Source organism: Lonchura striata, chromosome Z (assembly GCF_046129695.1).
Source record: "Lonchura striata isolate bLonStr1 chromosome Z, bLonStr1.mat, whole genome shotgun sequence".
In the NCBI taxonomy this organism is placed as follows: domain Eukaryota; kingdom Metazoa; phylum Chordata; class Aves; order Passeriformes; family Estrildidae; genus Lonchura; species Lonchura striata.
In genome coordinates, this window is record NC_134642.1 from 20346996 (window position 1) to 20491174 (window position 144179).

The 144179-nt window shown below is 37.2% G+C and overlaps 1 protein-coding gene across 16 annotated transcripts; it reads right to left on the bottom strand.

The window, feature by feature from the left end:
- Nucleotides 1–21137: 21137 nt before the first annotated feature.
- Nucleotides 21138–115068, bottom strand: MPDZ (multiple PDZ domain crumbs cell polarity complex component). Of its 16 annotated transcripts, none has more exons than XM_021525556.3 (50): nt 114916–115068; nt 107281–107351; nt 106547–106713; nt 98187–98408; nt 97018–97157; nt 94931–95144; nt 92873–93001; nt 91483–91686; nt 88741–88855; nt 86203–86291; nt 84349–84544; nt 82960–83058; nt 81016–81095; nt 80152–80298; nt 78830–78997; nt 77649–77834; nt 75116–75325; nt 72108–72224; nt 69442–69600; nt 66376–66663; nt 65331–65454; nt 62153–62351; nt 59373–59414; nt 55088–55192; nt 54206–54298; nt 53549–53726; nt 51391–51501; nt 50780–50863; nt 48166–48267; nt 46902–46973; nt 44055–44217; nt 43249–43445; nt 38173–38264; nt 37820–37910; nt 37404–37484; nt 36789–36881; nt 36623–36697; nt 35108–35285; nt 34197–34342; nt 33797–33880; nt 33500–33693; nt 33099–33246; nt 29678–29764; nt 28269–28365; nt 27579–27622; nt 26404–26526; nt 25521–25625; nt 25290–25402; nt 24147–24270; nt 21138–23396 (listed from the first exon to the last, which is right to left on the bottom strand). In XM_021525556.3, the coding sequence occupies exons 2-50, from the start codon at nt 107294–107296 to the stop codon at nt 23250–23252; spliced, it is 6438 nt and encodes a 2145-aa protein (XP_021381231.2). In that variant the 5' UTR covers nt 107297–107351; nt 114916–115068; the 3' UTR covers nt 21138–23249. The 16 variants fall into 16 exon arrangements, with proteins under 16 accessions (XP_021381231.2, XP_021381230.2, XP_021381233.2 ...); XM_021525555.3 differs by having other exon boundaries at nt 114909–115068; XM_021525558.2 differs by lacking the exon at nt 114916–115068 and adding an exon at nt 114644–114745 and having other exon boundaries at nt 82969–83058.
- Between the last annotated feature and the right edge of the window lie 29111 nt (nt 115069–144179).

Consider the following 144179-nt stretch of genomic DNA (forward strand, 5'->3'; position numbering starts at 1 on the left):
ACAAAAGGCTCCTACCACTACCTCACAGTTTATATTAAGTGGCAAATCTGGCATCCCAATGAGTTTTTACTTACATTTCCAGTTTCACCTGCGTAAGTCTAGATCTGATTTTTAAAGATTTGTTCCTGTAACATCAGTGTTTCCAGCAGGATCATTAACACAGATGAGTATTACTCACACATACAAAATGTCCTGGATTAGGTTCTTACACGACAATATCACAGAAACTCCAGTCTGGATTTGCCCAGATAAACACACTACGGAAAGAATAGCTAGACAGCTGGCACACAGATAGAAACAAAACAGAAAAACCAAAATCATCACTCCATATTAGGTAGTGCAATTAGGTAAGATATTCCACACCGACTATTTCATAACCTACCTTCACCATCTCGCAAGTATTCAGTATCTTTCTTAAACCAACTACCTGCTGAATTCATACTGAATTTGTTAAAACACAAAAGCAAACCAGTCATTACAAATGCATTATGGTGCAGTTTTCACAATTTCCAAAAAAAGCAATGTTCAATTAAAAAAAAAAAAAGTGCACTATGTTCACCTCTGGTTAACTTTACACCACATCTTGTCTCTCCCCTCGCATCAAGGAAAGCTTTATTTTGTACTCCATCTGTGGGAACAGTGAGAACTCTGGACATTTTACCCCACAGAATGAAGTTGTTAAAAATTATTTTCTTTTTATTTCTAAATGCATTTTATAGAACCTAAGTTTTTAAGCACAGAAATATAGCTTTAAGCATAGGAAATATATGAACACAGTTATGTAGCATTCTATGAGGAATCTACAAATTTTTGGAGAGCATCATTATCAGATACAGGGCGTACACAAGGTTATTGTTATTTCCTACCTTACCATATTTCTCTTTGCCAATATTCCTTCTTACCAAAAACAGCATCTACCAACATCTCCTTCACCCTTGCATGGAGATGCTTGCACGGATTCTCCAGAAGGCAATAATTTGCTGTCACTAGGGGCTAGTGAAAATCACAGGGCATAACCACTGACAAAAATGTCATCACTACATCCAATACAAGAGAAGAATATCTGTTTGGAATAGCACATGAAATGATCAGCTGTGTATCTGTATCACACAGCAGTCTGGTAATTCTTATGCAATTCTATTAATTAATTGCGAGTTGATGAATGACAAATAATGAGCTCTGATTTAGAAACTGAGGAGAAAAATGGCTTAAAGTACTTCTGGTGAAATACAATTCCAGTTCAAGGCAAGAAGGTTCAATATTTTCACAGTTTCCATGGAGTTTTCCTGGTTCCCAGAAGGATTCCCGCAATTGGAAAGGGAAACATTTGTAGCATTTGACTGATATCACTAAAATTCAATGCGCAGAAGCATGTGCACTGTTTTCTGCAACCTGTTTTTCAGGCCTGCTGCAAGATCAGGAAGATAACACTGCAATGTGTCATAGTTGGGCATTTTCCCAGGGAAAAAGAAAGGTCACAAAAGCTACCCCTCAGTTCATGCCTAGCAAAGGGAAAATAAATACATCCTTCAATCACATGATTAGCAGCAATCCTAACAGCAAGGAAGGGCAAAGAAGCAGTATACTCCATATCAGCATTGGGGGGAAAAAAACAAATGCTCTTTCTTTCCTTAGAAGATAACTTCTCATCTGAATCCTGAATTCCAGTATCACATTTACTCAAATCATCTGTGTGAAATTAGTTAGAGAATTACAAATAAGCTAATAAATACTAACAATTAACTCTCATCAGCTCATTTTCACATCACTCAATGGCCAAGCACTAATAATATACATCAAACAGATGCAGTCAAGGCCAGGAGAGAAAGCAGTTTGAACTAAATTCCTCTTTTGGCTTGTGCTTTGAGTCTGGCTCCCAAATGCTGTGGGTAGCACATGCAGAGTGCAAACTGTGCTTCAAAATGCAGTGTGTTAAGAGATGTTCCAAGCACCCATGGCATATTTTTCTTCTACAGTGCAAAGCCTCACAGAAATATTGCATATTCTGGAAGGAGTTACTGCTGTATTTGACCTAATAGAAGAAATATCACCCTGAATCCAGAGTCTTGAGTCATCTTCTCATCAGCAAAACCCAGACCATGGTTTAGGATAATTTAGTAAATCACAGGCTCTAGGTTTCCACCCAAATATTTTCACTGCAATATCTTTTTGTTTTTTGAAGTGGGGTGGATGGTGAGTGGAGGGGAGGGGCTGCAGGGTTAGGGGAAGATGTACTTCAATATGCAGGTATCTTACAACACCTCTTGATAAATAGGATATACAAGAGATATGTCCAGCAAAGAGGAAGAGATGAAAGAAGCACAGCTCAAATACATCATCTATAATTTGCAGTAGCATTTTTGTACTATGGATTTACAATAAATCTTTGTTGCTTCAAATTTGCTAGAATATATACAACTCCAGATTTTAACATTCCTCGTAAGAGTGTAGATACATTAAAACAAATAGTAATGTTCCTGGGACATGCTGAAGCAGATGGACTAGTCAATGCAGCTACAACAATTTATAGCAAGGAAGATTTATTTGTTTTGCCTATATTGCAATACAACCTACCAGTTTTTTTAACACTAATTTTGCATTTTGATTCAAACTTGGTCACAGCCATTTCCATATTTTAGGAAACTTTTTAAAAATAGGCAGTTGAATGCATAGAATTCAGCTGAAAATCTTCAAAGGAAATGAAAAAATCAAGTGGACAGGAATGCATTATGCATTACAACTTAATTTTAAATAAACCAGTCAATGGAGTTCTGTCTGTAACCTGGAAGTTTAACTGATGCTCTCAATGGGGATCATTGATATTGGTTTATTGGAAGGGATAACTTAATATGTTTACCTCAGCCAATTGTAAGCAAAGATAGGGCAGAATTAATAGTCGGCCTAGACTCAAGGAATACCCCAAAATAACTTTCAGAAGGCAATAATATGTTCAATAAAACAGAAGCTACACTGAAATTAATATTTTGTAGGACTGATACAAACAGGTGTGCACAACCTTCACACATAATTTGTGGTGGCCTTAAGCTGAAGTACAGCAGTCACCACTAACATGCTTGATTCTTTACAAAGTTATTGTTTTATGTGAAAAATTTATTTTCTTCTTTGTTGTCTTTGGCATCAGTACCTGCAGGAAATAAATTCCATTCCTAGAACAATACTGTCCTGTATTAGATGTGCGCGTTCACATGCAAGTATGACTATGCCACACAGCATGGTCAAATCATTTGGGAGTAAATTGCAGATTGGGGAGAATTTATTATTTATTCTAAAAATTATTTCTATTGGTGGCAGGAGACGAAGAAGAACTTCATGCAATAAAATTTTGAAACAGCTTATATAGAGACCTCAATAATGCAAATATAGAATGCAAACCATGTTGATTGCCTGAAAAATGTGTGCAACCTACACTAGAATGAATGAACACCATGGCAATTAACCTATGACAGCCACATGAACAAGCATTGAATAAAGCAGGCTATTGGACAGTGCCATAAGCCTTGAAGAAAAGCAGTGTCACTGAAATGGTCACCCAGTAGAAATACACCCTTGAGAATTAAAGCTTTAACACTCAGTACCTGCCTGTTCCCTGAAAAAGAAAAGCTGTGTCTGTGTGAGAAAATGTGGGAGGGAAATTTCTGAGCAGTACCTGTTACACATTAGTGACAGGGGTCATGCTTGGTGACTGCAGCATGCCACTGAAGGCACCCAGTGACTGAACTGTGCTTGGTGACACACCGCGTCAAGCAGCAGCGCGCTTGCCCAGAGCACTGGGATGCAGCTGCTCAGAATGGCCAGGCCATTCCAGTTAAAACTGAAATATCTGGAGCTGAGTATTTAAATGAAAAAAAAAAAATTATGGGCCCAAATTAAAAGCTGTCTCACTGAGCTGCTCTTTAACTTCCAGAATGTAAACCCAAGACATTGTTTTCTTCTTCCTTGACCTATAAGAATGAAGAGATTAGACACAGCATTATGAATAGGCCACACTGGATTCCAAGAAGCCATATCAGAATTAACCTATGACTTCCTATTCATTAAAACCAAGCATGAAACCTTTCTTGGTACAGCAGCTCAAACTCCCAAGGTTGTGAATGCAATATTTTTGTCACAGATAACATAAACGCACCATTAGACAACTGTTACAAATTAAGTGACTGTGAAAAAAATAAGCACCATGGAAAGAAACTAAAAGTTATTATTTTTAGCTGTAAATCACCAAGTTTCAAAATTATAATGAAGGACTGCTAAAGTCACACCAGCTGTTTTAAATATATGAAGCAGGGGAGGGATTAGTTAATAACTGATGAAGTACTAACAAGAATAAAACAAATCTGAAGAACTAAATAACCAAAGAGCAAAAACATTACAAGAAGGGGGGGGGGGGGGGGGCAGAAAGGGAGGACACCTATTTTCATAGAGCAGTTTTCAAGTAAAAAGGGCAGGTATGTTAAATTGACTGATTACAGAAATCGGCCTATTAACATAGTCAGAGATAATGATTCCTAATATATTTTTGCTGACCTAGTATGCCTGCTGTCATTTCCACCCTAGAGGCATGTACTACCAGCTTGCTTTAAAAAGTGCTTTCAGCAATCACTCAGTTCAGACATTCAGTGCTTTCACATCCTGAAAAGTTTGCAAATAAATAATGATCACTAAAAAAAGATAACAAACTCATAAACCCCCACTTTACTAAATTTTAAATTCACCTCTTAAATAACCATCTTCTGGATGAGTCCAGTTGGGCTCCCTTAGTCACATGAAAAGACCCTGCCCAGTGTGACAAAACTGCACAAATAAAAAATATGAAACAGAAGTTTGTAAGATCACATACACACAAGAGAATTCAGATATTCTTGTCACTCTGTCACACACATATTCTTTGCTTATGAGGACAGCACCAGTGAACTGGGAAAGAGCCACTGCCTGGAGCTCTGCAGGCCAACTCCGTGCTGCTGCTCTGCCCTCTGCCACCAGCTCGAGCTACATCCTTACACAGGTGACTTGGTGACACCAAAAAGTCCTTAGATTAAGCTCTCTGCTTTCTTTCTTTAGAGTTTGCACTTGTCATGTAGGTGTTTTTCCTCTTAGAAAATCCTCTTAGATCTTTGAACACCTGATGATGCTGTTCCAACTATCCTCAATTTGTAATATTCTCGTTCTTATTTCTCCACAGAGTTTATTTCTGCTCACTTTTGCACCCTGTTGGTGCTTACACTTCTCTGAGATAGGGTTGCACAGCTGGGTGGGCTCCAAACTGAATCCTTACCTGCCAGGGCAACCCACCTAAAAAGCATGGGTTACTCTGAGACAAGGCTTCCTGTTTGGAGCAGGCACTTCCCCACAGAATGCAGATCACTTTTCTTATGAATGTCAGTGGAATCATATCTGGATGGTGCTTACAGAAACCCTATCCACAATTTTCTTCACTATTTCAGGGGAAGTCACAGAATTGGGAGAAACAGAAGCATCCCTTTTTAAGAGTAAGATTGCTAGAAACCAGGCTGAACTGCAAAATATTCATACTGAGACAGGAGGATCTTCCAGTGCTTGAACTCAGGTTTTAGGAAGAGCAAAATGAACAACCCAGATAAAAGTGCAAGTTCTTGCATAATACATGCAATGGTATTATTTATCCTATGTGGCAATTAAGACTGTATTAAAAATTCAAATGAACTGTTTTAGAGAATTCAAATCTGTAGGAATAATACACAGTCAAAATTATGAGAGGTAGGAGTGGCTATAATTTCTTCCTACAGACTCATTTGACCCTCTCAGCTTCCTGATTCCTGACTTTTTAAATGCCTATACTATTGCTTTTCATACATTTTGGGTTATTTTCTATAACAAAACACAAAAGAAACTTAAATAAGCCAAGAGAAGAAAATCAAACACCTGCTACAATATCAATCACTTGTTACAGTTAAGATTTAAGATGAATTAACATCAAAAGGCATACCCGTTTAAATGTAAATATGTAAAGAGAGTTCAGTGAGGCTAAAAGTGATTCCATGAATTGCAGACAAATTTCCAGAATCATAGGATTTTATTTAGACATCTTATTACCCTTGAAATTACTGGGAAATCAGACTGTAAAATTTCTTAAATAAATGTTCTCTTCTTAAATGATTGTATACTGGGAAGGCAATCTGCGCATAAACAACAACCTAAAATCAGTGTCACATAGACAATGTGCCCACCACTCCCAGGCAGGAGATGCTATTTTTTGGCTAGGGTATGTATGCTGCTTTACTATGAATTAAGAAGATTTGCATAAACACAGGTGCAATTCCTGCACACCAAAATGATCAGAGGCATAATGCCTTTTTCTGCCAGAACTTCTGCTGTAAAATGTAGGTAGAAGCAGATAAATTAATTCACATCATTTCTGCCTTTAGAAATGAGTAGGAACAATCAATAGTTTCCTTCTCACAGGATTTTTGGTTTTTAAGTGGAAGGCACAACAAAACATTCTTGGACAAAGTAAACCCAGAAAATTAACTGTATTTGGTTGAATTTACTCTTCCACCACAGTGGAGATGTCTCAGATAAAGCATCTGAGACTGAACAATTGTGTTTAATTAGCTTAGTTTTATCTGTATATTTTTATCACTGATTTGCCACAGGCAAGTGTATTTTTCCATGATTCAGAGGAGAGCAACTTCTTTAGCTCAAAGGACTAAAACTTCAGTTGAGGAAATGAGAACAGACTCGGGACAAAAAGTTGTACACCATTTTATGACAGTAAGAGACAGAAAATCTTTTGTGACCTCCTTTTCAAAAGCATAATGCAGTAGCTAAGCATTAAATAACAGCTCAATAGGTTTTCATCAATGCAGAAAAATAATTATCTGGGAAAACTTATATAACCTCCACAAGGTCAAAGATCAAGATATTTTTACCCTTGGTCTGTAAGCTTCCCTCTTGCATGAAGCATCTTCTTGGATAGAAAAAACTCACCAACTTCACAGGGCTGGACACAAATGACCTATTATTTTAGCACCAATTAATTTTCCTTCATGTTGAGCCTACTAGAGAAATTCATTATGGAGTCCCACTTGTTATTCTACTTCTCTGCTCCAGGCCTATCCATGAATCCATACTGACCAACAAAACTGCATCTTTCTTTATTTCAGAAGAAAATTTAAAAGTGTTACTTTTCATTCTTTACTAGAAACAAAATTGTATGGGCATCTCCCAGCTTGTGTCACTGACTTGTCTTTTTTCTTTTTCCTGGAATGTGTAAGTATTGTCCTTGTAACATAAAAGATCCCAGTGCACAGTTAATCCACACCACTGGTTAGGACCCAGTTAGCAGCCAAAATTCTTATATGAATAAAGGGCTGAACTGCATGTCCTTGCAGTAGGAGCCAAGAGTTTCAATTATTAACCCATCACATTTACTGCACTAAATAGATCATTAATTGTGGAAACCCAGGACACTGGGAATATTTCTCTGTCTGCTCTGGGGTGTCCTGACCCCCAGAAGAACATGACTTTGACCCTCATTTATGGAGAAAACTTCCAAAGCCTCAAGGTAAACTAGAAACCACAAAAGTGTGAAATAGATTGTAGAGATTGTAGAGAGTAGTGTAATATGTCACATGGGTGAGAAATTTAGGTTTTAGGATTTTTAGTATGTTATATATGGGTTCAAGATGAAGGATATAGGGTGTTGTCTCGAGTTCATTTTACTTCCTTCTTCTTCCTTCATCTTCTTCAGTTTAGGTGATAATTGTAATCAGGTAAATCTTGTAATTGGGTAGAAAAATCCGCATTGTGGGTCTAAAGGGTTCAGTTAAAAAGGAAAATAATTTAGGTGACACTTCTTAATTGGGTAGTTCAGTTCTTGATTAGACTTTCAAGGCTTTGCAACATGAGGCTGTTGGCCATTTTTGTGCTGTTTTTCCTGCACAGAGAGTCTGGTGCAGACAGTGTGCTGAACCTTTGATAAGATAACAATGAACAGAAGCTGTGTTCCTGACAGAGAACTGCTCCAGGACAGTCTCCCCTGCCAGGGCAGTCTCCAGGGAGTTGCCCAGCTTGGGGCCCGCAAACTCATAATTAATGTTCTCAGCAACCATAATTGAGTCAACATCACACAGCAATTGTAAATGCACATTATGTGAGGGCTGCTGCTTACCTGGCTCTGCCCATGACGTCTTCAGGGCTGGTATTGGAACAATTCTGGCACAACCTGCTACTTCTCTGTGGTGACTCAGTTAAAGAAGTTTGATTTTCCTCTTGCTGAGATTCTGCCATTTCTGACACTAAGCAATAGAAATAGTACCTTCCTTAAACCAGAGTGTTGAGATCAGTTTCGGTGTGGTCAGTGTTTATTCTGCTGAGCTTGGAACTTCGCATTCAAATGTGTGCAGACTGACAGGTGGTGCTGCAAATTGTGGAGCTGAAGGACTGAGAACAAAAAGTATTTTTCAGTGTTTCATAAGGCTCTTGCCAGGTTGGGGGCAACTCTTCAGGCTATATAGGTAAAGCCAGTTTAACCCAATTGGCTGTGAGCCAACAGGAAGAAAAGTTTCACTGACATATTTGGGGTGATGATATCCTGGCAGTTGTTTCCTACCACTTCCCTCCAAACCACTGAGTCTGACAAACTGGACGTGGGTTTTGGGCTGATAGTTTGACCATACCAAAGGAGTGACATATGATACATTTCCAGATAAATGGAGTTCTCCTCACCACTCTAATTTGTGTGTTAATATGAAGCATAATGCCACAGGATTCAAGCTTGAGAACAGCTACAATGGAATTTTTAGCCTAAAAATGTGATCAATTTTCTACGCCATCTCCATCATAACCAAATCCCATCTCAGTTTGTCATCAGCTGACCCAAAGTCATTGAGAATCTAAGAAACAACCATCAATTTTAAAATGATGCTTCAGGCTTCCCTTGAACATTTAACATTTCTATTGTGATAGTAGTTTCAAGACCAAATACAAGTTCCCTGCTCAACTCTGTATCAGATTCAGTATCTTTCTACAAAATTCTACATTTTCCTACTTGAGCACCTTTATTGAATAACATTGGTGCTGGCATTACTGCCTCTCCAGTCCTAGTTTTTATTAATTCTCTATTAAATTACTATTAAGGAGGGAAATCTGTTTCCACTGAGTATCTTACAATAGCTTAAATAATTTAAATCCATTAAAAATTTTATAGCTTTATAATTATCACTTATAAATTAAGTGATGCAATTAGTGAGCAATATAAACTGTCTCACCCTCTACAGGTGCCAGCCCAAAGAAATTTCCAGTCCTTTGCACAGAGCAGAACACCATACGGTTTGTCACTAAGACAGTTGTGGGCTCGTAACTCCCCTGCTAAGTGCTCCAGTGGTGCTGCTGGTAAACAGCTGGGTGTCAGCCCTTTTCCCAGCTGTGCTGGCAAGTAATATCTTCCTGGATGACAAGTATTACATGCCTACCCTGAGGAAAAACTTCACGATTTTGGACACTGGAAAGTCTGATGTGCATAGCCATAAATGAATGAAGGCTGGGTGATGTGTAAAACCTAAGAAAGCAATTCAGTTAATTAGTGTGGGTGGCAAATTAATCTGAGAACTGTTTGTAGAGTCTACTTGTGGATATTTGACTTTTCCTTTATTCTGTAAAGAGGCATTTGGTAATCTCAGTGGATGTTCAGACAACAAAATATTTTGAATGCTGCGTGCCAGTGCTCTTCTAAGTTAAGGAAGTGCTACTTTGATAAACATCCTTGCCTTATAAGATTTAAAATATATGTATATATCTCCCAGATATCTCTCAGGGGATAGTGATAGTCTGATAGTTTCTACAGCTAAGGATTTTGCACCTTCTGTTCTTTTTGACTGAGCTGATTTCATCATATGTATTCTCCAGTAGTCACTGCCATGTGGAAAGGATCTGCCTCTACCGACATCCTTCTGCACATCAACCACAAGAAGTGGCAAGTGCTCCCTTATCCATGACAAGTGTTTTGTTTTTGCTCCAGTACTTGAGAGGACAAGAGGAGTAGGGTCTGAGGACTAAGGCCATCCACGTTACTTGAATGACCATTTTGGTTACTTGGACATAACCAAGTTCAGCTTTCTTTTTGATTTACAATGAACTGGTGACTTTGAGAATTCCAAGCAGTCTGTGCAGAGTTCTTCCAAGTACAAAGACCCTGCACTCAAGTCCTTTCTGAATGAGCTGTCCTGAGCTGTAATGTGACAATCCAAAGACAAGTGCACGTTCATTCTCATTTCTCCAGGTGTGCCAATTCCAGCTCCACAGACTCCAGCAATGTGCTGGAATTTGACCAGCCTTTGCTCTGCTGCACCATGCAGTAGGAAGCAATACAGAGAAGGGATCCCTGCTGATGACAAAAGTGCACTAGGTTTTGGGCCAGGCCTGTCCTGATTCTCCAGTCCAGCTGTAATTCCCTCTGAACAGAAACAAGTGTCTCACACATTTTCCCTGGCACACAGAGGCTATTATCTTGTCCATTTCATTCCCTAAAGCAAAAATCATGTTTAATGCAGATTCTAGGGTTTTAAATTATAATTTTTGACATTTCATAGTGCATTAAAATGCCACATTTCTAAGCAGTAACCAATAATTACATATTAAGGCAAGACACAGAATAGCTTTAATAATGTGAAAACATGTACCCATGGCAATTGGGAAAAGGAATTTTTACTTTTAATTGGTCAATTCATGCAGCTGGAGTCTCATCACAACTACATTTTGGCTGAAAAATATACATTTGGATGAAAAATCAGCATTTGCTCTGGCCCCTTGAGGGCCAGGGAGCTCTGATGACAGCACTGGACTGATCATGCCTTAAAGCATTTGGACTGCTCAACAATTATTTTTCCATAGCACTAGTTTCAGGGTATATTTACAGTACAACTGCTGAAACTTTCATTGAGCAGATGATAAGGGGTGAGTTACTTTCAGCTGATTTGGCTACAAGGGAAATTTATGCTTTGCAAATTTAATTCAGATCTGCCCTGCTTGACTAGATCACTATCACAAAGACAGCTGCTTACTATAGTTGTCTTAATTCCAGTTGCATGTTTTGTTTGCTCAAGCAGTAGGTCTTTGGAAAAGCAAAGAAGGAAACAATGATTAAATGGATAGAGAGGGAAAATGTTCCAGCTGAAATTCAGATTTATTTTCCCACATCACCTAACTATCAATAAAGCATACAAGACATATAGCTACTACTCTCCAGAGCTGTGCTTAGCTTCAAACATTACCCATCTTTTGGACTGTCTGCTGCTTACTTCCAGGTCACTGCATCTCTCCTCTGAACACAACATAATCCAAAAGCTACACTTTGAAAAAAACAAGTAGTTTTATTTTAGTGGTGTACCTGTTTAATTTTAACTGTTTTCAGGGATTAAATACATCAGTCTGAATCTTTGGTGTATCTGTAAGACATGAAGAAGACAGTATGCTGTTTAATGAAAACCGAATGGAGATGGTTTAGCAGATGTCCCCACTGATTCTTAAGTCATAGAGAACAGTTTTCCCAAGCTACTTGTTATCAGCAGAAACACCTAGGCAGGAATGTTCTCACCCTTTCTTGAACTGGGCCTTTTACTCAGATGCCCTGTAAGCACTAGAACAGGGTCTACAGAGCACGTGAAAGGCAAAGCCTGCATCTCTCCTGAGACAGGATAGTGTAGTGGTAAAGTTTTCAGTCACATACCTTTGCTAATGCTTGCTTTTGTGATTGTCAGCAACCACACACAGCACTACTTTTGTCTTGCACACACCATCTCTCTTGCACACACTTCAGTCTGCTTTCTTTGGGAATGACATGTGTTGTTGACACAAATTCTGTCTTTTCCAGCTTCCAAATCCCCCTGCCAAGCACATTTTTTTAAAATTAAATAATGCTTGGCAGTGTATACAAGCAAACAATTACCCACACAAATTTGGTGCAAGCAAGTGTAAGACCACAGCAACAGAGGAGAGGAAGTCCGGTTTAATCATTAAAATGTGTCAACTGTGGGTTCAGTAATTGTTTTTGTTCAACAAACCATGCTATTTTATTGCGTGGTTAGTTTTCCTGGGCTATGGATTGAGCCTAACTCAAGCTGTAATAAAACACACAGCTTTTGCTACAAAATGGAGGATCATCTCTCTAACTCTTCCCCCCACTCTGATCTTTTCTCACAGATGAGGGCTGAATGACCCACCATTTTGAGATTTCAGTGCATTGCAGACAGAGACACCACCATTGAGGACCAAATACAGTTAACAAGGAGGTTTTGTGTCTTCCCAAAGACAGCAGCAAATAGGTTAAGGAAATTAAGTTTGGCCCTCCAGCTCTTGAGGTTGTTTTGCATTCTGTCACTTGAGATGCTTGTGCATCTACCATTCTCACCTGGTCCTGCTACTTCTCCCAGCAGCTGGCCATTGCAATCTGCTTGATTAACTTTTAGCTACAGCAGTGTTCCTGGGATTTTGATTATGACTTAATTCCCATGCAAAAAGTAAAACAAGGAAAAATTTACCCATGGTAATTTGAGAAGCAGTCCTGCATCCAAATGAAGTCATACCCAAAGCTGATGAAAGAGCATTTGAAACCAAAGAGTAACCAAATGCCTCAGGCCATTTCATCATCTGAGGTACACAGGAGTAAATATGAAAAGCCTCTGATGTAGATTAATAGGCATCACAGGTATGTAAATGATATCTCAATTTGGCACGCTATAACTTAGTTGCCCTTAGATCTTAAAATACCCTAAAGTGTAACTTTATAACATAATAAAACTGTTCTTAATTCCCTAAAAAAACTCCATGTAATTTTAAAATTAAGTTAATTGGGAAAGAAATCTTTTATAAATAAAATAAATACTTTAAACTATATATTAAAGCTCAGAGGTTACTTGGGGAAAAAATCTTTTTCTAGTTTCACTACAGATTAGAAATACTATCAGAAAAACCCCCAAAACACTAAAACGTCAGTTTATGTTCTCATTTTTCCTACTCTGCACTGATGCCATACTACATCCCCCAGGAGTCATAATCTGGTTTACCAAGGCATGTGTGCCTTCACTTACTACTTCCTTGTGGTAACTCCAGTTCCTTCAAAAAGCAAACAAGGCTCCAAATTTTCAAAAATACCTAGCTAGAATTTATTGTTGGCAACTCAGTGAAATTTTATCACCTCTAATATGCTGAATGCAGGTTGTCTTATGCCCAAGTATTTCATCCCTTTGTCTTAGGGAATCTTCCCCGCTTAGGCCACACACAGACTTCTGGGCACAGCCTTGCCACCCCTCTAAACTCACATGAAGAAGATTCTCAGTGTTTTGACAGCACATCTCCAAAACAAGGACTCTCCCCACTAAAAGAGTTATTGAATTACATAACTCATAATCTGCAAGGCACTGTCCCCACACCCCACATGGGAAAAAACCCAAACTGCAACAAGCGGGATGCTGCAGATAGGTTTCTGAGATTGTACTTTACCCTACCTAGAAGTTGCTTATACACACATGCACAGATTGATTCACACTGAGGTTTTACATGTCTCTTGGCCTTCTTACTGTCTGGCTGTAAGTTAATGGGTGTGAGAACAATGCCAGTATGTACCACTTTAAGAACAGCCTTTTATGTAAACCAGATTAAAATTTAACTGGCATGTTTCACTATTCAGTATGTGCAGCTTTTCAATAGGATCCGATAAAGATCAGTTTTGCTGGAACTTGTTTTCATAGCACTTTAAAAAACAGCTTCCCTGCCACTAGCACTTGGAACAAAACAAGCTGCATTTGAGAATGAAGTAGCATGCTTCGTTTGGTTTTACATGTGCAATAAATATAAGGCCAAAACGGGGCTGGAAGGATTTCTAGTACAGTGTCAGTTGCCAATCTTGCTTTAGTTGCATTGTGACACTAGTTCACTTCCTAGTCCTGTAGAACACCAGTTTACTGACCTGGCAACAACAAATAGCTGTCGACTACTAAAGCATGCCTGAAGCAACCTGAAACTGTGACTGAAAACCTTACTCAGCTCCATCCTTGCATTATGGACTCTTATCACTAAGGAAGTTCAGCCCTCCCTCCCTGAAACTGAGGGACTGGCGTGGGAGGAAACAGGAGAGCTGCAAAATCTTCATTTAAATTGTGGAGAAACAGATGATCAACCTTCATTTCTGTTAAATCTCTTATCTTGTCTAAACATGTGCTTCTCACATACTGTCAGGAAAAGGTGAATTTATAGAAACTGGTAGGTAATGATATTCTGAGTGTACTGTAAGTGCAAGCAAGCCTCAAAGACAGCCCATGCATCTCCTGATAACAAGCTGTCATTTCTGCAAGAAACAGTTCACTGGCTGAATGGGTTCACACATGCATCAGCCCAGTCCACTGGGATGTCCTGTGAGCCCCTGTCAATGACAGCAAACACTGAGGTCTTTGAAGTCCCCACACCTCAGGTGAAGCATACCTATAGCAAATAAGCCCCAGTATGGTTGCATAGCTTGATATTAGTCTGTTTAACGTGCTTCAGAAGCAAGCCACAAGTGCCAGATGCCCTGAGCTGATTATGAATCTTTCCTTCAAGATAAGCATTTAGGACACTTTAGGAGTTCAAGACCATCAAACTTCAGATTTTAGATCCTTGTGAAAAATTCTTTAAGACATTATTAAAGGAGGATGTGGCATTGGGTATAAAACCCCTGTGAATAAATAACAGAAGAATTTGTGATTACTTTGAAATTACTTTGAAATTGAATTGAGGAATGCAGTTTTCAGAGCAGACACCAAGTTCTCACTTTGCACAGCACCCACAGCACCATGCTGTGTATATTCCTCAAGACTGCCACAAAAAAAAATTTATGAATGTGCAAAAAAAAAAAATTACTTACATGCAGTAAGTATATGGTTTGTAAGAGGACTGCAAAACCTATGAAAATGCACTGTACATGCAGGCAGAAACCCATACACTTCTCATAAAACCTTTATGCCTTTCCTGACCCTTTAGAAAAAAATTCATATGGGACTTCTTGAAAGGCTATCAGTAAGCAATTAAAAGCAGTACCCTTACAGCCTTCACAGCAGAGATTAGAAAGATCAGTACCTGTGTTCTCACAGAGGTCATCAGTAAATATTTCTTCAAAATCCTAAACTATACTTGAAAAACTAAAAATTATTAATAATTTTGCAAGGGATAAACTTAGAGACAGTGACAGACTTTTTATTCTCTCTGCAAATAAATTGAAGATTTTTTTGAGGCATATTTTTGGAAAGCATAATATCCCTATGGATATTTTTAGAGATGTGTTTTTATTTTAAAACATTCACTTTGTGATGACCAGTGTTAAACATTTTGGATTTAATGCATATTTTGTTGAAGCTTGTGGCTTTCAATAAAGTTCAAAAGCATTAAAACCAGGGTCAGAATAGGGTAACTGTTCAAGCTACTACTATGTGGTTTTCTGCTTGGAAATACATCAGTGTAGACATTTTAAATACACCAGAAGTTAAAATAGCATTCTCCTGACTGAAAAATTTCCATTAGGCTGCTGATATGAGCTGAACACCAACAACAGGCTCCAGTGGTTGTTTGTTTTGGAGTGATTGTGTTCGTTTAAATCTCTGCAACCCGTGCTGTTTGAGATTTACCTTGATTCTCTAGTGCTATCTAGTGGCTATTACTGAAAATTATTAATGTGTATAAGAGTAGCTAAATACAAATCAGCTTCTACCAACTGGTCTAGGTCCTTCTTCCAGGGCTAGTCTGACTTCAAAGTGTGCATGCGGGGCTGTGCAGTACAGCCAAATAGCCTCTCCTACAAAGTTTCAGCACCCAAAGCTCCCAGGCTAAATCCACATGCTGAAAGTAGCAGCTGACTGCACAAACACCCTGTTTATTGGTTTTGCAATACAAGAGAAACACTCACGGAGCCATCTCCACACCCATTTGTGCTTAAATGCATAAGCACTTCCCCTCTCCTATGCCCCTTAATTTAACTTACGCCCCTCCTGTTAAGTCACTTTTGAATTGGATGTAATTGACATATTATGGCAGTTGCAGCCATCTTTCAAAACAGAGAAAAGCACACAGCCTGCCAGATGTCAGTAAATATCTTTGTCTCCTTGCTGCTTGCTGCCCACCATTTCTGTTTGGTTCACCTCCTCCTTGATGTTTAGAAGGAAACCAACCCAATTCAGGTTGCACTTTTGGCTCGATCAGAGATTTGTTAGCTTGGCCAACAGATTCAAGGTTTTTACTCAAGTGACAGTCCATAGTACATGTATATGAGTTCAAACTATCAGTAAAGTAAAATTAAGTAAAATTCCTGTATACCAAAGAAACAATCCTATGAATGTGAGGTCTTTCACATGGGCCTAAACCAAGGGCTTCTATCAGTGAGGAACTCTGACGTATATTCATACTTCATGAGGTGATTTTAGCCCCAGAAACACAGCATCAATATCCCAGATTCAATCCTTTCTCAGCTTCAAAAAGGACTCATTGTCCTGCAAGCAGAACCTGTAATGTGTTCCATTGTTAAACCTAGCAGAATAATAGAAAATATGTACATTCACATTCACTGGGAATCACAAAATCACAAAGAAGAAACAGATAATGCCTCTGCTGCAGTTTTTTCTTAACATTAAAATAGATCAAATATTTATTCTCTTTCTAAAAATCATTTGAGAATCTATATATATTAAATAGGACTAGAGTACCTATTTCAATTTCTTCCATAGGAAAAAAAAAAAACAAAACATACCTTGCAGGAAATATCTGCAGGCCAATAGTTAGCACTTACACAGTACTATTTCCAGATCTACAGATGTACACATGTGTATTAGCTCACACAGAGCCTCTGACATCTTCCCCTCACACATAATTTCCCCCTCCCCAGCCCAATGCACACACTCCAATCAAAAGAAATGGGAGCAGGAGAACTGCAGACAAAATTGTTTGGCTGCTGGCAAAATAGCATGCTTTGAAGAGACTCAGAGTGGAAAGAAGAGACCATCTCACAGCAAACAAACTGTTAATGAGCTATTTCTACTACATGTTAACATTCCATAAATCTGCACTTAAAGCAAAGGTCCAGTTGTATTCTTTTTCTTCCTGCTCTAGCAACAAGAATATAAAAAAAAGCTTTTTTCAGAAAGGAGACTGTATACACAGAATTCTGATGGTCAGCTTCAATTTGAAACAAACAAAAGCTCGTTTGTTCCTAGTAAGATAAGGCATAGATTGAAGAGAGCATGCTCAGCCACAATAGGAAAATCGGCTCAGACCAGGAGGTTCCTACTTTGTCTCAAGCAATTTCCTTCCTGCCCAGATTTATCCTTATTGCAAAGGTTTTGTTAATTTAACAAAAAGGCAATCACTGCTGTCATTCAGTGTTCTGAAAGAGGCTGTAAAAATCTTATCAAGAGAGTGTGTCCATAAACATTTTTGCAAAATAATCAACATACATATTTAGTTAGAACAACCTCTAGGTCTACATTAACAATAAATTCAAGTGCAGTACTTTTCCTTATGTATATGCTTAAAAAGGGTATGAAGTAAATATATTATAAGGTAAATATGAATATAGCACTTTTACCCTTCTTCTAGTCTTGGTGACAGTAACAAAGTTTAATACCTTTCCCATATAACAATCTTTTGTTATCACCCATCCTCAATGGTGTCTGTCCCAAACAGGAATTCCAGTAAACATCTGCTGCCTTAACAATTAGGACTGTATTGAGATCTATCTATGTCTGTCTGTCTCTCTCATTTGCAATACTGGTCTTTCTACTTCCAACAGACATATTCACATTTAACAACAAGTAATGAATATATTTTTTTCAGTCAAAACAAACTGTATATGTTTTTGACAGTTTTTGAGAACTATTCTCCCAGAAAGAGAGTACAACTTATTACCATTTAACGACCCAAGGTGCTGCTCCCAATGCTTTTGTAAAATTCCCAATAATGTGAAACCTTGAAGTGTTGGACACAGTGGCTTTGGCATCCCTGTCATGAGGAGGTACTTCAAAGATACAGCCTGAAAAGACCTTTCATGGGCCTCAGCCTAAGTGCTTGTGTGACATGCCCAAACAAGAAACTTGTTCACCTCTAACTGGTCTGCAGTAGTGGAAATCCGATAATGCATAACTTAAATGAACCCCATGCCCTCAGTTCTCTGAGTCCTGGTACCATGACCTCTTCTGTGGCTGTGGACAGTGAGGAGCACGAACAAAACGGTATGAAACAGACCAAACTGACACTCTGTTGTTGAACAGTGCTGCACAGAACTCAAAAAAGGTAACTGACATCCCACAGAAATACTCAAGAAGAACATTCACTCCCTTTTAGGTATAATGTCTACCTTGGTCAGTCAAAGCATAGTTTTAATTAAACTGAATTCACTTAACAAAGTACAATCTTAACTAATAAAATTCTAAAGGCTGAAATACCAGAAAATACTAACAAGTGTTAACAAATACAAAACCTCCCCTCCTAGATGAAAAACCTTCTTTTGTCTGCCTGCCTGTAGAGAAAGTGGACATCTAATTGCAAGCACTTAAAAAACCCAACATACTACTAGCATTTGTAAAAACAGGTAAATTGTTTTTGTATGTGATTCAAACACTCCTTTGATGTAATTTAAAAAAAGTAATTATTATGTAATTTATGTATTTAAGCTACCTATATGAAGATCAAAAACAATGGACTGAATAGAAAATAGTCTGAAGTGAAATAGTAAGTGAAAACCTGCTTGGCTCACTTTCACAAACCAACTTGCTGCTATAACTAAACAAAAATATCTTCAGTTGAAAATTAGTAATTTAGTTTGGAAAATTCTGTTGTTTTCAACTCAGGCAGCTTTTAGAATTAATATCTTACCAGAGTTTAATCTCCTTTCTACTGAAATACAAGAAGCAATATCTACATTTTTTCTACCCATTTCAAACAATCATTTTCACAGGAAGTAGAAGGCTTAGGAAGATTTTATGACAGCAGAATAAGAACACAGGAACTTCAATCTACTTGGGCATCATTTTCCACTATGTGTATTCTTCTCAAGTGCTTGAATTGGATCTTCTTACCTGTCATGGTTACCACTTCCATCAATACAGGTGGCCAAACTTCACAAGTAAATGCATTACCCTGCAACAACAGCTATGGAATAAACCATATTATATTAAAGATCTTTATGTCTATTGAGGACATGCATGATGACATGTTACAAAAGAAAAATCCACACTGCAGGTATTGAATAGACTAAGGACAATATTGTTTACTATTAATAATATTTACAGTTTTAATAAAATTTTAAAGAATGTGAAAGCTTTACTCTTAGTAGCTTCAGCTGGAGCTGAAAACAGAAGTGCCCTCTACAGAGGAATATTTTAGATGCTTCAAACTGTTTTTAAAAAGCAAGAAAAAGTGTGTGTAGAAATCTAACAAATGTCCCTTGCCAATGTCACTCCCATTTTGAGGTAATGCTTTATTTGCAAAACACTATTAAACAACCAAAGTACTTCCACATTACTTGCAAGTCACTGTCAGCAAAACAAAACATCTTGATACTTAACAATAGGGATTACACTTTTTCCTTCATCTAGGTCTATGGAACATACAGTTTCTTTTTTTTTTTTTCCTTATAAAAACAGACCGAATAGAGTGAAGGAAAGTGGATCAGCAATAGCTATTAAATTCCAACCCTTCTCTCAGCTGAGAATTAACAATACTACTGCTACCATAAAGCTAACTCAGAAATAAAATCTAACAGAAGAATGAACAGAAAAACAGCCATGCCAATGATACCTGCTCATTGTCAAGAAATGAAATATGTGCATTCCTATGAATCATCTGTCCTTTATTCAGACCCATGCTTTCAAAAGGTGACAGTCCTTTTCATTAACACCGCTCTAAAATTAAAGAGCTTTTCATTAATGCCACTCAGATTACTGCTTAGCAATAAATAGCTGAGAGATAAAAAAAAGGACTGGGTATCTGACCAGACAATGGGATGGAGCCTTTAAGAGGCCAGACACTTCCAAACTTGTAACACAATAAGATGGAAAAAATGTAACTAATACCATAAAACTTGGTAGAACTGGGCCACAGTACCTAGCACCTTACAGGACTAAGTCCTGTGTTGGGAAGGATGGATAAATATAATTATTCATAAACAGTACAGCCAGGATGAGAACAATCCTCCCAGCTAGCCGGACAATGCCCTTGCCTACGGATGGGTCCAGGGGTCAAGTGGACTGTTCCATCTCACCCCCAAAATGTATGGTTTACTCCACATCTGTAACCCTCCCCTAAAACATCAAGTGCTGTAACCCCGTTGGCACGAGCCTTGTTCCAGCCCACCTTGAAGCCCTCTGAAAAGGGGGCTCCGAGGGGCGAGACTTGCCCTCTCTTAGATCTTCCCCCCTCTCAGGACCTCCACCCTCTCCTAGAGCATCCTCTTGTCTCTTCCCTCCCCCATCCCCTCAGGTCTTGCCATGTGCTGCATCTGGCAGCTCCAAGCAAGACCTTTCTCCATCCCTAATAAACCTGATATCCCAAGAGCAGCCTTCAGAGATCTCTTGTCTCCATTCATCTAAGCCGTCCTGGAGCACAGCGCTCCCTACACTCCTCTGACTGGAAAGTTGTGCATACAAAATGATAAAGGAAACCAAACATTCTAAGCCTGAAAAGTCTATTACTACATGGTCCAGTGTGTGGCAGCCACTAAACAGTGGTCAGGCAACAGTTTCCTGGCATGGGCTTGGGAGAAAGCCTGTTCTCTGAGCCCCAAGCCCCATGGCCCACTATTTTTGTCCCTCATGGCACATCCCATGCCTCAAGGAATGTTTTTTAAACAACGATTAATGCTTTGTTACAAAAAAGCAAGATTGTGGCAGGCCCATTTCTCTCCGTGCACCTCAATGAAAAATCCTGAGAGAGAGAGAAATGTGCCTGCCACACAAGGCAGCTTCACAGTTTCATGAATTTGAGAGTTTGCAAGTTAAGATAACATTTTTAAAAAAAATCAGTTTTTAGCACATGCTTTAAGGTTTACATTATTAAATTGTTTTGAATTAATCTTTTGCAACAGAATAAATAATGTAAGCATGCAAAGCAACTAGTAACACACCCAGAACTTCATCATGGCAGTTTGAAGTTTATTAATTTAAATCCCCCATTGTGACACAAGAGCAGTAACAAAATAGCTGTACACTACTTCTGTTACAAATATAGATGCTATTTAAAGTGACTTTACATACTCTAATGTAAGCATTTTTCACTTTATGCAAAGAATAAGTACAAAAGCAGTTCAATAACAGCAGCATCCTGCAATGGTTCCATTTAGTTTACTGCATCTTAGCCTACCACAATGTAACTTCTAGAATACTTAAAAAGACAAAGAGTGGGTTTTTTTCTGTTAATTCACTTACACATAGCTATCAATTTGTTAATACTATTTGACAAAACTCCTAATACCGCTTCTGTGAAGCACTAAAATGAATGCTAGTCTTTTGTATTATCCCCTAATAATGGCCTGACCTGCATTTTCAGTTCATATTTCTCGTAAGTGATAGTTGAGATAGTGGCCTTCTTGCTAAAATTCCATTTTTGCTAATTAACACAAAGCATCCTCCTGCTAAATAGCATACTAGTTTGACTGGTATCTTCCTCACTCAAAAGACTCAGCTAAATTTTTCTGTAGGAAAATAAATCATGGGAAAAGCATGCTTTATTTGCCAGATTCCTAAGAGCGTGGCAGGCAAAGGCAGGCAGGATAAAATCAGCTAAGTATTTAATTGACTGCAGTTTTTAGACAAAGTTTAAGTAATGAGAAAGTGATGCATTTATTGACCATGCTGCTGATCAAAGAAATGCAAGCAGTTGCATTGTACTACTAGATACTTTTATCTGTGCCTCTAAAATTAATATCCCCAAAATAACAGTTGTAGCTGTCAAAGCTCCTCTTCTGCTTGTTACTGATGCAAACCCTCACTATTGTCTTACTATTCACCTCAGCTGAGGCATTTTCAGGTCTTTACCCATCCTCAACCCATGACTCCTGGTTGTATGCCTCTTCAGTTCAAAGAGGATTCTATCTTAGCTGCTAGTGATAATGGCAGCAACACCATTAATGTCAACTCCTTCCACACTGGCAATATCCAAACATCTGCTGGCAGCTAAGGAGAGCTACTCTGAGAGGTTTGTTCACAGCTCTGATGCAAGCAGCTCGCAGAAATATCTGTACTGACCCTGTATGTGGTGGTGCATGTTCAAAGAGAATACCTTTCCTTACAGATACTTCATATTAGAAAAGTTGTTTTTACCCATAAAAACTATAAAATATTCCTATTTTAAAAGTCTAGTTCTTCTAATACCGCAGTTTCTGGGCATTCTCAATCACCAGGAATAGTTTCCACTAGTAATGGATTTTTCAGCCCTGAGCACAAGTCCCACAAAACCCACATACAAAACAAACAAACAAAAACCAAAACCACTGTCATGACCACCAACACACCCCCCTGCTGCCAACATAATGAAACCCTCAAATCTAAGCCAAGTTAAACTGTTCTTTTTTTTTTTTTTTTTTTCCAGATACACCATCTCTTAGAAAACTTTAAACACACAAAAAGACAAGCAAAAAAATCCCCCCAAGTTGCCAGACTAGTTCTATTTAGCATTGTGAAATAATACAGCCATTGAACAGTTTGGGTTGAAAGGAACCTTAAAAATCATCTAGTTCCAAAGAACCATCTAGTCTATTACCCATCTGCCTCCAGATTACATACATTTCCACTTATCTTCCAAATCCCTGTTTTAGTAATATTTTCTTTCTTCAATAACCTTATTCCTGTTTTCTGACTATTGCTACCCCTGCAACCTCCATGCTGACTTGGTGAATTTATCATTTTCCCAACATTATTCAAATAGGCAAAGTCTCTTCCCAAAACATTTTCAGTTTTCTTGTGTGGTTATTAATGACATTTTTTTTCATGGTGACTTACTAATAGGAAAAATATCCATGTGTTTCCACTGTCAACATAACTTCATCGCAGTGTTTTGACAGGAAGAGAAGAACTTCTAATGTAAATGAAAATATGGTTAACTGCTACTTTTCTTCAGTAACACAGTTGTAACATAGTCCTGTAAGGCTGAAAGAGCAAGAAGACTACATAAACATTTCCATTCTCTTTACTATGTGGAAAGTAAACAATATTGTCTTATTGACCCTAGCTTGTCAGGAAGCCAGTTCATGACAACACAGTCAAAGTGACTGTTCCTTTTGTCCTTTTCAGAATAGCAACTGCTTCCTCATGGGTCACCCCTTCTAAACTCTGCCCATTCACAGCAATGATTTGATCCCCCCTCTTGAGGCGTCCATCTTCTGCTGCTGCACCCTGGAACGATAAAACAAGTAACTGCAGACTCATGCATTTCTTTTTCTTCCTGACATACAGTACTGAAAAGAAAACCTCATGCAACATTTTTGGTTTTCAGGGATACAGATAAAGACAATTGTTGAGAAGACTGCCAATTTTGCAGTACGTCCTGCCCAGTCTAAGTTCCACATCTAGAAATTGGAACTACATGATTGTTTGGTTCCCTTAACCCTGTTTATCCAGCTAGTGTAAGGTTTAAACCCTAGTACTATAAAAATAACATTTTCAAGACCTGCAGAACTTTTCACCAAGTGGTGTAAAAGGCAGCTTTATACTTTCATGTATCTTAAAAATTTAGCATTCATTATTCCAGTTTTCTCTGACTCTCTGTTGTTTCCTAGAGCCATCCAAGTTATCAAATCTAGGTCAGCGTCTGAACTTCTCTGAGTTCAATAAAACATTTCCCTCTATTACCCATAGTAAACACACTCTAAATACAAGGCAAGGGAGCTTTTTTCCCAATTACACAATTTCAGTCTTGAGAGGTGGACAAGACTGTCGATAGGCTGAGTCATGTATATGGAAATTCTCAATCTTTTGAAGATCACAGCCTTCAAATGCTGCAAGCATATTTTGATCAGCCTTTGCACTAAAAAGGAAAAGCTGTGAGTAACTGTAACATTCTTTTGACTGCAAACCCAGGCCAAGATTTAGAACAATAACTGCAGTGAACTAATAAATGGATTGATTGAACAAATTTCCACCTACCTTTGCAAATACTGTCTTCACATAAATGGGTAAGTCTCCATGGGGACTGCCATAGCCACCTACAATACTAAAGCCAAGGCCGTCTGGTCCTCTGTCCAGAGTAATGGTCTTGTACTGAGGAGGTCTAAGTAAAGGGAAAAGAGTATTTTGCCTGAACTTCAGATTTAACATAGAGAATATTTAACAAAAAACATTACTTCTCTTAAGCTAACTGATACATTTCTCTTTCCACTATAACTACAAATACTTTTGTTATAAGTAACTGGCTATTTCAGTTAATGTAAAACTCTGTAAACTACCCAATTATTATTATATTATTATACAAAAGTAGCTATTTCAAATACATAGCTCAAGGCATATTTATGACTGCCATGTGCCACCAACAGTGCTTAGTAGTGAACTAGAGAGGCATTGCCAGTATTTCCAGATTACCTAACATCTACTTGAAAAATCCTGTAATGTCTAAAATTAGCTCAAATAGTTCATACTATTAAGGTTTAATTGCTTCTCTCCTAATAAATGACTGTGTATTTGTATGTGTGTGTTTATTATACAGATCATTTATAGGTGTATATCCCCACATATACTTTGATAGTAAGAAATTTTGGAATTCTACTTTTCAAAGTAGGTATGTGGCTAAATATTTCTTCTCTTTCCCCTTTCCTAAAAGCAAAAATGTCTCAGATTTATGACAGAGTTTGACACAAAACTTGTTTACATAATGCACCTTGCAGAATACCAGAATCGGTATACCTTGCATACCAGAAACATCTGATACTCCTGATAGCCCAGCACTAGACAGCAAACAACAGAAACATAGACACAACAGTGGAAAGAGAATTTCTGGGTGTGTCAATTAATCCTAGCTACCCAATCTTAGTGAAACAATTGAGGCTGTAGAAGAAATCAGTTTACATAACAAGTCTACAGAAAGTAAAAAAAAAAAAATGCACCACAGCAAATTGCATAATGAAAAACAGAAAAGGACCTATGGCCCACAGGCCTCATGTATAGCAAATATGTTTATCATGATTATTAAGCCAAAACTGTCACCCATTATTTGCTAGAATTTGTAAAGGTTTATAGGCTGATTATCATCTAAAGTAACAGGCTACAGAGGCTGTACATTCTATAGTTACTGACCCTAAATCATCCTGAAAAATGCCAGTTGAAGTTAGTCCAGCAAATGAAAGACTGGGGATAGGTGGATCCTGCTGCTGACCAGTTATAACACTCACTTCTCCTCCGGCTACAACCTAGGAAGAGAGGTTGGGAATCAGTGATAGAAGAATGCTGACACTAAAATAGTTCAATGTAGCAGCTGGCTAAACAATATTCAGAAAATGTTCAAAATGTCACTGAGGATTTTTTTACCTGCAACTCAATAGTGCCTGAAGCATTTTTTAAGATATTAACAGCTTGGGAATGAGTCATGCCCTCGGTAGATGTTCCACAGATGCTAACAATCCTGTCCCCAACCTACAGAAGAAAATGTAGAAAATCTAACTTAGCTACATTGATTTATTTGTCACTTTCAACAATAGCAGAACTATGAAAAACGTAGGTAATTCAACATCAGTATTAGCAAACTATACCGGTTGAGTGAAATCCATGTAAAAAGTACTGATGCTTTACAGAACTGATCCTAAAACTCTAGAAATATACGTTAAAAAACAGAGATGAATTTTGCATGTCACCTGAAGACAGGCAGACTGATGTAGCAAATTATCGTAAGAGATTCTGTTTGGTTTCACCTTGAAATAACATTTTCCAAGAAACCTGTGTCAAATTCAACCACCTTTTATGCAGATTGGATACAGCACACATTTAAGTATAGCTTCAGATAAAATCTCCCACTCTGACTCAGAGCATAATATGTACTCTCTCTATCCTAAGCATAGGAAGCATGAGAGACAAAACAGACTGCATACCTTTGCAGGAATGACCACTACACTCACCAGTGGTACTTGTTTATAGAACACATCCTTCTGAACCACTTTCTATGCTTTTAATTTTCACAAGCTGGCTAACTCTAAGATCCAAGACTGCTTTAGGACCTCCTTTCTTAAGTTAGCACGTGTCACCAATTAAACTTTCCCCTGCTATCTGAGTTCCTTTTTCATCAATCCAAGCAGCAAGAATCCTTTCCAGAGCCAGAAGCACTTATGACTGTATCAGTGAACTGCTGGTTTACTGACTGTCTAGAGTAATCATATTACCCATGCAATCTTTACAGCCTTCTTAACAATTAACTTACTCTTAATTTCTGAGTCTGGGCTGCAACTCCATTTGGGTGCATCATGGCAATAAATATAGGAACATCTCCAAGAGGACTTCCTACACCTCCAGCAATGCTCACTCCTAGGGAATCTGTAGGGTTCTGTTATAGTAATGAAAAAAAGATTAGATTTTTCTGGAAAGAAAAACACAGAGAACTGTAGCCTTACCTCAAAAGATGGCTAAACCCCCTATATTATGATGATTAGAATTATTGTGTCAAGCCAGTTTTTAAGTTTATATGCTTTGCATCACCTCAAGAAAGCAGACACCAGAATGGATGTTTTTTCTTCTCAGTGGCAGGTGAAAATTTGCCAATTTCATTGTGTGTTTTATCTTAACCAAATTAAATAATTACAGAATTCAGCATCTGACTCTTAATGTCAGCATAGAGTTCTGAGCAAGGAAAACCAATGAGATAGGACTGCTGCCCTCAGTACTGTCTATATCCTGTTATGAATCTTCTGAAGACTAGAATTAATCTTTATGCTCCCCCTTGTGCCCAAATGTTGAAGAGCATGTACAGCTGCTTACCACTGTACCACACCCACACCACTGTAAAAACTGCCATTGCAAATTGCTATTTGCAGATTCTACTGTAAAAAGAATGGCTGAATACAATCCGTGTAATCAAGTGAACTAGATGCCAAGCAAACACAAATAAATATAAATATTATGGAAAATAAGATGCAGTTTGTAACTAAGCTCACACACATAATGAAGGTGACTAAAGTTGACACTTGAAAACCTGGCAGCTGTCATGCAAGAACCTACTCATTAAAAATATGTGTGAAGAAAAATATCAAACACCAAAAAAAAACAGCCTTCCAACTTTGGTACAATTCCCCTGACTTTACCACAACAGAGTCTGCATTTAACTCTATCTGGTAACAATAAAACTAGGTCCCAGTATCTCTTCCTTCTTTTCCTTTCAACACAACTCATAAAGCATGATAACATAAGTCACATTACTTTATGTAAAAATATAGGCAGTGGAGATCATACAGTCCTGAACTGAAAAGACAGACAAATTAATTTCCTGTTCCTTTCTTAAAACAATGAATATGCCTAGACTTCTTTAATTCTGTAAAGACACCTATTGAAGTCATCTACAAAACCTATTCTTGATACATGCCACTGCATGTTACAACTTACCTTTTTTATTTCAACTGTTCTTAGTCCCTGTATTTCAGAAGCTGCTGTCAAATGAATTAAGATAAATTTAAAAAAAAATAGTTAAACTAGCAATCCTAGAAAACTTTGTCAATAAAGTCATTCAAATCACTATGATTATACTAATTTTCTGTTTGTTTGTTATGTATATTTTACTCTGATTTTGATAGTGGCCATCATTACAATAATTGGATGGAAATACTTCTAGAATAGGTGAAAGAATCAACCATTTTCTCCATTTAAATAACTTCTAGAATAAAACTGCTAAGCTCAAATGGAATAGAAAAAAAAAAACATTCTTTTCTAGCAATACTTTGATCAGAAATAATTTTGTTCTAAATTTAAGCATGAGACAGCTATTCCACATGTATCTGGATTTCCATGAATGAAACAGCTTGTCATATACTGTATTTAGATTAAATAAAAAATTATGGCTAAACTTAGATTGTCAATATCTAAACTGCTTACGTAAGAAGTTGCTAGTTTATTTTATAAGAAGCTACTATAAGATATATATGATGTATTGAACAGTAATCGCTTCTACAGTGTTTTACTGAATAAGGAATCACTTTGAGGCCTACATCACATAGTTATAACATTTTAACAGAAAGATCTCAGCGACCAGTTCACATGTAGAAAATACTGAAAGCACCAAAAAACTCTCCAACTTACTGGTATGCCTCTTTAGGCCACTTTCAAAGACCTCGGGTGCACCGGACCCAGAAACTGGGAAACTGAACGATGAGAGACTGCCACTTCCTTCACTGACCTGCACACAGTGTTAGAGTGGGATTAGAGAGGAGCTCCACTGACACAGCTACTAAAAGTAAAACTGTAACTCACTGTATTAATTTTATTTTCTTCAGTATTTTATTTTTTCTGTGCCCAGTTAAAACTGAGTCGGAGAACTCCACAAATTTTTTGGTCACTGTAGATAGCTCTTTTTTGAAGCATCATTAGACCAACAGTGGCTGTATTTCTACAATCCCATGCAAAGCTTTGAAGTGCTTCTTCTGAGGGCCAACAAGGTCCTGGTATTTGCACCTCCTATCACCTTATAGAGATCTTTTATTTCAAGTTAGCTACAAGTGCCACAGTAAGGACAGAATACAAAAGACAGATACAAGTACATCCTCATGTGGGCTCTCAAATGTTCAGCTACTGTATCAGCTGCAACAAAGATTAGGTTCTCCACTCAACTTGACCTGCACAATTTCCAGGAAGATTTTTCACTATACTTGAAGGGCAAGTATGGGAACAACATGGTTCCTAGTGAGAATAGTTCACTGACTGTGACACACTCTTCAAAACATTCAACACTGTGAACTGCATCTTAGAATAAGACCAGCAAGTTTCCATGCTGTTTAGCAATACTAATTCTGAAGAGATCCTAAAATGTCAGTTTTATCTAGTCTTAAACTCCTCACTTGGATTTTAATTATGTCTTAAAATTATTTATATTTAATACTTGATAATTTTCATTCCCACTTCACAACCAAAGGAAGTTAAGGTAATTTGTGAGCTTTCCAGTAGCTCCTACTGGATAGAATCACAGTGCAAGCTACTATGCTATGGAACATGCTTTCAAATACAGAAATTGATGTGAGGTTCTAACAATTCACCATCAGACCAACAATAAAATAAAAAGAGAAGTCTGATGGAAAGAGCACAGGTTTCCTGCTTCTGGAAATTGAGATTACAGTAAGGACATGCAGGAATGGAAAAATTCTCTAAGCTTACTGAAGCAATAATCCACTGCATGCGAACTATTCTGGCAGTAACTATGACATGTAAAGTTGACTCTAACTTCTTCTGGTATTGATGAGAATTGGAGCTCTCTATGCATCCAAGCTGGAGCCTGGAGTACAGTCATTTCTGGATTATAGTTTTGGCTGGATCCTGACTATAACAGATACAATTTGCTACACTGAATATATAAAATGGCTACTGAAGAGCTGAAAAATTTTTTTCATCTTGGATCAGGCATGTGAAAAATAATTGTCATAACAAAACTGATCTTTCTATTTGCTTTCATTATTTAACATTATTTCTCCTAACTAACCAGTTTTGTAGTTACATACCTGGCTGCTCTGAGATGTCCTCCTTTCAGAGTGAAATGGCCCAGCTTTTATTCTTCCAACCTCTAGTCTCACCGTACCTAAGGAACACTAAAGAAATGGTTACTTGTAACATATCTCTTCTGTCTACAAGACTACAACCTACAATATTTAAGTGACTTTCTAGAGAGTGAAGAAAAAAACACATGGACAGATGGAAAAAAACCCCATGGACTAGCAATCCTGAAATGAGCACTTTGCAGATAGAGTTCCTGGCAGGACCAGTGACACACACAAAGTACACCATAGTACTCAATACTAAGCAGGATACATTTTTAGTACTGGATAATCAGTATTACAGTGCAGACATAAAAATCATACAAGAGGAATAATTCCATTACATTACACTTAATAAGGAATAGCTTCTGAACTGCAATGTCAACATACAATTTTTACAATATAAACCCAAACCAGTGTAACACCTTGAAGTCTTAATCATTATTTCTCTTGATATGACTGAGAATATGGCAATTAAACTAGAACTAACTCATCTCTCCCAAACTTTTGAAATGATCTGTTAGTCTGGATAGACACCAACATAACTAAGAAATTTTGGGCAGAAAATTTCCTAAACTTCTATAGTTTAAGTGAACTTTCTGCATCTGACTTCCAGCAATAAGCTGGATGATATGGACTGAATGCACATTGGAAAGTTCTTTCACTAACCTTTAAGATTGTAACTACTCTGTTGGGTATTCAATGTCTACATAAAATGCATGTCTCAGGAGAAAATTCACCCTGCAATTAAGTATTTGAATATCAAGACATTATTTGAAATAAGGGAAAAGTTATTACCACAAGGCTAAGATAATTATACTTTCAACATAATACAAGTAGTGTCAAGAGAAGGAATCGATCTGCAATGTGTTAATACAGAAATTTCAGGTTTTTTGTTATTTTGATTTTTTTCTTTCATTGGGAAGTTGTCAGTGGAAACTTCTGCATTCAAATAATTTAATAATAAATGAGTTTGACTTTACTTGTCATGTTTTAACTTTATAATCCTAAAACAGATTCATCCATTTGTCAGAAAAATCCATAGTAATAGGCCAATATATCAAAACCAACCAGACATATCAATTCAAACGAAGTTTCAATACCTCATACTCTGTTGCTATTCTCTTAGGAATGACACTAAAAAACATTTATTACTTTTATTTAAAAAAGATTTATTATTTATTAACAAAAATAATTTATTAAATAATTTTTTATTTTATAAATAATGTTGACTTCTCAATGCCCTGGAAAAGACTTGATCAAAGCTCAGGCAAAACCAGAGCAAAAAAAATTCTTCTTTGCTTGTATGAATTAGTCATATTAAACTATATGGACAACTCTTATTCAAAGTGGAAAATTGAGGAAATATGTACCTAAAATTTCCACATTCTCACAAATGCACAAACTCACAAATGAGATTTTAAAGTTATGTATGAAAGTAGGAGGTAACACTTTCCAATGGGACTCATGAATAAATCAATTCCCATTTAGTTTTACTACACCTTTCTCTCTGTTCCTAAATTCTTCCATTTGATAGATCCAATAAGTTTAGTGAGGAAAAAAGCTGATAGTTTTTTCCCATACTTTAGGGGATACTTCAAAAGAAACACTGCAAGAACAGACAGAATTCTCAGACTGATGACACAGTCTATTTGTCTCATTCTACTTAAAATACACAGAAATCTTCCAAAGATTATAAATAATTTTCTAGCAAAGTACATTTTAGGCAGTTCAAGACAATTCACTCTAGATCCTACTCTCCATTCTGAATGAAAAGTGAATGGATACCTGAAGAGAAAACACTGACTGCCTATATGTGAGTGACCATGTTTTATTCCACTTATACTACGTGAACAAAATAATTATTAACAATAGTATGTCTAAGGTATTTTAAAAGCCCATTTCTCAGGGCTATGACAATTCACTACAAGTGCTACTGAGCAATGATGAAGTACTTGAATACATGAATGATAAGTGGAATCAATTAGATACTCCAAAAGGCTTCTCAAAATGAAAGAAATTTCCCACATAAAAAGGCATTTTTATTCAGAGAGGTACAGCATACAAAGAATAAATGCTGTGTTCTTAAATAAAATTTAAAACCTATCATATAAAAAGGGAAAAGTCTTATAACCAAAGAAGAGTATACTAATAGGTTCAGTGTCACGACATATATCCTGTTCTGGCATTCTCACTAATGGGCACAAGATGAAAATTCAGAAGCCCTCCTATCTCCCTTTCTGACCACTGCTCTCCCCCAGGATGCCTGCTTTCCAATAAATCCAAAACCTCAAGGACCTGTTCAAGATCTGGAAATATATACCTTTGAATGTGAGTGTTAAGAAGCCTGACCATGTGCCTATGTATCTAAGTGATGGTATAATTATCATCTGCTAATTTTTTTCCAGTGAATTAGTTTTCCATTGAAAATGCTGACTCAGTGGAATCCTTGCCATGCAGCATGTCTCAAAACTCTGGATGGAAAAAGAGACAAGGTGGTTAACCAGCTGGGTTTCCTGGCAGACTACAGGAAATATTATATATCTGACTTCATTCTGATTTGCAAATAGGGGAAGGATATCAGAAAAAAAAAATGATCAAGAATAGGTTGGCTCCAAGAGCTGCAGGTAGTTACTTCAGCAAACTCTGTGAAAGCAGTTTTTTATACCAAAATCTTGGTCACTGAAAAACCCATTGTATTATTTAATGGATGTAAGGCAACACAAGACATTCACAATTAAAAAAAAGACTAATGTCTCCTAGTAGACTAGGTTACTTAGAGACCAATCCAACCTGGCCTTGTACACTTCCAGAGATAGGGCATCCACCCCTTCTCTGGGCATCCTATTCCAGTGCCTCACCATCCTCTCATTAAAGAATTTCTGCCTAACGACTAATCAAACTTACTCTTTTGGTTTGCAACCATATCCTCTACATATCTCTACATATCCTCTACCATATCCACTACAGGCCCTTGTAAACAAACTATGAAAGTAGTCATTTTTAGCACGACTACTCTGCTGAATTCCACATTTGAAGTCAGTTCTGTGTATCTTTCTGAAAATGTGAAACAGTCAACCAGCTACCAGAGTGTTTGACAAAATACAGTGTTAAGTTTTCGGTTGTTCTAGGTGATGGCATTCTATAAAGATCTTCTTAAAGCCCAATGTTCATAAATATACAGCTTTCTGCACCACCACTATTCCCCGTTTTATCAGGCAAAGTATCAAAATCTGAATGCTCTAGATTTCAGGAAGCATAAATTTGGAACCCCAAGTCATCTCACTGACATCTCAGAACAGGCTGCTGTCAGTTTGAATAAAGTTAAAGCTTTCAAAAAACTTGATTTCAATTTTTCACTCTTATCCATCTTCTCTTTTCCCAATACCTTTAGCAAAGCTGCAACAGCCTCCTGGTTAGCATTTCGGACATCTTCTCCATTCACTGTCAATATCTGGTCTCCTTGCATCAATCTCCCATCTGTATCTGCTATTCCTCCTTTGACAATGTCTGACACAAACACACCTGTGTCATTTCTGTAAATACACACACAAATTTTACATTCAAGTATTGTTTGATGGTCATGTTTATGGCTTACTATTGGGAACACAAATAAACATTGTCTCATTTTTCTGTTGAATAACACTGGCTTAGTTCCTTGAGGGAAGACTGGTTAGCTTAAATACAAAATTAACACATATGGCCTTCAAGCCTACAAGATCTGAGCACCACATCACAAAGAAACATAAGCAAGTTCCAGACAGGTACATCTCCAGGTACATTACATACCTTTTCCCAACAATACTCAGCCCAAGGCCTTTACCAGGCTTCTTCTGGAGCTCTATATTCAGCACATCATACATGTCTTCCTCCTTGTATTGGGCTTCATCTCTGTACACAGTCAGACGAACTTTTTGGGGTGTCTGACGGAGGACATTAATGGCTTCATCATGTGTGGCATTCCTGAGGTCAATTCCATTCACCTGCAATGAAAGTGTACAATGGTAAATTGTGCACCTTCCAGCAGACAAATACAAAAAGCTTAGCCAACAATGAAAACAAAAACAACCAAAGAAATCACCATGCCTCTAGTATCTGATCACCAGCCCACAGTCGTCCATCTTTAGATGCTGCTCCTTCTTCATATACCTCATGGATAATGATTGCTCCCTGTCAACAAAAACATCAAAATTGCATGTTGAAAGAACAACTACCATTTTGAACCACAAGTAACTGAAAATTGCTACTATAATTCATCCGTGAAAAGTCAGATGGCATGCAAGTTAGATGCATAATGAAAAAATGACCAAAATATTTACTAAGCTCATTTATACTTTTAATTTGGAAAGATCTTTTTTCTTATTTTTGTTTCTTTTGTGTCTTTTTATAAATGCTTTAGAAACAAATAACAAAAAATCTCTTCCATCGGACTTTATTTTCATTACTGTTATTTCACATGAGAAACACATATATTTTTCCAACTAACCAGCAAAGTGTCTGCTCCTCCAACAATGCTCAGACCAAGACCAGTCCGCCCTTTGGAGATATCAATAGTTGTTTCACATCCAGGAATGATGGGACAAGTAGCTGGGTCAGAGGTTAACATGGCTGGAGTTGAAGACCTGCTTGCATCTAAAACAACAATAAAACACCCTAGTTACAGTAACAGAGTTCAGTATTAGGAAAGTGACTTTAAAACAGCATTTTTCAGAGTTCACTGACAGCTATATAGCAGTAACTGAACAGCTGATCCACAGAGACTGATGCTACCAATTCTCCCTTCTCCTCCGAGAAGTATTATCCTGTAGCTTTATTTGCCATGCCCCCTGTAGTTTTTGGTTTGCTTATAGTCTGGACAGCCAAAGCAGATATTATACACAACATATTCTATTTAGGATAGAACTTAATTTATACACCTATATGATGTGTGCATCACTTGAGTTATTATTAACTTAGAAGTATCTTGCTTAACCAATGAATATCATCCATCAGGAACACCTTGACTCTCCACTCTGAAAGAGAAGAGCCAAATGTGGCTAGTCATAAATGGCATGACAGTCTCAACCATCCTCTTTTTCCACAAAAAAATGTTATTACTTTTCTCCCTCACCCGAAGGAATTCCTTTCATTAGTTCTAGACAACCACAACAGAGGCACCTGCTGCATGTCTGAGATGGAGGAGAAAATCCTTTCATCCTCCTGCCTCTACAATAGGAAGCCAAGAGGTAAGTCTTCAGTATGGGGGCACTATGCTTTATACATATATGAATATGTAATCTGGAAATATTAGAAATGCAGGAGACAGCTCAGTGCATACAAAAAGGGAAAACTTACAAGTTGGGTCTTTGTTTTTATGTTACAACCCCAGTGAGTGCAGACACATAAGGAAAACATTACTTTTGACTGCTTCTGGTTCTGGTGAGTTGGAAGTGGGGACAGCTGCTGGTGGTTGCATATTCCTCTTCTCTGCTGGGACAGTGCTGGGAGGGACTGGTGCTGTAGTCAGGTTATCTGTCTCTGCTGGGTTGATTGTAAGCCTCACCACAGATTTGGATGTCTTCAGGAGACTAATAAACTGAATGATAAAGAGAAAAGCCTATGAAAACTGTTACTGGATTGTTCAGTTGCAAACCAAAAATAAAACAGAATAACAGTTCTGCAAACTGGAGCTACTTCTCAAAATCTTGCAGGTTTTCTCATAAGGAATAAACACAAATATTGAAGTTTGTTCTAAGAAACCTTTTCCACGAATCTTTGCCAAACTATACTACATGAGAACATGGCTTTCAGTGGCTTCTCTAGACAAAATACTATATTGTATAGCAATTATTAGAAAAGCAGAAGTACTGCCTTTTAATGCTGGGTGGAGCCCAATTCTGATCTCACAGAAGTCAATGCCAAAAAATCTAGTGAACTAAAGAAATGTGCAATTGTTATTCTGGAAGAAAAGCCTGAAAATACTACCTGAACTATGGAAGGGAGAGACAGACACCAGTGTGTAATGCAAAATCTAGTTCAAAGAGATACTGAAAACCCTTCAAAATCAATTGCCATCTTACAGAAAAGACATCAAATCCTCTTGAGACTTTACATTTCAGTAAAGACATTTTCAGAAATTACTTGCCCAGTCTCTGTTCTTACAAAGATTACCTACCCTACCTCCTTACAGGCAACTTCACTATCTCTTACTTATTTACTGCCTCAGAGATAGCAGCACATCAGAGAGTAAGATTGATGCTCTCCTAATTGCCCTTTAACAAACAGAAAGTAATCTACTCATGCCTAAAGAATCACTTTCCTAGGTAGCATGATAGGTGCTAGAAAAAACAGCCACGATTTACTACAGAACCCAAATTGAGTTTGCAGAGCTAGAAGCTAGAAATAAATCTTGTTATTTAGGAATGGAGATATTTTTCTCCAAAGGTTTGAAATACTATGCTTGGAATATAATGAGACTGTTACTACAGACAGTTCCCATGGATAAGCATAGTTTATGACTGGATTTACCAGTGATACAAGTCACTCGTGCAAATTTACGCATATTAGTTTTACTGGTTCTATCACCTTAAAAGTGGACTACCTATGCAGAGTCATTATTGAGCAGAAGTTCATGTCTTTTATCACACTACTAAGTGCCTCTCAGTCGTGAGGTCTGAACCACAGGGAAAATAAAATCACATTCGAAGCAGAGATAGGAGGATTCATGTAAAGTAACAGTTGAGCTGTAAATTTATTAGGCTTTAGCTTATTTTGCAGTAGTTTCCTTATCCAAACAGTGCCTGCAGATCTTCGGTTTTATTAGCCAGTTTTGAAAATTAAGTATGGTCATGAGAACCTCACTAGTTTAAGACACAATCACCTCCTACATTAAGCAGTGTGCTTTCTGCAACATTCCTGACACTTCAGAAGCACCTTTTCTACAGGATATCCCACAACAATTTCATCATCCACTGCCAGAATCACATCTCCAACTTTGATACGTCCATCCTGGAAAAACATAAAATAAAAAATATTAACTATGGATACTACTCCAAAAAATATTCTTCATTCCCTAATCAGATTTTAAATGTTCTCACACCTTTGCAGCTGCACCATGATCTGTTAAGCTTTTAATAACTACTCCATTAGTTGTGTCGTCTTCACTAATGGCAATTCCAAAGCCTCCTTGATCCTGGGACAAACAGAAAAAAATGCAAATGGTTAAACAATCACTAAAGACTATTGAAGCTCACTGACATATCAAGTCTGAGGTTTCACATTGCAAAAATATTTTTGTTTTAAACTATTTCTGGAATAGATTCTGCCAAACAAACTGACTACCAAGATCAATAAGAAACACTTCTAAATTCAAACCCACTCCTTTGAAGCTTACAAGGTAAACTGTGATTCAGTTTTTACTTTGAACAATTAGGGCATTGACTTTACCTGAGGATCCATCAGTAGATGGTTACAAGAAAGTGGGCTAATAGAACAAGAGAATACTTCTTCCAGAGACACAAAGCAATTAGCAAATGAAAAACAGTTTTTCTGTGAGGAAAACTTTGGGGTCCATTCCCAAACAGGAAAAGTAGGTCTCTAGAAATCTCGTTTCTGACTTCTAGTAACTAGGAGACTGTTTTCTGTAAGAGGGACAGCATTACAAAATTGAATGACTATTGAATAAAAATGTGACTTATGTAAACTCAGTGCATACCTTAGGAAGTTCCACATACTGAATGTTTTTACATGAACTTAAGTCAGAAAATGCACTTGGTTTTGCAACACTGATGTCAATCTAAGAGAAAAATAAAATGCAACTGTAAGTAGCTATATCCAACACTTTGCACCAAAACAAAGTAGTGTGCAAGTATTTAAAGTGAGTCTGCTCATTTTCTAGTTTCACTTAAACATCTAAAACTCTGTTGATGGTAATATTACTTCATAGTACAGAAGAATATAAAACGAAACAAAATTGATCACAGCTGTACTAAGTTTAGCAACTTTACTAAAATCTCACTTGTTTTTCTATGGGTTTCCTTTTCTTTTACTGTATTTCCTAAGCAGACAGGATCCTCCTCTATCCAGAACAATGTTAGTATTTTGGTCAAATAAGAAAAATATTTACTTTACCTCTTGATGTTGAAGTGTCCTTGAAGTACACTGTGAAGCTTCTACTGACTTTGCAGGGCAAACAGCCATCTGATTTACTGCATCCTGGTTTCTGCAATATATTCAGTTAAATAATGTAGTAAGAAGGCAATAGTACCATCCTGTATTTCTTAGGACAATTTTAAGTCTGGCTCTTAATTTGTGGTAATCACAATACAAATATCAAAACAGAAAACTGCAAGACATTTAACAAGTAGTAAGATTGTCTTCAAAAGCACATCTATGTTACCAAAATTAAAAATAATAAACACTGTGTGAAACTTGAGCACATTAAAAATTAAACCTTTTCAGCCAAACCTTTAAGCAGAACATACCTTATAAATATTACTTTAACTTTAGATGGTGCGCATTTGATTATTGAAGAAGCATTCTGATGAGTCCTTCCATAAAGGATTTGGCCATTTATCTAAATAAGGAAAGTTAGCAATTATCTATCCAAATATTTTAATTCCTTACACTTAAACTAATTTTTAAGCCTTACAGATTTCCACATCACTGACTAAACAGCAACTGTATAAAAAAAAAGTTATGTTATGTCCTACTTTCACTCCTGTTTTTCAGTAAAAATATTCACTATAGTTTGACCTCAGACTAACACCATCACAGTGCTAAAAATGTCATTCTCTGAGTTATATTGGGTTGTCTTGGCACCTAATCTATTTTTCTATTTTCACTTGCCATTGATCACTTAATGACTGATGATACGATTAAGCAGGGCCATGGGAAATTCTAACCATAATAAATAAATGAATTGCTTATATCCTGAAATGAGATTGCTATTCCTAATTGAATCTCAGGCACTTTGAATCCCTGAGCCAGGGACTTTATACACAGAAGTTTGAACACTGGTACATTTAGCAGAGTTTTAAATTAGATTTTACAAGGAAGAGGGAAGGGGATGTACTTCTGTGTGTCAGAGAGGAGCCTGGAAACACACTTTAGGAAGAATCAGGGAGAAAACTGAAAATTGACCCAAATGAACTAAGGGGGCTTCTTAAAAGTTGAGGAGGTTGATAGTCCAGATTAAGTGCCTCTACACCAATACAGGCAGCATGGGTAACAAGCAAGAGGAACTGAAACCAGTTCCTCGATTGCACAAGAATGGTGCAATTCAAAGTCTATAATCTAGCTAGATTCATAGAAACCTGGTGGGATGAATCACACAACTGGAACATTTGAATCAAGGGCTACAACCTTCCCAGAACAAAGAAGCTGGGAAGAAGGGGCAGCTTAGAAGCCTGCGGGTAAAAATGAAGGACAGCATCAGTGAGGGACACCTTGTAGCTGGGGTCCACCACATGTTGCCTAATATCTGTGAGCCTGTTGATTTCTTGCTTCAGATACAGAAATCATCATGCTCACATGCTGTCATCCTGATGGGGGATTTCAACCACCTGCTGTCTGTGGGGAAAGTGGTACAGCTGACTGCAAGCAATCCAGAAGACACCTGGAGTGCACTGAGTACAACTGTCTAGTCCTGTTATTGGACAAACCAACCAGAGAGGCAGTGAGTGCTACTGCACCTGGTGCTCACAGTGCAGATAAGCTTGTTAGAAAGGTGAGACTGGAGGCAGCCTTGGCTGTAAGTGACCATGCCCTGGTTAAATCATTGATCTCAAGGAACATGAGCTTAGAAAAAATGCTGAGTCAGAACTGACCCTTATATTTAGAATAATGGACTTCCAGCTGTTAAAAGAAATAGTGGATGAGAGTCCCTCAGAAACTGTCCTTAGGATCAGAGGACCTCACAAGCACTGGTATTTTTTGAGGATACTCCATCCCCATGTGTAAGAAATCAAGTTAGGCAAGCTGGAAACCAACATGACTAAACAAGGATGTGCTCCTCAAACTGAGGAGTAAGAATGAAATGCATACCAGTGGAACTAGGGACAGATGATCTGGGAAGAGTACGTAGATATGGTTTGGATGGGTACATAGAGATGGATTTGGGAATATTAAGACACAGAAGAGGCTTTGCAAGGGATGCAAAGAGTTATCAGAAAGGGTTCTATAAATATAAGGGGTCAGAAAGACCACGGAGAGTGTACCACCCTGACAATCAAGAATGGACAGCTGGTGACAATGGATATGGAGAAGGGTGAGGAACTCCAAAAGTTCTTCACCTCAGTCTTCAATGACAGTCTAGCTTCTCACATCTCTCAAGTTACTGAACCTCTAGGTGGGGGTTGGGAGAAGCAAAGTCTCTCCCACTGTAAGCAAAAAGCAAGTTTGAGACTACTTGATGAAACTGAATAGGCCACAAGACAATGGGGTTAGATGATCTGCAATCCAAGTTTCTGAGGAAACTGGCTGAACAGTTGCCAAGGCACTCTCCATCCTACTTAAGTCACAGAGGTCAGGTAAAGTGCCCAGTGACTGGAAGAAAACACCACTCACATTTCTTGAAAGCGGAGAAAGGAACTTCCAGGAAACCACAGACCACTGAGCCCCATCTCTGTACCTGGGAACATCATGAAGCAGATCCTCATGGAAGCAATGTTAAGGCACATAGAAGACAAGGAGATGATCTGAGACAGCCAGAACAGCCAGTGACATCTACTTAAGCTCTGTAAGGGGTTTGACAAAGTTCCACACAATGTCCCTGTCTTCAAATTAGGGAGAGAGAGAGATTTGAAGGTTGGACTACTTGGTGGATAAGGAATTGGCTGAATGGAAGTAGCCATAGAGTTGTGATCAATGGCTGTGTGTCCAAGTGGAGGCGCCTGACAAGTTAGGGTTCTGTCCTGGAACTGGGGCTCTTTAATATCTTTATCAATGAAACATATGAAGAGATTGAGTACACCCCCAGCAGATTTGCAGATGACATGAAGATGAGTGATGTAGCTGATGCAACATAAAGATGGGATGCCATCTGGAAAGGCCTGGACACACTTATCAAGTAGGCCTGTGGGAATCTCATGAGGTGCAACAAGTCCAGTTACCAGGTCTTGCACCTGGGTTGGGGCAATCCCAGATAAAAGAATGGACTGGGAACGTTGAGAGCAACCCTGTAGAGAAGGACTTTGGGATTCTTGTGAATGAAAATCTGGACATGAGCCAGCACTCTAGGGTTACAGCCCAGAAAGCCAATGACATCCTGAGCTGCATCCAAAGAGGTGTGACCAGAAGGTCAAGGAAGCTCTACTCTGCCCTACACCAAGTACTGCATCCAGTTATGGAATTCTCAGCACAAGAAAGATGTGGATCTGTCAGAGCAGCTCCACAGGAAGGCCATGAATATGATCAGAGAGCTGGAGCGCCTCTCCTGTGAAGACAGGCTGAGAGAGTTCTGGTTGTTTAGCCTGGAGAAGAGAAAATTCTGGGGAGACATTATTGCAGCCTTTCAGAACTAAAAAAGGGGCTTACAAAAAGGAGGAAGAGTAACTTTTCATGTGGGGTGATATGGTTATGACAAAGGGAAATGGTTTTAAACTGAAAGCAGGAAGTTTTAGATTAGATGTCAGGAAAATTTCTTTACCCAGAGGATAACTGGAACAGGTTGTCCAGAGAAGTTGTGGATGCTTCACCCCTGGAAGTGCTCAAGGCAAGACTGAATGGGACCTGAGTAACTTGATCTGGTGGTTGGCAACCCAGGCCATTGAGGAAGACTTGCAAGTAGAGGACCCTTAAGGTCCCTTCCAACCCAAGCCACTCTGGACTCCACACTTATTATCTGAAGATGTGGCCTGGCAATCTTTTTTCTATTTGGCAGAGCAGACTAGTCACTATAACAACTTGAAGCACCTACAATTCAGACAGGAGAGGAGCTATCAACGTGAATTTGCAGACTAAGGCCATTATTTGCTTATATTTTATTAGTTGCATTTTTTCTTGAAAATGGAAAACCACAGTGCTGAAATTAACTCAAGAAAAGAAGAATGATTGAAAAAGGACAGACAGTCTGGACCTACACAAATGGAAAGCAGTAAAATGCACATAGGTAACACTAACAGAAGCAGAGACACAGGAAAGTAGCAGATGCAAGACAGTGTACTGAGTGCTCAGCATAACACCCATCACCTCCTATGCAGGGTCTGTGCACCAGGCATGGTCATAGGGATCCTGAGCCCTGTCGTTTACACTGGAATTCACAACCCAAATGCAGCACTCCCTCCAGTGCTTCCCACAGCCTTATGAAAAATACATGGTCAGGCTGCCAAGTGGAGGGATGGGACATGGCCCTCAATAGCTAATGGACAACTACTTGGGAATATAGGGAGCAAGCTCAGATGTCTGCTGTCAGAGGTGGTTGAGGCAATTTCTTAGCATTAGTCTGCAAGTTTATAATGTGGACAGTAACCAAGAAATCACAAGACTACAGCTTCAGACAGGCATGTGCCAACATGTTTTCAGAATATTCCACCTCTTCCACATCAGGATTTTGAAAACAGATGCTTCAAGAGAACCGTCTCACAATACTGGAGTCTGCAACAAAGTTCCCTCCATGAGAGTTGGTCCACAGTGCCAAAAACCCCTTAATTTCTTTCCTAGTCTGCAAATTCCAGAGTATATAATTTACTTTCTCAATGCCTCCCTCAATCTTTGTTCGGATTCACCATTCCCTCTCTGTACCATTTCACCAGTACATCCTCAAACAATTTTACATATAGCTTTGAAGTTACACAAAGCAATACTGTGAGGGTAATGTTACCTACTATTAGCAGAAAGAATGGGAAATGCTATAGTAGAGAATACATCTCCAATTATCATTAGCTGGACTGTGGAAATATAGAAACATTAATTATGCTAACACATGCACTTGAAATGTTAGTTGCATGTTTAGTGGTTCGGTCACTCCACTCCACTTGAAAACAGCACCCAAACATACCATGAGTTAGAAGTCCACAATGAAAATAGATCTGTTCCTGTTTCCCCAGTTTAATTTCAGCATTCTGTGTTACACAACATAAAAATATACTCCTATTATCACAATTCTAGCAAACAGGGAAGTAATTAGAAAGTCTAGAGTACTCCACAGCTGGATGGACTGGAGTACTTCAATATTTTTCACGGTCTGCAAATCACTACCATTCCATACGTCTCAGTAACTCAGAAACAGCTGTTGTCCTGCATTTCTATTCAACACATCTTCATTCAGAATTGCAGAATCTTATTGTAGGAGTTGGAAAGGACCCATAAGGATCATTGAGTCCAACTCTTAAGAGAATAGTCCATATAGGGATCTAACCCAAAATTTAGTGTAATTATAACCAGGAAAAAGTCTGCTACACCTATTTGGCAAAGATCAAAGGGAAAATCTTATAGCATAGTGATATGAACTTGGATAAACTTAGGATTTCAAAGTCTACTGAAAAGCATACATATTTCAGCAAGAATCTGCTATTTGAAGTCAATACATTTGGACTTCAGTATAAATTGAAAAAACTCACCTCTAGCAACTCATCTGCAATCTGTAACCTGCCATCTTTTCCAGCTGCTCCATTTGGATCAATTCCCACTATAAAGACACTCATCCTGGATCGGTCTTTGTTACCAGCAAGACTAAGCCCCAGACCTGTCTTTCCTTTTTCCAGCTCAATCATGTGTAGCTCCCCTGGTAGAGTTCCATAGCGCTGCACGATCTTTTCTAAATGTAAAAGTATGGGTAGCAGAGGTTGGATTTACATTAGAAAGTTTCGCAAGTTACCTAGAGAATCAAGATCAGTGCTCAGTGTGCAGTATCTGACAGAAGAAGGCCAAAACGAATGATTAAATTTTCAGTGTAAACCACACCTTCTTTTAAACTTCTTTTAAGCCTTAGGTGACTTATAATAGTATTTCTAGCTTCTTGTTTTCCTTATATCTTCAGAAAATATGATAACTTTTCTTAAAAAAGAATTTACACACGAAAGAAGTTATCTTCTCTCCAGTCACACTTTCAGGTAACAGATATTATCACATTGATCACTGCCAGCAGTTACCTGGAGTACACTGAAATTCTTCAAGTAGTCCTACATTGAACTGGGACCATGGAGGAAAAAAAAAAAAATTGCAGTGCAATGAAGAAAAAGAAATTAATTTTATATTTTACTATGTGCATCTGACCAAACACAACTAAAATAGCAATCTTAGCACCCAAACCATGATTCACATGAAAAAGAAGCAGGTCAAATTGCATGTCCCCACACCTGTGTCTTTTAAAATGCAATTTTAATACTAAGCATTTAAAATATTATCACAAGAAAAAAAAACTTACTCCAGCTGTAACCAAACTCATCCTCCTTTTCCACATCTTCTGGGACTCTGATAGAAGATGACTGTGCGACATCAGAGCTCATTCCTGAAAATTCTGAAGGAGGGGGCACAGGCAAGTTACAAAGTGGAGTCTTTTCTGGTTCTGTATCAGACTGACCAAATGCCTGTGGAGAATAAGAAAAATGAAGTGGCTAAGAAGATGCAGGCTTTCTGTAGGGCAAACTAGTACACAAAAATGTCAAAATGGCAATGACTATAGCTTCAAAGTTTCAATACCAAGCAGCTGAAACTCTAAATTAATAACAGCACACAGAAAGGTGGAGAGATCAAAGACAGAAACAAACACCAGGCAAGATAAGAAAAACATCACTGCAAAATGTATCTGGAAGCAAACAATTCACAGTAAAAGCCCAATTCAGAAAAGTTTTATGTGCCACTTTATGTTTCAGAAAAAACCTCGTATGAAGACTCAAGTGCCTTTGTTTTAATACCAGATTTGTAAAAGATTTATAACCAATTTCACTTTTAAGAGTCATCACATGTAATTTCCTCCCATCATATGCTTAGGAAGCCAAATATGAGGAAAGAGAAAGTAAAAAAAAAAAGTTGGGCACTTTCAAAAATACCTACAGAAAAAAAAAATCAATTGGCATATTAATTGAAAAGACAGTTACAAACCAAAATTAAGCAGATGATAACTGAAGAAATCCATAGTGATGGACCTTTTCAGTCTCATTTACTAGTTTCCTACAAGATTAAATAAATGAGGATATCACAAGAGACAGATACTTTTGGTCTTGATGTGCTCTATTCATATTCACACAAAGTTAAGAGTATAAACACACGTCTACTTCCATATAATGGTTAAATGCCAATGCCCAAATCCACAGCCTTGAAAGCTTCCATTCAAGACTGTTTCCTTTAGGAATATGGACTCTGATAAGGAATTTCACTATGTGACATTTGTATAATTTTGCCTTGCTTAAAGTAAACATGTCAGCAAGAAATCTCTCTCTCAATATCATCACTCTTTAGATTATGTATGCCCAAGAGACCTTGATACTTAGCAGATCAGCTACTGAAGGAAACAAGAATTTTAAATGAAAATGAAGGTTTTGTAACCTTTAAGTTTTTAGGTGTGTTGCCCTAGCTTCATAACCTTTTTCTCATTGTTTTGGTTCTCACTCACTTCATCAGAAAGTTTGAACACAGTATCTCAGATGGTGCCTTTAGGTGCCAAAATCACTCAGTAATAATCACTACATCAGAGGCAACAGTGAAATGAATAACAACATACACCTTGGAAAACTTTATCAGCTTTCACACTGGTGTTAAGGTGTTGAGAAATCTGGGAAGTTACCAGTTCAGTCATTTTGAAACTTAAGAAAGGTCAAACAAAAATTACTTATCTTCACTCTGTAACTCCAAAGATATAAAGATATTGCAAATGCCCTATTTCAGTTCTCTCATTCTGCTTCTGCTTGAAGATTTTCCTTTCATTTAGGAACTTCTTTGAGAAATTTAACTAAGAAGTCACTAAATGTCAAAAGTGTGAGAAGTGACCCAAAGCAAATAATTTATCTAAGACAATGTCATCCTCCTAAGATAATACCTAACATTCCTAAACTGAAGCAACAAAATTCTAGCACATTGTCACCTACCAGAATCAGAGAGGAGTATAAACACTACCTAATAACATAAAAAGTTATTTTTCACAATCAAAAATTCATGTGTGCATAAAAAGAAAAGTTGGAAATACACCTCCACACTGAGGAGGGGCAAAAGGGAGAGAAGTTCTAGAAACACTCTTTTTTTCAGAGGTCTTCCTAGAGTTTTACTAAAGCTGAATAATATCCTGGAAAAATAAGGAAATACGGTGTTTTAGTCAGTTGACTCTGTCTGGTGGCCAGGTGCCCACCAAAGCTGCTCTATCACTACCTTTTTCTGCTGGACAAAGGAGAAAAAATATGACAAAACTCACCCCCCATAGCCTCCCCAACTATCATTATCTTGCAACACAAATGCAGTACAAGTGTGAGATTAAATCAAATCAAATCAAATCAGCAAACTTTAGTTTTTTATTTTTAAAACCAAAATTAACATATTACTTTAGAGGTACTGTTTGCAAGCAATAGTGTCCAAGAACAGCAAAACCTAAAGAAAATATGACCAAAAAAAGGAACAAAATATTGGTGTGAAGAACCTCTGGAAGACTTGCAAGGTGTGGATGTAGGGCTACTTCCTAACAGATTAATTCTTATTAACTGCTGCCGCTATAATAAGACTTATAAAAAAATGCATCTTTATGTACTAAAAATGTATTTTTTTTGTGAATGTGTAACAACATAACATAATCTGAACATTTCTAGGTTTAAGGAAATGCTGAAATGAAAGTAAAAGCAAAGGTCCTTTGTAGGAGGGTAAAAACTGTGCTACAATGCCATTTGGGGGGACAGGAACATGTCCTGCCTGCAGAACTCAGCCTGACACATTTGAACAGCCAGAAGCAGAAGCCAGTCCCCACAGTTTATACACACATAAGACTTTTGCTCCCTGAATCGGGCAACACACAAAAACCTAAAAGGCTTTAACTCATGAAATACTTTCAGTGTGCCACACCACAGTATTTCATTTAAAAAGCAAAGCGTCCAACAGTTGCTGAACTCATTTAGCTACCAGGGTCACTCTGATCACATCCAAGCAAATACTGAAAATGGCAGCAAGTCTGGAACTTGAAAAAATGAAGGCACAGGTGGAGGAAGAAGCAGTAGTCCAGAAGGTATCACAGGCCATGTACAAATGTACAGCACACATACAGTAGGACCGGCTGATGGGAATTAAGACAAACCTTGAATGGTGTGGGAGCAAAAGGGTTAGTTGGGGAACAACGGAAGGTAACCCTAATTGGATTCGATACCTCCTACAGTAACAGAAAACAGCAATCCACATGTTATAGAGTCTTTGGCAATACACAGTATTATTAACCAATAACTCATTTTCAATTACAGATTCGTTTTACTAACTGCAACAACTTTATTAGCTTGATTTATAAATGGACAAAAGTATTAAGGGGTTACTAAGGACCCTGATTCATCAAAGTTTCTCACTACACATGAATCTGAATTCAGAAAAGAAAGAGATGACAAAAGGCCTTTCTTATATATTCAATGCTAAGAAAGGAATTATGCATAAACTACAGGATCATCAGGTTTTCTTTTAGAATGCATGCAATGTTTTTCCAGAAATACTTTTGAAAATATAGAAAACATAAGTCATAATTTATGCTACATGTCTACTCCCTTTCCTCAGAACTGTAACAAACACAAAAAGATTTCAAAACACACATGCATTTATACACCACATATCATAAGTGTTTGTTGCACATTCAATATTTTCGACAATATAGGAAAATGGACAAAGGGCACAATCACTTCCAAGATGTAAAACCAGCAAAAATTATTTTATTAAATAAAAAATGCATGCATATTAGGATTAAAGTTTTTTTTTATTAGAGGTTAATGCTGTTCTCATTGTGAATAACATGCAGGAAGTATGCACTATCTACAAAAAAAGAGCAATTTTTTTAAATTTCCAAAGTATCCTATTCATGGTGCATGTAAAGAGTTTTCAAGAAGCAGACGGAAAATATTTTCATGAAGCATCATAAAAAAAAAAGCTGCAAGTTTGTTGGGTTTTTTTAAATGCAAAAATAAAAGAGAGATATCAAAGCTGGAAAGTCATAACCAAAACAAAAAACCAAAAAGAAGTACATAGCAGCAAAACACCTTACACTGATGAAACAGTTACACTTAGGTATTTTACGACACATGTCAGGGACTGATCTTATAATTGAAAGCCTATTCCTTTGGTAGCTCTGAATAGATCAGCTTTAATGGTTATGATTAATGGAGCTGGCATTTTTTAACTTCCCTGTAGCTTCTATGTATATGCATGTCTATGTCTTTAAATTCACTACCTAGAGCTCTCAAGCTCATCAGCACAGCACATAACTCAAACTGGTATGAAAGAATTTAAACGCAAAGAGACAGCAGTGGGAAAGAAGCACACAGAGGATGTTTGGTGAGTGAAAAGATAGTGTGTCATCATCCAACCTTAGTAGTGTTGAACTGAGAAGAATCAGCAAATGGGTTAGTGCTGCTGAAGACAGCTGGCCTACTGAAAACACTGTTCTGCAGAAAAGGCAGGGAAGGGCTCTAAAAGGAAAGCATAACAGAAACTAAGCAAAAAAAAAAGTTTTAAATGAACCCTTTACACTCATGAGCTTGTGTTTCACCAAAATATATTCATTTAATTGTTTGGTTAGCTAACGAACAAGGTCCACGTTCTGCACTTGCAATAGATATGTGAAATTGGGCAAAACTGTATTTGCCCTGTTTCTGATGCTCTATCAGAGGAGAGGAAAAGCACCAATCCTCACACTTGTTCTACACCACAAAGTACATCAAGTGCAGAATTACGCTGCATTTATGTGCTGCGATATTTAAACATATTTTCCAAACATATGGGACACTCTTACACATTAATTAATTGAGAAAATTGTGGATTTCTGGGTTGGGATGAATACAAATACCTGTAATAATGCAGTAGGGTTTAGAATTATTTTGAACACCATAGATCCTGATAATTTGATTTAACTTCTGTGGTAATACACTCACTGTTTATTTTTTAAAAGTGAGGACTCAGTAATATTAGGCATCTCTAAGCAGATTTAGTATCTAATAATAACTTTCAGAAAACACTTTGTATATGAGCATATGCATGTATAACTGCCTGAATTTATAGTTTCTTGCAACTAAATACTCTGGTCTTTCCCTGAAGCAAGGTACTTTCTCATTATGATTTAACAGAAAAAGTTTACACATTTAGACCAGATAAAAGGATATAATTTGACCATTTATATTCCTTATGCAGTTTTTGTACTGTATTCTATTTTGATATCAGAATCTGCTTAATAAGGAGGAAACAGCTCTGATTTCAAATGGTAGGTTGGAAATATACTCTGTATACTTAGAAGAAATTTCTGCACTGGGTGTATCCATCCAGCAATTACCTCTAAATTTAACTGCTGGAAAACAGTATGGACAGGAATGTGAAAACCTTCCAGGATCATTTATAACAAGAGTAATTTAATCAAAAGTTATAGTGCTGTTTAAAAAATTTCTTGAAGTATTTGTTTTGTTAAATGCTCCCGAAAATAGTAAACACATTCCTAAACATTTATTTTCAAATACCATGTTGCAAAAAAGCAATTCCATCAGTAAGACAAAAAATGTCTTGGCTCTACCGTATCTTCAGCAGTGACAAAGTAAAGCTATGACCAAGGTTTCTTCTCTGTCAAGTCATTCAAGGCCAACAGGCTGTTTCCCTAGGGTACAAGATTTTCTGCATATGTGATTCTCATTTGATTTTATATTATAAAGAAAGGCTTGTGGAAAGTAAATTGTTACTATAATCATTCTATTACACTTTACCAATTATGTTATCTGCATAGAATTTTAAAATGTATCTTGTTGAAATTTTAGGCAATTAAAGTAAGCATCACAAACACTCCATATATCGACAGTACAATCCTAGTAAAACAAAGGTTCAGCTACAGTCATTCAAAATCTTGCCTTTTTTATTTTGTCATGATGGCACAGCTCCTAAAATACTAGTCCTGATACTAATCCATGCAACAGCATTGTATTAATATGGACTGACTATTATGATAAAATATGGACCTTTTGAATTGGCCTCAACAGTTCAGTTTAGCATACATTTTTCACAGTCTAGGACAAGAAGAGCAAATCTTAAAATAAAGGGAGTTCTCTCTTTAACTATTTTTTAAAATTCAAATCAAAGCCTAAAGTAACAGGATCTTTTCTTTCTGTTATTTCCTTTTTTCAACTAACTTCCATTCAGAATTTTATCAATGTGTCCAAGATGCTAAGTTATCAGAAACTAGCTAGCATTTCATACAGCATAATGCTGTAACACTACTATGGGACCATAATCACATCAATATATTGCTTCTTACTCGGAAATACACAGAGGGGTATAGATATGAAAAACACACTTCATGGGTAACTCCCCATTATCAAAACTATCACTATCTTTTCACAGGCCAGTTGCATTATTCTGTTCTGAAGTACACACAGGCTCTCTCTTAACTACTAAACCTTGCATAAAACAAAATGGAAGAAATTAGCTACCTGTCACTTAAAACTGAGTGCCTAGTCAAATACATAGTGGCACCATAATAATTATAGCTCATGTGTGCAGGCAGCTAGCTACATGGGTGACTGGACATGAATGAAAGCAGGATATTCTCTTATAAGATCTTATTATTAAGTACAAATTCAAGTTTCAAAATACGAAAATAATAAACATAATGCCATTTATGAAGATCACAACATAATGTATGGGTACAGGAAGAGCATTTGCAATGTTTCTGCTTACAGAGAAACAAGAGTTAGTTAGTACAGTCAAGAAATAACCAACTAGCTTAATTTGAAAATAGAGAATAAAGAACTACAATCAAAAATAGCAAATGATCATTCGCTAAATAAAAGTAGTGATAAAGTAATGGCATCATTTCCATCCCAAATGGGCCTAAACATTCAGTAGCAGCAACTCTGCTCACATCACAGCAAATACAAAAGCATTACTTTAGTAGTTTGAGTGTCAATAATCAACATTCAACAGAGCGTTTTCATGCAACTTTACCTTAGATGACTGACGATAAAATGGGTTAGTAGTTTTCTGCCCACAGGGAGCAGAAGCTGAAGAAGGACTATAAAGAGACTCTGGCTGGGGAACAAGAGTTATGAGACAACTAGTAAATAAACATGCAGCTTACACAGACTCTACAATGAGGAAGTTTAGTTTCTAGTGATGCAAGCAACTTATATTAAAGCTGTGTAACTTTTATCTGCAACGTCCATGCAGTTTATTGACGGAAAACTTCAGTGTACTTCTAGGTCCTTTCATTAATGTCCACAGAATTTTTTAACAGGTGCTGTATTTCTGCATGCGCTCCTCAGACACGCTGTCAATCTCTAACAGATGGTTTTATTTAGACTCCTACTCTGCCCCCCAACAAATTATCTTTCTTGAGGCTTTTCAAAATAGTTTGAGGACGGCGTGCTGGAGGGTATTTCCAAATCCAAATCGATTTCATTCTAAATGGAAATAATACTTAAATCAAATCTTTATTCCTAAAATAGCTGAGATGGCACTTTCAGGATTAAATATCCCATTCCCAAATACCACCATCCTGAACATTTGCTTCATCTATTACTATGTATTACATCTCTTTTTGCAATCTTTATGCTTACCCTTGGTCTGCTTATAATGCTCTGTACCATAAAGACTACAGGATTGCCTGCCTTCCGTATGGCTTCCACAGCTTGTTCATGGCTGGCATCTCTGAGGTCAATTCCATCCACCTGTAATTGGAAGGCCTCATCTTAACATTGCAAGAAGCTACAAGAGTCATGAGTCAGTTCTGAGTTTTGGTTAGGAAACTTTGACTAAAACCTAAGCCCAAACCTCTATTTCTAGTGGACTTTTCTACTGACTTGGCCTGAGGTCCCTTAAACACAGGTTTGATATTTCCAGGAGCACTGACAGAACATCAAATAAATATTCTGCTATTCCTCTGTTTTAAAAATGTTTTCCAACATTTTTAGTTCAGACTCTGTAAGTTTTCCCACAAGCAATGTAACAGATGAGGTATGATAATATGAAAAGAGTAAGAGTGTTTACCAAATATTGCCTCCTGCAAATCCCACCTTAAAAAAAAAAAAAAAAAACCTAAAAAAACTATTATGCAGGACTTAATGAGATTTTAAAACTGAAACTTGTTAGGTGCTGGAGACCCTATCATGGGTACTAAGCCAGTACAGTGTACTTCTTTCTTTTGTTTTACCTTCTTTTTTCTGAAACCAAGATTAATTTTAGCACTTTATTCAGAATTTAAATTTTTAAGTCAGAGGTGAAAAGCTTTCTATCTTCTGGAAGAATCCATGTACACAGGATGGCTAAGGACAAATTTGTGCCTGGTTGTTTTTTCTTCCATGTCTGTATATGTATGGGTGTGTAAAACAATTTGTCCTGTTATCCAGGTAAGAACAATGTTAATGTGAAGTTAGAGCCAGTAAAGTATTGTCACAACGACCACAATAAAAGCTAGAAACTAACACAGAAAGGTTATTTGTTAGTGGCAATTCTAGCACACAAATTTATATGATGAGGATTACCCCTACAACTATTTAATTGTCTAACTCAATCATCCAATGCAAATAAGAAAGCACAAAAACAATCTGAGAGAAATTCTAAACCTATGAGGAACTGAACAAGAACAATAATACCCTCTAACTTCCAATGTCTGAAAAACTGTTTCCACTGCAAAAATGGAAGTTTACATATGCCACAACTTGAGAAACTGAAACGGCCACATTAACACAACATTTTGTTTTCACTCTCCCATTCCTGTTTCTGCAAGCATCACTGTCAGCAACAATTGCACTCAAAAAACCCCAGTTATTCAGGTGAAATGGATGTTTCTAACTTTGTAGCCTTCAAGCAAAATTCCACCTCCCAGTGTCTTATACACTGCAAACTGTTCCATCCTGTTACCTTACCTACGCTAAGGTATTATTTCAAGATCCTCAATATCAATCTTGTAACAAACAGCAAACTGCAGTTTCAGTACCATCAGGTAAGTCAAGCCCAGTCTGAGCCAGAATCAAGTCCATCACTCTGCCTGTTGTGCTTCCAACTGATAGACAGTCAGCAAGATTAAATAGAGGCAGTCCCTATCAGCCTGACACTGGATATAGGGCAATGTCTGACATTGATAGTCATGTCAGGAAAGATCTATTCCCTTTAGCATGTTCATTCTGTAAGATATTTAAGTGACAAAGCAGAAGTGGTTGTATGAGCACTCTTCTCTAAGTAGAAGAGAAATGAAGATAAATCCCACCCTGCAATACCACTGGCTACATTATACTCAGGCATGGGCAAAATGTTCTTGATGTCTCAAGCATCAAACACAGATTTCTCTTCATGTCAGGAGAAAAAAAAAAAAAAAAATGTGCCTCCTTTAACTCCTGCACAAGATGCATAAAGAACTATGTGAATCAATTAAGATTTAAGATGTTTCTATTGCTACCCAGTGAAAAGGTGCAAAAGGTGAAAAATCTTTTAGTTTCACCAAACTTAAGCTTTTTCCTACACATTCTGGTTTTCAAATAAGTAAGTTGAACTGCTGGCTTGTAGACCCCTGCTCACACAGTCAGTCATATGTTTCACACGGAATATTCAACTTAACAGGCAGCTGTCTGCACACAAATATCAGCAGATGGTATTACAGTCTGTGTGGCTCAAGTGGCATCAGCTGTGGCAATTGCACAGCTGTCAGCCCACCACACATCCCTCTCAGTGACTCCTGAGATGCTGGGGGAATTGCAACAAAAGGCATTCAGACGGTACCTCTACAATCCGATCTCCAGTTTTCAGTGTTCCATTTTTGCCAGCTGGGCTGTCTTCCAGGATGTGTTTGATAAAAATCCCTCTCATCACTTCTCCATTGCTCAGGCGGCTTCCCATCCCTCGTCCTCCAACAATGCTGATGCCCAATGACTTGCTAGGCTCTCTCCAGAGTTCAACCCTTTGTGATAAAAAAAGAACCAAACTAAATTAAAATCTGTTGTGATTATGACAAAGATGCACACTAAAAACACCTGGATTTGCACAATTATTTTTAAAAATTCTGAAATAACTCCTCCTTGCAAACTTTTGTCTTTCAGTGGAAGTTATCTACTGGATTGATCAGAAATTCTGTAATTGAGTCAGTCAACTTGTTTTGAGTTCTAATAGAAACTTTGAATCTTTCTCTTCATCTTTTTTGACTTGATCCCTTTGAGTCAGCTGGGAATAATTAGAGATAAATTACTATAACAATCAAGACACTGCTAGACTGCAGAGATTTAGCCCAATGGCAGTAAAAGTCAATCATTAATCACTCCTTCAATGCACAACATACATAAATGCAGTGATTCTGTTGTGTTTTACTCCTCTCAAAATATGTTTCAGAATTTTTGAATTTCAGATAACATTTTATAACAATGCAACTAGATCTGCACTAACTTTCTGGGCTGGTTCCAGTTACTGAAAGCTGCATTTTGAAGTTCACTTTCTTCTCCCTCCCCCTCTTCACGTTCTGGAAGCTCTGGAAGTTCCCTGGTGATAAACACAAACATGAAATTAATTTCTAAATAATCTACATAATCACTAGATTTTTATGAAAAAATTCACATATTGAATCACCCTGACAGTATCATAATCTATACATCAGATTCATGTAAGGAACTTCTTTTTCTGATGTCTTTTAGAATACATATGGTGGTCAGGGATTCCCTGTCCACTTCTTATCTGCAATGAAGTTTCCACCCACAACTCAGAAAAACAAAGTACAATTTGGAACTACAACCAAATCAAAGTTAAAGGTAATTTATTGTTTTCAAAATGGAAGAAATTAAAACAGCAGCACTCAACTAAACTTACTGCTTTTGGAGATGAATTGCAAAAAACCAATTAATCAGTTAGACATTTTGGACTGTAACTGCAATGAATATTTGAAACTGAAGGAAAAGAACGACACAATTTATTCTTTCCAGTTATGTTCTGGAAAGACCATTAATACCAAAGTCTTATGCTGGAAACACTTCAGTATTTGTGGTAAACTGTAAATCCAATTGCATGGTATTAAAGAGAAATTGAGGATGAGAAAAGATTCAATCTCCTTTTTGGACATATCAAGCATACTTGAAAAAATTCTTAAAATTTTGCTAGTCAAAGCAAAAACTGTATTTTTAACAGCTTTTTATTGTAGTGGCTGCTGGTCTGAATAAAATTATCCATATTTCATCTCTTCTAAAATAAAACTTACCTTCCCAAAATGTGCAAGGTATATGGAAAAAGTCACCTTTGAGACCTATTTGGGAGAAAGTTGTGAACCTTTTGACTCACCTCACAACATGTGAAGGAAAAGGTTCAAGTGGCAGTGCTCCCTCTGTCTGTTGTCCCAGACTGGCCCTGTACTCGTCTAAATTTTCTGATGGCACATATGTAATACTGCAATAAAATGGGACATGATTAAACAAGCATAGGAATGCCAGTCCTCCCTTTAGTGGGTGTGAGGTACGGATATGAGGAAGCCACTCAAGACTACTTTCTTGACTTCAAAGCAACAGTGCTGGTATACTGGGAATAAGCATTTACACAAATCCTTTGCGACTTTGCAACAAGTACATATCTATAGTCAAATTAGGTAGCTGAACAGTACATAATTTTTTGTAATTAGAGGGTGCTTGAACAGTGACACGAATGTGACAAGAAACAATCCAGCTTCAAAACACAGATTCCTCATGCAAAGACGAACATTGAAGGTTCTGTGAGATTGAGGCACCATTACCACCCTTAATGACTGCAGAAAATGTTTCTGAAAGTTGGCCTGTAGGAGGTTTTGTGCTCTTCTGGGTGGTTTTATATTTATTTTAGATTTTTATGCTTTTAGTGAAGAATACAACATGGGTTTGGGCATACAAATGTGTTACAGCACACCACCTATGCCACAGGGACCAATCCCCTGCTCAACTCCTTCCTCCAGGCCTTCAAGAACTTCCAACCAGCTTGGAACAGTCCGACAATCATGTTTCATCAGCCAAATGATGTGCAGACTCCACTTGATGTTTGAATGCCTGAAACAGTCCCATAGACTGGGGAGAGTGAAACAAAGAGGGGAAAACAGATTAAGCCCTAAAGGATATTTCTTGAAAAGCTTCCATCTGTGAGCAAAAGGATACCACAGAATCCTCCACAATATAAGCAGGGCTACTTAGATAGCCCTCCTTTAATGATGCTTTGTGTTCTTAAAAATCTACAGCTTAGCTATCAGACTCCAGTATACCAAGAAATAAAGCTGATGAAAAAGGGACAGAAAAAAAGTCTGTCTTGCCATACATCACATTATTAAAAAAAAAAAAATAATATATTTCCCCACAGAAGAGACAGGGCTAAAGAAAAAATAAAAGGTCTTGGCCACTTCACAAGGATATGTAAGCTGCTGGGAAGACATCCTTTCAAGCCTGAGGCTTTCATATGGAGCTGTCTCCTGTCCATCATTCCTGACTGATGTCCTCCTTGTCACACCCTAATTGCCACTGATTCCCCCTTCTCAGTGGTTTTCTGCTGAATACATCAAGCATCAGAACAAACACAAATAAAGTTTTATATGACTAATGCTATCAGTCTAAAGCACGCTACAAAAATTATTATAAGGGCCACCTTAATTTGTCCATCTGTGTATGTGTCCAAGCATGATCCCTACCTCCTCTCACATCTACCATTATCTAGAAAAGTGAAAAAAGGGTCAGTATGAACGTGTCTAGGCTAATGAACAGAAGGAACTTCCTAGTTCTTTTAATGGAAATTTCTAAAACTGTATTATCTAAATTCATATAAATCTCCCTACTCTGCATTGGTGTTTTTTCAAACGCGTAAGTGGCACTCTACTTGACACAACATATTTTCCTTTTGGAGTGCTGAGAAGTTAACATACACTTGGAAACAAACTCTCAGCACTATGTCACTAACCCTTATCTGCCTTTTCTGAAGGCATTCTAGCACTGCAAAATGCTAAAGACATGCAGCAGCTATTCCGTGAAGACCCAGCAGTAAAATAGCAAAAAGCAAGAGAGAAAATAATTTTGGAGAATAATGACTACTATTTCTCAGCCATCTCCAACTCCAAGTGTGTTGAGCTACAGTGAAGGACTAGTATTATGCTTACAAAACTCTCATGGGTCAAATGCTGATGCAACAGCTTCACCCAACAGACCCACAAGAACACCTTGCCTCTACAAAAACTGTAAGACCTGTAAGTTACATTTCAATGTAAGAAAATGTAACATTCATTCATTTATATTCATCACTTATAAAAATAAATACAAAATAATGTAGTTTTCCCTTGACAGAAAGATACAGTAAAGAAACCAGAACTTCTGGCTAGAAGGCCTGAACAATCTCCTTTATGCTAAACTGAAGCTGGAAGGTGTAAGTATCGTAAGGAGAATGGCAGAGTCCTACAAAGGAAACAGGTTATCCCAGATTCAGACTGAATATATAGAGCAGAGTGTGACCTCTGATAGTACAGTGTCCAATATATATTGGCTCTTGTCTAATCCTTTTCTGTGAGGCAAATAATTATGCAGAGTGCCAAGGGCCAATAACAGCAGTAGTCCTTACCTGATGCATGAGCACTCGAGATCAGCCGATCTCAAGGAGGAGGCAAACCATATGCACTCCAACTTTTGGCATACCCTATTGTGCATTATATGATTAAATAACTGACATTGTGCTGAATCATTAAAAAGGTATGTCGCAAAGGATGCTCGCAAAGAGTTTTAAATGATACATATAAACATCTCCGATAAGCTGCCTTAGCTTCCCTTTCTGTGTACAGCACTGGAATTATAAAAAAAAGAGGTTTGTTTTACCATTTTTATAAAACATACCTAAAGTTGAACAATTGAATTACCTAATTGACTTCCACAGATGGAATAAAATTGAGACAATCTCACTGTTACATTTTAGTTCTTTGGAAAAAATACATTTCTTGTATTCTAGTGCTTAACTAAAATTCTAGTAGCCTAGTATAAAGCACTCGAACGTTCAGTGTGTTTTTAACTGTTCATTCTTATCTACATGTTCATTCTTACCTAGGTTTCTGTAACGCTTCAGTTGTTTCACAAACATAAACCAGAACATTTGCATTTTTCAAAAAAAATAACATACAAAAAAATACCCAAATTACATGGATCAAATACATGAAAAGTTATATTCTGCATGGAGTTCATCCTTGTATATTGCTTATGATTTCTAAGTCTGGTTAACTGCAAAGGTTTCCCTAACTGTTCTTATTACCTGTATTACTGATGTGACTGTCTTCCTACTCTCTGTTCTGCATGTTGTTATTGAAATGAAAGAGTATTTTCCCTGCTTAGCGCTCATGGGCAGACACCTCACAGTTATCAAATCCATCCCTTGCTGGATTGCTGCTGAAGCTCACTTTGGAGGTCAAAGTGAGGTCTGAAGAAATTCAGCATCATCCTGAACAGCTCAGCTTGTGGCTGGGATGATGAGGGGCACAGAACAAGAAATGTTTTTGGCTTCTCTGGCCAACTGTGTATAACTTTGTGCTGTAAAGGAGAAATAAAACCCCACCAAGTCACCAGTTATCTGCAAAACAGACTGGCAATGTCAGTACAGCTACAGGGAAGACAGTAAGAGAAACACAGGCCAGAAAACAGACATGAAGGCAGAGAAAGCAAAATAAATATATGTATGCTCCACTTCTGTGTCATATTTCTTCACTGCAAGAGAAATTAAAGTTCAGCAATTTCAAAGGAAAGTATGCGCATGGTTTAACCATCTTCCTCTCTTTTGTAGCAGTACAGCTTGAAAGAAAAGTGTTTTGGTTTTCTTTCTTAAGAGCTATTACCACTTCTCCTATCCCCAGAAATATGCACTAGCAACTAAAGCAGTGACAATGGAAACACCAATGGTTTTACATATGAAAGTATCTTGTAAACACAACATTGCATGCAGTACAGAGGAACACTTATCACATGCTTGACTGAACAGCCACACAAAACCTTGAATCACCAACAAATAAATTACGAAGTATGGAAAATGCTTAGGACACATTACTGTAATTAACATTTAAGGTTCAATTAGAACCTTTGCATATATGAAGGAAGTAAAATGTAAGTGCCACAGAAAATATGACACTGAGATTAATCCAGATATCAGTACAATGTATTCATGTCAGTTCTAGAAGTGAACCTTGTACACTTACACACAACATGCACACGTGCTCTGAGCACATCTTGGGTGGCTGTCATAGATTAAATTTAAAAATACTAGCAATATTTTTTTTAGATACAAGTATTTTCATTCCAGACTTAGAAAGCATGCTCCAATCTTCAAGTTTAAAGCCACATATAAATATATAATAGTTATACACATACAATTGTATCTTTGTTAATTAAAAGCTATATACACATCCACATGTGCAGCCACATGTGCAGCCACATGTGCATGTACACACAAATATACATGAGAAGAAAGAGAATATGTACCTATATCTGGATATATCCCTGACATTACTATTGATGTCATAAAAGCATGGAATGATTTTACAGACAAGTTGCAACACAGAGCCATAATGAGTTTCTGAATTGCCAATACTCACACATAACACAGGGCCTGATCATCAGCAGGTGCTGGAGAAGATCTAGAACGTGAAGCATACGATGCAGCATCTTTTTACAATGTTGTTAATTAATATCAATGTCTCACACTGAATGTGACAGGCATACTTATGTATGTAGAAGTGTGAGCTGGCTTTTTTTTTCTTCCTTTCCTTTTTTTGTCCTGTTCCACCTCTACTTCATCTACATCTAACCCAGAAAACATCTGCTCTTTATTATTGTCTATAGCAGTGATTACTAAGAGTCATGGAAAATGGAATTGCAATCTCTCTCATTTCTTGATCAGGAATTCATCCCCCCAATCAGGCAGGTGAATTCCAATTCAGCCTTATAATTATCTGACAGATATTACAAGCAGCTGCTGCTGAGCACAAGACACTGGCTTTATTACAAAAATATATAAGCTTCTGGCAAGGTAGAGTGAGAAGAGAAACAGAGTTTTCAGAGCATTTCAGTAAGGCCACACATCTGGTTTTCTACACACAGAGGGAAAAAAATCAAATACACAACTCTGAAACTCAGGCTGCTTGTTCTTGAACTATTCAAAATCAAATATCCTTCAACAGAATTAATGAATGCCTTTATATGGCCAGTAAGAACAGCTTTGTGTTTTCTCTGCAAATACTATTTACTACTATTTGAAATACAGCTTTGGAAGCAAAATACTTCTGTTTAATCACTTTTTGGGGGCACCCTGCTACCCAAAAAAATCTCAGTCTAAACGTTAAGGGGTAAATTTTGCAGTAAGGACTAAGAGGAATGATATCTAGATGGTCATGTCTGGGTGCTAGCATACCCTTGTTTTCCAAGGAAGATACCAAAGACAACCAACTTAAGTCTGAAATGATGGCCCTTAAATAAAAAATGCTGCAAGGTGATGCACCACATTAACTCTGAATTGACAAATATGGGAGGGGAAAAGGGGAGGGGTGTGTATCCTTCTCAGCAAACATAAAGAACTATCTTAACATGAAGCTCTTCATCTCTGAATTTCTGATTTGGGGTGTTATCCACATGTTTGTGTCATAATATTTTTCTGGGATCCTGTACTGCTCCTTCAAGTTAAAAATTAAACAGAAGTTTGATTATGCTGAATAGTGCTACAGCAAAACTATGTGGTCACAAAAATACTATAACTTTTCTTGCAAGACTCCTTTAGAAGCTATCAACAAATTTAGTCTTTCTGATTTCAGTATCTTTCAGAAATGGGATGCATTTTTCTCTGGAAAATCTGAATATCCACACCTAAGGCAAGATTTTAGTATTTCTAACACAACAGCAAAACAAAACATGTGGTCACACAGCATAAAATAGAGCAGCTATAAAAGCATAACCACAAATAGTGAACACATCTGTATTTGGTTATGAACTACAGTATTAAAAAAAGACTCTTCATAGAAGAATAGTGCTGCAGCATTTGTATCTCTAAGCAGGTATACACACATGCATGTGCACATACAACCAACTTGAGTCATGATACTTGAGAGTCATAGTCTCTACAGTAACAATCGATGTGACATTTTATCAATACTGACTCACTTATATTCCTGACAGCATTTACAATAATGTAATTCATGATATGAGCAATAATGTAATGCATTATAAAGCCTTTTATTTAAACAGGCTTACATTAACTCATAATCTTAAATGCGTGACAGCTATGGGGCATGCAAGTAAACCTAGTAGCCATAGTGAAGGTACTTTGTCCACCTGTTCCCAAAACACTAGGTATCTTCCAAGCTAGAATACTTGGGTGAGTATCGAACATCCTGCTGTCCATTCTGAACTCAGTTCTATCCTCAGTTACACCCATAACCACACTGGGACTGGACTGATTCTTTCAAGGCCACCTTCACCAATAAGTAGAGGTTTCTATTACCAACAACTCCGCTAACCCATATCCATATCTGACCCAATCACTTTTACCACAGGCTAAACAGAGAAAACAGTCACTAGGTTTTGAAGCTGTAAACCCAGCAGTGGTGTGCCTACAGTTCCACTCAAATCTCCAGGATCAGCCTCATTTCCAGATGGTTCTTGTGGGCAAAGTTAATTCCACAACTACAGCAACTAGATAGGATTGTACTTAAAGGCAGTTAAAATTTTGTAAATTTTTGTGAAGAAACTTTCTCCCCAAGTAGGCTTCTCAAAAATTGTATTAATTATTGCAAATTTGAAACTACTACTACCAAGAGCAGACAGTTATGGGTAAGAGCAACAGCTCATTCATATGTACTAATAAAAAATTGGAAGTGACTACAAAAAACAGTGTTTCCACTGTTTGTCATAGACATACTGAAATGTTTTGAGTATGAATTTTCTGCATTAACATCCTATTTCATACTTTCTGTCTGGCACCCAAAACCAAAACCCATGAAAAAAACTAGATGAAATTACTTGTGCAGTGGCAGTGGCGAGGACAGTCCACCCTCAAGAACCACAAACATCTTGATAAAATTGTAACTTTCCTTTGAATAGTCATACTATGAATGCAAAATTCTGTCTAATCCTATTCTTTCAATAAAACTAGGCAGGACAGTAATAATCATGGCAGTGATTTCTAAGAGTATCTGAAGCCTCTCACACAAGTGATCTCATCTTTGAAATGTAATTTGAATGTGAATTATCCATCTGACGCTGCAACTTAAAGGTAAATTCATATGTAATAACAAAATTTTCATGTAAAATACTTGCACAAATAATAATAAAAAAAATATTATCAGCTTTCTCCCACCATAATTCATCATCTAGTTTTACCTACTTTATGTCTGGTCCAATGAGTGAATGTCGTCTCAGCATAGCCCGGGCTTGCGCATTGGTTAAGTTAGTGGTTGACTCTTCATTAATGGACAGGATGCAGTCCCCCACACCAATCCGTCCATCACGACTTATTGAGCCTCCATGGATGACACTGCGAACTATCATTCCCAAACCATCTTTATTGGAACTTACTGTCATCCCTATTAAAAAAGTACATAGAACAGTTAATGTCTTTAAGCCACAGCTCCGAGTGCCAACATAAAGAAATGGGGCACAGGGAAAGGAAAAGTCAGTCAGCCAACCTGCCAATATCACCAAGCCTTTAAATTTTGCTCTTACTCTTCTCCTTTGAGACAGCGATTACAAATCACAATCACAGTAACTTTACCTTGTTGTCAGTTCACATACTCAGTTCAATACAAGAAAAATTAAGATAGTGGAATATTTAAGCAAAAAATACAGACATAATGAAATTTCTTAAAAAGCATTTAAAATCACCACTCTTCTAGTGGTTCACTGAGTTTATACACATTTCACTTTTGTTTATGACAACTCTCTTTGGAAAGAAGGTGAAATGATTACATAGGTAATTAACAGGCTGAAAACAAATACACACTTATTTTCAACAGAAAGCATGAATCAGATCCCACTGAGATGCTGGCTGTCTTCCCACTCTTCTAGGTGGGCTATAGCTTAGATCCAGAAGAGCATTCTGACTTCTGTGAAAGTCTGTATATTGCTAATGGATACAGCCCAATATTTTACTTAAAACAGTATGCTACCTGTGGCACAGAAGAATACTGCTTCTCAATATTTGCACCTTTTAACTCCACTTTCTTTCCAGTAATTGGAAATAAGACAGATATCCTCTTAGCCTCTCCTCTCCTATGAGGAACCCATAGGGACTGACTTGCGATGGCCGTCATGTGTTACTGTGACTCTGGTTACACACGAGTTGTCACTGTTACCTTCAGGGCACTTGGTGCTCATTAAACAGATCCTATAACAGCTTCAGGAAAAACTTAGTTCTCCACTAAGGCAGTGTGAAAGGCAGGGCTGGAACCCTTGAAGTCCATTTGGTGAACTCATCTTAAAACTGCTTAATAAAAAACTTTTTATTTTATCAAAATGTGGTTTGAAGTTCTGGACCTAACCTTGTTATTTGGTTAATAGTAACAGACATTACTGAGGATAGTGTAACAGCACTTTAGGAAAACATCACACAAAAAACTGACCCCCTTTTCCTTTTCCTATGCTGACATCATTATTACAGATCTGAAAGTCTGATGTCACACTTTGGACACCTACAGTTTCAGATTAAAAATGCAAATGTCACTGTAAAATTGCCAAACTTTTTGCAGGACAATGGCATTTCAGCTCTTCTCATCTTTTTAAAAAATCACAGTCAAAATGTTAGAGCTCCAGCAGTAGCTGGCATTAAACAGCTGCTGCAAACTATGGTTGACACCATTTGAAAGGAAAAAAGAAGTGCCAGTTCTTAACTCTCAATTATTTAATCAATGCATCTGTAGCTTTCAGCATCGTTCATAGTTATTGACTTAGATGCTTTTTTGAAATGGAAGGGTAAAAGCAGTGCTGCCATGTGTGTAAATTGGTCACTCTACCAAGGCTGCTTCCCAGGCCAGAGCACACTCAGACTGGAACAAAAATGTTACAGTCAAAAGCCAGAAGAAAGCAATATTCGCATTAATATTTTATATATATCAATGCCAGTCTTATTTTTTATGCATAAAATGTCTGCCAGCAGACAATGTCTGCCAGTTTGTATCTTCATGCCAGATTATGCTTGAGATGAAATTTGCTTTGTTCACTGTACTTAAAATACTCATACACATAAATGAAAAGCTACTCCACTGAATGAAGAGTTCATTGCAAAGAAAACTTTTTTTAAAAAATCCAGATGCTTCGAAATGTATTGTGACTTGTACTTTATACAGCCTTGCAATGAGGCCAGTAAAGCTAGTAATTAACCAATGAAAGATAAAAATTATACCCACATCAGCCTTTTCCACATATTTTTATTTTTCAGGCCCTGGTTTTAGATGAGATCCATTTTGAAGGATGGCTGTTTCATGAAGGTGATACATGGCAGACTGAGCATCCTGCCACCAAAAAAAGTTTATTCCAGGTCAAGATGCCCACTGAAATATAGCATCACAGCTGTAAAAACTGACACCCGCCTCTGCACAGAAAGGAAGTCCTGACTTAGGACTGTTTATGGGCTGTGGAAGCCCATTTTAAAGCATTTACAGAGTTACTGCTAAAAGCCAGCACCCACACAAAGTCCTGCCCTACCAATCCCAAAGACTGTTCGAGAGTATGCAGTTGGCTGGAAGAAACAGTACGAGGAACCTAAATCAAACCAAACAAACATACAAGCCACAAACAGGAAGCACACATCACTGCCTTTCAACACAAAGCCTTCCCAGAATGGGCTCTGGGAGGGTTCAATTCCTGTTCTCTCCTTCACACTGCCCAAGGTCAGAGCTGAGAGCATGACAGGACAATGAAAAACATTATCATCTGTTGTGTGTGTTCACTCCAGAATGTGTTTCTAGCCAGTCTGTTCAGGAAGTTGCAGATTGCAGAAATCTAAAAACTTTGAACTTCAGTACAAAATTATAATATCATTAAGCCAAAAATACTACCTATTAAAATCATCAATGACATGATTTTTAGAAATATTGAGGCATTTTGGATTCAAACTTGAGGCAAGGAAGTAAGCAGCTTATTTAGTCCCTTTTGACCATCCTCAGGAAGCAAGACCATTTTATATTTACAAATATTTGAAAGTCTCATCTGCAGCTCTTTGACCACAGTGTTCTTCTACAGCATTCCCTGGCTATATCTTGATTTTCACTATATTAGTACATTGAAAAACAATGCATAAAAATTGTTCTGCTAACATTTAGGAAAGTCTAAACTCCTTTATAGGAAAACAAATTCTCAGTGAGACCGCACATTTCACTTCTGTGTTCACAATGACAGCAAATGGATCCAGTGCCATCACAGTCAAACACGACAAGAGCAACAAATAATAAATGTCCTGTCCCCACTAACTGGAAAATGTTTAGTTTTTACTAATAAAATAGGGAACATACAAGGGAAACCAACAGCTATATGCCTAAAGAGTTTACAAAAGAAGTTCATTTACTTACCTAGGCTTGAATTGCCTTTTGCAATAGTGATAGTCTTCTCATACATGTCTTTAACTGAATTTTGGGGTGTGGAATTTCCTTCCAAAGATACTGGGCATCTCTTTTCCATTAAAAGAAATTGATCCTAACATAAGGAAAAATAACACCAGTTCAGATTACCAAGATAAAAATGATTGGTCACACTGATCTCAACTACTTTTGCCTTACACAAAAGCCATGCACATAATTAAATCAGATTCCTTATACAGACAGAAAAGTCAGTTCATCAAAGATCAAACTAACACGATGATTTCTGTTTTCATTCAGGCAATATACCAAATCTATCACAAAGCACACTTTTAATTTAGGGACATCAAAATTAGTAGAATGAATTCAAGGGCTTCAGATTTATTCACCACAGATGTTTGATAATTTGCCAGTACTAAAGTAACAAATCTTGTAAGAAATTGCAGCTCTTCTAGGCATTTCTTAATAGACCACTAAATTGAATAAATAAGCAACACATGTCACAGTGACTGTCATATAAAGGAAAATTATGTTTGCACACTGCAGTATCACAGATCAGTTTGTGAGCTGAACTGCACAGGCTTACAAAAACACCATGATGGAAAACATTCACACCATTGCCCCTTGGCTTCCACCACTGTCCTTGGCTTCCTAGGCCTGATTCCAGCTGTGCACCTTCTGCTTGCACCCATGCCCCTGTGAAGGTTAAGAAGGGCTAAGAAAACTCCCCTGTCCTGCCCAGGGGGTACACAGTAGTATCCAATTATGTGAAGCCTGAGAACACTCGTATATACCCTTGTACCACCAACTTCTGGGAAAATACTGTCTTGATGAAAGTAAAATAAATTATGTCCTCTTTTAGAAAGCTCTATATCCCAAAGTTTTGATGTGAGCTAACATATCCAAAGGACATTAATAATCAAAGAAATATACACGGCTATTGGCCTGTGACAATGCTGAAGGAAATTCTTTGGTCTAATTACAGGCTGTCTGTATGTTTTTTATATTATTATTAAAAAAAAAAAGGCAATAACCTTACTTTTTCATTGGGATCAAGTTGTGTGGTAGTAGCAAGGCTTGTATTTAGTACAATTTCTGATGTTGTCTGAGATCCAGTCCATGTTGCTATATTTTCACTTTCATTTTGGTTAGTGTCTGAAACCTCCAGTGTCAAAAGATCTATTTTAGTAAAATCACTTGCTGTTTCCAGACTACTGTCCACTAGAGACTTTTCATCTCTTAGTCTCTGATTCAAATTCATGTTGTACAGATTCTTCTCAGATACACGGAAATCAGGTGCAGCATTTGGGCATTCCTCTCCAAGAGACTATTCAACACAGGAGACAATGAACAATCACCATTCATTTGTAGTATAATTCAAAACCCTATTTCATGCTAAAACCTTAAACAAAAAATAATCTCATAGAATTTAAACATACTTCTGTGAGATCAGCAAGATTAACCTCATCAACAGTTCCCTATAGGCATTCATTTCTACTATAAAGTAAACTTGATTTCTTAGACCATTTCTTCTGCTTTATAACACCAGAAATCAGTAAAATAAATTACTAACTCTAGCTTGAATAACTCCAATAACTTTTTAAAATTCAAGCATACAGTTCTTTTTCTCAAGTGAAAGAACTTTGCAAGACCAATGTCTTTACTTTCAGCACACTTAGCAAGCAAAGAGGAACTTCAAGCCGCTCAGACAATATGAATGCAATGTTATCATCCATTTAACTGAGCAGAAATATATTAAGATTTCTCTTCCTCAAAAAGAATGACAAGTAAAAACTTGGTCAAACCTCAGCAGGTGAATATGAATGGGGATTTGAAATGTGGAAACAATAAAATACAATAATGCAATTACAGAAGCTTACTAGTTAATAATTATTGCAAATCTACCAATTTTGGCTGCAATACTAGTACTAAGTTCCCTACATATTTGTTCCAAGATTCTGAGGCCCTGCCTTTGAAATGTTTCAAGGGATTTCAATAATCACAACATTCTGGAAAAAAAAAATAAACCCTTCAAATATTCTCTAGCTGACCTTTTAAAGTTATTTTAAAAACAGGTAGGTCATTAGATTTTAAAAAGATATATCAAGGACTCAGAGGCTCGGTATCAATATTAGAGATTTTTTTTCTGAAATGCAATAAAACAGCTCAAAATCAACTACTTCTATCTGTCTTAGTTGTCCGCTGGTCCTATTAATTGTTCTATTACTTTTCCAAAAAGCTGAGGAGACATGGGAGGATTTAGGAATATTATATTTTGCAACATTTTGTCTCAAGAGCCCTAGAATTCATTTTTGTCAACTTTCATGAAGTTCATACATGCTTGTTCTGTCCCCAGACAAGAATCAGAAAAAGCTTACCAGTACATAAGTGGTTTAAGTAATAGCTGAGAAGATAATTGTGTAGAGCCTAAATACAACTAATCTGCGTGATATAATCAATGACATAATTTCCTACCTTTTTGAGAACAGAACACAATACTATAATCTATTTAAATTATTTTATAAGGTTTCAAATACAGCTGGGACATCTATTTTTAAGTCTATTTTGTATCCATTTCCAAATCAGTGAAGCAAATATTTATTTTGTATGCCCTATATTAGGAGTTGCATCATATACTCATTTTTATTTTTGTCTCACTTAAAGAAAAGACAATAATGCAATTATTTTTTAGGACAAACACAGTTTCAGGAATTCATAACTACGGTAACATGTGGTCCCACTAGAGTATCTGCTTTATTTTAGGTATGTTTTTCAAGACCTATTTTAAATGTGACACCAAAGTGACACTCAGAACCTGCCAACTGCCCTGCAGCCAGGAATAACTGAAATATCTTTGCATTCCTCACAGCATCAAATAGTTCTGTTTTAATTTTTACTGCATTTTACTTGCTCCAGAAGTCTTCACTAATGAACAGATTTTCCCACAATGTTTGGTTTTTGAATCATGAATAGGTTACTTGATGAGAACTTAATACTCACTTCGTACTAGTGTAGAGAGATGAACACTGAAAAGTTAGGACTGTGGTATTTTAAAAGAGTATGTAAACCAAAGCTATATTTAAGTCAATGGTGAAAATAACTAAAGACTTTCTAGACCCTCAATGTGATATATAGTATAAATCCAGCCTCTATCTCACAAAATGTTCCTAAGCATGTAAAATACATAATCCATTTAAGGAACAATTATAGAGTTAAACAATGCAAGCTGTCCCACTGGCAAAGCAGAGGCGTGCTCTTCTGATTAGGAGAAACCATTAGAAGATGAATCTTGCTTTCTAACCAGTACCTCGTAAGGGCTAAACATATTGAAGAAAGGTTAACGGGAGTTACTGCAGCTCAGGTGCGGCAGAAAAAGCAGCAGCTACTCTATTCAAGACCACAGACTACAAACCCAGTGGTTTTCAATGAGGACTGCTAGGAGAATGGAATTGGAATGCTCTAGGTTAGTGATATTAAAATCTAAAGATTTAAAATAAAAAAGAACATGAAAAAACATGGAAAGAAAGATAACACAGTCAGGTCATTATGGGTATGTGACCAAGAACCAAAAAAGCTATTGATCTTCTTAATATTCTTAAATCAATCTTCATTTGCTTTACATAAATATTATTAGCAGAGTTTCGACATACACGGACTTACTTTTCATTACGGCATCATTATGAAAACTTCATTCCAAACCACAGAAACATACTAATTATGAAGCATAAAAGCAAAAATCAGGATGAAAATTTACTCTTGCTTTTCATACTAAAATATAGAGCAACAGAGTAATTTCGTTACTCTTTACTATGCTTTGAATTACACTTATATTTTTCTAGTAGATTGCTCAACATATCTTTAATACTACAAATATCTCACCATATGCTGGCTAAATCATGCTTTATCTAGCAAAAATCCAAGCTTTGTGCCTTCTATCTGCCTCGCTCTTCAACAAAGACATCAGCACTACTCTAAACAAAATTTTACCCTGGTAGCAAATAGAGCATTTTGAACCAGGATGACACAAAACACTTCTATCCGATAACGCAGCCTGCTGACACTCAAAATCAAAGTTTGTCATCAATAAAACCATCCTCAATTTTACCTTGGGAGTTGATAATGGAAGAGAGAAGCTGTCATTCACCTCACTGCTACAGGCACTGTCGTGCAGAGCTGCCACTGAATCCTGGAAGACGTCTCTCTCTAGAGAATACTGTGCTTCAAAGGTGGACTCATCCGCTAGATCTGCCTCGCCAGAGTCCACCTAACAACAAAAGCAATTCAATCAGCCAGGCTCTTGCCCTCACACCACGTAAGCCCCAAACACATGCACACCAGCCATTACATACTGATATTTTCCTTCTTTTTCTTTTTCATTCCATGTTTCAGATTGAAATTATATTTGCAAAGTGCAGTAGGATAAATCCGTGTTACTACTTCTTCAAAGGTTGCAAAGAAAATCTGAAGTAAAGCAAGAGTCTGAACCAGAGTAAGTTGTGGGGCTGAGGCACGCTCATGCCTATTAATAGAACATGTTGGGCAAATTCCACTGCACTTCTTGGTGTCTATATTTTGATTTCTTTAGGGCTTCTTTTTAATTTTTTTTTTACAAAAATTAGCACAGAAAAAATATTGAGCTTAACTTGGTGCCACATGTCAGGAATGTTCTCTTGACTCAACTTCTTAGGATCAGTTATTTTTATAGTCTTTTAAAAACAATCTGGAAACTACAGTGCTTTACAGCGCATTTATATGAAAAGTTAATTAATGTATTTTTTAAAAAATTTTAAATTATTTTGCTTTTGAAAAAAAAAATACTATAAACATTCCTATATTTCTATTACTCTTACATTAGAAATAAAATTTTTAAAAGAGTTTCAGACATTGACATGGGTAGTACTTTTGCCTTTATTTTTAAATGAAATGTATTTTTTTCAAAGACTCATATTCTTTTAAATACTAGAATAAAATTAAGCCCTAAAAACCCTAATTTATGGTGCCTCTTAACACTTTGATTATTATTTCATCTCCCCGGCTGAGCTCAAGAACATATTGTAGGCCAACAAAATGATCACTGGGTTAAGAGCCATGCCCATGTCATAAACTTGTATGACGCAGATAAGTGCACCCATCTACAGAGATGGGATCTAACTTGTTTTTCAAACCCTGTGGTTAATCATATTATGAATCCATTATAGCAGTAGCAACAGTCTGCAGTAATTCAACACACTGATTCCTTTTCAGAGTAAAAAGTTTGTTTTGTTTTTTTTTTTTTTTTTTATTTCAAGCCTACAGACTTAACTGTTAATCCAAACTGCTTCTTTGCTGTAACTTACTCTCAGCTCATCTTCCTGAAAACGCGTATTCATTTTACCAAAGCTGTGCCCTAAAAAAATATTGTGAAAATTCAGGACATATCTGTAAAATCTGATTACCAATCTGTCTATGAAAAACAGTATCTCAAATGTGCACTCTCAAAACATATCTTCAGCTGAGTGACTGAACATTTAGTTTCCCATTTTGCACATTTAATTAGACAACTGACAAACTTGAATGACAATTTTATTATGTTGTGTATCTTCATTGCTTTTTTTCACAAGTGTTTTTTTGATTGGAACCACAGATGGAAGTCAATTTTTTTAGATAGTTTTAATCTGATCATTTCAGCACATCTTCAATTAAAGGTTATTAAGAATATAAACTCATGCTTCTTCTAAACGAATAGAGCAAGAAAAATACTCTTACCTAACTGCTAAAGGTAACAAACTGAAGAATTAAAAACATGTAGTCTTGATTAAAGGCAAGCTATTAAATCAGCTTGTCATCTGCAAATGTGAAAAAAACAACAAACCTGCTGGAAGCAGTAATGCAGAGATTTTCACCTTGACAGAATCCATTTCAGGTTTTTGTTCAGTTTGACTTTTTCTCTAATGAACTAAGTTATCATGTTTAGAAGCTGCTTTCCTGCTCAAGTCTCCAGAAAATGAGGGTCTAATAATTTCAACATCAGACCCAGAACAGAACAAACAACCATGAGAATACACACTTGGAATACATACATATACATGTGTATACTGGGTTGTTTTTTCATTTTTTATTTTTTTATTTTGTGGGAGGAAGGGTTGGAGGATTTTTTCTTGTTTTGTAGTGCCCTAGTTCCTGTGTCTTTTTAATCTGAGTTCTTATTGGTAACTTCTGGGCTATGTAAGGTGCTGATTGCTCAGGTAAGCCGCATTGTTTGTCCAAGTGAACACCTTTTGACCTTGTAAATCACATAATCACTGATTGATGTTGAAGGCTGTAGAATATTATTAGGAGGAAGTATTTGCAGCTTTTGAAGATATAGTGTTCCTTGTAAGGCTGGATTACATGCAAAAAGGGAATATCAAAAACTTTCCACAGTAGAAAAGTGATGTATTATGATACATAGAAAAATAAGCACATGAACATTTCTCCAAAAAGGTGAGATTTCCAAAGGGCTGCTCAGTACATGCAAGGACATATGGATACCCATGCACTTTTGAAAACATTAGCAAAATACATTTTTTTTTCCTCAGAAATTAACATATCATAGGCCAGATTCACAGCTCATGCAAAAAACTGAAGTCTCTAGACACCAGTTTCTACAAAGTCAGAATCCATCCCACCTACAGTGGATGAGTAATGTGGAGACAGTGAACACTAAAAAATAAGCATGAATAGCGGCGAGGCAACTCCTTTCACTACAAAATGCAAAGACTGAAGAAATCTGCGGTAAGTTTGGCCACTAACCAGAGCCAGCTCAGCATGGAAGAGGGCTGCATCAGCTGGCCCCTCCTCCTCAAGTGACTGGGCAGTGTAGAAAAAGCAATCTTCCTTAGCAGAGACATAGCCCTCCTCAGGCGAAAGCTGCAGAAAGAATGAAGCTCTGAGTTGGTTGAGTGGCCTGGACACAGCAGGTGCAGAGTGCATTCTGCGAGAGGGGCAGGGGCTGTTTAGAAAGGCAAATGGATTCCAAATGCAGCAGAGATCATTTCAATCACAGTCACAGTATTTACTGGGTAAAGAGACATTTTTTTCTTTTCAAATTTACCTGAATTGATTCAGCTTCACACATCATTCTGAAATCCCAAATAATGAAAAATGCCTGTTGAAGTATACCACAGAGTCCACAACTTAGTCTAGGCTCATTTTCAGTTTCTGGTCTAAATAAAGATATACTAAAACTGCCATCATAGCTATCAACAGAGAAAGAGCCTAACAGCAGAGTAATCCTTATAATCTTGCTAGCCACAGAGCAATTTTGCTTGCAGGCAAGGAGACTTCATCTACTCTCTGTGTTTTACAATTATATTTGCTAGCCTCTAGAGGACAAAATGTAATTCTGACTATAAACCAGTAGCTTTTTCCAATAATTTGATAGTAGGTGCATTTGTCCAGTACTGCAAAAGAAGCAGGGATTATTTGTAACATTTAATTACTTGGCAAGCATAATAATGAAACATTGAAGGTGAATGGCAACTTTTGTAACAAAAGTTGTAAAACAAAAGTTTTACAAAGAAACAAAACCTACATGAATTTTCTCCTTTAGAGTGGCATCTTCTAGAGTTTGAAATTTTGCTTGCAATTAATATGGAATCTCCAATTAAAAAAAGAATTAATTTATCAGAACAAGTTACGATGCACTCTCTTACTATGAAAAGCAAAGTTTCTGGGAACTTTGGGACTTCTGAGAACAACAGCCATTCCCTCCCACTCTCTCCACAAAGATTTACTAAGAATGAAAATTTAGTATCTACATCCACAAGGGTTACAAGATTATCAATTCATGAAAAACAAAACTGAACCCCTAAAACTGTGCTTGGGCTTACTAATATAGAGAAAGGTATCTTTCTTGTATGTATGAACTAATGCCATTCTGCTGATTTGAACTTAACCCATCAGGGATGCTTGTTCATTAGCATTCTTACTCCTACGCTATCTCAGTGAGCATAGGTCTCCTTTAACCTCCTTTTTTGAATTGTTCCAGGCTACCTTATAAAACCAAGCCTGAAATAACCTGTTAGATGTATACAAACTGAAGACTACACAACATAATATGGTGTGCCGTTTAAATACAAATATTGCATAGATACTTGTGAGGGACTGGTATGTTAATGGTCAGTGTGTCAAACATTTGCCAAGGCAGCAGGTGCTTTGCTGACCAGGCACAAAGTAACCACACAGCTGCAGAGGGGGTACACACCTACCACCCGAGACTACAAACTGGGTTTTGAGCCAGATAAGGGAAGAGGCTGGTAAAAAGCAAATCCTGCAAGGTGCAACAGTGCTTTTTATTATGCCCATGTCCCTACACAAGTGGCTTCAGTGTGAAAACTTCCCTCTAGAGACCTATCAGGACACTCACATGAAGCCTGAAGATATTCATGCCTTCTCATGGACTATAATTGGCTCAACTATGCTAACCTGAGAGGAAGCTGTAGCTGTCATAAACCACCAAATACAGAAATGCCTTGTAACCTATGGTGTTACATGAGACAGTGTAAAACTCTCCATCACAGGGGAGGTACTTGGCATTCTCATCTAGCCTGAGCATGTATTAACACATTGAACTTTGTGTTTCATGGGTTTCCCCCATCCCATAATGCTGGTGCTATCGATCAATTTTGAAGCCTTCTCCATGGCCTCGTGTCAAACGCAGTGTTCTCCTGGGAGTCAGATTCTGTCAGCCAGAAAGTCTAAAATTCTCAGCATCCAGAACTCCAACAGCAAAGGACATGAAATACTTGAACATCTTGCCTGGACTATCAGAAAACCCATCTGCAGTAAGACTCCTGAAGGTGGAAGAGCAATGAGTACCAATTGCCACCCTTATGGTGCACCACCAGCAGTATCAGATGAATCAAGATGCCATGATCCCCATCCACAAAATGATCTGTGAACTGGACAGCCAAGGGGTGGTCAGTAAGGCCCACTCACCCTTCAACAGCCCCAATTGGCCTGTGCACAAGTCTGACAGAGAATGGAGATTGACTGTGGACTATCATGCCTTGAATTAAGTGACTCCCCCACTGACTCCCATCCCCAGTGGATCAAGACTGTGACCAGCACTTTGAAGGGGCACTCAAATTGCAGCAATCAAGTCTTGTCACTGGATCCATAGGTGGTGACTACATACTGTTCTACCCTTATTATTTCTTTTTCTTTCTTTTCCCATATACATTTTATGAAGTATTTTTTTGCTTTTATATGGTTGCATTTCTAACCAAAATGCCTACATTTTAGAATTTACCAAGTATTATTCTACCTTAATGTTCTTAAGCTTGCTAGTAAAAATTTGTTATTGAACCTCTTGAAAGTTTTCTTGTTTCTTCCACACACCATCCAGAATATATCACAACCTCCCTGAGTAGAATAAAGCTGTAACAATACTACACCTTGCAAAGCAAAGGAATCTGTAAATTCCGCACAAAACAAATAAAAACAATTTTATGTCACCATCTCACACATTCAGAGAACCATGAAAAGTGTACAGTGTACAATACTATGCCCGGTAACTTTCCGTCCTGAAAGATCTGCTGGTTGCAAGGTGCTTTTCTGTTTTCTTTCGTGCATGACAGGTGTGCTAGGCCCTGCAATCACTACACTAGCCATGTACTACCCAGGCCACTCTTATATGTAAGGTGATAGTTGGGCCACCCAGCTGTACCACAAACCACACAAAATGTTTGGAGAAGTCAGAATCAGCATGTACCAGCTTCAATTATACAAAAAGTACACACTGATTTCCCAATCCTTACAGGCAATGGTTTGGCAACTCCTATTTTAACTGTTCCTGTTGGGGCTCCTTTCAGTGCTTGCACGGCTTCCTCCAGGCTGCCATTTTCCAAGTTGATATCATTGACAAACATAAGCCGATCTCCAGGAAGAAGTCTGCCGTCTTGCTCAGCCACACCCCCAGGAACTAACGAGCGAATCACAATTACAGTGTTTGCTGGATCAACAGGATCCTAATTAAATAAAGGGAAGAAAAAAGATTAAATTTCTTTGACTCTTTTATAACTTGAGAGGAGAATTTTTATTAATGAGATTTATTAACTACAGTTGTGTTATTAAGCAGTGTTGGTCTCCTCTAGATGAATCTTCCATAGGAGCAAACCATCCTGTCTGTACTGTCCATACATTTAGACTTCAATTTATTTTTAATTCTTAAATATGAAATTTATTACTCCTTTTTAGGTGATGTTCCATCATGTATCTCCAATATAAAATACTACTAAACATATACATATAAACAGGAATATATAATTCTGCTATAACAATTGTCACACCAACAAAGTATTTGTGTGATTATTGCAGAACAACATTCACAAGGAACATCATGTTAATACGTCCAACATGAAGTTCACTGGAGTGAATGAAAATAAAAAAAACTACAAAACTGTAATCATGTGCTTTACTGATAGGAAAAGTAGAGAAAAGCAAACATCTACAAACCAGCATGCAGTTGTAACAAGTTTCCATGTCAAAATGTACATCTGAAAGGACAGACACCATCAAAGCAACATGGAAAAGCCACAAGAATAATGAGACTGCTGAAGACTGATGTGAGAGAGAAGTGTTGATGGAGGGAGGGAGAGAGGAAGAGAGGGAGTGAAAGAGGGACATCAAGAAGACTCTTAACACTTGATGACAGTAACAAGAATGCCATGGAGCAACAAAACACTTCCCAAGTCAAAATATAACTAGCAGTGTTGCTAAGCATTGACAACTTCCTCGCTATTTTAACAAAAAATAATTACATTGTCACTTTAGATGGCACTGCATGACACATTTTTTGGGAAAAAAAAAAAAAGAAACAAGCCTCTCTAGTCTATGCAATTGTCTTCCTTAGGGTTAGAAATTATGTAGACCTTTCTACATAAGGTACATTTCTAGGCCTGCCATTGTATAAAACGTAAGAAATGTATTAGTATGAACATAATTCTCCTCAAGTTTAGTCACTGTTCACTGAAAACGAATTGAGAATTTGATGGAAACAGCAAAATATAAATCTCCCAGTAAGTTTACTGTTCACAGTCTTATAAGAAAGTAAAACTTCAGTGACCAAGTGAAATATTTTTACCGCATATCAAAGGAAAGAATGTATGACAGTACCCAAATATTATATCAAAAAAAGCTAAGTATCAGAAAATTGACTAAAGCTGGAAGACTAACTCATATTTGAAAAATATGTTAACCAACTTAAGGAATTTCCACAAGCCTTTAGTACTATTATCCATAAACAAAATTCAGTCACTAACCACATACACACGCACCATTTGTGTTAATGCTCAGAAGAGGCTGAAGCAAAAATATCTTCTACTAAGTGCTAACATGGACTTCAAACACTCAGGTTCATCTGTGATGTCTCACTGCAGCGCATCATGAGCAATACTTTAAAGAGTAGTCAGTGCTTCATAAAATACACTTGACTACACCTTTATGCTTCACATTATTACACTACACTGGTTTTCATCTTATCAGTATGCAAATGCAAATCTGAGACATAGATTAATTGTAAGGACTGCCCTGGGGCCATAATTTCCACTTGGAAGTTATTGCCAGATGTAAATGCATTTCTGTGGACAAGACCCAGCAGAAACGTGGAAAGAGACCTGACCTCACAGCATGACAAAACAGCTCAGTAAAAGACTACATGGACCTCAGGGATAAATTATTCGACATTCAATTTAAAATTATCCACTGGAAAAATGAGAAGAGGAGGAATATTTGTTCTGGCATCCTAACCAAGTGGAGGCAAGAGACAGGCACTGAGCTGTTCATTGAGACACACCAAGAAATATCCAGATATCCAGGAATTCTGACAAAATTAATGGGGATGTTTAAGCATGTCCCCAACAGACAGCAGCTAAGTAAGGGATTTCAGAATTACAGTTCTGGATTTTCGTAAATCCTGCTTTAAGCATTTAAGTCCTTTATTGGATCTTGTCCTAAACACCTCACTGCAGGTGCAAAATACATGACTAAATGCCTAAATATGCTGGCTACATTACTCATTATCCTTGGGTTGCTAGAAGACAGCTTTCTGAAAACACTAGCATATAATGGATTATCTGTTTTTCTGAACCAGTATTACCATTATTAGAAACTGCAGTCGTAGTACAATGAGAGAAATATGTAATATAATTACTAGAATGCCTACCAGCTGTGATTAGTTCTACTCTATTGCTTAGTTTCAATTAATGTTTACCTTTAAAATATATAGAACGTACTGCAAGATCCAAACAATATGAATATTTTGTCCTCCATCCAAAGAAGTGCAGAAATTACCTGATAGTCCAATATGCTAAATCCAAGCCCCATACTCCCTTTCTCCAGCTCAATGTGCTGTATTTCTGTTTCCCACATTGCCAGAGATGAGCTTTGCACCTCTTCCATACTCTGACCGTCATCAGCTGTTTCCAAAGTTGTTCCCTCTGTGTCTGAGGAACCAACAAATCCAAGTTCTATGTGACCCTGAGAAAAACAGTAAATGTTCACCAATAAAATGTAAACAGTTGAGAATCTTAGAGACAAAACCCTGCTTACAGAAAACAAGATAAAACCTAAGTGATATCTCTTAACACAGAAGAAGTGCAAGCACTCAGAAGATTTAATGAACACTCATAAACCTAGCACAAAATACAAATATATATATTTGTAGCCAAGCTGCAAGTATATTAAACTACTCACTAGAAAAATATTTACAAAACGGAATTTCTGTCAAATGAAAATCTTCAAAAAACTTTATTAGTATATGCATTCAAATATTTGGGAAATATATATTATTAAGTCTTATGTCTAAAATACGCTTTCATTAAATGTAATCATATTGACAGGAGCCAGAATATTTAATAACAGTAAAACCAAATAAATATGTACATACACAGACTGTTCTTCACTTGGTTTCATAGAGAAGTTTAGAAACTATAAGCTGAATTTGGTGCCTTGCTCAGAAATCAGAAATAACTGTTTCTCTTTTCATACAAATGCTATTGTTTTGTATACTATACCCTAGGCCATTCTTACATGTTTAGTTCACCAGGCTGCCCAGAGCTGTGCACTTACAAGTGACAAAAGTGTCAGTCAAGGAATGCAAACACAGTTATGCACAATGTAAACCCAGAAAGCAAAGTTCAAAACTAGATTAAACACATTCAGATTCTAAAGAACCCACAGTCAACTTGCTATACTCCTACATCTCACCTACAGAACAAGAAGTACAGTACTTAGAGAAACAGCCTCACATCCTAGGATATTTTTGCCTATGACAAGCCAGCATTCATATCTTTTCGTGGCCTAAAAAATAGCCAATAAACATTATTTGCTGTTTCTTATTTGTCTGGCTCCAATTCAAAAAATATTACAATACATTTATAATCATGTAGAAGAACCTTTTTTTTTTTTTTTTTCTCAAGAAAACTGTCATTTTCAGTTTAAAAAAACTGTCATTTTGTTTAAAGACAAAATACCTTTTCTGTGAGTTGAACCTCAGATAGGCTTAGACTCTCTAGTATTTCTGGCTGAGTGACAGGTGGAGCTACTGGACGACAGCACACCATTGTCACCTTAATAGGCAGCTCTTTCAAGATACTGACCACATCCTTGTGGTTTTCTCCAAGAAGAGAGATCTCATTCACCTCAATAAATAAAGAATACACAGTGGTTAGAGCTACAGATTATTTCTAATCACAGTAACAAAAATGAGTAAAAAGAAACCCAAGCAAACCCCAACTCACTAATCACCTCATTAAAAAAAAAAGTAAAATAAAAGCAACAAAAATCTCCATGCTGATAGACACTTTCAACCCTTAATTTCTACTCAGTTTGGTGCTCAGCACTGTATAGTCTTTTTAATTGCATGATGCCACTCTACAAACACCATATACACTGTAGCTTCATGTTTCTTGCATTAATGTAAACAAAATTCACATCTTAATTCTAAGAGAATAACTTAGAAAAGTAATTAGATGTTTAGTCCCTTCACTGAGTTGGGATAATCCTATTAAATATTAATGCTTTCACTACATATTCTTTTTTGGTTACTGTCTTGGTTTCAGCTGGGATATTCTCAGTAGCTGTGCAGTGCTGTGTTTTGAATTCAGTATGAGAATAACTTAGATGACACACTGATGTTTTGACTGCTGCTGAGTTGAATCAAGGACTTGGTGTCTCATGCTCTGCCAGTGAGAAGGTACAAAAAAGAAAAAAAAAAGCTATGAGGGAGCACAGCTGGGATAAGCGACCCAAACTGGTCAAAGGGATATTTCACACCCTAGAGCATCATGTCCCTAGTATGTACATGGGGAGTTAACTGGAAGGTGCACTGATCAGAGCTCAGGGATAGGTCTGGCACTGGTCAGCAGATGGTGAATATTTGCACTGTGCATCACTTGAAGGTTTTTCTCCTTTTTACTATGACTATTATTACACTTTGTTTCAATTATTAAACTGCCATTATCTCAACTTACAAGGTTTTACTTTGATTCTCCTCTTAATCCCACCAGGCTTGGGGTTAGTGGGGTAAGCAAGTGGCTGCATGGTGCTTACTTGCCAGCTGAGCTTAGACCATGAGAAAGACCTTGAACTATCAAAATCAGCTACCAGTTAAGAAATGTATGTTAGCATATGTACTCACATAAATATATGTAAATACATATGAAGTGACTATTCAACCCCTAACTGGCATACCGTTAGATATACATCATTCCCATGGTCATAGCCCATGAGAAGAAACTTACTGCTCAAAAACCTTACTGAATGCAGACTGAGATAAAGCAGTACTCTCTCTTACTTCCAGCAGTTCATCTCCACTGAATAGCTTGCCACTTCGTCCAACTGGCCCTTCAGGTAAGATAGATCTGATGAAATGATGACCCACAGTAGCTTCAAGGCTTATCCCTAACCCACTGCTTTCACTAAATTTGTTAACCACAGCCACCTAAAATAAGATAAAGAAATGTCATATTTGCAGTCATATCTGTTACTTTCCATTTCAATTTACATGCAATTAGGTGAAAATTCTAGAAGTGAGAAACCAAAAGTACTGTAATGTGTAGAGGGGAGTCAGGTAAAAACTGGTTCATTGATCACACACCACTTTGCAATACACAAGTGGGATGTGCTTATGACAACAATGTATCTAATAACACACTTCTGCAGACACTACATCTGTGACATGATTTCCTAAACTGATATATGACTTTTCTTCTGTATATGTTCTATGCATTATTTACATCATTATGTGAAATCACTTATTCAGTATGCAGAATGAGAATGAAGCTTCAAGTTCTAGCTAACAAAGGGAGCTTTGAAGTTCATATTAAATTTTATTTTTTTCTCTAAACACATTTATCCTCCTGAAGCTAGAAAATTGGTGAAACAATAGTTATAGGCACAGCAATCTAACAATTCTGTCATGGTTTTGATAAAATAGAGAAAAATATATATCTACATTCAAAGTTTGTAATTAAAATAATCTCAACATACTAAGGAGCATATGTGTAATTTTCATACATGAAAGAACAAATGCAATACAAACATATTTCTATCTATTATGTTGTCAACATAATAGATGCACAGATGAAAGAGATTTAACAATTGTATTTAACAATAATAAACAAATTGTATTTAACAATAATAAACAAAATTTACCTACCACTATTTCATAATTTGAACCCATAATCCTCTGCCATTTTATCTTTGCAGCCGCTTCTTCTGTACTAGTTAGCTGGAAATCTAAAATTTATATTTATGATTACTGTGACAAATAATTAAAAAACCTAGTCAGCTCTTAAAACTGATAAAGTATATGAAACATGCACAATGACACAATCATTCCCATGATGCCAGAACTCTCCTAAATATGACTGAAAACTTGACATGTTTAGTCTCACCAAGCTTGGGTTTACCAGAGTAAAAACTTGCAAAGCAGTATAAAGATTCCAACCATGATAAACTGTGTATTTTGAAAGACATGAAGTTCAGTCAAATAGCTTGGTAGCTGGGAAGGAAAGATACATACTAGCCTCAGAGTTCAGTCGATTTTTTGCAATTTTTCAAGATAACAGGCATGAAGGAAATGAAAAGAGGGCACTCAAGCCCATCAGACATGTGGACTGATCAGACTGATTCACAGGGATGGATATAATACTTAGAAATTCATACTGATCCTTTTGGATAGACAATGTATTTTACAGAGAATGTCCAAAAAACACAATCTGGAGATCTAGCTTTTATTTTTAAAACCATGAGCACTGTGAAAGATTTTTCTGAAACTGTAAGCCCTAAAGGTCAGTAACAGAATGCAAGAAGTTCAAGCTCTTTGCTTTTTTTCTTTAAATTTTAATAGCTAAAGAACAGCAATGAAATTGGAAAGAAGGAAGCAGGAGAAGTACAGTGATACAGGGACAGGCTAGTTAGCAAACTGTGGCAAATCTTAATTTGGCTGAAAGTTTATTTCCAGGTTTGAAAAACAGAGAAATGCTTTCTTCCTCCTCATTTCCCCCTCATCTAGGCTCTATGACAGAAACCAATAAAAAGCAGTATTTAGATACAATAGCAAGCAAACACAGAAAGTTTTACAGGATCCTACATACTCAAGGTCCATGGCCTGGGCTGTGTCTACAGTAAGTAGCAAAATAAACTCTTCACATGCTCATCACAGTTAAGGACAAGAATCTTCATTACAGAATTCTCAAATTCCACTGATTTTAGTAACAATAGAAAATGACTAAGAGCCTCAGACAATGCTTTAAGTCTAGTCATCACTCAGAGACATTACTAAGTATAAAGCTGGACGTTGCATGGCATTAAAAGAGGACAATACTTTCCCCAAAGCCAAGACACAGCAGTATCTGAAGGAAAGAAGTTAAAAAGAAATTCCTTCACCTATCCAAGAAAATCAGAAAGGCATGAGTTATGAAAAGATATATATTGCAGAATTTTTCAGTTCCTCCTTTTACTCTGGAAACACAAAAATGTTACACATCAAGTTGACACATCAAGTTATATCTAAATCTGAAAAGCATATCATCACACAGGACTTCTGAAAATGCTAAACAGCGTTGTAGGAGATCAAGCAGGAAGAAATACCTAGTAGAAAACAGGAATTTTGACAAAGAGTATGGAAAATTTGGAGAATATCAGTGAACCAGAACTGACTGAATTTTACACATTACCAGCAATTACTAAATTAAATGTAAGCTCGAGAATTTGGGAAAAGGAAATTCATCAGAAGATGTAGAAATCCTGGAACTGTAGCTGGGCAGCTGCAGACAACTGGAAAGATAACAGGAAATTGAAGGATTTCTTTTTCTAGACCAGACTAGAAAGAGTTGATATGCAAAACTAGACTAGGAGAGGGTTGAGCAAGTAGCCAAAGCAAACTGCTTCATGTGACATCTTCAGCATATAATTATTTTCAGACACATACAGTAGTCCTGTTCCTACAACACTTATGATTAAGAGTACATCATTATATGTATGACTATGTTGACTTCTACCTCAGCTACAGAGCTTGCAGAAGGTGGAAAGACACACAAAACACCTGGTCTTTGTGTAAGAACACAGAAAAACAATTTCACAGAATAAAATATTAAACCTTGAGAACCTGTTTCCTGTTGTTTCATGTCATCTCCAATATTTACCACACTGGCACTGCATGGCAGTGATGGGGATCCCTGGTCTGTTTCACTGTTATCTGAAAAAAAGAAAAAATATTTTCAGTTATGTAGCTATTTTATATGTTATAATACTTATCAAGGGCACAGGTATGCTCTGGGGCACCAACTCTCTCCTTCACTGGACTTCAGAGTACCCATATTTGGCAAACAGAATCTGTTATGTGTGGCCCAGAAGAAACATCACATTTCAAAGATATTGTCTTCTGTCAATTCATTGTCTCCTCTAGTGAGTTCAATGAAAAAAGTCTGACAAAAAACCCAGTACAGCTATCAGTACCTGCATTTCTATGACTGAAAAAATATACATCTTAATATAACATTTTTTAGCATTCTTCTATTATTTTTTTTCTTCCCTTTGTGCAATTCAGAAAGCTGATGCTGAAAACAAAAATGCTTCGGTCTTGGAGACCTGGATATGTGGCACACTTTTCATACATAGGAAATTTTTCCTACCACCAAATTCTGCAACCGGTCAGATGTTTTGAACACCTGTTTGCTGGAGAAACAGCATTCTGAAGTCTTGACCTATACATCTTGTTAAAGGTGGGAGTGGGAGGATGACATACAGATAAAATGCTACTGCTTCTCTGAAAATCTTGAGCGAGATGAGGATTAGGCCTCTGTTGACTATTTGTGACATATTTTCACTGACATCTAACTGTAACACAAACAGCTGTTTTGTGCTTCTAGCTCCAGTGCAGGTATCTTTCATTTAAACACACTGACTTCCAAGATGTGGTACATATACTTAAACATGTGCAGAGTATGTAAGATAAAGGTGCACAAATCTCATGTCATCAGCAGGAAAATTACTACAGGTCTTTGGCATCTGAACATTTTACACATGTATTTAGGGGCTGATAGGGTATTGATGATGCAAGCTACTCCTCTCATACCTGTACCTTGTAACTAGCAGGAGCAAAATGGAATGAGATTGATTATGCTCATCAAGGAGGGTCTTTCTCTGATTGCTTTTGAATGCAGCTCTCTCTCTTGAGCATGAATAAAACATTTGCTGCCTTCTTACCTTTCAAAGATTTGCAGGATCAAAGTCTCAAAGCAATTCAGCCAGAAGTGCAATGCAGGAAAGAACTTTCAACACTCGCTTTGAAAATGTAGCAAATAATATCAGTGTTCTAAAAGATTAATCAAACCATTGTAGACAAAACTGCACCTCAGAACTGTACAGCAGCTCTGCCATCTACCAGAATGAATAGATACCCAGAATGAATCTGGCCCATTTTATTTACAGTTTGCAACTGAGAAGAAAAATGTTTCAAACTTAACAGCAAACCCAGTTTAATTACCTTTGGCTGTGGTACTATCCCTTGTTTGGAACAGTAAGTCCTGCTCAACAGGAGCACTGAAGTCCTCCTGGGGTGGAATACAATTTTCCTGCTTACGACCTCTTCTGATCAAAGTGAGGCGAACCGTTTGTCCCGTGTGCCGCAAAACATCCACTGCTTGCTGGTTAGTAAAACCCTGAAGATTTGTTCCATCCACCTGCAGGATCAAGCAGCTTTTCAGTTCACCCACAGAAAAGAAGTCCAGGGCAAAACAACACAGTGAGTTCTCAGCATCTGTTAGCCTAAGCAAAAAGCAACTGGAAGGGCAAGAGCAAAATCTGTACAATTTTATGTAATTGGATATGCTAAGCACTCCCACTGGAGTACCCCAGAGCTAGATGACAACCAGTACCACAGCAAAGAGGGGAGGAGTGCCCACCATGGCATGGCCAGGCCGATCTGCTCTGCAAGGTAGAAGAGGATACACCATGTGCTGTGCAGGGCATATTGTACAGCCCATCACCCAACCACTTCAGCCATCCCTACCTCTGAGGGATAATACTGGGTGAATAAACCAACACAGCATGGCTAGGAGTTCTGGAGAGACAAGAGTAAGGAGAAACACATCGATCTACTGGAGTAGAAAGACAGAGTGCAGTCATTTAGATACAAAAAAGTCTACCAATGAGCATTGTGAATTCCAATTTCGAAACATAACACTGTCACAAACAACCAGACGTTATCACTGGTTCGTAATTTTAAGAATTTAAAGAATAAAATTTTGTTCTTCTCTGTTTGAAATTATTTTATTATCTCATTAACTTGGGTATTTTTCTGGAATTCAAAATTTTGACACTTCTCAATTCTAACCCATTATCCCTACCTAGCACCCATCACATTTTATTTTTCTTCTCCGCATTTTATTTTTCTTCTCCCTACAAACTCCATTGCATTCTAGTATTTCTACATCTACCCCACAGTGCCTTAAATTTCTCAAATACTTCTATCAATACTATGCTCTTTGATGCCTGTCTTTGTTTCTGTCTATCTACACAAAACACATACTTCATTATTTTAAGTCTGTCTAAATGAAGCATGAATCCCCTGGCCCCTTAGTAATTTTTTGCCCTGCTCTGAAATTCTTCTAAATCTAAAGTAACTAAAAATCAGGTGGGACTATTTAATTTTTCCTCCACACTTAAACAAACCATATTTAAGAAATGCATTTTATTCTTCAGGGTCTGAGGTCATTTAAATAATTTTCTCCTTCTGCATCTGCAGTAGAAGAAGAAAACAAACTTTGGAATAATCAATTTTAGCCATTTGTACTCCACACATAAATCATTACAAAAAAGATATACACTTCCACAAACAAATGCAGGCACTTCTGAAGAGAGACCATAACCTGTTCTTACTGCTGTCTTCACACAAATGCAAGGACATATATATGAGAGACACAAAAATATACTCCCTGCATTCACAGCCTGATTTCCACCACCGAAGCAACACTTTATGGATAAAAATACATTCTTCTTTCTCTGGACACCTAAAACTTTGGGCCACAACCTTTTAAAATAATTCTGAAAACAACTGCCCAATTTGAATCAAACTTTGAAATTTCACACTTACTAACCTACTACTGATACGGAGGATATATAATGATATATCCTCACATACAAGATTTTTTTTAAGAATTACAAGATACATTCAGTTAGCATAATCAGAAAACATGTGATGAGATACTCTGTCAGGAAAGACTCGGAACTGCAACACTGATCCTAAGTATTTTAAACAAATACTTCATGAGCATTTCTTTGCAACATAAAGAAGCAGTCCTGTAGACAAGCAATCTCAGTTCATCCTGCATTTACTTACAGCTATAATTTGATCTCCCACATGGATTCTGCCATCATGTTCAACAGCACTGCCTTTTGTAATGCTTTTCACAAAAATACCAGAAGGTTCTGGGATGAAAAACAGGGAAAATTAAGTTAATTACTTTATTAAGAAACAATTTAAATAATGCAATGCTGCAACGATGCAACTAAAGGCACCAATCAAAAAAGGGGAAAAAAAAGAAAAAACAATCCCTAAGTAAGTCAATAAAACAATCATAAAGAAAGGAATTATTTAAGAAAAACATATGTATTATTAGCGTCTTAAAGAATGAGCCAGATTAATGTCTGTTTGCATTGATTTGATCTCATTCAAAACCTTACAATGCCAAATACACAGTTCCTGATGCAGAATAAGAAATATTCTAACTTCCCTTAATCTAAATGTTGAAACCAACATAGACAAAAAACATATTTCTGACTTTTGCCAAATTTGGACAGAAAATTCAGCTTGAGTACACTAATCCAGTAATTTCTGAATTTTCTATGTATTTAAAAACAGCTTAAGAAAATGTATGTTTGGACTGCCATACTGAGAAAATTATAACTGAACAGGAATATAACTTTACGTTTGAACCAGTTTTTAAATACAGTTATCACTATTTGTAGTGTATAAAAGGCACACAATTTTAAAAACTCCAACAGAACAACAAAATTAAGCAAAAAACACCCATCATAATAGAAACATTTTAGTTACTAATTAGTTACTACTTTTGAGTCAGAAGGAAAGTAATATATAGAAAACACCTACAGAAGGGATATTTCACTAAAAGAAAACATTTCAGGAAAAACACACTTGCTTTGAAACAACTTCAACAGCTCAATAAATACAAATATGCAAGACTTCTTACATGCAGATTTTGCACAGCTTACATTAAATTAGGAAAAATAACAGCACAAACAGGCATGAAATCACTCTGATGGTCTCAGGCCTGTAGCACTAGCATCAGAAATCGTAACAGCATCTACTTTCTCTCAACAAACATTCTCACTCTGTTAAATGAATATGCTTGATGTGAAGACAATCCACTACAAAATGTATTTTAAAAGCTGTCACAGACTTTGCAGACCTCAAGCTAACGTTTTACTGGCCCTGAATATGATTAAACTTAGAAGGAAGGAGGTTTAATGACTCAACTCAGCTTAGGAAAAATAAGATTACATATATATTCAAGTCACCTCATTGACAAGTCTCTCTTTTTCTGTCAGGTTTTGGTTTTTTGATGTTTCTTTGGTGTTTTTTGGTTTTTTTTTTTTCTTGGTTGGTTGGTTGGGGTTTTTTTTGTTAGGTTTTTTTTTTTTTTTTGGGGGGGGGTGGGGGGATTTTTTATGAAGTTGTTTGCCCAGGCTTTGTGCATAATTACATGGCTGTTCATCCTAACTTCCAAACATTCTTATATCCTGTAACAGCTATAAGATAACAGGACAAGTTATTAGTCATTCACAAAAAATTCAGAAATGTTATTTGCCGTCCAGTATTTTTTTTGCTGCTTCTTTGACAGCAAAGTTGTTCTGTAACTGTCATGTCATAAAATTGAGATACCTAACTAGTTCCTGAGACAAGAATATTCTCTAACCTAGTTACATGCAGCACAGCAATTTCAAACTGAAGACCAATGATACTCAAACATCAGCCAAAATATGCTCTCAGATCTTTACATGTTCTACATCTTAATTTGTCTTTTGAAATTCAACTGGAAGCTGTTAAAGAGTGGACTTGCACAAACTCTGTCTGGTCCTGTGGAAGTCCAGTTTTTTCTGATCCAAAAAATTATAGCTAAAAACTGCCGAAAATATGGAATGTACCTATCCATGCATTTTTCAAACAATATACAAGTGGATACAAGTCAAAGTAACAGCTCTTTGAGAAGCTTTATGACACATTCAAAAGACATCCCTTCCTAGCATTACTGAATTTACCAAATTTCCCCTAAGGAAGAGTAACAGAGTTCTGGATTATTTTTGTAAAAAACATTGTGGAAATTACAAAGTAAAAATAAGAAATTGTCCATTAACATTTCTGAATTTATTTATTTAAATAAACTTATTTATTGTCCATCACAGCCCACAGGTGAAGAAATATTTATTACATCCAGAAGTCAGTAAAGAATTTGTGATGTGCTAGCGACGCCATGCACATTATCTAAAAATTAATAAGTCTCTTAAAACTACTCAGAATGCTACTGTGTTGCCTTGTAAGAAGGCTACTTCAAACATAAAGGGTTCAAACTAATCTACCATTGTTTTTCAAAAACACGTAAGCAGAAGTTTAGCTAAAAGTGAAGATAAAAACTGATTTAAAGGTTCTGAGGTGGCATTTTTTAATAATATAGATTGTTTTTATTCTGAACATCCTTTTTACAAAATGAAAACCATTCTTTTTCTTTTTCAAATTTCAAATATATTTTAGACGGTTAAGGGCTCTTTTAAGAAAAGTTATATCAAAATTAAGTCTTTGACGCACATATACCATAGTATGCAACAGACTGCTTAATAAAGTGCAAGATTCAGCAATTACCTGATGTTTTGTCTCCAATGTAGCCAGCAATAGTTATTCCTAAACCCTGGTTGTTCTTAGTGAGTTCAACATTGAATTTCTCCCCATCTTCACAGCTATCAACAGAAGCATCAACCTAAAAAGAAAAGGGGGATTACAAAAGAAGCACTTTTCCTTCAAATATTCACCACATTCTTTAATGTCAGTAACACATAAAATTAGATAAAAACACAAAAATGTAAATATGAAATTTGTTTCTGTTCTTATTTGCTGTTCATCAGACTAGCAAGAGGTAGGTAACACTCCTCATGGTAAAGCAATGCAGATCCACCTCACCTTAAAGGTAGTATCTGGGATATTACCTTTAACTTATCAAATCATTATTTAATGACTAAAATGACTGGTAAAATTCATACAAATGGAAGAATTAATTTCTTCTATAGTAAGTTACATATATATGTATATGAATATGTAGCTTGCTGACTTTATGGGACCTCCTCAGAACTAGCTTTAGACAGCTGTGTTATTAAAAAGAAAAAAAAAAAGTATTTTTATTCTATTTTTCTAAATTTCTGTTCATGACCTATAGGTACCTTTTTAAAACTTGCAAATTTAAAATATGTCAAAAGGATCACTAGTCAGGCAATTATATTTCTTGCCTTTGGAAGGCTTAAAAACTTCATTTAGCACATAGCAATTATATGTGCTATATATCCAGCTAGCTCAATAATTACAACTTTCATTAATATCTGCTGTAACTCTCTGAATTTCAATAACAATGGATTTTGGGGCTATTTAATTACTTGTTGTTAATGAAAGCAGAATATGTATTTAAATCCTACTTTATCAATAGGGAGTTTGTATTAATAGTTTTTATTCTGTCCCTTCTGCATGCCAAGTAGCAGTAAAACTTTTTCTTTAAGTGCCAACATGGCAACCAGGTTGACTAACTAAAGCCAGTTTGACTAGATAAGTGCCAAAAAAGATTTCAGGAGAGCTAATTCCCAAGAATCTGACTTGTGCTCTTGATCCAAGCAACTCCACCAGAAATCAAATTGAACACAAGAAAAAATAATTTCTGATGCATTAATCATCCCTCTCATTGAAAATACAGGATTATTTTGGCCACAGGTAATGCCACCAAAAAAAGATCCAATTCCTATAGCCTCATGAATTTTACATGATAGATATCTGCAGGTAACATGACAAGAAGTACCCATTTTCCAGATCCATTCTGGTCCAAATAATAGTTGTAAGAGCATCATGAGGACTTCACCTATACCATATCTGATAGGAAGAAACTAAAAATTGAGCTGTTTGAATCATCATCTTCCCTCCAGACCCAAATCAATGAGTTTTGCATGACTATTACCAGGTGTGCTCCTTCCAATAATGTGACTTTGTGTTGGCAGGAGCAGTTTAAAAATAGCCTGCTTCCTGGCAGGAAAGAAATACCAGGAAAGGGGTTTTGAAAAGTATGGAAATTGGGAAGGTGGCAAAAACCTCAAATTGTGCCCTTTTGCTGCTTTGAGCTATTTTGTCAGTACTAGAAATTGCATATATTCTGCAGCTGCAGATACATCTTCTAACATTGCATCATATAACCTCAAAAAGGCAAATACTGCAGAAATATACACAGCAAATTCAGCTTTTATTTTGAGAGATGCATTTCAGACAAATAATACTAGTGCTAAATATTAATCCCTTTATCTAAAATGCAGAAAGTTTTTACATCTCTGTGTGCTGTAAAGACACAAAAATACCAGTTTGTCTCGTCTTTGATGCTCAGAAATCTCCAAGTTAAAATTAACTCTCTCTGCCTTATAGCCACAAAACAGTGGATGTTAAGTTTTCACAGATATCACTACAATGGACAGAGACAAAATGATGGTATCACTATCTAAATTTTTACATAACAATCATGCATAAATTACAAGGATTACTGGGGAAGAATTGAAGAAAATGTCTAGAAAAAAAACAGGAAAAAGCAAGACAAAAAATTCTAGTTAGGGGTAGGCTCAAAAACAACAAACATTTTCTTCTCTTATTAATGTACTTCATATACTCACATCAAAATGTATCTGGTCATATCCACATATGGCAAAACAGTACTGTTTCTGAATCCCATAAAACCAGACTTTGTTACAAACATGCAAATTGTCTATTTGGTAGAGGTTTTGAGCTGACAAATCATGATAATATTTACAGCATTTTTAAGTGGCTGACTGTTGTAGAGCAGTAAAGATGCAAAGTACAATCACCAGCAGGGGAGTTAGGGTAGCAGCTGGCTTACTTTTTTTAGAAAACATCTAGCAAATGAGCAGTGACAGGTGATACAGGAAAGGATTAGCATCTGTGTGCTGCTTGGCACAGGGAGAAAAGTTCTGATGAACAAATGAAATTATACGGAAAGAGGGGAGCCAGACAAAAAAATGCTAAAGAGTCAACTAGCCCAGACCTGAAAAAAAGACTGCATTGCCTCAGTTGTCCCAATTTAATAACATACCCTTACAAACAACTCAGAACAAGTTGTTAATCAGATTATACTTATTGAAGTCCTAAACCTTAATCCCAAAAGTCTTAAAAAATACAGTTCCTTGCACTGTGGACGCATTGCATTTAAATTCTCTCAGATCATCAGATGAGACTTGTGCTACTGGGAAAGAAAATCCTAGCTTTTGAGAACATAAGCACAAAAGATTCAAACAGGAGTTAAAAAGAAAGGAAGTTTGCAATGGGTTACATATGTTCACTGCTGCTTACCTGTTTCTCTGGTGTAGAGATGGGTACTGGTGTACCTGGAGGAACTGCTGGTAGAAGCGGCTCCTCAACAGGACCTCTTGCAATTACCAGTTTCACTCTGTTTCCACACTGCCTTAGAACTTGTGCCACCTGCTCACTGCTCATTCCAGCTAGGTCTGTATCACCAATTTTCAAGATGTGATCTCCACTACACAATCTTCCATGCTGAAGGAAAAATAATGACAAAAAATGCCATTTCTCCCACATACCATACAATTAGAAAAATAGCACATAGTTTTAGTCACTTCTAAGACATATGAATCAGGTGACTTTTTCTGGATGCCAAGCCAATATGCTGATAGCAAGGAGAAGAAAAGAAGGCTGCCTAATGGCACACAATTTTTACTAGGAATTTCCCTAGAGATATCCAGGAGATCTTTTTCAAGAAATCACCCAAGCACAGAGAAAAAAATGTGCTTAGCTAATTACTCCTACTGGTATTTAACAATTGCATGTGGACTGCAGAACTTTGGGTTTCATTTTCAAGCACACATCCAAAAAACAGCATACAAATACATATTCAGGTTTGTGCTGATACTAAAATACTAATAATAGTAGTAACAGACTTAACAAAGACTCCAAAATAAAATTAATTTCTTTCTTCCTGTGATCCAGCTGTCTAAATTGCTTTACATTTGTTTAGTTTCTCACTGATTAACCTTTAATTAATAAAAAAGCATCACATGAATTTAGGCCATTTGATGAGTGTTACAGAGACAGTTTTGTAAAAGGAACAAATCTACCTGTTCAGGGGAAAGGAGGCAGCAGTAAGTGCTGTCCATGCATCTCCAGGCCCTGTTACTAGGCAAATACTGCTATTGTTGGAAAACTGACAAGTCTCTGTGCCTACTCAATCCTTGACCATCATTAATGCTGCCCTAGGTACCTGTCTAATGAACAAGCTTGAAATGAGCTGTGACAACCAAACTCGATTCACATGAGCCCTTCAGGCAAGAGCAGAGTCCATGTCTTGAAGCAGACACATGAAGCCACATACCTGCTCCAAGCTTCAGTAAGCTCAGCAGAGAAAAGCAGATGCTCTTAGCTGTTAGGGCACAGCAAGTCAATCTTTGGAATCCCCACCAACCCAATTACAACCAGTACACTCGTGAAAGAATTAAGACTCTAAATGCACACAATATATATATAATGTGATTTAGAACCTAATTAATCTTTAATATTCAAATGCAGAGACTCTGCACTAAACACACCTTTACAGAGGAAAAATTTCAGTAATTACTGTTTCTTTTTTTACATTTATTTGGATAAAAGCTACCACTATTTGGTCTGACCATAAAAGTAAAGAGTAACTTCACACCTTACTGAACAGTAACAGGTTGGTTGAATTTACCTGATCAGCCACCCCTCCTGGGAGGATGGTTTTAACAATCACTCCAGTTGACTTTCCTCCCACTATCCCAAATCCCAGACCTGAGCCATCATTGACCAACTCTATGGTCTCCACATGCTGCCAGTGAACCTAAAAGGAATAAATACAAGCTTGAAAATTATTAAAAACATTGAATCATAGAATTTTTCAGGTGTAAAAAGACCTTTAAGATTATCAAGTCAAGCTATTAATATATGTATAGAAATTTGTTGGTTATTTTCTCTTATTTCTTGAGTATGTTTTTAATAATAGAAAGTTCGAGGAAGATTGACATATAATACCTTTTTAACAATTACTATTAGATATGATATTGCATAATATTTATTCAGTAAATTAGTAATTCTATAACAGGTAGTTATAGAATTCTAGTACAAACCAGAATTTAATAATGGGTCAGACCCTCCAAGAACTCATCAAATGAATATAGGCAGCAGCCTAGGGCTGCCCACCTTCATGCCCCATTGCAGTCAGTGAATTCTGCTTCCAAAAAACCCACACAGGACTGGAAATTAAAATCTTCAGGTAAATGCATGTTCACATCATGCAACAAAGCACAGGAGAAAGCAAAATCCCAATTCAGTATTTCTAAGGCTGATAGCAGACCCAAATATTGTGAGGCAGGTAGTAACAGAAATACCCCATGTAATAAATTCTTCTGGGTTGTCTGATGGCAACAGCACTAGAATGAAGTCGTTCTGATGGCAGACTGTGTTCTGAAAGGAGGAAAACTGCTCTAAAAGGAAGACAAATCCTAGCTTGCTCACATGGGGTGCTCCTTGAAGGGATAGCTGGAAGCTCATGGTATTCTTCCTCCTGAACAAGAACTCCCACCATAAATTTGTCTGAAATTTCAAACCACAGCTGGTGCTACACCAGGTATAACCTTAAAATATGCTTTTTTTTTTTTTTTTGAATAATCAAGTTATTGCAAACTCAAAGCCCTGTGGTACCTGTTTGTAAATCCAGTCTTAACATAAAGTCAGTATAATAAAGCAAAGCTTGAAGGAAGAATTGCTCCTAGTATGTTGCATTTGAAAGCAAAGAGAACATGAAAATTGGGAAAGGCATGCTAAACAAACCAGAAGCAGCTATGGGATGTTTGTAAGGAACATCTTTTCATGCAAGGGAAGCTGTTCAGTGAATACAGAGGCAATCACATAGAGAAAGAATTTTGTCATAGCAATACTGGATAAGAGCAGGCTTCCTCTATGTGCTGGCAGGAAAAATTAGGTCAGTCAGCTGCCCTCATACACACAGATACAAATAATATTTCTGATATTCCTTCACTAAAGGTTTTATACTAATGATTATAAAAACAGTTCCTCTTTCCAGAAGAATTGCTCTCTATACTTCTGGCAACTGACTCCATTAAAGAAGGGCCACAGAAAACTGAACAGTAAAACCAACAGACACTGAATATAGGCTGTCTCATCCCAGAACAATCCATTACATGAGTAAGGTAAAAGGAAGAGAATGTACAGTTAATATCATCATGTTTCTGAACTGTGTTGTCTACACCTAGATGTGCAAAAGCTCTCGTAAGAAAGGAATTGTAGTGGAGCTGCATTTTGGAAAGCTCTTAAGTGCATCTTGTAATTTCACTGGAGCTCCCATGCTAACAAACAGTGACACAAACACAAAAGCTGATGGTGCAGATCAGACTACAAAGCCTCAAAAATTTGCTTGCTCAAGCAGGATGCAAAGAAAAAAATATCCTGTTCAGTGCAACCTCAAAAAAAAGCTTCATCAAATAAGGTAAACATGCTATATTTGCACTGGATACAGGTAAATTGGCAGATGGAAGCAGGGAATACATCCAAGATGAAGAATTTTCCCCCAGAAAGCCCGAGTATTTTCTAGTCTTTGAAGGTAAAAGGTATAATGAAGATAAACAGAAGAAAAACCTCAAGAATTGTGAAGGAATATACAAACAAGTTACAAAAAATTACTCAAAAGGCTATATGCAGTAAGTACATGCACATCCAGAACTGAATACACAGATGTTTGGGCTATACTCACCGGGTTGGAATGGGCTGAAACTGTGCTAGCAGCAGATGGAGACCGGGAAACTACAGGACTGATGAGCTGAGGAAAAGTGCCTCTAGCCACAACTAGCTGGACATTATCTTTTGCTTTCTGCAAAATGCTGATAGCCTGTTGATGTGTAATTGTCTGGTCAAGGGCTTGTCCATTAATAGCAAGGATTTGATCTGCTTCCTTCAGCTTTCCATCTCTGTCAGGTAGGTGTAAACAGATGACAAAATAAACAAATAAGAAAAATCAAGGAAGCATTGCCACAGAAATTGCAATATTTTGACAATTTTCCAGGATTTTTAATAACCTGGTCTCTATACCCCTCACTTTTTTAATCCCCCTTTGTAGTTTTGCTGAAAGGAGCTGACATGGCACCCTGGTGATGGCTCTCTTGGAAGCTAATCCCACTGCTACTTTCCTCTGGTGACTATCCCCTAGCCAGCTTTCTTCTCCCTGAAACCCCATGTGAGACTAAGCATATTAATCTCAGTTGCTCCCAGCCACAGCCTGGGAATTTATGTTTATCCTTGATTTTGCGTGACTTGCTTTATAGACCAAGTGCCCCACTTTGTTCAATGCACCCATTCTGAATATTCATCAAACCATGGACTGGAACACGCTTTCATCAGTATGTTACAGAAACAAATTTTCTTTTGCTGAAAAACAAGGTGGGGGGAAAAAAGGAGAAGAATACATGAAAGAAAAAGAAGGACAAAGAAAGCAACCAAACAAAAGTCCTCAACAAATTAAAAAAACTTCTTCACTTTCTGACAAAGGAAGCATCACTGTAAAATTACATACTGAGTCCTTCCTCAGATCTACTCCAAAGGAAGTGTATGAAGCCTACACAGTTGAATTACCCTCTCTTTCCTCCACCACTTCTTTGCATCCTAAAGTGGCAATGCATTGATAACAAAGGGCAGCAAGGAAAACAAGAAACTCTATTACAATAGCCTTTGTGAGCACTCAAACTCAAGAAACCCAGGTAGAGCACCCAGGTAGAAAAAACCTATTTAGCTTCAACTCAGAAGAAACAAACAAACAGAAAAAACTAACCAAATAAACAAAAACAAACAAAAGAAAACCAACAAAAAAACTTCACCTAAAACAAAACAAAAACAAACAAAAAGACAAAGTGGAAATTAGGCAGGTTAAAAATATTTAAAAATTTAAAAATACTGCAGAAATATAAGGCATGCCACATTTTCTACCTGATTAACTACAATTAAGTCTCTATACCATGTTCTTGCCTCTCTTGCCCATGTTTTTATTAGACTTACAGTAAGTGTTCAGATTACAAATGATCCAAAAATGTCTCCTAAAGCACAGTGAGAAACAGTATCAACATGACTCAACTTCTTCACACAACATACAGAATACATCACAAAGCAGCTTGTACCACTGACACACCTTACTAGTCTGCAGTGAACTATATTTTCTGCTTGCTGGTCATATTAGGGGGAAAAAACTTTATTCCAAAGTTGTTGTATTTTTCTTCCTTGCTCCTGCCATTTACCTTTGAGTTTGTGTGCTCTCTCGGTACTTCTCTCAATATTAGCTGTGGAATCTGAGTTTAAGTTCTAAAGCATAATTTCAGCAAGCCATTATTATTGCTGAGCTTCTGTAATATCAGCTGTGTATCTCTGTGAATATCCCTGACTTTAGGTCAAGATTTGCTTGATGTCAAATCTGGGGTTCATACCTGCTCAATGGGACTCTACCTAACAAATAACACTGCCAGATACAGCTGACTTTTTTGCATCAAATTGTTCTTCAGTGCATTTTGACTTTAAAAGGCATGACACAGAACAGTAGCTTTCTCTTTCTCCCTATTTAAAAACACCAGGGAAATGTTATTTGCAGTTTCTATAAATTAAGGATAGTTCATACGATGCCTGTTCCAACATCACATAAATTGTGGTAAGTAATTTTACATCTGCAATGATGCTCAGAATATAAAGAGAGAAACATGTACACATGTCCTTGTAACACAAAAATAACAGCAGTAACACAACTGAACTGCAGTGTCACATATATACTTGGTATAGTAAAATATTCAGTAGTAATATTACCTATGTGCCACACTTCCCTCCTGGATTTCTTGCACAAATATTCCTAGTTCTCCCCTGTTTTCACTCTTGAGTCCCACAACACTGAAGCCCAGACCACCACTTAGAGGTTTAATAAGGTCAATTGTCTCAACCAGACGACCCTGTTCAGCAGAAGTTAAAAAAAAAGAGTATAAATGTTAAAAGGTTAAAAATGAACAAAGGTTAAAAATGTTGAAAAGTAATAATAAACATGGCAAACAACTTGGAAATTTCTAATGACAACTATAGCTGGGCAACACTACATAAGCTAATAACTGAAACATAGCTGTTTATTTCCAATTTCTTGCTATCATACAGAAAATATTTGAGAAATAAATATTATTACAGCCCACAAGAGGAAATCAGGGAACAAAAGATAACTATAAAGAGTTTTGGTTTAGTAGTGACTGAATATATATCTATTTAGATATATATCTATTTTATATATATTATAAAATATAGACTATATCGAATATATATATTCTCTATATATATATATATATCTATTTTAGAGGGTACAGGACAACTTTCAAGCAAAACCAGAAAAAGAAGATGAATTTCAGAAAGATAAAAAAAACTTAGACTATGAAAAAAGGCTCTCCTGAACACCACCAGACTTCTCCTATCCTGCTCTATTACAGATTAAATAGATAAATCCTAGAATATATGCATGGGTTTTCCCAGCTCCAGCCACTGAAGGGATTCATGCACCATTTCTGCCTGCTACAGGAAAGTAGTAAGATTAGAGAACAATCCACAGCAAAGTCAAACTTTTCCATTTTATTTCCAAGAAAGTCACAGATCTAGATTTTTGTTAATTATGCATACAAGAGCATGCTCTGACAAAGTATCTCCCTCAAGCATAGAGCAGCAGTTCTACAATGAGCATGAAAAAATAATGGCATGCTGATTTGTAATACAATACTGGTCAGCTAAGGACAGTAGCTCATAAGTGACTATGTCAGGGCTAGTTTTTCAACTGCTCTCTCATTTACTAATTGTTTCTCAAACTAAAAGGTTACTTTTATTTTATATGTAAGTGGTACTGTGGTCTGTGCAGTAACTTAATTGTCTTTAAATAAATATACATGTATCTTAATCTTTATATAATCAGTAATCCATATTTTGTGGTTATTATATGACAGCATTACCTGAGACATGTTTCTGATCAGCTGCTCAAAGTCCTCACTACAGAATTTCCCATTAATCTGAGGAGTAATGGATTTCATTGATGTTTCTAACACATTAGCTGGGTTGCCATTTGGCTGAGCCAACAAATATGACTCATTAAGTGGCAAGGACCCAACGTTCACACCATGATGGAGAAGCTGAGGGAATTCACCACTGGAATGTACAGAAGGTGTAATATTTACCTGTAAAAGATTGAAGGCAACACAGACTTATAGACACAGCAGAAACTTTCTCCTTAGGTAAGGACATTACCACAAGCCAACTGATCATTAGAAGTACTAGAAAATCCAATTTGCAACTTTAAGTAGACATTTTAAGGAGAAAAATTATGTTAAATATTTATACCCAATGTAAAACTGCAAACTACAATATAAAACACAAAAAAAAAGATTAGAACAACCTAAAATTATATTCTATACTCTGTCTAAAATTAATTTGTTCCCATCACCATAGCATCTTGAAGTACTCCATCACTAATGCTAGAGATGAACAAGAACAATTTTTTTCCACAGCATCAGTATTTATGGGGAAAAAAAATAAACAAAAAGAAAACTAAAAAAAAACTCCCAAAAACTTTATCAGTTATTTCACAACTAAAAAAAAAAAAAAAGTATGCAGATATGATGAAAACACAGAGAACAAATTTCACCAGTCAGGGTTTCTGCATCACTATGTACTACAGCTACCAGTGTGACTATCTGCATGACCTAAGATTAAATATGAGATAACTGAACAAGTCTAAAACCACCAGGCTGATCTGAAAGTCACAATCATACATTTACACAGACTTTACAATCCACTTTTCTCAGAACAGAAAAGAAAGAAAATCCTCCATTTTGCACTGCCATAATAAATCACCTCTTTTCAAGCAGATCTGTGCCAACCAATATGAGTGGCTGCTGGTGATACAAAGCTCAGGTGAAGCAGAAACCCTCATTTGTCTTTTGTCCCACTTGCCTGTTGACTGTCAACTGGTACTGCTTTACTCCAGATAAATTTTCTTCCTACTTGCCTGGCACATTTGGCACATTTACTATTATATTATAACTTCAATCACCTTTCATATTTTTACAATGCACACTTTCTAGCATTCTGCATCACAACATAGAAACCTAAGGTTCCCCTTCCTTAAAGTCATATTTTATACTTGAAATATCAATAAAAATTTCAAAACAGTAGATATATTCTTAAATGTCTACTGCACTAGTCTCACTGTTCAAGCATGTTACATCTATTGGGTTTTATCGTATCAGTCCTCCAACAGTCCAGTCAGTCCAGTTATTAAAAGGTCAATATTGTTCTCCATCATACAATTCCATCTCATCTGAGAGCTTTAAGAAAATGCAATAACACAAGTCTAATTTGTTGAACAACTTATGTGGCTGGGAAGGCCCACAAGTTCAAGAAAAAATACCACAAGGCAGCATTATAAAGAAAAGTTCTCAATAGCATTTCTAAGCTTGCTCTGACAAAAAACTGGAAAGAAGAAAATTTGGGTGTTTGGAACTCAGTGATTTTTAATCAATGGGATTCCACTGATTATGTTCTTTACCCATATGTGAGAGGAATAATTTGGGTTATGTTTCAAAGAAATTGTAATGCCTAAAATGTGCACATATGCACTTTTTTTAATCACATACATTTGTGTTGGCAAGCTTGTAAGGCACAGGTAGACAAGCCTTGTTTCACAGCTCATTACACATAACAAAAGCCAGACACATAATCAAATTCTACCCTTTTGAGAATATAAGACTTCCCCTTACATTATATGAATGGATTTAAAACTAGTAAAATCTAGTAAAGTCTTACCTGCATAAGGCCATATAATTAATTCACTTCCACCTTCACAGTATTGTATGCACAGTATTCACAGTATTGAATACCATATTCAATACAATACTGTATTCACAGTATTGACCATTTCAATGTGTAAAGGTGTATAACTGAACTTGGTCAATTATGTGCTTTATTTCTTATTCTCCTCCACCTTAAAACCTTCTTACAGAGCCTGTTGCTATGCTTCTTCCCACAGAAAATGGTCATTGGTGAAATCATTAATCCTAGGAGTATGTAACATTACAGCAATTAACCATTCTTAACTGGTTCTACTAAAAATATTTTTACATTTCTACAGCAATATGAAGCAGCCTAAGAGAATATGAGATACCTTTCATGTGCACCTAAAGGCCACAGTATACTGGTCTGATATCACAAATATTAGTAAGTCATGGATTCAAGTTCACTTTCTAAATTGCAGTGGTCATTGCAGAAAATAGCACTGAGTTATCTTTTCTGCTGAAAGTTATCATCTTCAGAGCAATCTTGGTCAAAGCAGTCCCTGGAGAACTAATCACCTACTCTGGCAAAACCAGCAAAGTTAGCCTAAACAAAGAACAGAATAGTATGAGTAAAAGCTACCAATTGTATCCAATGTCAATCAGTGATAGCTGACTAAACTACTTTGGTGCAGCTTTTGGAGTGGTAACTTCAAAGTGAGCCAGGTTCAGCATCTGAGCTTTGCAATTACTTCAATCAGTATGATTACACCTAGAGAAAAATGCATTAAATGTCTGCAATTTCAATTAGCACCATTCTAACTGCATTATTCTGTCTTGGAGGCCATTTACTGAAGTAGGAGCTTCTGATGTTCCACATTTCAGGGTGGCAGAAGCAGAAAGTCATTGGTATTACTGATAGTCTTGTAAGACCCAACTGTGTGTGAATTCCCACAGTGAGTAGAGTGGTAGTCATTTTCTAAGACAAAAGAAGGAAAATTGTTTAATAATGCTAAACGCAAAATTCGAAATGTACAGAAATCTAGAACACCTTCAACTTTACAATGAATGAGCCATGTTGGCAAAAAAGGAGAGAAACAGAATTTTACTGTCACAGAAACTGACTGTAGCTGAGAGACCATTGCCTTGCATTTATTCCATGTCACCACACAGTGTTTCAGACTGCTAACACAGAGACAATCCCAGTTGGTGAAACCTCTCTGCATAAAAAGCCTATGTTTTTCATGCATCTAGAGTACTTCTTTACACACAAATGTGTAGGGGGCAAGTTGCACTAGAAAAATCAAGCACAAAAATCTACATCAAGCCACAGTAAACAAAATTATGGCAATTTTTCAATAGTATGGATGTTATAAATGGTGTTTGCATTATGAGACTGTTTTTCTCTAGTGAAAGACTCTCTGTACGCATAATCACCAAACAAATGGAACTACACATCAAAAATAAAATATTTCAGAATATGATGTGTTGCCCTTATGAATAGTATGGCATGCCTAATCTGAATTCAGAATACTTCTGTACCATTCAAACTTGTACTATGATTTAAGTTTGTTCTCCTAGTACTAGTGGACAGAGGATTGCTTTAAGTGCTCACTGCACTGTTTGCAATGTTCAAAGAGCAGAGCAGTCATGATGGGCACTTCAAATTCCGCCTGAACATCTGTCCAGTATCACCATGCTTTTCTCTACTCAAGTTTGAAGGATTTTTTAAAAAACAGTAGAGCAATGCCCTTAGGGAATTCTGTTTTTCTCCCTATTAGAGAACTTGTGCATTCTCATGCTGAAATAGAAGTACTTACGGGCCAATTAATTTTTTTTACTTTTTACATTGTATGTTTTCCCTGACCAAGTCCTGCTCAAACTGGCAAATACACTGGCTATTTTCTCCATTAGAAATTTCATCCTTTCTCCATACTTTTATGAGCTAGGACGTCACTGCAGACATATAGGAATTGACTTTCTTTTCCCATTGTCTTTCAAAGCAAAAGATGGAAGTTGTTCATGTTTTTCTAATACACATAACGTAGTAACAACTCCACTATTCTGAAAACACTGAATATTTATTTGCACAACGGTTAAAATGCCACGGAAAGGACATCTTCCATACTATATATATTGCAGGAAAAGGAAAAAACAACCTTTCAACTCACACTAGGTTAACTAGAACTTTAAAACCTTCTCCTCAAAACTTCAGTACAACAGCACAGCTACAACACAGTATGGGACACAGTCACATCAAGAGCAACTGAAAGCAATATCTCATTTTCATCACACCCTTTTTAAACAAACAAGCTTGTATTTAATGGAGAAAATGCTTAGTGCCTGAAGATAAAATTTCATCTGATGTCTGAAACTCCAAGAAAAAATTAAACTAAAAAAAAAGTTAAACTGTTAACAAATAAAGTTTTCTGTGTGTACAAAAACTTCACATTTCACATCTTCTCTTCTGAAACAGACACAGTTACACCTTAAAAACTATAAAAAACATTTATAGTGACATTTACAGTACTTAAGGCAGAAGTTCAGAATTCCAAGACAAATTTTTAAGTAGAAATATGATGACCACTCTCTTCCATGTGCCCCCCGAAATCCAGGCCTATAGCATGAAAAAGTAGAGAGTAACTGCTATATATTCTTGCTAACCAAAGAAGTATAGGTCATTCCAGGGGGAGCAGTAAACCACAAGTGCAAATCTTAAAAGGAAATATTTTTCATAACTTAGAAATTGCACTACTTTGCAGTAATACAATCACCATAATTCCATTAAAAAGTATCTTTATAACACTGTGATTGTATAATTACAGAATGAAACATCACTGCTTTGTTTTATCAGCTTGCTTATGCTGTTTTTCCTTGACTGGCATTCTCCATATAGTACAAACATTTCCAGCTCGGACATCATTTGCATAAGATAAAAATAAAAATTCATAAATACCACTTAGTATGACAAAATTTGTGTTTTAGTCACACAGACACTGAAAACAATCAAGCAATGCTTACATGCAGTAGCTCAAAATATTTTAACAAAAAAAAACACAAGTCATGTCTATATTGTACCAATACTTAAAGCAAATGTCCTCAACATTGCCAGGTCTCAACTTATTCAACAAAAAGAAAATTTCAGTATTTCTGCACTTCAACCACTGGGCAGCAGCCCTGGACACCCCAAGAAGGAGCAAGTACAACACCAGGAAAAGGCCCTGAGCTCCCAGGAACAGGACCTGGCACCAGCATCACTCTGCTGGCTGCACCTTTATGACTCCATCTCAGAGTAGATGAAGTAGATCCCAAATTAACATTTCTTGTTATCACTTCATTTAAAAGCACAAACAGTATTGTTGCCAGAATGGGTTCAAAACATGAACTAAAAATCTCTAGTTGTGCAAAATAGAGAGTTAACACTGTTAAGTGTTCACCAGCAACAGGAAAATACAAGTTTCTCACTGTTCCTTAAATCCTCTCTTGCACTGACACCCAGCTGCTACTCACCACTACACTGTGAAGGAAAAACTATGGTCAAACTCACAAGTAAAAATGAAAAAACAAAAGCAAAAACACAACAGAAAAACAAACAAACAAAAATTAAAACAAACAAAAAACCAACCAAAGAAAACAAATTATCAAATAAAAAACCTCCAAAACTAAGAAATGCAGCTCTGCCATCTATAACCAACCACCAGATATTTTGTTCTAGTAGAGGTCTGAGTGGAATGGAGGCAGGAGAAGGTGTGGAGGAGGTAAAAAACTGAGAGACAAAAAGAAATGGAAGAGAAGCAGAACAGGAATAATTTTCTTTAAAATATTTCATAAAGAAAATAAAATATTATTCAAGTATTTTAAACACCACAATCTTCATTTTTCTTCTGTCTCTGTCTTATTTTTGAACAAGACTGCAGAAAACAAGCATTAAATGAAAAACAAGGACAGAAAGAGACAAGTAAAAAATTGGTTCCTTCAGGGCTCCTCAGCTCAAGAGACTTCTGAAGTCAAAACAGTAATTCAAAAATAGAAAAACATCCCTTTGTTGTGCCTAGACTTCAGTTAACTTCACAATGACAGCTTTGCAGTACAAACAAATCCTGCTCACTTATTTAAGAAAAAAAAAATACCCCACAATTTTAAAGCCTACTAATAAGAACCAAGGCATCTGATTTGCTGACTTTAGCACCATGCCTCAGTTTAAAGCAGCATACCACTCAGTCCATATACTGTACAAATAGAGGGCAGGACTTTCACTATCATCTCTATGCCTTCCAGAAACAGTGCCTCAAGCCAGGAATACATCTTCACCTTGAAATTTATTAATGACCCTAGAGGCACACAATGAAGCCTCAATGGTCCACCTACTTCTGCCGGGATCCTTGCAGAGAATCTGTTTGACTTGTAAAGTAAACTGACATTCTGACTTCTCTGCTCCCGTGCCCTCTTTCAAACTACACTGTCCTAAAAGATGACTTCCCCAAGAATTTTGCAATAGTCTTGTAGCTCTTTAAAAACTCATTAAAAACAGAGGGGCAGTTAAACAGACTGTCACACTTCACGTCAAAAATAATCAAATGCCCATTAAACTGTCACTGCAGGTCATTATTAAACATAAAAAAATTAGCCGTCTTAGTTTCCAATGGGTAGAAGCTGCAACATCTTGTTATTGCACAACTCAGCATCATTTGACATCCTGTCTCAAACATGGCTCTGACTGCTACTATTGGGACACAGCTTCTGTCCTTAGTCTATCACAGCTTGCCAAAAAACCTGGTCTCTACTCACTCAGTTTTCATCAACCTGTTGCTTAAGAGCTTCAAGAGCACAGTACCCTGATAGATGCAAAAAGGGTGTCCTTGAAGGGTGTCCTTCAAGTGCACCTATGAAAACACAAGTTTTTTTAACATAACTGCCTATTTTAGGCTTTTATTCTTTGTCCTGTTTAAGTATGCTTTGTCAATATTTAAATAGCACAAAATAAAAACAAATAATTCCATGTCATGTTGTAGGGAAGAAATTCTACAGAAAAAAATATAGGATAAAGAACTGATCTAAGAGTGCTGTAAACATATATTTACACATATAAGCACACATGAAAAAAAGGAATTCATAGCCAAATAGCTCCCCTGTCAACTAGACAGGGTACATACCATGCAACATGCACAGATCAATAACGTTACTTCACAGACAAACCTGCAGAGTCAGGACAGAAAGTGAAGTTATTATTCTTTGTTTTTTAAAAAAATACACGCCTTAAATTATCCATCCTAGTATCTCCTGCTTTATTTTCTAATTTAGGCAATTTAAAAATATAGCCATCCTTTAACTAAACACCTAATGTCCAGAAGTCAAAATTTATTTTGCCATTTAAAAAAATTATTAATGTTTCAGGTATACTTTTATTTCTCACTATGTGTTCCCAGGCTCTTCACCACATAATTCACACAAATTCTGGATGTCACTGTTAAATTCTCATTTCCAAATAGCAGTGCAAACAAACCCTCAGGACAGTTGTTTTTTTTTCAGAGATTTTTTTTTAATTACTCCAATGTCATAAGTTTCTAAATACTAAAAAGACAAAATCCGAAAAACATTGTGATGAATACAGCATAAACACCATTCTAGTTTATTTCTTGTCTGTGCAAAATAACATCAAGATTATCCACAAGAAGCAATAAAGGTCCATACTGCGTTCTGCTGCACAGCTGAAGTACTGTGAGGATTGTGAAGAATCCTTCTCATCACAGTCTGGTCAGAGACCAGATGAGGCTCCACACTGGCAATAAGGTCCATGTGCAGAGTCTGTTCCCTCCCACTTCAGCAATTCTGCATACCAGACAGAGCTAGCTATCTTGGAGGAGTCAACAGGAATGACAATTTGTAAAGCCAGATACATAGTTTAGTCCTAATTCAGTTACTGAACTATTTTCTGTATTTTTCAAATTGTTATTCTGCTGACAAGAAAATTATAGCAACAAATAAAGTCAATATAATCAAGTTCCTGACCCTTTTCTCAAGCTCATTGAAAATACACAGAAAATTAATACTTAATACCCTGAGCAAGCAAAATGGAGGCAAGAGCTCTGGCTTCACTTTAATCTTTTATTCCTATACAAAGTATAAAATAGATTTTCATTTCCTTCCAAAGTCAATCATTTTACAGCTTCCCTCTACATCCTCATTTTAGCAGGGTTAAGACACAAAAGAGCAATAAAAGGCTCCTAGGAAAAAAGTCCTAGATCTCGTAGAAAACATGCTCCTTTTGAAGGGCAAAGAAAGAAAGCTTTATATTAACCCTCCACCCATATCACCATTTCCCTGCCCTGCACATTTTAAGTAATGAGCATATACATAAAAATCACAAACACAAAATACAGCCACAACGAAGTCCCCAAAAGTCAATGTGATATGTCCCCAAACCTCTGGATAAGATGTTTAGTTTAAACTATTTCACTGTTTAAACTAAACACAAGCAGAAACATATACATCTTTGCATTACCTTAGCAAGTTTCCCCTTGCACTTTCAAGACTGCTCTTCCTACCTGATCTCTTAGTTGTTGAACAGAAGTCTGAAGGCTCAGAATTTGATTAAAGAGAGGACTCTGCAGCACTGACTTTAATAGGCTCAGTTTCTCCTCATTTGCGATGTCACCTCGATCCCGAAGTTTTGCCTGTAAGCGCTCCATGGCCTGGAGGGCCCGATGGATATCTGTAGCAATAATCATTGCTAGTCAGTAGTAGTCTAGAAACAGCTACACAAGGTACAGGTTTAAATATAACCCTCTCTACTGTTCAAACTACAGAGAACTTGAATGGCTCTGTTTTGAGCAAAAATCCCAGCCTGTCTAATGAAGCAGGAAGTCAGAGGTAAAGCATAAATCAGAAGCCAATGAAAATTGTATTTTTGTCCATCAAGAAGTGGGTTACAAAAATGAAAGAGCTTTCATTGAAATTCAGTTACAGGAACTGTGGCTACAGTCCACTGTAAATAAAGAGGGGCATAAATAGTCATAATAGAAAACATATTTCCTTTCCATGCAAATTTTTAATTCAAGAAAAAACAACAAAATTAAGAAAACAAACTCAAATTTAAATACACTAAACATATGATTGTGCAACTTTTGTTTTCAAATTAATAATCCCAAACACAACAGAACTTCTAAGCACAGTAGATTATTTTCTTTCAAAATCTCTCTCAGCAGTATACACCCATATCCCGAATCACACACACTTGATTTGGCCACAAAAATACTGTGATATGAATGAAAAAAATTACCAATTGTTTCCAACATGCTTTCTGCTTCTCAGCTTCTATTTCAACACTGAAAAGAGCCTGTAAATATTTCCCTGAAAAGTAACAGAAAGGAAAAAAGGTCACATTTATAGAAACACTAAGCTCTGAAGGGGAAGAAAAAAGCTTGACTTTTGAAAACAATAAACAGCAAAATAATAATCCACAAAAAAACTATCACCATAGATAATTAAAATAACCTCAAAATCAAATTCTGACTCACTTTGGTGCTCAAAATCTTCCTGAAAATTGCTTTAGAAATACACTTGGTAATTTATTTGCATTTCCATATCAAAGTGGCTGTCTGCATACTGTTGCACAACATGCCCTGCACTGCTTTAATCAGACACTATGAATCATAGCTGACACTGACATTTTAGTTTCATTGCTTTTCTTTTCAGTGATTCACAAAAGACATTCCCTGCGGGATCAGTTTTCAAGCTCCATGTTGACAATTTCAGGTGCATGAGCCACAGCAAATTTTATACAGTCACCTTTGAAAGAAAACTCATATAAACCACAAGGCTACAGGCTTTCAGGACTCTCACACTAGAGCCTCTACTATTAATACCTATTGGAATTGCAACTCAGATGTGGATGATAGCTGAGTTTTTATCCATGTGGGTTTCCAGGAAGGAAATTCTATACTGAGAGGAAGAAATTCTGAAATTGCTTTGTTTATTCTTTTTTGTTGTGTTTTGCAGTTGTCTGGAGCTTTTTAAAAATGTATGTCTGCAATTGCTCAGAAATTTGCAGTGACAGAACATGTCCGATGGAGATGGATAGCTGAAAAGTGAGGAGCTCAAATATCACTGCAAGTATATGAACTGTTGACCTTATCTTTCATAATTTGTTTTCTTTATAGTAGGAAAACACATTAGTACAGCATCCCCACTTGAATCTGGAGAACCTAAAAACATGAGAGTTGTGATCTCTAAGCTCTCAAGAAAAGTTATTTTTTCTTGAGATGTTGGATAAAAAGAGGAAAAGGAATGATGTTGACAGATCTCTAGATAAAACAGCCTAACAGAATCATTAGTTATAGAACCTGATAATTTAGTCAAGCCTATACTATTTGCAGTTTGTGCAGAAAAACAAATGGGTTTAAAATGGTTTCAAGTTCCATCAATAAGACTTCCTTAGTTTCAATATCCCTGAAGCTTCCTATCAGTTTCATTCACAGAATCACAAAATGGTTTATGTTGGAAGAGAGCTTAAAGATCATCTAGTCCCAGTCTTGCCATGGGCAGAGAACTTTCCACTAGACCTGGTTACTCAGAGCCCAGTCCAGCCCTCTAAAAGAATGGGGAGTCCATAACCTCTCTGAAGATTGCATTTGAATTTGACAATACATTGATACTGAATCACTGATCATCTTTTTTAGGACAATGTACAATATTCAAACCCCTGAAACCCAGCTGTGTCAAAATAATGTTACTCCATGATCCAAATTACACCTTTAAATAAAAATAAGCCTCTGTAAATTTTTTTTCTTACTTGGCAAGGAAAATCCCAGCATATAATTACCAGGTCTGAAAAACAACTCAAATATCTTGTATTTTTACTTGTCACTCTAAAAAACAGGACAAAATGAAGTAATTTTACATGGGAAGGGCTGGATAAGATTATTTAAATGTTATGAAGGAAGCTGACTTTCCCAAACCCTTATCACCCATAGCTTTTCTTTCTAGGTTAACAATTTGTAGCACAGTATTCTACAAGCAGACACAAATTCTAAACATATCTATAGGTTGAGATTATGCCACATAATTTGTAATGAAAGGAAGTCCTTAGATCTACTAAGACAGTCATTACTGTCTTAGTATTTATTTACCTCATGCTTTAGAGAGAGGAGTGAACACTGCTCTAGCGTCCTGCTAGTATCTGCAAATCCATTTTGAACTCTCAGTTTATTCTCTTTATTTGGGTTTATATTAGTAGGGAATCCCTCCCCAGCTGGCCAGCTTAATGCTTTTGTCGACATCAGCAGTAAGCATGAGAAAGACCAAAACTGTCATCAGAATGTTCTCCCTCAGACACCTCCTCTGAGGCAGACACAATTGAGGTACAACAGCGTCTATGTGTTGCAGGCCAAGATGACCCCTGTTCACTCTGCCTGTGCTCAGAAATTGCAAATAGACACGACTGCTCCTGCTGTGCCACGTCTATGATAACAAGTGGGATCTGTCAGCACCAGCTCAGTGGTACATTAACGTAGTGGAAGTACTGGAGAAGCAAGCATACGTCTCTCCAAAATATACTGAAGGGACACATCCATAAACACCACCACCCACTACAGGACACATTGGCCTTTAAACCAGCTTGCTTCTAGGTATTTTAGTGACAATATGCTAGTGAGAAGTAGAGTGGAATGCATGATCACTTGTTGAAAGGCCTAATTCTGCTATAGTGACTATTTTTATAATGGCATTGTAGATTTCTAGATGCAGAGTGGGAAGTTTAGTTTTGATTTCCTCATTTTACAATCTCCTGGTAGTCTGTATCACAGGAATCTGAAGCCAAAACCAGCCCTTCTATACACGATACAACAATCTTCACACCTCAAAGAGCTTACTAGCTTAGCTCAAAGTAGATTTAACTATTTTTGTATTTCAGCGCTGAAGTTCATTAATCTCTTCACAGTAACAAGAACACAGGCTTTCCGAGCCAAGACAAAGAAAGACTTTAAGCAAGTAGCAAACTAAATCTAAGTTCAAGTTCTAAAGACACAGGTAATTGAAAGCCGTGATATAAACAAAAAACAAACAGCCAAACAAACCAAAAAGGGAAAAAAAAAGGAAAAAAACAAGCCTCATAATATTCTTGTTTGCCTTCTATTTTAGAACATTATAATAGAAAACACAAGGAATTTTAGACATGTATAAGGTGACAAACACACCATATTCATTCTAAGAACAAAACAAAGTTAAAGATGATCCTTTGCAAGCTTGCACTTCTGAAATTTGATTATTCCTATGCTAACAAACAAAAATGGGGTTTTTTGCCACTCTTCATGCTATCCTTCTCTGATAACATTAGTTGCCAGAAAACAGCTGGCACGTTGCAACTCTGGTTTCTATCTGTCCACTTCCGAAACACTAATATGCACAGGTGGCAGAATTTTCTTTAACATTCAAAATTTATTTGATCACCATCTTTCCACTACAATTGCAGAAGGCATTTAGCTAAACAAACAAAAAATGAGTGACAATAATAAGGTGACCCATTTCCATTGATCGTTCTTTCACACCTGATCACTTTGTTTCTACAAAGAAATACAAAGAAACCTATTGTGTTTCACTGATGGATACTCCATCTACTGTTTCACAAAGCCATTTTAGATAATACCTTGAAAACTAATGCTCGTAGCATAGATTAGGAAATGCTCATAGCATAGATTAGGAAACATGCAATGCCAAAGATAGAAAACATAGTAATAGGCTTTGCCCCATAGCTCCTGCATTACTTGAAGTGCTCTGAACATACAGAGGAAATGCCTATCTGAAGAGTGATCTCTAAGCCCAAACTTTGGCTTGGAGTTGCATGAGATTAAATCTATTTCAACTAAGCAGCAAGGTAACCACAACAAGCATGTTATAGCTGCTAAAAAGAGTATTTTGGAACTTCTAATCTAACACTTAGGCCTGTGTTTGTCTGGGCTAGAGATATCCTTTAGTACTTGATTTTTATCCTATGTCATCTCTCTCCCCGGTTTTCTGGTTATCACTCAAATTGGCATATTGTGTATTCTCTGTATGGAGAAGGAACAGAAACTAAACCACACAGAAAACGGAAGATGCTCATTACTGCTAAATTTTCTGCCTTGCCTGTAGATCCTAAGAGCTCTTCCATTTTCCCACTTACCTCCTGAAAACTGGCTACTAACCCCAGGAGGAGAACTAAGGTGGATTCCCAGACTCCAAATAGTCTTGAGAAAATCAAGGCAGTTGAAATGTTCACAGTAAATTGAAAGATCTCATGCTTTTCTATGTATTTTTTGTAGCTACTTTTCCACTGTCACAAATGCAATTTTGCTGTTGCATACAGCATTTTTCACACAAAGGGTGCAAAAACAAATGAAAGAGCAATGACCAATAGAGAAAAAGAGACCAAACAAAAAGAAAAATTAATGTGCACTGTTCCACAAGGAACAAAGCAGATTTCCATTGACTACCTGGAATGTAACAAGCAAACAAGAGATACCTGACATCTACATTTGATAGCGATGCTAATGGAAATTGTTCTGAGACATTCAAAGTAGAAATAAAAAGGCAGTATTGCACAGCTTATATTACAATTCTAAGGACTTTGAAAAGATGTTACTAGCCTCTTGAAATTTAGCAAAATGCTGAAAGCATCAAAAATACATAGAGAGGTAGTGGCTCTGTATGTTGAAGAAAAGTTCTGTGATAGAGCTGAACAGTACCATGTACTTTGAATCAATTATGAAAACAGAATTTTGCATATTCAACTACTTGTAACCTTCTGTATACATCACTTTAATGTATTAAGGAAACTCAAAATGTTTTTCTATTAACTGGCAATCTGTTCACTGTGTATAATTAATAATTTTCTGTAACACTGTAAGAAGCCCTACATCAGCATAAGATATAATATCCACGGTAACTGACATGCTAATAATTGCAAATGGGAAATGGGACTAAACTATCCATAATGATTGCACCTACTGATAAATGTGTGTAATACAGTGTATTCAAAATTGATTTGCAAAGAGTATTCCAAAAACAACAACATAGTAGGGAGTTTCTGGTGGGGTTTGTTTGAATCTTTTTGGTTAATGAAACAGATAATCTTCTACAAAAAAGAAAAAAAAATCAGTAAATATCTTAAATTAAGATCAATTGGAATCTTTCCACATTAGCTTCAGAAACTGAAAAGCATCTTTTTAGCATATGAAGAATATAGGGGACACTACATATACCGAACTGATGAAATACAGGAATGATTAATACTGGCTCTTTATGTTTTCAAGCATAGGCAATTGATAACCATATTCATTAAATTCAATTAAACCTGGTGAAGCACAGATTTTACAGCAGCTGCACCTCAATGTATATTGGATTCTTCACAGAGGTGACAACAGCATACAAAGCCTCTCCAAACAGCTGCCATTTAGCATCAACAAAGAGTCATCATTTTCTCTACAAACTAAAACACAAATTTCTCTTTGTGTATTGACAATAACAAGTTATTTATACAGAAAATCATAACACTGTGTAAGAAGACCACTGTGCAAGGGGTTTCAGATGTAAGAACAGGGTCTGAGTAGCCTACAAAAGAAATATGCTATTATTGCCAAGGCCAAAAATAGCACATTTTTGTATTGACTTGTCAGGAACACCAGCAGTGAAACATGACTGTCCTTATCAATGATAATATAGTATCCTGTCAGCATGGTATTATATTAGCCAAAACTGCTTCACCAGGATGCTCAAATAATGCCTATTAAAAAATGTACCAGATGCACTTCACCAATTTTTTTGTGTGTGTGTGTGAAACATGGAGCAGAGATTAAAAAGTTATTCAAAATGCTTCTCAATATACTGAATAAGTGCTACTTGTTAAAACAAAACCATCTACAGCTATCTGCATGACTGAGAAGATATAAGGCGTTCCTGCCTGAAGAATTCAAAGACCAGGACCCCACCAGGGTCAGGTGGAATAAAAAGATCCATTAGTACCGATGTAGTGCAGTTCTCTTTCCCTGGTGCTGATAGTGATCTAACTTTTCTAGCGCATTTCTTCGTAAAGAGGAGAGAATGTATCCAGTTCCTAGTGAAAAGCTTCTACAAAGCACTAAGGAAACCAACAGTAACACTATATCTAATCATTAAATGTTACATGTATGTTACTGTTAACAAGATAGGAGACATAAAAATATGCAAACAAAAATTGATAACCATTTCAAAAAATTGTGCTCTGTCTAAAAATGCTGCTTGTTAAGGTGGGTATGTCTCATACATACAAAATACATAAATATATTCCAATTGCATTCTTTTCTTTTAGTGTTACAATTACTTTCAATTTCCACAGAAGCATCAAGTAACACTGAAAAACTATTTTACCACTTTCTCCTTTTCCAGTTTAGACTCTTCCCTACCAAGGAGTTGCTGTTTCCTTGGGAAACACAGAAGTGATAGGCAAAGCACAGGGCACCACACAATACAATTTCAAAAACTACAGAATTCAGATCCTTCCTCTTTATCTCAGTAAATCTCTGCTCTCCTACTGCGACAGACTCCTGACACCCTTTCTGGGACCAAAGCCAGTAAGGATGTTTCCTATCCAAGAGTTTATAGTTAAAAAAAAAAAAAAAAAAAATCTAGACATATTAGGACACAAATATATAGCTGGACAATGCAGTGTTTATAAAAGCAAAAGAAAAGGTAAAGGGGAAAAAATTTTTAAACTACAATGTTTCTCAGGCAAACGGCAAATCAAATCCGTTAAATGCTGTACACGGTTCAAAAGGTCGGCTTTGTGAGTTTTTGTTTTTCTTTCTTTCCTCCTAATACTCTTTCCAGTAATATAGGGAGGTGCTGGCAGCAAGGGGGGACACGGGAAACGAACCATCCCTCTCCTCTGAGCAGCCAGACTCATCAAAGGCCACAGCTGCAGGTGGCCCCTTGCCCTCTGCTTCCACCCAGCCCAAGCCGCTACGTTTGAACGCGCCCCGCGGAGCGGCCGGACCGCTACCGCGGGCTCGGACCTGCGGGCAGCCCGACACCACCGCGGCAACAGGTCCCGGTCCCCAGGACACCGCCAGGGCAGCGGGGCCTCGGTCCGGCCCCGGCTGCGAGCGAGAATCGGCGCCCACGGGAGCCGGCCGAGGGCCGCGGCCGCCGGCACGGTCGGTGGCAGCGGCGGCAGATGCGGAGACCTCCTCCCGTCATGAAACACCCGCGGGGGGTAAAACAGGAATGCGTGAGCGGGCAGCAGGGCTCCGCGCCTGTGTCAGGGGAGTCTCGGCTTTTGTTTACGTGAGGACAACGCCCCGCCAGGCCGCTCGAGCCCGCGAGCCGCCCGCCCGCCGCAGGCCAGAGCCCGGCCCGGCCCCGCTCGGCGGCGGGGAGAGGGGATGTGCCGGGACACAGCAACAGGCTCGGCCCGCGGCCCGGGGCTCCACGGCCTCGCCTCCTCCGGCCCCACCCCGGCAAAACCCTTCTGATCAAATGAACAATAATAAATAAAAGTTCGAGGGACAAACGCGTTTTAAAAGGTCGCTTAAACTCCAGCGAGGCGGAGGACCCTTCCCGGCCCGCATCCCCGCGGGACGACTCAGGAGGGCTCGCCCCGCTCGCCCCGCCCGGCCCGGCGCCCTGCTTACCCCAGCCGCTCGGCGAGCCCCACCGCCCGGCCCGGCTCTCCGCCCTCCCCGCCCCCGAGTAGCGGCGCCGAGCGAGCCGCGCCGCGGGGCAGCGCGCTGGGCACGCCCCGGCGGCCTGAAGCCCAACCCCGCACCGCCGGCCGCGGGGCTCGCCGGGGCGGGCGGGGGCCGCGGGACCGCGGGGCACGCTCGGGGCGCCCGGCCCCGTCCCTGCCCGCCTGCAGCGCGGCCCTTCCCGCGAAGTTTGCCTCCCCGCGGAGCGCACGCCTTGCCGGGATGACACCGAGGAGCCGGGCTGGTCCGGTTCAACTCTCCGGTTCGCCTGCGAAGTGAAGGCGGCGGCAGGCTGGTCCCTGTCTCTCTCCAGCGGTGCGGTGCCGCCTGCGGACGGGCCTGGAACGCCAGGACACCGGCCGTATCCCTTCTCGTGCAACAAGATGAGCCGGGCCTGGAACGCAGGAAATGTTTGCAAATGCTATAAAAAAAAAAAAAAAAAAAAAAAAAAAAAATCTTAGATAGCAAACAACACATGATGAAGTTTGACAAAATGATTTATAAGGTCGTGGAATTAATAAAGGAATTACTTTTCCATCGATGCAGCAGCTGGTTATTGTGTTAACTAAAAGTAAGGAAGATGTGTGTTTCACATACATACAAGAATAAAGCGTATAATGCAGAGATGTTTGTAAAGACCACAAAATATCCGAAAACATAAGTTCAGCTAATGGTGGAATTATTTTTGCTATTTGTTAACTTTGCTTCGACTAGCATATGTCATCAAGGTCACTGTTTCCCCTATTCCTTTACATAAGATAATTTTTTTGATGTCGATGTTCTCAGACAGCTCAACTGAGGTAAACCCCCTGCAGAGGGAGATGGACCACAGCTGCTCCACTCGGCGTCTTGGCTCTGGCTTTGCAGAGGCTCCATGAGCTTTTTATCTTCTTGCCTTCTGGCTTAGTTTGTTCTTTTTCCAAACAGATGTTAACCTTAAGAGTCATCATAACTTCTAGTAGTTTGTGGCAGGGGGGTGGTGGTGCTATTTGGTTGGTAGACTTTTTTGGGTATTTGGTGCTTTTTTTTTTTCTTTCCTCACACAAAAATTTTAAAGAAACCTAATGTTATGAAGCTAGAATGGAGTACTGCCCTATCTATTTTCAATAGTGTCAATAAATGCAATCCCAGTACAAACACTTTCTTTAGCAGAACACTTAATGTGTATACTTTATATTTGTACATAGCATGGTTCAGATTTTTTTTTTTTTATTTGGAAAATTAAATTCTGGAAAAGTTTGAATTACAAAACAATATTTCTCTTGCTTGCTCTTATTACAGCTGGTTGATTGAAAAACTCCAAATTAATTGCTGCCTTTTCCTCTGCTGAGTATTAAAATATTTTTTAACAATAGTTCAACTTTTTAACAATATTTCTTCCACCTTTTTAACTAAGAAATGTAGTTTTCAAGATTTTATTCACAGGTTCCATTGTTCAGTCTGACATGAGCTCATAAGCATATTACTTTTTTAATCAAACACAGAGGCTCTGCTGTAGCTAAGACATTGAATGATCTATAACTGTCCCACCAACTTTCTGTGTTACATCAGCTTTTATTGAATTCAGAATAAAATTTTAAAAAGAAGTTACAGTTTGTTTCCAAGTATCATTGTTCAATGAATAAGCCACAGTTGATTAGATAAGTACAAAAAGAAAATGTTATTGTTATTTTTTCCTGTTGCTCAGGCTTTAACTACAGGATATGACTGAAAGCAGATGCAGTGATTACATTAAGTTTATTTGGACAAAAAACTGGTCAATATTAGGTGCAACAGTCCTCACAATGTACAACAGCATCCCTTGTGTAATAATTCTTCCCATTTCAATTTGTTTTTGTATAGGATATACCTTTCAGAAAGTTTTTTAACATACAGACCGCTATTTTAAAGTAGAAATACATTTTAAATTATATTTATATTTTGTCAAATCCTTGTAGTGAGTATATATTAAGTAGTGAAGTTCAGAACATTGTGCTACCTGAGGCCTTGCCATATTAAAAAGATTTGCATAAGTATATTTATGCCAACATAGCTGTACACAGAAACTGAACCCTCTCATAAACACACAACTGTACATGCAATAAACATAAAACTGTAATGGGAATTAGCATCACAGTAATCTAATGCGCTTTTGCACACAGTAGCTGATGACACTGATGAAGAGCCATGCAGGCACAGTTCTAGCAAATAGCAAAGCAAATTGTTATGGTTCAGAATACACAACTGGACTCATGGATATATTTGGTACTACCTTTAGAAATTAATTTGAAAGACATCAGCCATTCATTTTGACTTATTTCTTCCTTTTATTATAAAATAGGACCTCTCCAGCCCCTTCCTAGAAAAAGGTCAAAACGTATCGATTATTTCCTTGGTGTGTTTCATGTGATACACAATGCTTTAAGTTATGTCACAGCTTTGTTAGTGTAAGGAGTGTGGCCATTGGTGGTATATAATCTTGAGGGATCCTTCAAATGTGAGAAAAGAGAATCTACTTTGTATTTCAAGGCTAAATGTTTTAACAAGCTACAAATAGCTTATGTGTCTACAAACGCTTATTCAAGTGATTGTAAATAAAAATTGTAAGCAATTTTTTAAATCATAAACTTTCCTCAGAAGATAATTATTAGTGCAAAATCCATAAAAAATATTGTCAGAAAGGACTCTTAAGGAGAAATGGAAGGGATCTAAATAAACCCTTATTTTATGTTCTCTAGTATTAACATCCTGATATATTTCATTTCTCAGGTCAATTTATAATATACTCATGGTCGAAGTATCAATATTGGATGAGATGTCTGCCTTGCTGATTTACTTAAATAAATAAAATATTAATATTAATGATTTACTGCTTAGATTTATTAGAAAACATGAAGGAAAAGTAAACTGAGAAAAAAAAAGCCTTTACAGAAATAACAGGGGCACCAGAAACAAGGCTATGTGTCCATTAAATCATTCATTAGACTGCTGTTGGGGATGCAGCCTTTTAAAATAGTAATGGGAACAGGATCTAACCAATGAAATGAGAGTCTGGTTCTGCTCTGAGTCACAAGTACTGACTTCACTTTGAGAAGATGCTGCCTATGAAACATATTTGATGATATTTATGACACAGATCCATTTATTCCCTAAAAAAAAAAAAAAGAAAAAAGAAAAAAAAAGTGTTCTTAACAATAATTGTCAATAATTGTTTGTTTCATCACTGTGGGTATCATATTTGGTATGGGCATTGTTATTGCATGGTCCACTGCAGAATGGATAATATATATATATTTTTTTAGGGACCTAGAAGCACCCTGTGAGGGAGTCAGGAATATTTATAAACTTTTTATTTATGTTTGAAGTATTCCATCCCTGAATTTAGAAAATAACATGGAAATGGACCAATAAACACTTTTCATAAGTATTACCTTGATTAAAAATTGGATAAACTTTTCTTTTATAGCCTTACTCTTCAATATTACAGCATAATTTTCTTAATGTATATTCATATGTATATATACATACATAGACACAATATTGTACTTTTCATTACAGCATTTGCTCACCTTTCAAGCTCAAAACCTACTAATTACCGTCTTCCATGTTAGAGAATGATAATTATTTATTATACATAAAATTTTATTCATGGCTATGTAAAGCAAGAGTAACTCATTGCATTACATGGAATTAAGCTGTAGAAAACCAATCTGAGATCAAAGGTAACTATGATCCTAACTGCAATAGCTGCTAATCTAAATATATTAAGTATGCATTTATCCAAGGATGGATCACCATCTTTTTTCATGGAGCTCTTACGAGTAGAATAAGTTATACTAGCAGAAGCATTCAGTATTAAATATAACACTCTTCTTCATTTCAACATAAAAGGTACACTGCAAAAGTCAGATGGTGTAACTACACAGTTACTTCTGTTACTGGAGGTAACACCATGTATATTGTTATACAGAGCAAAAATTGGGAACTTTCTCTTAACTTTTGTGTTTGAAATGTACAGGCTTTGGATTATTATGCTGGCAAGTAGTGAATATTAGTGTCACTTCCTGAAGCATGCATATTTGCAAGAATGGAGCATAGATTTGCATTTTAAAGATTCTTTGGGAAATTGTCTTCCCTGCAGACATACTTCATAACAGTTATTATTGATATTGGAGGTTGCACATACACGTACAAGGGGAAGTATGCCCTGTAAGGTAAAACAGAGTAAAAAAATCATAAAAGGTATGTTAATTATTTATAACTACAAAACAAAATACTTGCAATTATGACAAATTAAAAGGGCACTTATTTACACACAAACAGGATTGTTTAAAGCCACAGACCTTGCCCATAGCAGAGAAGTGAAGCTAAATAAGTGACAATGCATATTGACGTTATCATAAATTATTCAGACACAAAATACCTACAAGGAGTGTCTGGTTTTGTCAGATTGCAGTTTTTTGGGTTTTTTTTTTCCAAAATTGTGGCACCTGGGTCCTTTAACCACCAGGAGTGGCACAGTGGGTCAGGTTTTCAGGAGCCAGATAGCTGAAGGAAAGCTTCCACCGAAGGTGGGAGGACACTCAGGCTGCTTTGATTTCCAGAGGGTTTATTGGAAGGGTAGAGAAGGCAGAGGTACAGGGAAACAACCACTCGGAAGGGGAGCAAGCTCTGAGAGCCTCATCCCGCGCGCGGGTGAGGTATTTAACAATAACAGGGTAGGAGGGTCAGGGTACATTATAACCAGTGAGGGAAAGGCTCAGGGGCGGAGTAGGGGAAAACTGACAGCGTAACAACGAATAGGGACAAAGGGAAGGAGTGGCCAAGGAGAGGGAGCCAACCAGGGTACAGAGAACTGAGAACATTCTGGAACAAAAGGATGGCTTAAACAATGATAGACGCAAGCAAGGGGAAGGGATAACAAGTGATTGACATTGGGGGAGGCGGGAATCTACACATTGGTTATTACCACCCAGGGTATCTCAGGGGGACTGCCCCCTGGACCCCCTCCCACACAAAATGTATTTTGCCATAGTTGCCACATATTTGACAGACCCCACTCTCAGACAATCTAATTTTTAAAGTTTCTCAGAAGTCCTTCAAGGGACGTTGTTGAGAGCAACATGTGATCTGTTATACTTGTCAATGCAACAGTTGTTTCAATGTTTGAAAAGATATAGCAATATCTTATTAGCAATACTTGTGTTAGATATATTAGGAGGTACTGCATGACATATCCTTTAGAGATTCAGAATGGAAGGAACCTGACCTGACCAGTTCAGGAGTTTATGTACAGATGAATTAGTGAAACTAAGTAAAGCACAGCAATATGTACAGAATGATTTGTTGTATGGCTCTGCAATTTATCACTATCCAAATAGTATTTACCTCTGTGTGCACTATTTAGCCAATCAAAGTATCTGATATCTTGTCCTGTGTAGTATATGATGCAGATTGCATTTAAGAGTACACATTACCTTCAAGTCTCTGCTTCTGATCCAAATGTGAAATTGGACATTGTTTTGCTTTTGGTGATGTTCAGAGTTAAAACCTCAGGAAAAAGTACATATCTGAATTTGCAGTCTTAGCCCTTTTGGTCCCAGAAACATTCATTATATTACCCATTTTGGATAAATAGTTCCTTGTGTATTGGACCATGTCTTAGGTTAAAAGATTTAGCTGAGTTGTGTATTTGCCATCTGTTAGAAGTGGGGCAGTTATCTTCTGCTAATTAGGCATTTTTCTTTAGCTCTTCCATATGCAATCCTCTCTCCAAAAAATATATTTTGTTAATGGGCCATTGAGCCTCACTACATGACTGATAAAAATTACATAACTGCATGTAAGATACTCCACCCAGGGGGAGGAGCCTAGCATTCCTACCTGGATAGAATCTGAGATTTAGAACAGCCTTTTGCCACTAGATTCCCAGAAAAGCAGCTGTCTTCTCCCCTAGATTCCCAGAAGAAAACCAGACCCATCTAAACCACCACCAGACCTTCAAAAGAAAACTACACCCTTCTACAAAATCACTCAACAAAACCACATTTATTACTCCAAAAAGACTACAACCACAACTAAATCAAAACTACTACCAACACCCTGAGCAGCAGGGTAACCATCAGGTCATATTCTGACTCTGTCAATAGTCAGAATATTCTGACTCTGTCTTTTTTTTTTTTTTTTACTATTACATTTGTATTTTTAATTTTCCTAGTAAAGAACTGTTATTCCTATTTCCTTATCTTTGTCTGAGAGCCCCTTAATTTAAAAATTATAATAATTTGAAGGAAGGGGGTTTACATTTTCCATTTCAAGAAAGGGTCCTGCCTTCCTTAGCAGACACCTGTCTTTTCAAACCAAGTGGTATCAATGTGGTATCACTACACTGTCCCATCATGGACTAGTATTAGAGCTGTAGTCTGTTTGAGAAGGCAATAAAGCTTTGCAGTTAGCTTTGCCAAGGCATTGTGTGTACAGAGAGACCATGCAAAGAACCCTGCTCCAATGCTTTTCTGAAGGAGCTGATTCCACATGGCTCTGCATGTTCTTAGTTTTAATTTACATGTAGAGAAGAGGCAGAAATGTATGTCTGTGTCCTTTCATCTTGTTTGTAGTATAAATGAACTTTAGGTCAGAAATAAAGCTATTAGCATTTACCACTATTCTTACCCACTGTTCATACCATTACATAGTTTCATTGAAAATGCATTATTACAGTCTAGGAATTACCAGCATTAAAAAAACACCAGTGTTTTGGACTCTAAGCAGGGAGAGTCCAAAATCCAAATATGCAAAGAATATACCCATCTGTCTGTGAACTTGAAAACTAAATATTACTCATTCACATCAGCCAAGTCATTTATGGATGGCTGGTGACGTGTCCAAAGAAAATCACTCTGCTCTTTTGAAAAAGCTACCCAGGAAAAAGGTTTTATTAGCTATTATACCTGTTCTTCTATACCAAAGTTATTTTGTCTAGCAATATTAGCACCTGTAAAGGGGAGAACCTTTCTGTTATTGAGAATATCTCCTATTCAGCCAGATGGATGTAAGGAGGAAACCACTGATGCATTGTGCTACTATGGGCCCAGATATGAGCAAGCATGTCTGTAAGTGGACAAAGCTTTTGGAGTCTCATTTAGGTTCACTGATGCAAATTCCTTACAATCTGCTTTGATACATTGAAGGTCTTTCCTTCCTCTGTACATAATCAGGTTCTGTAAAGGAGTTTCACAATTCCTACAAGTCACTCCGAAAGTGCTAAGAAAACTATGAAAAAACCACAGAGAGAAAAGAGCTTTCAGCAGACCAGAATATGTAAAAAAGGTTGGTTTTTCTGGAACAAGCTCATTTATATAAGTATATAAGTATCTGACAAATGGATATTTCATTTTAGTTTGTTTTTAAAAAGGAATTTAACACTAAGGGAAAATAATTTTAGCAAATGAAACAAATTTAGATTTAGTCAAACTGCAACATTAAAAAGCTCTGTTAGAGAAGAACACTATTTCAGTAAATGCCTTTTTTTCTCTTAAATCCACTTTGGTTTAGGTCAGCTGCTTCTATTACAGATAAAGGTTTCTTCTTATAGTGATATTGTCATAAGGACGTCTTAAAACTTTGATATGAAATGAGGAAATTTGTCCTCATCAAGTGAGAGAAACTGGCAATATAAGTAAAAATAAGAATTAATACTCCACCCAAACCACCCAACAGTAGTAAGTTGAATTCCTCATTTTCAGGAAGAAATTTGTTACTTATCAGTACACACAACCTTGTATGCAAAAAATATTTTGTTTTCTAGCTAGATGGTGTACCTCTTTTCATTGGCTAAGTATCACTTTTTTGTTGTTTTCTCTAGCCTTTTAAGGATTCATACAGTGTGCAGAGCACAGGATGGGATCTCAAGGCTATAATAGATTTCCTTCAGTTTTATGACTTGAAACAACATTTCACCTACATCCAGTCAGAATCTCAAAATGTGTTATGCAAAGACTGGCTCAGATGAGCTGCAATTTATTTTTTCATTCTATGGTTGTCCTTTAATTTTTGTTTCCAGTGGAACAAGCCAAGAGGAAATGGATTGAGCAACTGCAAAGTGGTGAATTTTAAGTCTCTTCTTAATAACATTTGAACTCTGAATCTAATTTATATGTAGGAGGAATGAATAATAATAATGTAATTTCCAAAAATAAACTTAAACAGCTAAGCAAAAAAATCACTCTTCCCCTCTCATGCTTTTCTCTTTCATATCCCTATAATTTGAGTATTTAAGCTTTGAAAAACAAACTATAAATGCCCAGGCAACTACAGAAACATATGAAGATAAAGAAAGCAGAAATAGTAAAGCTATTTAGTCTCATAATCCAGTATTGCCTCAGCATACATAGACCTTCTTGAGCGTGAAGAATGCACAATTCATGATAAACACTCGTTTGTAAATGCTACTCAAATGGCTGAAAAGAGCTTCTTCAGAAAAGAGAAATGTTTCTACATCTCCCTATTCCTCTTGTAAGCTTTTCTATAGGAAAGATTTGACAAGAGAACTAGAAGTGAAGCCATCAGGAGAAAAATGCTCGTAATTTTTAAGACTGTTATCTGCTTAAACTAGTTGTACGCAAACTTAGATTGACTAGTTTGTATATAAACCCCTGCCCTGCAATACAGAGTGCATCATCACACTCAAGAGGCTACAGTCAGCCTTTCTCCTTCCCTCTTCCAGGTCATTGTACGTGTTCTCCTTTTCAAGAATCTTAGTGCATGACAACTCACATGGGCTTCACTGCAAGAATATTTTTGGGGCTTTCAGACATTCATGCCTGCAAGGTCACCCTCACTACAGATGTTTTCTGCAGGTGCTTTTTCTTATAATGTCACTCTCTATTCCACTGTAATGAAATAAATGATGGACCTTCATATTGAAACTATCCTCAGAAAAGTTAGAAAGAAAGACTTCTTACAGAATTAATTCAAGCTGGAGAAATTCAGAAGCCTTTCTTCAGATCTGTGTGAGTACCTAGGGAAGGCTACCAGTATCGCTACACCCAATATCCAGACCCATCCAAGTCTAGTGCCTGAGTTTTCACACCTTAAGAGCCACCAGCATTATATTTACCTAGATAAATCCATTTTTGTTTCCTAATACATTTTTTGTCTCCCTCAGGCAAATCCTGCTAGAATTCATAAACTAGGTGTTTTTCTATCTGATTTTGGAGACTACGCAGACTTCTCTGCTAGAAGATATCTTCCTGTACAGGTACTACAAGGACCAAAAGGAATCCTATGTGTTCATTTTTGAGAAAGAATTTAGCACACAGGCAAACGAATTGAGTTCCATCTTTGAAGGAATTAAAACTTACATTTATTGTAAAAATAACCTTTATTATCCTATTAGTATGCTGAGTTGGGCACAGTCCATGCATTTGACACCAAGACTATTTGTTATCATATTCCTCATACATGGCATTATTGACATCTCAATCCAAAAGTCTAACTCCTTCTAGGAACATCACAGAAGATTCTTTGATCAAGAGAGCTTTCAGCTGTGGCAAGAGGAGGAAATAAAATTGATCAAGTCTGCTACACTCCACCTGGAAAGTCTGCCCATGAAGCTATTCTGTGTATGTTTTGAAGTCTTCTCCATACAAAAAGGAATAAGCTTTTGTTTCAGGGATTAAATAACCAGAGAATTTTGTAATTTATAAATCATAAATCTGAAATAATAGGAAATTACTCAGTCCAGCAAGTGAGAAAGATCTGAGTATCCTTGTCTATGTTCTTCCTTGCTAAGTCAGCTTTAGGGCCCACACTATGTTCTAAGAAAAAAAAAACTACCTCTGCCTATACCTCAGTACTTCCTGAGGTACAGTACATGACCATAGCAAGGTCATAGGCATCTAGCATACTTGCAAACTTATAAGAAACTGGATCAATCGTATTTTCTCTGGATCCAACTTTACATTCATTACCTTTTCTGGTTAACTCAGAAAAATCCAAATAGACTCTAACTTCATATTATGCTCTCAATTTTGGAAATTGAGATTAGCTCAGTTGCTATGATGCTAATACCTATGATGCTAATAACACCAAGATCCTGGATTTGATCCCTGTATCTATGGGCCATTCACTTCTAAGTTGAACTTGATGATCCTGGTTGGTCCCATACAACTCAGGATATTCTGTTATTAGAAAATAGTGTCTTTAACATGTTTGTTTGATTTTTTTGTGTGAATTGTAAAGAAAATCCTTGAAATTATTTAACAGGAAAACTAATCTTCTGAATAGTGCAATAAGACTTACTTTCATTCTCCAATTTTATTAAAAAGCTGTATTTTTATATCCAGTTATAATCAACTTCGAGAAAAAATACCAGTTTTGTCTTCTGACTGTCAGCTGCCCCAGACTTTCATTAAGCCATATGCACCAGCAGTCTGATTGTAGCTTGTGTACCAAGTACAGCAGTGACAGGCATGCCTTGCTCGTAAGTGTACTTTTCGTACACGAGTGGCAAAGCATAAGTGATTTTTCAACCTTGACGAGAGATTTGAGAAATCCAATTTCCTTTGGGAACAAAAGTGCCTTGTAATCCAGAGACACTGAAGACACTTGCTAAAACTGGGGGCATGGGGGAGGAATGCAAACTCGTAGGAATTTGAATACCTCTTAAAAATCAGTAAGCATTTCCCCAAGGAGTGAAATAATAAATCTGACAGACTTTTGGCATACAAACTTTAAAGACTTTTTAAAAAATAGATTTATGCTACAAATCAATTTGTCAGATGGCTCAAATAAGGTTTTCTTAATTTCTGGTCAAACTTAAAAATTCAGATGGACACTCAAGAGAAATTAAGAGTCAAGGAATACATTTAACAGATGTCAGATGAAGAGTGGCAATGAATGTTATTCTATCACAGTATCTGACCCTATTAAAAGTCTGTAGAGCAGGAAGGAATTCAGGTCCCTAGTAGTTTCTCTGCAGAGTTTGTCTCCTTAGTTGTTCAAGTTGCCGCTGTGATCAGTCCTGACTCCTTGTTTCTACCTAGAACTTCAGATATGCCCTCATGCCTTGGTGCACTGCTGTGCAGAGACAGAGCCCATCTTCAGGTATTCAGAGATGGCTGAGATACCAGAAACATTAGTTACATGTTAGTGCAGCATCAAGCATGCCAGAGTTCAAGCATCATTTGGACAACGGTCTCAGAGATATGTTATGGCTCTTGGGGATGTCTTCTGTAAGACAGTTGGCCTTGATGATCCTTGTGGGTCCCTTCCAATTCAAGATATGCTATGATTCTATAATTCTATGACTCAGATAATTAGCTCTGACTACCCATATATTGCATAACGTAAACATGCATAACTATGAAATATGTGCTGCAAGGAATGAAAAATTCACATCACTGTTTTACAATACTGTAAATTACAGACAATGTTTGTAGTGAAAATTGTTGAAATTGTGAATGTACAAGTTTGTTGACTGGTGCAACATTTTTTTGCAATAGGTGCTGTAATAGTTGCTTCAGTCCTTGCATACAGAGAGACAACATTACAGAGGAACACTGTAGAGCAGAAGAGGATAAAAAGGGATAATGGAAAACAAAAGTTCATGGCCTCAACTACTGCAAGTATTAGGAAACATAAAATGAAACTGGAAGTCATGACTTCCTTAGACAGCTTGTTCTGGTGTCTTATCATCTTCATAAATAATTTATTCCTCATGCCCAAACAAAATGTAACCTCTTTCAGTTTTAAACTGTTGAACCTTGTTTTTTCAGCATAGGCCCTGTTAAAAAGTCTCTTTCTGCCTTGCCAAGCAACTCTACTTCTAGTACTGGAAGGCGGCACTAAGAGCCTACTGTTGAATTTGCATTGTATAGCTGTTAGGTCATTGCAATGACATTTGTTTAGTACCAAATTATCCTATATCATCCCCATTCCTTTTCAGTGCATCACCTCAGAGTGTTCAAAATCCAGCCAAGTTGGTCAGTACACTAACCTACTAAAAATACCAGTCCATGTAGTCACATTGTGTGATATATTAAAAATAATATACATCTTAAACAGGCATATATAAATTTTATATTTAATTACCATAAAAATATAGATTCTTAAAATATATTCCATTATTATTAGCAAGATGTGAGGGCAATAGCATAATTAGTTGTTTTAAGAGGAAAAAAAAAGGGTAAAGGAAAATAAATAATTGCACAAAATGATGTTCCTTTACACCACAATTGGCATGTAATTTTTTTATGTGGCTTGTAATTTTTTACCTTAAATATCATACATAATAGTTAAAAATATTATTTTACCAGTAGGTGTCAGTGTAACCATTGAACTCAACTATAATATAAGAAGTATATCCTTCATATTCACTACTGCAGACGAATGAAAGTATACTAATGAAAGTTATATCGTGAAACAATGTGATGGTTTGGGAAGATACTGAGTCTGTTTTTCTTACACTGTTTCATTTATAGCTTCAGAAGCTTGAAGGGAGCTTCTGTTCAAAAAATGTCAGAGCTATTTTCTAGGCATCTTTACTTTCTTAACAGCAACTCCAATTTTTCTTTTCTTCCCCCCAAAATGTACATTAATATGTAGCATTAACTGGAATAGGTATTGGGACTTGACTTTTTCCAACCACAACCTAGGATTATCCATCCAAAGGCGCAGCTACAATTTATCAAAGATAACTTTAGCTTTCTCTGGTCTTTCCAGGTAGGGTCCAGAGCTGAGTGAACTGCATGGTGGCTTATATAGGCAGTTTAGTTGGCAGGACCATATATCATGAACAGGTAAGTTTAGAATCTCATTAAAAAGTAAAATAGCTTACCATGCTGTTCTTCCTTATTTAAAGTTTTCATATGCCAAGACTGTAATTCTTTATTTTTTCCTGCAATAGCTGATACTAGTAATGATATTTCCAGCAGAAAATTCAATTCTTCATGATTATTTAGATGTCAGTGATGTCATTAATTGTTGACAGAGAAACACAAAACTCACTCCAAAGCCAAAAGTCCATGGCAGAATGAAATCCATTGAGATGTTAATCTGAAACCACAGAAGAAGCAGAGAGAAGAAAAACTGTTAACAGTTAAACAGTTAAACTCTTAAAGTAACCAGTACAAGCTACTATCAAGTTAAATAAAGTCATTATGGGCAAATTATTCTACATCTTTAGGTTTTTAGAAATTCTGCTAGAACTCCTACAATGGAATAATAAACAGAGTAAGTTGAAATGTACAAGTTTCATCAAGCTACATGCTTCTGTCTCCTCCCTGACTCCTGCTATCTGTGTCTTGTCTGTACACAAATATCTTGTTTCTTGTAATGAGGTGGAATATTTTGTGAATCATTTGAGCAATGCACAATGTTTTATAAAGATGCCAGGATAATCAGGAGCAGGTCTGTTATTGACTAACATCCTTCTTGGTTTCATGAATCATAGAAAGTTTAACATCTCTTCATCAAACTCAACAGACTGTATTATTTACAATCTCCACAGTTCTCTTGAAGGCCAGTAATCAGTCCCACATTTCTGATCACTACCAGACAGTTGACATTAAGATGTATAAAGTACATAATATGCAGAATAGGAGAATGGTTACAGAGCTTGGGATGAATATGCTTCAGTGACATTAAGTTCTCTGATCAGATATGTGAACAAGAAAGAAGATATGAAATCAGGCACCCAGGAGACTTTAGTTAATACACAGCCTGGAAAATGAAGTTAGGATCAAAGTAAAGAATACTCTGTATGAAGGCACTAGCCTCTTAAAATCAACAGACCCTGAAAGCAAATGGAACATAACACTGCAAAGCCTTTCACCCATTTCTGCATTACTTCTTTCAATCACACAGCAATTCTACATGAGAAGGGCTTGTCCTTGTGAAAGAGCAACTTTCCACTTGTTGCTCTCTGAAGAGCTAAACAACTGAAATTAGAAAGCGATATTTTGACAAAATTCAAGGAAAAATTTGGTTCCCTCAGTACTAAAGTAGAAAAGAAAGATGCAGGTTTAGAACCATAGGCAGAAGATAAATTTCACACAACATAACAAGTACAGAATTTTAGGGAGGGAAGGCTTTTAATTAAACACTATCACTTTCTACTTGTACTTAAAAATATCTTTACAAATTTATAGGAGGCTGCCTATTCTCAGTTACCAAACTGCATAGGCATTCAGACTTTGCTAATGTTTTTCTGGATTAATGTTTTTTTTGCATTGCCTGCACTGTAAGAGTAAGATGTTCATGCTATTACAGCTGCAAGGCTTTTCATAACCTTTGATGGCTTTAATACCCCTTCGGTGGCTCGACTTCATCACTAGGTATGAAAATTCACCCTGGCAGGAAAATCATAACTTTCCATTGTAAAATCATACCCATCTAGGGTCTCACTGTCATACATCTCAACTCACTCCTGAAATAGCTGCTTTCCTTGATGCACCCTATCTGACCTGAGTATGATCCTTAGAAGGGCACCTTTCCAGACACAAGTAAGCTGAACTCAAACCACAGCATTTGAAATGCCTGCTCAGCTGCTGATGGGTATCAAGACACTGTGCTGTGAAAAATGAAAGCTCACCAGATGGTGGCATCACTTTAATAATATGTGCAACTTGGTTCCTTATTGCTTCTTAGGAACTCAGCAAGTACCAGTTGCAACCCATCATAGTAATTCTTCACTGCCATAAGATACCAGGATTCTCAAATTTCTATAGCTTTGCAAAGAATACTTGACTTAATTTGATGACATATGCACCATTGCTATTTTATTCAAAGGCTAAGATAAGCTGCAGTAGATGGCTCTGTGCCTTACTCTCTATATTACTTGGTGGTGTTGCAAAAGATAAAGGAACTGAGAAGTAGCATAAGGAAGGTAACAGCTCTGATTTTTTTTCCTTCTGAAGACTGCTAGGTAACTTCATTTACTGAGGAGGGTCTTTAAGTGAGATTTGTCAGAGAAACCCACAAAAGGAACATGAAAAGCAACCTGTCCTAATAAAGCTCTTCATAACAACAGACATAAATGAGTCCTCTGGTGTCACAGTGGTTTTTCAAGGATTTGCATCAGTGATACAGTGGTAGAAGCAATACTTTGCCGTGGTACTGTTATGATAGGGGGGAGTGGGTTGGAGACAGAGACAACACACACCACAGGATTCTCATGCAACAGCAGCGATCTTTGTTGTTCCAACCTAATTTATATAGGGGGTTTGAAACACCCCGGTCTAAACCAGTGATTGGTCTGATCTCCATACACCCCAGGTTCCTGGCCAGTAAGATGTCTGCAGCTTAGGATAGAATGTGAATGGGTGAAGTCCCTATGTAGATTTGAATTTAACTTTACCTCATCTGAGGTTTTGCCTCACCTGTTTTGCTTCTAGGGTAGGTTTTATCTCTTGGCCAAGTTTGAAGGTCTAATATAACCAAATTTATTTGGCAACCATGACAGGTACTAGGAGGAAGGCACTGGAGTTCAATTCCATAAAGAATCTAGGCACCAAATTCCTTTCTTTGCTTAGGTCTTCAACACCTAAGATCAACTAAGGGGGTCCCAGTGCCCTGAGCTGGAGGACCATTACTGTGAAAATGATAAACACTTTGTAGGCCCTGTGCAGAATCTGCTGTTCCCAGCTGGATCCCTCAAAGTCCATGGGGCCTCATGGGACTCATCTGAGAATACTGAAACTTCTGGCTGGTGTCATTGCGTGGTCTCTCTCAATGATTTTTGAACAGTCTTGGACTCTGGAGAGGTTCCAGTTGACTGAAGGCTAATGTTGTCCCAGTTTTCAAGAAGGGCAAGAAGGGCAATTCTAGAAACAACAGGCCTGTCAGTCTCACTTCGGTGCTTGGTAAAATTATGGAGAAGATTATTCTTCTGGGAATTATTGAAAAATGCCTGAATGACAGGTAAGTATCGATCAGAGCCAGGATGGCTTCATGAAAGTAAAGTCCTGCTTATCAAACCTAATTTCTTTTTATGACAAGGTAACATACCTAGGTAATCAAGGGGAGCTAGAACATGTAATCTTTTAGGATTTCAATAAAGCTTTCAATACTGTCTTTCACAGTGTCCTCCTGGAAAAGCATATCCTGTGCACAACACAGTAAATGCCTCATGAAATGGGTGAGCAACTGGCTCATGGGTTGGACACAGGGGATTTCAGTGAATGGGGTAACAGCAAACTGGTGACCTGACACTGCTGGGGTTCCAAGGGGCTCTCTCCTTGGCCCTGCGCTCTTTAACATCTTCAAAAATTATTTGGATGCAGGACTTGCGAGGATACTGCATGAGTTTGCCAATAACTCTGAACTGGGAGGAGTTACCTGACTCTCTTAAAGGCAAAGAAGCCTGCAGCAACCCATTGATAAAGTCAAGGCTTGAGCAAACACCAATGACATACTGTTTAGAAAGGAGACTGTCTGATTCTGCACCACTGACGGGGCAACCCTGGATGTATGGTCAGATTGGGAAATGAGATGCTGGAAAGCAGTACCACAGACAAGGACCTGGAGGTCCTGGTTGAACATGGGTCAGCAGTGCCCTGGCAGCCAGGAGGGCCAGCCCTGGCCCTGGGGGACATCAGGCCCAGCACCACCAGGAGAGGGAGGGGATTGTCCTGCGCTGCTCTGAGCCTCACTTTGAGTTCTGTGTGCAGTTTTGGGCATGGCAATGTAAGAAAGACATTAAACTATTAGAGAGTTTCCAAAGGAGGGCAATGAGGATGGTGAAGAGCCTTGAGGGGAAGCCATATGAGGAATGGCGGAGGTCACTTGGTCTGTTCAGCCTGGAGGAAACTGAGGGGAAACCTCATTGCAGTGTAAAATTTCCTTGTGAGGTGAAGAGGATGGACGGGCAATGATCTTTTCTCTGTGGTGACAAGTGACAGAACCTGAGGGAATGGCCTGAAATTGTGTTGGGGAAGTTTATGTTGAATATCAGGAAAAGGTTCTTCGTCCACAGGGTGGCTGAATTCTGGAATGGGCTCCCCAGAAAGGTGGTTACAGGGGAGAGAGTTCAAGAGAGTTTGGACATAATTTTCAGACTCACAGTGAGATTTTTATGGCTGTCCTGTGCAGGGCCAGTTGTTGGACTTTGGCAATCTTTGTAAGTCCCTTCCAACTCAGGATAATTTATGATTCTATTATTCTAACAGTTTGACGAATTAAGCACTAGCCTTAATTCAGGGCAACAGAAGAAAAGCCATGTCGTCTGACAAAAGCATAAGGACAAACAAATTGGTAGTAAATACAATAAGGAACTTGTCCTGTTGCAACCACCTGTTTTTGTTTCTTTTGTAGCCAGTACCAGGCGCCAAACTAATAAAGATAGGCACATACAAGAGTGAGCAAGTTTAGCTTGGTCAGAGTTCAGTTTCCTCTCATAGTCCATAGTGGTGCCCTCAGGACTGCAGCGCTATGCTCCCAACAACTTGGCATCAACCAAAGGCATAAACATTTTAAAATACTTAGAATTAAACATACTGAAAGTATGCATCATGAAAGTAATAGAATTGCATATGAGTGTGCATTGATGGAAGCAATGACTTGAAACTCAGATTATGTTGTTCAGATCCATGATAGAGTCAGTTCAGTATTTCAATTCACAAAAACATGAATAAAACATAGTTTTAAAAGACAGAAAGTATAGTCTTCATATAATTTTGAAGAAAAGGGGTTTTTTTTAGATAGAGAGTGACTGACTGATAAGTACAGATACAACAAAATATTGCGGGCATTTGGAAACCTAGCCCAGATGCAAATTTTGTCTTTGTGTCTTTAACAATCTAACTCGAAAGTGAGAAACGAACACTGCAGAGCCTGGAGGTAAGGTAGTAATAGAAATCTGGGTGTGAATTCTGTGATTCTGATGTGTGTCTTCATACTACTTTTGAAGGCACCCCCATCTTTATGTAAATGATGACTTCCTAAAATATGTACCATATGATTTGCAGAATAACAATGCCCCAGTTTTGCATAAATTAAACAGCAGATCCTGATAACTAAGCTATCCCATTTACATTATGCCTCAGTTCCAAATCCATGGGATATAAATGAGAGCAACATATGGCCCAGAATGAGAAAGCTGTGGGACTTTCATGTATGCACCATGGGAGCAAATGGCTGTCCCACAGATGGTGCAGTATTTAGATGCATCTCCTGCATGATGGATGCCAACACACAGGAGGATGAAGCCATGAGTAGCCTCTAGAGGTCCCCAATAGCAGGCATGCCTAGAACAGATGCTAGAGCTACACAAAGGGTTTGCAAGGGTAGATCTTTTTATATCTTGGCTTTCTGTTTTCAGTGCTTGTCTGTATGTGGAAATTTATGGCATAGCTGAATGATTTTTCCATAAAGCTGTACTATAATTAGAATTTTTCTGTGACAGCAATAATAATAAAAACAATTTTATTTCAGATGAATCACTTCAGTTTCTACGTGAGCAGTGCGGGGAGCAGACACACTTTTTGGGGTTTGTTTTTAACTCCCCTGGCATGGGGCTATGAAAAGAAATTCACAAAGCAGAATAGATGATAAAGAAAGGTCTGAGATGCTACTTCCATATTCCACAGAATTCCATAGGCACAAATTATATTAAATGTCATAAACATTGACAGAGGTGAACATTTAGACACAGTCAACAGGGACAATATCACTAATAGGAAATTCAGAAAAATCTTTATGTGGAAAGTAATTCAGTCCACTGTTATATTTTTAAATATCAGGTTCAGTTATGTGAAGAAGAGTTATAAGATATTGAAAAGAAAAAGAACTTTCATTTCAAAAAATGCTTTGTACCTACCTGTGAATCCACAGCCAGCTGTAAACAATAAATGAGTTAGCCCACAGGGATCTTAGCACACTGGTGTATGTCTCATCAGCTATAATAAAAACATGAATATAAAGCAGCAGAAAATTGTCACAACAAACAGATAAGATAATATTAGTGACAAATGACAGCACTGAACTTAATAAAGCAGGGCACTGTGACGATACAAAACTCCTCTCCCTGGCTTCTTCCCACAGTTAACCATATCTCCCGCACCCTGCCTTCCCTGCATGCACTCTCCTCCTGACCCTCTCCCATTTCCTCCTCCTACAGCCATGCTCCTTTGCCCTCCAGATGCTTTCATGAATACTTTATAGTTTTACTGGCATCAGGATTCTTACCACAGACTGAGAACTTGATGTCCTTTTGAAAATGCCTATCTGGGCAGAAAGGGGCAGGCTTCCATGTGAGTTTTGGAGAAAGCAAGTGGTGGGAGCTAGGCCAGGAACAGAATGGATTGATTCTTCTCTATTGTCAGGATGAGGATTTATGGATCAGAGCCTGGCAAGCCGAAAAGAGAACAGGCACATGCTGAAGTAGGTATGGGTGCAGAGATGTGGCAGCAGCAGACTGTGTAGTTAACTCCATATAATGGGATTGATACTGCTGGGGAATGCACTCTGCTGACTCTGCTTGAGACCCCACAATCTTCTCCCACATGTTTCACACATGAAGTATATCTCTGCACAGTTTTGTCTCCTTACCCTTTTTCCCCTCATTCTACAAAACAGTTTTCTTTCATAACAGAGTTAAAGTGAGTCAGCAAACTTCCTTTTAAAAATTCCTCAGCCCTTCAAAAACCTGAACTAGCATTTTCTAAGGACAAGGGTCAAAAAAGAGCAGGAGTAGATCAGGATATTTTTTTTCCCTTGTCCAGGTGTAGCTAATATCCCAGTTCATCCACAGCATATAAGAAGAATATGATGGATGATGGACAGATGGAAAATTTTATAAAATCTTGCTGTGTTGGAGATCACAGAACAGATGTGGATCTCAGATCTCTAGCAGGTGAACTGCACTGGGGGAATCCAAAGAACAGAGGTTTTTCCGTGTGGTCATTCTGTAAATCAAGGGCAGACTATATGTTATAAAAACTTAATCCCTGAATTCCACCCCCCCACCCCACCCACTTGCCTTTCCTTTATCTATTTCTTTGATATGTTTTTTTTTCAATTTGTGTTTAGAGTTAATTTTATTAAGGACATTCTGCTTCATCCTACTTTTCTGTTCCAAACATCTGCCAGTGTTTTTATTCTATTTTGCTTTTCCCCCTCTTAAACAGTGGTGAATCATTTTTCTTAGCCTTTCATTAGTGTTTTCTTCAAAGTGTTTTGAGATTTTTCAGAATTCTTCTTGTCTGTGAAGACCTTTTCCCCATTTCAGTTCCATTTTTGAGAGTGGATTAGTTCAATCTCTCTTCTTCTACCTTTCACTTTTTTGTCCTCAAAGTCTCACTATATTTGGAATTAAAAAGTCTTTCTAGAGATTGCCATTATTGAAAACAATGTGTCTACACAGACTGATAATTACAGTCATTCACTGGGTACAGAACTGTCATTAAGAAGCCATTTGGTCTTCAGCAGATCCATAAACACCCATACATACTATCTAAATAAGCATGTGACATGTATAATGTGATTTAATGTTCCATATTTAAAAAATTCACTGCTAAATGTGCATGTCTGTATGAAGTCAAGTGCCCTCTCCACCTCCAAAGGTGTCTCATAGGGGACCATATGTATCAATTGAGTAATTTCGTAAGAGTCAGTGAAGTAGCACAAAAGCAAAACCTGTCAGTGTCCTGGTAGACATCGAAGACCCACAAGAAACCTACATTTGTGAAATACAATGAGAGTTAAAAATTAAAAATAATTGCATGCAAAAGTGGTTACTATTTTTCCCCTAATTATATATTTTGAATTGATATTATTATTTTTTCTTGTTACATTTGCTCAGTAGAATCTTCCACTCACAAAGTTATACACACACTGCCTGACAAGCTGTATTTGATACAGGCAATGCCATGAGTCAATTTACTTAAACATTTAATCATTAGACCAAATTTCACTATTAAAAAAAAGTATGAAAGGCTAACTAGATTTCAAGGCACTCACAATAAATTTCCAAATGAAAAATGCATCATCTCCTCAGTTATAATAGTATAGATCAAAATTATGACCCTTCCACCATTTTAACTGAGAAGGCAATTAATCTTAGTATTTTTTTTCCATTTCTTTTTTTCTATGTAAGATCACCTAAAGATTGATAACTTCAGTAAAACCAGGACAAGCAAATTATTTCTTAATACAGAAAATGTCCTCTAATAGATAAAACACAATAGAAAAAAATAATCCTTCTAGTCATGAAAATGTAGCAAATCAGCTCACTTTATTTAAAGACTCAAAGTTTAAATTTGACCTGCTTATTGACATCCAAATGAGTATTGGAGGAGTTTTGTTTGGAAATACTCTTGGAAAGCATTCAACCCAGTTTTGGCAGCAATAATTTCACTGTATTTTGGGGAGAATTTCACTTTCCCAGAGTGTGCAATTTGCTGGCATTAACCCAGAAGTAATCTACCAGAATCACATGATATTGTTCTTAAACATGTTCAATGAGCATTTTGGGAAGAGTCACTAAAGGGACACACAGTATCTCTTCTGTTTTGCATGTAGTTTCTTATCTTTGGTCTCAAATGCAGATAGTCGAAGTCTTAAGAAGGACTTTTCAACCAAGGAAGTATTTTTTCACAATTATAATGCAGAGACAACAGCATTTGGAGTTGAATTTACAATTTATTCACTGCTTCTTCTCTCACTGGAATTAACGTGGTCAGAAATGATTTCCAAAAATACTTCCGTCTCTTGTGTAATTTTTTTCAAGACAGTTACACCAGCACTTAAACTCAATTTTCTTTTATTTACTAGAAACTTAAAGAAAAATTCTTTTTGATTGTATTTAACTGTCTCAGTCACAGAACCATAGGATCACAGAATGCTTTGGGTTAGAAGGGACTTTAAAGGTCACCTAGTTCTGACATCTGTGCTGTGGTCAGAGGCTCTTCCAGTAGAAGGATCATAGAAGCAAATTCTGGCTGAGACTAGCCAGCAACCATAGAGAGAGCCCAGTCCTACCTCTGCTTATTACAGACAGAGCAGAGAACCTAGAGCCTAGAGCAGAGAGCCTAGAGCAGAGCTGAAGCATGCTGTTCAGGGCTATGTCCAGTATGTTTGATTACTTCCAAAGATGGAGTCTCCACAGCCTTTGTGAGCTCTTCATCAGTGTTCAACTGTGATTGTCATAACAAAAAACAAAAAACAAAACAAAACCAACCAACCAAACAAACAAACAAACAAAAAACCCCAAACCCCCAAAAAACCAAAAAGCCCCAAAAAACCAACAAAAAAGTTTTTTTTTAAACTTATATTTAAGCAGTGTTTACTGCATTTCAGTTCAATTTGTGCTCATCACCTCTCATCCTGTCACTGAGCAAAACTGAGAAGAGTCTGTTTCCATATTCTTTAGTGCTCCATCACATGTTATACACATAGATTAGTGTCTCCTGAGTCTTCCTTAGGGTAAACAGTTTCAGAAGTCTCAACCTGCTTTCATATGACAGATGCATCAGTACTTGCAAAATTTTAGTGACTTTTCACTGTAATTTCCATAGTATGTATATTTTTTTCTTGTACAGGAAAGCCCAGCACTGGACCCAGCCTTCCAGGGAGGGTCTCTCCATTGCTGAGTGGAGAGAAAAGATCACATCATTTGGTCTGTTTGTAACACTTTTTCTAATGGAGTTCCAGATACTGTGAGATTTCCACATGGGAAGGGCATACTGCTGACGCATGGTCAGACTAGTGTCTAACAGGACCCCCTGTACTTCTGCAAAGCTACTTTCCAGCTGGTTGGCTCCCAGTTTTTGTTGCTGAATGGAATTATTCCTTACCAGATACAGACTTTGCTTTCCACTCATTTAAATTCATGTAGTTCCTTGAATCCCATTTCTCCAGTGTTTCCATGTCCCTCTGAATGGCAGCAAGGACAACTGATGTAACTAGCCATTCCTCCTGGTTCTGTATCTCCAGCAAATTTGCTGAGTGTGCACTCTGTCTCATCATTAAGGTCATTAAAACAGGTATTAAACACTTGGATCAACTACTGACTCCTGAAGGAAACGTGATTATCCTCCAGCTGGAGTTCCTGCTGATTTTACATCTCTTTACCTAGTAAAGAGGTTTCGACAGCTTTCAATCCACCTCACTGTGCATTTATCTAGCCCATACCTCCTCAGCTTTGTCAGCATTTTCTGTGATAGTGGCAAAACCCTTGCTAAATCAAGCTTAATAACATCTACTTCTTGTCCCCTTCCTGCCCCACCCCTGGCCATTGCCCATAAAGCCCTTTTTATCATTGTAGAAGACTACGAGAATGGTCAGATGTGATCTCACTTTATACATCCAAATTGATTTCTTCAAATACCCTGCTTGTCCTCAATATGCTTTGAAATAATTTTAAGAATTTGTAGTCCACAATCTTCTCAGGGATTAAGGTGACACTGAGCAGTGCTTCCCCAGATACTCATTCTTGCCCTTTTTGAAGATAGGAGTGATATTTAATTTCTTCCTGTCATTGGGGATCTTTCCTGATCACCATGACCTTGCAGGGACAATGAAGAGTCATTTCACAGTGACTTGGGCTAGCTCTGTCAGCACTGAATGCACATTTTGCGAGGTTCAAGAATCTGTGAATGCCAAATTAACTTAAATATAACCTAGCCAGATCCCCCTCCAGCTAGAGTAAGTTTTCTTTGTTCTAGATTCATGTTTGTTAATTTAAACTGACTGTTGCTTAAATTTTAAGATATTTTTCAGAAGAGATTTGGTCAAATGACTCAGGATATTTAATAGTCACCAAGACACAACACCCCTGCATCACTACTTGAAAAACTGACACTAAAACTTAGTAATACTATTTTGCAATTTTTGGACAGAAAAGTTAAGAAAACTTTTGTGGAAGGAGTAGGAAGAGACAGGTTGGCTGAAAGTTAAAAGTTTTGAGAAAAGGAATAGCCCAAAAAGTCCTTCATGTGGAGGTCAACAGTTTAAATCAATGAAATCAGAAGGCAGTATTGAACAAATTTGCATCAGTGACCTTTATGAAATGGATTTTTCTCAGATCTCCAAGATAAGCAAAAAATTGTTAAATATCCAAGTTGGATCCAAAACAAGACTGTGAAAGTACAGAAGTCTTTTTAAAAGCTGTACCTTCAGGAGCAGGTCAATACTGAGTAATGGATGCATGCTGATCTGGCTCCCATCCACACAAAAAGAGCTTACTTGGGAAAAATAAGACAGAGGATACTGTCATCAAAATATCATCTTCTGCCAATACTAAGATTTTTTCTACAAAAACAAAGGCTTATTTTGAAAAACAATTGTCTTCTAAATATAAGAAATTGCCTAAGACAAGATAAAAAATGGGTACCCCAAGCTTGAGGAGTATGAAAAACCTATCCAAAAAAGAACAAAACATAATATGCCGAGCTTATAAAAATAAAGCTTCCAATAAAACAAAACTGTGCATCTGTTAGTGTCATAGGCATTATTCCATGTGCAATGTAGAACCATCACATTTATGCCAGGCATGAAATAAAACTAGATGGATCTCTGGAAATACAATGCATAGGCAAAGATGAAGGATTAGCTGTAAGTTCACTGTCTGCATCAATCTCTGTTCTTTCTTTACATTTAAGCACACCACTGCCACATGATATGCAGCTTAAAGTAAAATGAACAGTAAAAAATTAGATCAATACCAGCTGTCAAAGAGTTGGTTTTATGCCAACATTAGTAGGACATGCAGGAGCTGTGTTGGGATTTAGTGGCTCTGCAAAAATATCTGCATGCTGAAAACACCAACTCTATGGAGTTATCTCTTTCTGCTGGGTGTTACCTGTCCGGAAACAAATGCTCACCACCCAGAAATGTACTTCACTTTGATACAATTCAGGAGGGAATGTTCTTTGGGGAGAAGGAAAGACGGAAATTATCTGTGAAACAATGATAAATGTTGAAATCAGCCATCAAATCTACATATTATAAATAAACTCAGTGTGAGATCAGGAAACAGGAAATGTGCATAGTGTTTATTACCCACATACAGCAGTGAGACCAGCTGCCTACATGTCCTGGAGAGGTCAGGATAATCCTGTAATTAACAATGCACCTCAATAGGGAAAAAAAAAAATCTAATCATCTCATACTTGATGATGGATATGTGGAGGAAGAGGGCAGCGAAGACCACTTAAAGACCACTGTTAGGAATTGCTGAGGAGCTGATTCCATGCCATGTTCACAGTGCAATTTTCCTGTGCACAAGCATATCCTTGAGCAGTCTAGATACCTTCTAGAGGTCCTGTGTCAAGATGTCCTGTTTCTTAACAGCAGATATACAAGCTATATTTCTCTTAGAAGCCAAGAGATGCCTTCAGAAATGTAACACTAGATGTAATTCTACTAGTATCTAGTACCAACAGAGATATTCAAGTATGTTAGAGATATAAAATTATGATTAACTCTTCAAAATATTATTTTTATGCTACCACCCCTCACCATGAAAAAAAAAAAAAAGGATTTCTGAGATCTCAAAAACCAAAAGGATGGAGATTACTCTAATGAGAGATCCCTTTTGTAGGGATGGCAAATGCAGAATTCCTCTCTGGAAGGCGCAGCATTGCAAAACCATCTCAATTTTTTTTTAAGTGTGGAATGGATACTCTATTCATACTCTATGCATTGTAGTTTCTAATATCTATACCTTCTTCAACATTAAAATTCAATATAATGAGACAATCCTTTTTGGAGAACAGGATTAAATCTGCAGAACCACTAGCAGGTTGTATAATTTACTGCTTCATTCACACAGACAGAAATGTTGCCAGTGAGCAACAGAACATCTTGGGGATTATTTTATTTTTTTTTTTTTTGCTAGACATGAGGGAGAGAATGGTTTGATGGCAGGACTATATAAAGGAAGGCACGGGTTCAATGATCCATGACAAATTAGCCTTACCTGCAGTATTTTAAAGTTAAAAGAAATAGTTAATGCAAAAACTGACATACCTGTGCCTGTTTTCGTAAGGCCTATTTTGAGTTAACTATTTCAAAACTCACATTCAGTAAAACATATATATATATATATATATATATATATATATATATAGTACTGATTATTGATCTATCAGAAAGCAGCACTCCCTGATTTGACTAAACAAAGCAATGAAAAGGAGAAGGAGAGATAACAAAGATAACAATTCTGATTTTAGGCAGAGATAGCCTTAATTCTTTCTCTACTGGGGGTCTTCGCTTGACCCCAGATGTTACCTTAGAAGAAGTGCAGCCCGGCTCCTCTGATGCTGAACAGCAGACGAGCTAGTGTAAAGATGTTACCTCCAAAAAAGTACAAATCCTACCATTTTTGGGGTAAGACAGTCAAATACTGATGCCTTTTCCAGATATATTCCATGCATACACTTAATAACACTAAATGATATTTCACTTTGCTCTGACTGATGGTGGAAAACATAGTGGGCAACTTAAGTCTTTTGGGGTTGCCCTCTACTTCCTACACCCACAGAAGACATTGATTTTGCTGTTTATGCATCTGCCTTGATGCTGGATGTTCCAGACTTGTGTTTATGATACGAATGTCAAAATCATGTTATTATGATCAAAAGCGAATGAACAGCACATATTCTCAGTGATGTTTCACTTATATACTGTAATGGAGACATGAGCATTTAAAAATACTGTGCTGTACTCTGCTCCAAGTGCCTGTTAGTGTTAGCAAGGGATGAAGGGTTAAAATTTTCTTCTTATTCTTTCAAAAGTTCTGCTTTGTTTTTAAGCTTAAAATAGCCTCCTGTTCATCTATGTCTCCCAAAAGGGAGCTGTTTGCAAACAACTCTCTCCTTTTGTCCATGTCTATAGCCCTGCCTGCACAGACCAGAGCCCTCATTCTCCTAGCCAAGGCAAATGGGTTGCAATTCCCCTTGGACTTCATCCACAAATCTCTTTAATTGGCAGGAGAGATTGCCATTGAGTGGTGTGAAGGACTCTTTCCTCCACAGGGGTTGATTGTGCTGCCTCCACAGGACTACCCGCACCTGCCAGCCGGCAGAGCAAGAAGCCAGAATTGGTCATCACCAGATATGAGCCTCCTGCCTAGTTAGAAAACAATGCTTTAAAGAGCATGTAGAAGACTACATGGAGTGCACTTGAATATAGCATTATTTTTTTGTGTCGAGCACTATTGCACTTGGCACTCAAAATGAGTCAACCGTTGCTATACAATGTCCTTGGACGGACTATGTGGACTAAATAGTGAGTATCTAATGCTACCTAAGCAGTGGCATCATCAAGGGATTACAGCCAGAGTAAAAGCACTGAGTAAATGGCAACGTATCGGAGGTCAGCACTTTGTCTTCCATCTGTATCACCTATAGGAGCATCCTTTGCAGTCCTCCTAGCTCCATAATGGTAACTGCAGGAGAAAAGGTTTGTCCATAGAGGTATAAACCATGGGGAAAAGCAAGACAGAGAAAAATGCTCGGTAGCATCACCTTCTCAACTGGAGGGTACTTACCAGCAGTGAATGTGAAGAGCCATGTGGGTTGGCAGCAGTCAGTTCTTGCTTTCAGGACCATAATGTTCAATGCACAATAGTAAGTCTTTTCAAGCTGGTGCAGCTGTTCAGCTCCATCAAGCACCTACTGAGTTGAAGGGTAAGTGCTCTATTTGAGCACTGAAGTCTCCATATCGAAAGGCAAATGAATTTCCTGAAACCTGCAAAAGCCTAAGCAAGTCATGCAAATACCATACATGAGTTGGTCATGGTAATTTGAACACTTAATTTGGATACCCGTTTTCTCAATTGAAAAAAAAAAAAAAAGGGAACAAAAAAATCCCTGTATTCCATCTGTCTCTAACTAGCTAGCCATTTTCAGTCTGTTTGTAGGTCCACAATATAATGTGAGCTTGGAAGGCAAATGGACTAACCAGCTTTATAAAACTAAATAGAAACAAGCAAATACTTTGTAGAAAAATATTCATTTGGCAAATTTCTTACTTTAGCCATTTATAAGAGTCCTGCAATCATATGTGTTCTGGGAAAGTTTTCCCCAAATTTTTCCTGCGTGTAATTCTTGCTTTGCACTTCACCTGACAGAAAGTAACTGGACCTCTTTAACTTCAAGAATGTGAAATTCAAATTGTCTGTTCAGGTTTTGTCAGATGTACAAGAATTGCACTGAAGAATATTAGGTAGCCTAATTCATCCTCCAAATTCTCCATTTAAACATACTACTGGATGGTGGAAGACTAGGGCTGGCCAGGTTTCAGTCTTGAGTCTATGTGTCTAAATGGTTTCTAGCAAGACCACAGATCCTATTCACAGTGCAATGGCCATGACCCACTTTCAGCTGTTTTGCAAGTCATGCTGTAATTGTGCTAACGGCTAGCTCAGCTGGGGATGAATAATGGAAATTAACATCTCACCTGGCAGTCAGTACCCCTTCCAGTGGCCAACAAACATCACTGCCTTAGGTGAATCTCCTGTAGTATTGCGGTTGAACTAGATGATTTCCAGAGGTCTCTTCCAACACTTACTATGATATTGTGATGCTGCTCCAACCAATTCTTGCACTTTGATGAAGGAAGTGTTACATATTTTAAAAGTCATATCTACTGTTCATTCTTACATCTCCAGCCTCCATGTTATGTCATATGATCACTGACAAATCTGTTAAGTCCATCTGTGTTCAACCATCACAGAAAAGATTTCACATTTGCAACTTCAGTCTTTTTGGTTACCTGGAGATACTCACTTAAAATGTGTAGCTTCCAGCAACACATCCAAGGTAAAAAATGAGCAAGGAGTGCAAACAGAAAGCAAGGTAAAGTTGAAAACAAGTTTATGTGCAATGCCCACGGATACTGGAGAGGAATGTTTGCCTTATCCCTCATGACAACACACAACTTATTCTTGAAACAGGAGTTACAGTTCTCACTTCTCAAATGATGACTATTGAAGCTTCTTTTCTATGTGTGAGCAAGATCTCTTTAGGACAACTTGAAAATTAGCAGAATGCTGTTGAAGACTATTGTGCTGCTTGACCACTCACTCCAGAAATATTACATGCAATGTAAGGTAATGTAAGGTCCCAAACAGGCTCCTTGCACAAGAGAAAATGTTATGCAAAGACAATAGAAGCTATGAATGCTTTGAAAAAAAATGCTGCTGCATAGTTTGTTCTCTGGGCTGAATGTAGTTCTATAGAAATGTAGCAGTCTTGCCAAGAGAAAATTAAGTAAATCAGTTTTGGTGGGATATTTGTTTTGTTTAGTTTTAAATCAGAGAACTGTTTACTAGTCTAGGATTCTATGAACATTATGCCTTAGCAAATAAAGCATTCAGAAAAAAATTTTAAGGCACAGCAGGTAACTTGAAAGATGAATGGTTCATAATTAAATAGGATGTTAACTATTGAAGGAATTACTTTCTAAAACTGGTCTTCCCAATGAGATGTGATTTTACTTTTCAGGTACATGATGCCTCTTAGGGAAAAAAGAAAAAGTGGAAAGGAGGATGTGGTAACAA

Coding starts and splice junctions, on each gene's coding strand:
- MPDZ (XM_021525556.3), bottom strand. Junction 65,455..66,375: donor AACTTGATCCCAATGAAAAA/GTAAGGTTATTG, acceptor TCCTTATGTTAG/GATCAATTTCTTTTAATGGA. Junction 29,765..33,098: donor CTGTTGCAGCTTTGCTAAAG/GTATTGGGAAAA, acceptor CCATTTCTTTAG/TGTTCCTTAGGTACGGTGAG.